Here is a 144,179-nt window from a genome sequence, read left to right on the forward strand (position 1 = left end):
AAAGCGGAACCCTCCTAAACTCATTGTTCATGGGAATGCAATCTAGTACAGCCATTCTAGACAAAGTATGGAGTTTCCTCAAGAAGTTTAAAATAGAGATCCCTATGGCCCAGCAATTGCTCTATGGGGTATTTACCATAAAGATATAGTTGTAACAAAAAGAAGGGTCACCTGCACCCCAATGGCTATAGCAGCAATGTCCACAGTAGCCAAACTGTGGAAGGACTCGACAAGTCCTTCAACAGATGACTGGATAAAGAAGATGTGGTTCATATATACAACGGACTATTACTCAGCCATCAGAAAGGATAAATACCTACTATTTACATCAACATGGATCGAGCTTGAAGAGATCATGCTAAATGAAATACATCAAGCAGAGAAAGTCAATTATCATATGGTTTCACTTGTATGTGAAATGTAAGAAATAGTGCATGTGATGGGAAGGGAGGGAAAACTGAATGGGAAGAAATCAGAGAGGGAGAAAAACCATAAGAGACTTTTGACTCTGGGAAACAAACTGACAGTTGTTGAAGGGGATGTGGGTGGCGGGATGGGGGTAACTGGATGATGGGCATTAAAGAGGGCATGTGATGTGATGAGCCCTGGGTGATATACACAACTAATGGATTAATGAACAGCACATCACAAACTAATGATGGCCTATATGTTGGCTAATTGAATTTAAATAAATAAAAAGATACCACTTCACACCTGTCAGAATGGCTAAAATTAACAACACAGGAAACAACAGATGTTGGCAAAGATGCAGAGAAAGAGGGGCCCTTTTACATTGTTGGTGGGAATGCAAACTGCTACAGCCACTCTGGAAAATATTATGGAGGTCTTCAAAAAGTTAAAAAATAGACCTACCTCAGCAATTTCACTATTTGGTATTTACCCAAATGATACAAACTAAGCAATTTGAAGAGGAATATGCACCCCAATGTTTATAGCAGCAGTGCCCACAATAGCCAAAATATGGAAAGAGCTCAGATGTCTATGGACAGTTGAATGTGTAAAGAAGATGTGGTATGTATGTGTATATATAGATAGATAGATACACACACATATATCTATCTATGTATATCTATCTATCTATCTATCTATCTATCTATACAGGAATATTTCTTGGTCATCAAAAATGAATTCTTGTCATTTTCAAGGACATGGATGGAACTAGATGTTACTTTGCTAAACGAAATAAGTAAGTCAGGGAAAGACAAATACTGAATGATTTCACTCATATGTGGAATTTAAGAAACAAAACAGATGATCATAAGGTAAGGGAAAGAAAAATAAAATAAGATGAAAATTGAGATGGAAGCAAACCGTAAATGAAGCTAAACTGTAGGAAACAAATTGAACATTTTTGGAGGGGTCTGGTGAGGGGAAGGGATAATTGGGTGATAGGCATTAAGGAGGGCACTTGGTGTAATGAGCTCTGTGTTATTTCCAACTGACGAATCACTAAATTCTTTTTAAAAATTTATTTACTATTTATTTTTAATTGACATATAATGTATTATTTGTTTCAGGGGTACAGGTCTGTGATTCAACATCAGTCTTAAACAATTCACAGCACTCACCATAGCACATACCCTCCCCAGTGCCATCACCCAGCCACCCCATCCCTTCCACACTCCTCCCTTCCAGCAAACATCAGTTTGTTTCCTGAGATTAAGAGTCTCTTAGGGTTTGTCTTCCTCTCTGGTTTCATCTTGTTTCATTTTCCCCTCCCTTCCCCTTTGATCCTCTGTCTTGTTTCTCATCACTAAATTCTACCTCCAAAACTAATAAAAGGAAGAAAGCAAAGATGAAATAAAAAAAATGGAGACAAATGAAAATAAAAATGTTACATTTCAAAATGTTTGCGATGCTGGAGAGGAAGGTGGTGGCAGAGTAAGAGAACCCTAGGCTCACCTCATCCCAGGAACAAAGCTAGATAACTATCAAATCATCCTCAATACTCCACAAATAGACCTGAAGACTGATAGGACACACTCCAAAACTAAAGGGAGAGAAAAGGCCACAATGAAGAAGGTAGGAAGTGGGGAGACCTGATTTAGGGAAAAAAGGGATCACAGATGGTATGAAGGGGAGGGAGCCATGGTCATTGCAAATGGAGAGAGGGAGAACTGCAAAGAGGGGAATGCACAAGGAGAACATTGTCCCAAAGCCATTGGCTTGCAAATTGAGAGAAGTGGAATTTCACAAGTTCTTAAAACCAGTGGGGCTTAAAGCCTAGAGTTTTAAAGGTTGGTAGGCCTAGCTGAACTAGAGCCTAGAGGGCACTCTGTAGCTCCTGGAAAGAAGGCAGGCAAAAAGCCTGGGGACAGATGGCATGGAAACAGCAATCTGAAGAGCACCCTGGGGCACACAGTTAGATAATTTTTTTTCTTCTGGGAGCATCTCCTCACAGGCAGCATTCACAGAACACCTCTCAGGGAACAAAAGAGTGATCTGGTATCATTTCCCTCGCCTGACCCTTAGCATAAACACTGAGCAACCTGCAGGAAACATCTCAGTGCCAACAGTGGCTGCCTAACTTGCATACACCAAGCTTCAAGCCCTGGAACTCTGGTGGGAATGCCCTTCTCAGTCATGCTTGCCTCAGTCCCAGTGTAGTGGGTCCCTCCTCCAGAAGAACAGCACAAAGCCCTGCCCACACCATAACCCCAATCAGAGCTCTGCAGGGCTCTGGTTTTGGTGGATATGGTTCCAGGTCTCATTTCACAAGCAGACCAGAGCACAACTAGTTAAAACTCACCACACTCAGGCTAGACATCAAACATTGCCCACAGCAGGCAAGGAGAGTCTCTGCAGATGGCTGGCCTGAAGGAAAGAGCTGCCAAAATACAACAGCAGACATTAAAGACACAGCACACCTTAAAGATACTTCCTGAAGAACCAGTCTCTGGGGACTACATGAACTGTTCTTCATAAGAGCATTACTTTCAGGAAAGGAGACAAAACTGGCTTTTCTTTTTTTTTATTTGTTTATTTACAGCATAACAGTGTTCATTGTTTTGGCATCACACCCAGTGCTCCATGCAGTACGTGCCCTCCCTATTACCCACCACCTGGTTCCTCAACCTCCCACTCCCCCGCCCCTTCAAAACCCTCTGGTTGTTTTTCAGAGTCCATAGTCTCTCATGGTTCATCTCCCCTTCCAGTTTCCCTCAACTCCCTTCTCCTCTCCATCTCCCCATGTCCTCCATGTTATTTGTTATGCTCCACAAATAAGTGAGACCATATGATACTTGACTCTCTCTGCTTGACTTATTTCGCTCAGCATAATTTCTTCTAGTCCCGTCCATGTTGCTACAAAAGTTGGGTATTCATCCTTTCTGATGGAGGCATAATACTCCATTGTAAAACTAGCTTTTCTAACTCAGAGAAGAAGGCAGAGACTTAGAGAAAATGCCAAGATGGAGAAATTGATCCCTAAGGGACAGACAAGATAAGGCCATGGCCAGAAATCTAAGCAAAACAGATATAAGTAACATGCCTGATGGAGAATTTAAACAATCATAAGGATTCTTGCTGGGCTTAAGAAAAGATTAGAAGACATCAGTGAGACCCTTTACACAGAGATGAAAGAGTTCAAAAAGAATCCATCAAATTTGAAGGGCACAATAAAGAATATTGGAAATGGGCTTGATGTAATAAATAAACAATGGGCTGGAAGAAGCAGAGGAGGAATAAATCAGTGACTTAGAAGACAAAATAATGGAAAATAATGAAGTTGAACAGAAGAGAGAGAAGAATTTTGCAACTTGAGTATTCACTTAAGGGACACAGTAACTCCATCAAATGTGATAACATTCATATTATAGGTGTCCCAGAAGAAAAGACAGAAATGGGTGCAGAATATTTATTTGAAGAAATAATAACTGAAAACTTTCTCATTCTGGAGAGAGAAACAGACATCCAGATCCAGAAGGCACAGAGAACTCCCACCAAAATCAACAAAAGCAGGCCAAGACCAAGACATATTTTCATTCAGTGTGCAAAATATAGTGGTAAAGAAAAAAAAAGTCTTAAAAGCAGCAAGAAAAGAGAAGCCTTTATCTTACAAGGGAAGACCAATAAGCAGGCTGGAGATTTCTCAACAGAAAATAAGCAGAAGTGAGTGGCATGATACATTCAAAACACTGGGAAAAATCTGCAGCCAAGAATACTCTATCCAACAAGTCTATTATTCAGAATAGAAGGAGAGTTGAACAGTTTCCCAGACAAACAAAATCTAAAGGTGTTCATGACCACTAAACCAGTCCTGGAAGAAATATCAAAAGGGACTCTTTGAGTGGGAGGGAGGGACCAAAACTGACAAAGACAAGAAAGGAACAGAGAAAGTCTCCAGAAACAAAGAAATAACAAGTAATAAAAAGGTACTAAATATGTATCTATCAATAATTATTTTGAATGTAAATGCACTGAATGCTCCAATGAAAAGACATAGGGTGTCAGAATGTATCAAAAAACAAGACCTATGTATATGCCTACAAGAGACTCATTTTAGACCTAAAGACACCTTCAGATTGAAAGTAAGGGAACAGAAGAACATTTATCATGTAAACTGACGTCAAACTGGAGTAGAAACACTTATATCAGACAAACTAGACATTAAAATAGAGTGTAAGGGTGCCTGGGTGGCTCAGTGGGTTAAGACCTTTGCCTTCGGCTCAGGTCATGATCCCAGGGTCCTGGGCTCGAGCCCTGCATCAGGCTCTCTGCTCAGTGGGGAGCCTGCTTCCCTTCCTCTCTTTCTGCCTGCCTCTCTGCCTACTTGTGATCTCCGTCTGTCAAATAAATAAAATCTTAAAAAAAAGAGTGTAACAAGAGACAAAGAAGGGAACTATATCATAATAAAGATGACAATCCAACAAGAATATATAATAATGATAAATATTCATGCACTTAAGATGGGAGCACCCAAATATGAAAAGCAATTAATAACAAACATAAAGGAACCCATTAAAAATAGTACAATAATAGCAGGGAAATTTAACACCCTACTTTCACCAATGGACTGATCACCTAAACAGAAAATCAACAAGGAAATAATGACTTTGAAAGACACCCTGGACTGGATGAATTTAGTATATGTGCTGCCGAAGCGAGCACCCTGGACTGGATGAATTTAACAGATATATTATGAACATTCCACCCTAAAACAGCAGAACTGGGTGTGGTACATAAACAATGAATTCTGGAACACTGAAAAGAAATAAAAAAAACCCAGCAGAATACTCATTCTTTTCAAGTTTGTGTGTGTGTGGCGTTCTCTAGAATAGATCTCATATTAGGTTACAAATCAGTCCTCAACAAATATAAAAAGTTTGAAGTCACACCATGCACATTTCTGACAACAATGCCATGAAACTAGAAGTCAGCCACAAGAGAAAATTTGGAAAGACCACACATACAAGGAGGTAAAAAAACATACTACTAAATAATGAATGGGTTAGCCAGGAAATCAAAGAATAAACGATGTATCTTGGAACACTGAAAAAATAAAATTCAATTAAAAAAAAACAAATAAAAAAATACATGGAAACAAAGGAAAAGAAAAACACAGTGGTCCGAAACCTTTGGGAAGAAGCAAAAGCAATCCTAACTGGAAAGTGTTTAGCAATACAGGATTACCTCAAAAAGCAAGAAAAACCTCAAATAAATAACCTAACCTTACACCTAAAGGAGCTAGAAAAAGAACAAGAAATGGAGCCTAAAGCCAGCAGAAGGAAGGAAATAAAAAAGATCAAAGCAGAAATAAATGATATAGGAGCTAAAAAAATAGAACAGATCAAAGAAGCAAGGAAATGGTTCACTGAAAAAAATAATAAAATTCATAAACCTACAGCCAGACTTATTAAAAAGAAGAAAGGACCCAAATAAATAAGGTCACAAATGAGAGAGGAAATAACAATGGACACCACAAAAATGCAAACGACTATAAGAGAACATTGTGAAAAACTATATGAGAACAAATTGAACAACCTGGAACAAATGGATATAGTTCTAGAAACCTAAATGACCAGAACTGAAAGAGAAAGAAATAGAAAAACTTGAACTGGACAATAACCAGCAAAAAAAATTGAATCAGTGGTTTAAGCCGCTGCCTTCGGCTCGGGTCATGGTCTCGGGGTCCTGGGATCGAGTCCCGCGTTGGGCTCTCTGCTCAGCAGGGAGCCTGCTTCCCTCTCTCTCTCTCTGCCTGCCTCTCTGCCTACTGTGATCTCTCTCTGTGAAATAAATAAATAAAATCTTTAAAAAAAAAAAAAAAGAAACTCCCAGAAAACAAAAGTCCAGACCAGGTGGCTTCACAGGGGAATTCTACCAAACAGGAAAAGAAGACTTAATACCTATCCTACTTCAACTATTCCAAGAAAAAGAGTAAAGGAAGCAAATCTTCTAAATTCATTCTATGAGATCAGCAATACCCTGATAACAAAACCAGATAAAAACACCACTGGAAAAAGAGACCTACAGGTCATTATCCCTGATGAACATAGATGCAAAAATACTCAGTAAAATATTGCCAAACCTAATCAAACAGGACATTAAGAGTCATTCACCATAATCAAGAGGGATTTATTCTTGGGCTGCTAGGGTGGTTCAATATTTGCAAATCAGTCAACATGATGAAACACATTTTAAAAAAGTAAGAATCATAGGTTGCTGGAGGGGCATTGGGTGGAAGGATGGGGTAATTGGATGGGCATTAAGTAGGACACTGGATGTAATGAGTACTGGGTGTTACATGCAACTGATGAGTCACTGAACTATGCCTCTGAAACTAACAATACACTCTATGTTAATTGTCACCTTTGTGAGGTGGGGATCCTGGTGATCAGAGCCAAATGATAGGGGGACTACTGACTGTATTTCTTACAATCACTTCTATTATACTTTACCCAAGATCTGGTTACAAACAGGATATAGATTTACAAGCAGGACATGAACTGCATGTGAGATGTGAGCTATGTGCAGGACGTGGGCTACATGCAGGCAATCAAGTGTGACAAGTAAAAGAGCAAGTTAAGGATTCTCCACAGTTAACAGATCCACTTAAGGAGGAAATGAAAGCACTCCTGGGATCCTCCCATGTTTATTTCAGGCATTAGCCCGGGAGGACTCTTGCTTCCCATCTCCTGGAGTTTTCTCACAGGATCCAACATGACCCCAGTCACATTGGTGAGGATCTGGGTTGTGTTGCAACATTTAATTAATTAAAGTTAAATTGAAAACGATCATTTCAATAGAAGCAGGAGACACATTAGATAAATTAGGGTATCCACTCATTATAAAACCCTCTGTGGTTCTTGTTAATAATGTTGCCAATTACAATATTATGAACTTTCTTTAAACAATGTAGAATTTGTATACAATATATAATTTACAAATCATTAGTGGACTTTCAAAGATTGGATGAATACAAACCAACTCAGTAGAATAACAGATCATTACTTATGGCTAAATGTAGGGCTCAACATTGCCACTTCTTAAGTATTTCCTTTTACAGCTTTCTTAGCACTAAGAGTGTAGTGGCCATTTCCTTCTGCTAATCTCTGCTTCCAGTGCTTAAGAAAAAGTCTAACTTAGAAAAAAAAAAACCCTCAACAAAGTAGAGTAGAGGGCACATAACACATTAAATGCCATATGTGAAAAAAAAAAACCCACAGCTAATATCAACCTCAAGGGCAAAACCTGAGAGCTTTTCCTCTACAGCCAGGAACAAGATAAAGATGTCGACTCTTACCACTTCTATTTAACATAGTACTGGAAGTCCTAGTCACAGCAAACAGACAACAAAAACAAATAAAGTCATCCATATCAATGAGGAAGAAGGCAAACTTTCACTCTTTGTGGATGACATCATACTCTATACCGAAATTTCAAGATTCCACCAACAAATTACTAGAACTGAAAAAGAAATTCAGTAAAAGCATGGGAAATAAAGTCAATGTACAGAAATCCATTGCATTTCTATACATTAATAATAAAAGAACAGAAAGGGAAATTAAAGAATACCATTTACAATTGCACCAAAATCATTAAGATACCCAGGAATATCCCTAACCAAAGAGGTGAAAGATCTTTGCTCTCAAAACAACAAAACAGTGATGAACAAATTGAAAATGCCATATTAAAATGAAAAGACATTTCATGCTCATGGATTGTAAGATCAAATATTGTTAAAATGTCTAAAGTACCCAAAGCAAAGTACACATTGAATGTAACTTCTATCAAAATACCAAAAGCATTTTTCAGAGTTAGAACAAAGAATCTTAAAGTTTGTATGGAATCACAAAAGACCCCAAATAGCCATGGCAACCTTGAAAAAGAAAAATAAAGCTGGAGGCATCACAATCCCAGAGTAGAGGTTATATTACAAAGCTGTCGTGATCAAGACAGTATGGTTCTGGCATGAGGGTAGATACATAGATCAAAGGAAAGAAGAGACAAACCAAAAATGAACCAAATATATGGTCGGCCAATCTTTGAAAAAGCAGGAAAGCACATCCAATGGGGGAAAAGACAGTCTCTTTAACAAATGGTGTTGGAAAAACTGGACAGCAGCATGCAAAAGAATGAAACTGCAGCAACTTCACCCACCATACACAAAAATCAATCAAAAATGGATGAAAATCCTAAATGTGAGACAGGAAGCCATCAAAAACTTGAGGAGAACACAAGCAGTAAGTTCTTTGACATCAACCATAGCAACTTCTCTCTAGATTTGTCTCCAGGGACAAGGAAAACAAAAGTAAAATATAAACTATTGAGTCTCCATCAAAATAAAACCTGCCCAGTAAAGGAAACAACCAACAAAACTAAAGGCAACCTATGGATTGGGAAATTTTGCATATGACATATTTGCAAATGACATATCCAATAAAGGGTTAGTATCCACAATACATGAAGGAGTTGTGAAACTCAACACCCAGAAACCAAATAATCTAATTAAGAAATAGAAGACATGAATAGACATTTTTCCAAAGAAGACATCCAGATGCTAACAGATACATGAAAAGATCTTCAATATCAGTGATTATCAGGGAAATACAAATCAAAACTACAGTGACATATCACCTCACATCTGTAAGAATGGCTAAAATCAGCAACACAAGAAAAAAAACGGGTGTTGGTGAGGATGCAGAGAAAGGGGAACCCTCTTGCACTCTTGGTGGGAATGCAAACTGGAGCAGCCACTCTGGAAAGCATTATGGAGGCTCCTCAAAAAGGTAAAAATAAGACTACCTTATGATCCAGCGATTGCACTACTAGGTGTTTACCTGAAGAACACAGAAATACTGACTCAAACGTGCACCCCAATGTTTATAGCTGTAATACCCAAATTATGCAGATCCAAGTGTTCCTAGACTGATGAATGGATAAAAAAGTGGTATATATGTATATTATGCGATATTACTCAGCCCTCAAAAGGAATGAAATCTTGCCATTTGCAATGACGTGGATAGAGCTAAAGAGTATTGTGTTATGTGAAATAAGTCAGTCAGAGAAAGACAAATGCCAAGAAGACATACAGATGGCCAACAGACACATGAAAAGATGTTCAACATCACTCATCATCACGGAAATGCAAAGTAAAATCACAGTGAGATATTACCTCACACCTGTCAGAATGGCTAAGATCAAAAACTCAAGAAACAACAATTGTTGGCAAGCATGCAGAGAAATCGGAACCCTCATGCATTCTTGTTGGGAATGCAAACCAGTGCAGCTACTGTGAAAGACAGTATGGATGTCCCTCACAAAATTAAAAATAGAACTACCCTATGATCCAGTAAGTGTGCTACGGAGTATTTACTCCTAAAATACAAAAAATAAAAATAAAAAAACCCACAAAAAACAAAAACAAGAACAAAAACAAACAAAAAAACCCCTCTAATTCAAAGGGATACAAGCACCCTTATGTTTATTGCAGCATTATTTACAATAGCCAAATTATGGAAGCAACCTAAGTATCCATTGACAGATGAATGGCTATTCAACCACAAAAAGGAATGAAATCTTGCCATTTCCAAAAACATGGATGGAGATGAGAGTATAATGTTAAATGAAATAAGTCAGTCAGAGAGAGACAAATACCATATGCTTTTACTCATATGTGCAATTTAAGAAACAAAACAAAACAAACAAAGGGGGAAAAAAGAGACAAACCCCAAAAACAGACTCAACTATAGAGAACGAACTTGGGATTAACAGAGGGTGAGTGGGTGGATGTATGGATGACATAGATGAAGGGGATTAAGAGGTAGGGATTGCAGCATAGAAAATACAGTCAATAATATTGTAATAATGTTGTATGACTAATGGTGATTCTACTGATCTTGGTGAGCACTGAGTAATGTAGAGAATTGTTAAATCATTATGTCCACCTGAAACAGAACATCGTATGTCAACTATACCTCAATAATAAATTAGAAATAAACAAAATAAAATATAAGGCAGAGTTGTTGGAGACAGAAGTGCCTGGGTTAAATTTATGTCTCTATCAGTTATTAATTGCATATACTTAGACCAGTTTACATTACATAGTCAAGTATCCCATAAAAATGGGCATAAAATGACCTACTCTTTTGAATGACATAAAGCAAAATGAGATAATGACAGTAAAACCAATATATGTAGCTATACATATACACAATTATACACGCATATATTTAGCATGAAGTCATCAATAAATATTATTTATGTTAGTGATTTTGATTTTAATGATTTTCTCAATTCCAAACCTGTTTTAAATAAAATATGCATCTAATCAGAGGGCAAAGGAATTGCGGCCATTGATAATTACATAAAGCAATGAAAGACTTAAAAATAAACTAAGGAGGGGAAATATCTCCATACTGAAAACTAGAAGGAACTGATGAAAGTAATTGGAGAAGACCCAAATCAATGGAATGGTATCTTGTAGTCATGGACTGGAAGAGTTAATATCATTAAAAATGTCAATACTACCATAAACCATGTAGAGATTTGATGCACTCGCTATCAAGATCTCAGTGCATTTTTCACAGAAGTAGAAAAAGGCCCTCTAAAACTTATGTAGAACCAAAAAGACCCCAAATAGCACCACCATCCCCAAAACAATCTTGAGAAAGGAGAACAAAGCAGCAGGTATCACACATTCTGATTTCACTAAATACTCTAAAGTTATCATCATCGAAACCGTATGGTACTGGCATGACAACAGAGAAATAGACCAATGCAGCAGAATCAAGAGCCCAGAAATAAACCCAAGCACATACGGTTAACTAATATTTGAGACGGGAGCCAAGCATACTCAGTGAAGAAAAGACAGTCGCTAAGCGGTGCTGGGATGATTGAATAGTCACATGTAAAAGAATGAAACTGGACCCATACCTTACACCACTTACAAAAATCAACTCAAAAAAAATATATATATATATAAAAATATATATAAATATATATATATAAAATATATATATAAATATATATAAAATATATATATATAAAATATATATATAAATATATATAAAATATATATATATATTTTTTTACAGAACACCAGTAATAATTTTTATTATCAAATATCTGTTTAGTGTTCACATATTTTACACTTTGGAATCTGAGAACTATTTTGTTTTTAAACAGCTGGTTTGAATTAGGATCAAAACAAGAACATTGCATTGCTGTTGATTAATATGTCTTATAAATGTATTTTTATCTTCAGGTAATTGCTCCTTAAATCTCTGTGCCTCTCCCAACAAAAACAACAAAAAAAGAACAATAAATAAAAATTTCTTTCCTTGGAGAAACCAGATACTTTATCCTATGTATTTTCTTCTCTCTTTTTTTTTTTCATTAGTTTCAGAGGTAGAATTCAGTGGTTCATCAGTTGCTACAACACCCAGTGCTCATTACATCATGTGCCCTCCATAATGTCCACTACCCAGTCACCCCACCCCTATACCCACCTCCCCTCCATCAACCCTCAATCTGTTTCCTGGAGTTCAGGGTCTCTTATGGTTTGGATCCCTACCCTGCATGCCTTCAAGAAATCTTCATCTGTGCTCTAGGGGGGGCACTCCCCGACCCCACCTCCCACATTCATCAAATATCCTCCTTAATCTCCTCTTCACACTCCTTGCCATTGCCACCTGTATTTATGTGTAACACCTAAGCCCGGACTGGCATGTTTTAACACAAGACAAACTCATTTCTTCAAGTAAAGCTTAAAACAGGCATTGCTGATCATGTAAACAGTGGTTCTCCTTCATACAGTGATATAAGGACCTAGGATCTTGTGTCCCTCCTTGTGCCGTTTGCTTTTTTTTTTTCCATTTTATTTATTTTTTTCAGCGTAACAGTATTCATTGTTTTTGCACAACACCCAGTGCTCCATGCAAAACGTGCCTTCCCTATTACCCACCACCTGTTCCCACAACCTCCCACCCCTGACCCTTCAAAACCCTCAGGTTGTTTTTCAGAGTCCATAGTCTCTTATGGTTCGCCTCCCCTCCCCAATGTCCATAGCCCCCTCCCCCTCTCCCAATCCCACCTCCCCCCAGCAACCCCCAGTTTGTTTTGTGAGATTAAGAGTCATTTATGGTTTGTCTCCCTCCCAATCCCATCTTGTTTCATTTATTCTTCTCCTATCCCCCTAACCCCCCATGTTGCTTCTCCATGTCCTCATATCAGGGAGATCATATGACAGTTGTCTTTCTCCGATTGACTTATTTCACTAAGCATGATACGCTCTAGTTCCATCCACGTCGTCGCAAATGGCAAGATTTCATTTCTTTTGATGGCTGCATAGTATTCCATTGTGTATATATACCACATCTTCTTTATCCATTCATCTGTTGATGGACATCTAGGTTCTTTCCATAGTTTGGCTATTGTAGACATTGCTGCTATAAACATTCAGGTACACGTGCCCCTTCGGATCACTATGTTTGTATCTTTAGGGTAAATACCCAGTAGTGCAATTGCTGGGTCATAGGGTAGTTCTATTTTCAACATTTTGAGGAACCTCCATGCTGTTTTCCAGAGTGGTTGCACCAGCTTGCATTCTCACCAACAGTGTAGGAGGGTTCCCCTGTCTCCGCATCCTCGCCAGCATCTGTCATTTCCTGACTTGTTCATTTTAGCCATTCTGACTGGTGTGAGGTGATATCTCATTGTGGTTTTGATTTGTATTTCCCTGATGCCGAGTGACGTGGAGCACTTTTTCATGTGTCTGTTGGCCATCTGGATGTCTTCTTTGCAGAAATGTCTGTTCATGTCCTCTGCCCATTTCTTGATTGGATTGTTTGTTCTTTGGGTGTTGAGTTTGCTAAGTTCCTTATAGATTTTGGATACTAGACCTTTATCTGATATGACGTTTGCAAATATCTTCTCCCATTCTGTCAGTTGTCTTTTGGTTTTGTTAACTGTTTCCTTTGCTGTGCAAAAGCTTTTGATCTTGATGAAATCCCAATAGTTCATTTTTGCCCTTGCTTCCCTTGCCTTTGCCGTTGTTCCTAGGAAGATGTTGCTACGGCTGAGGTCGAAGAGGTTGCTGCCTGCATTCTCCTCAAGGATTTGGATGGATTCCTTGTCTCACATTGAGGTCCTTCATCCATTTGGAGTCTATTTTCGTGTGTGGTGTAAGGAAGTGGTCCAATTTCATTTTTCTGCATGTGGCTGTCCAATTTTCCCAGCACCATTTATTGAAGAGGCTGTCTTTTTTCCATTGGACATTCGTTCCTGCTTTGTCGAAGATTAGTTGACCATAGAGTTGAGGGTCGATTTCTGGGCTCTCTATTCTGTTCCACTGATCGATGTGTCTGTTTTTGTGCCAGTACCATGTTGTCTTGATGATGACAGCTTTGTAATAGAGCTTGAAGTCCGGAATTGTGATGCCACCAACTTTGGCTTTGTTCTTCAATATTCCTTTGGCTATTCGAGGTCTTTTCTGGTTCCATATAAATTTTAGGATTATTTGTTCCATTTCTTTGAAAAAAATGGATGGTATTTTGATAGGGATTGCATTAAATGTGTAGATTGCTTTAGGTAGCATGGACATTTTCACAATATTTATTCTTCCAATCCAGGAGCATGGAACGTTTTTCCATTTCTTTGTGTCTTCCTCAATTTCTTTCATGAGTACTTTATAGTTTTCTGCGTATAGATTCTTAGCCTCTTTGGTTAGGTTTATTCCTAGGTATCTTACAGTTTGGGGTACAATTGTAAATGGGATTGACTCCTTAATTTCTCTTTCTTCTGTCTTGTTGTTGGTGTACAGAAATGCAACTGATTTCTGTGCATTGATTTTATATCCTGACACTTTACTGAATTCCTGTAGAAGTTCTAGCAGTTTTGGAGTGGAGTCTTTTGGGTTTTCCACATATAGTATCATATCATCTGCGAAGAGTGATAGTTTGACTTCTTCTTTACCAATTTGGATGCCTTTAATTTAACTCAAAATATATTATGGCCTCAAATGTTGGACCTGAAGCCATGAACTTCTAGAAGGGAACAGGAACAAATCTCCTTGACATGGGTCTTGGTAATGACTTTTTTGGATAGGACACGTAAAGCAGGAACAACAAAACAAAAAATAAACAAGTCGGACTACATCAAACTAAAAATCTTTTGCACAGTGAATAAAACCTTCAGCAATGTGAAAAGACAACCTACAGAATGGAGAAAACATTTGTAAACCATACATCTAATAATGGGTTAATGTCCAAAACATATGAAGAACCCATACAACTCAACAGTAAGATATCAAATAACCCAATTTAAAAAATGAGCAAAGTATCTGAATAGACATTTCTCCAAAGAAGATATATGAAAAGCCAACAGGTACATGAAAAAATGCTTAACATCACCAGTCATGAGGGAAGTGCAAATTGAAACTACAATGAGAACTACAATGAGCTATCACATCACAGCTGCTAGAAGGCCATCATCAAGAAGACAAGAGATGGCACAGACTGGCATGGATGTGGAGAAAAAGGAACCCCTGTTCACTGTTGGTGGGTTTGTAAATTAGTGCAGCCACTAAGGAAAACACATGGAGGCTTTTCAAAAAGTTAAAAATAGGACTACCATATGATCCAGCAATTTTGTGGATATTTATTTCTGGGAATAAATCCAAAGGTAATAAAAACATTAACTTGAGAATATATCTGCACCCCCATGTTCTTATCAGGATTATTTACAATAGGTAAGACCTGGAAAGCATCCAGGTTGGATGAATAGATAAAGGAGTTGTCACACACACACACACACACACACACACACACACCACATTACACATATGTATATACCACGTTATATTTATATACATATATACCACTATATATAACATAGACATAGCACATTATATATTATATATATGAATATTACTCAGACATAAAAAGGAAAAACTCTTACCATTTGTGACAACATGGATGGACCTTCAAAGGATTCTGGGAAATGAAATAATTCAGGGGCGCCTGGGTGGCTCAGCTGGTTAAGCATTTGACTTTGGCTTGGGTCATGATCTCAGGGTCCTGCAGTGGAGCCCTACATTGGGCTCCCTGCTCAGCAGGGAGTCTGCTTCTTTTCTCTCTCCCTCTGCCCCTCCCCACCGCTTGTGTCCTCTCTCTCAAATGAATGAATAAAATCTTTTTTTTAAAGTGAAATAATTCAGACAGAGACAGACAGATACTGTATGCTCCCAGTTAGATGTGGGCTCTAAAGACACAAAACCCTCATGGAAAAGATCAGACTTGTGGTTCCCAGAGGCAGAGGGTGCAGTGAAGGGGAATTGGAAGAAAGTGGTCAAGAGGTGCAAGCTTCCGTTATGATAAATGAGTACCACGATACAATGTACAACACGATGACTATAGCTAACACTGCTGTGTGATATATAGGAAATTTGTTAAGAGAGGGAAACTTTTTAAAAAAATTAATGTCTGGGGGCGCTGGGGTGGCTCAGTGGGTTAAGCCTCTGCCTTCAGCTCAGGTCATGATCTCAGGGTCCTGGGATCGAGCCCCGCATCGGGCTCTCTGCTCAGCAGGGAGCCTGCTTCCTCCTCTCTCTCTCTCTCTCTCTCTCTCTCTGCCTGCCTCTCTGCCTACTTGTGATCTCTCTATCTCTCCCTGTCAAATAGATAAATAAAATATTTTTTAAAAAATTTAATGTCTGTATATGTAACATACAGTGTTATAATAGTTTCAAGTGTGCAATATAGAGACTCAACCCTTCCATGTGTCACCCAGTGCTCATTGTGATAAATGTACTCTGTAATAATCCCTACCTTCTATTTTACCCACCCACCCCACCCAACTCCCCTCTCACAACCACCAGGTCCTTCTCTTCTCTTCCTCTCTTAAGAGTCTGTTTTTTGACTCCTCTCTGTCTCTCCATCGCTCTGTCTCTCTTTCTCTCTCTTTTATACTGCATTCATTTGTTTTCTTTCTTTCTTTTTTAATTTAAATTCAATTAGCCAAGGTCCAGTACATGATCAGTTTTTGACGTGGTGTTCAATGATTCGTTAGTTGAATTTTTTTTGTTTCTTAAATTCCACAAATGCATAAAATTATATGGTATTTGTCTTTCTCTCACAGACTTATGTCACTTAACATTATACTCTCTAGCTCCATCCACGTGCTGCAAATGACAAGATTTCAATCTTTTTTATTTTTAGGGCTGAATAATATTCAGTCATATACCCATTATGTATCCCTTCATCTATCAATGGACACTTGGGCTGCTTCCATGGTTTGGCTATTGTAAATAGTGCTGCAGTGAACATAGGGGGGCTTATACCTTTTCAAATTAGCATTTTTGTATCCTTCGTGTAAATATCCAGTAGTGCATTTACTGGATCCTATGGTACTTCTATTTTTAATTTTTTGAGGAACCGCCATACCGTTTTCCACAGTGGTTGTATCAGATTGCATTCCCACCAACAGTGTACAAGGGTTCCCATTTCTCTACATCCTTGTCAACACTTGTTATTTCTTGAGTTTTAGATTTTAGCCATTCTAACAGATGTGAGGTGATAGTTCATTATAGTTTTGCTTTTCATTTACCTGATGTTAAGTGATGTGATTTTTTTGTTATGTGTCTACTGGTCACCTCTATGTTTTCTTGGGAGAAATATCTGTTCGTGTGTTCTGCCCGTTTTTGAAAATTTATTTTTGATTTATTTTCATTAAACATATATATGATATACATTATATATATCTATACGCATATGTGTGTATATATATATATATATAATTGGACTACTTGCTTTTTTTTGGTGTTGAGTTGTATAACTTCTTTACGTATTTTGGATACTAACCCTTTATTGGTATGTCATTTGTGAATATCTTCTCCCATTTTCAGTAGGTTGTCTTTTAGTTTTGTTGATTGTTTCTGTTGCTGTGCAGAAGTTTTTTATTTTGATATGGTCCCCAAAAGTTTATTTTTACTTTTGTTTCCCTTGCCTCAGGAGACATATCTTTAAAACTGTTGCTATGGCTGAAGCTGGAGAAATTACTGCCTGTGCCCTCTTGTAGGGCTTTTAGGATTTCGGGTCTCACATTTAGGTCCTTAATCTAAGAGAGTAAATCTTAAGACTTCTCACCTCAAGGAGAACCTTTTTCCCTTTACTCCTTTCTTTTTTTCTGTTCTTTTTATTGTGTCTATATGAGAAGATGGATATCAGATGAACTTACTGTGATAATCATTTCATAATACATATAAATCAAACAATCACGCTGTATGCCTTAAATTTACAGTGTGGAGATTCCTTAAGAAATTAAAAATAGAGCTTCTCTCTGACCCTGCCATTGCACTGCTGGGTATTTACCCCAAAGATACAGATATAGTGAAAAGAAGAGCCATCTGTACCCCAATGTTTATAGCAGCAATGGCCACGGTTGCCAAACTGTGGAAAGAACCAAGATGCCCTTCAACGGACAAATGGAGAAGGAAGATGTGGTCCATATACACGATGGAGTATTATGCCTCCATCAGAAAGGATGAATACGCACCTTTTGTATCAACATGGATGGGACTGGAAGAGATCATGCTGAGTGAAATAAGTCAAGCAGAGAGAGTCAATTATCATATGGTTTCACTTATTTGTGGAGCATAAGAAATAACATGGAGGACATGGGTAGATGGAGAGGAGAAGGGAGTTGAGGGAAATTGGAAGGGGAGATGAACCATGAGAGACTATGGACTCTGAAAAACTATCTGAGGGTTTTGCAGGGGCGGGGGACAGGAGGTTGGGAGAGCCAGGTGGTGGGTATTATGGAGGGCACATATTGCATGGAGCACTGGGTGTGGTACATAAACAATGAATTCTTTTACGCTGAAAAGAAATAAATAAAAATAAAATTAAAAAAATTTATGGAGTGATGTTTGCCAATTATTTCTCAATAAATCTGGAAAAAATAGAAACACACACACACAAAAGTATAAACACTTCTTAGATTGTTGTATTCCTTTGGTTTCCAATATAGTTAGGGTTTTTTAAATCAATTTTGTCTGCTTTATGGTTACTTTTTGAGGGGAGCGTTGCTGATCTTCTCAATAAACCATAGCTGGAAGTCTCTCATGATTATTTTAGTCACACTTTACAAAAGATTGAGAAGCTTTAATTGTCCATAGAAAGAATATTTAATTTATTTGATATGGATGTGGATTGGTTGATGGATTTTATAGGTGGGGAGGCTAATATCATTAATATCCCTTAAAGTCACCCTTTAGTCCCCTCACTAAATGACCCCCACACAAATCTCTAGTTTTTGTTTGTTTGTTTGTTTGTTTGTTTGCAGTTGTCTGTGTTTATAACCAACTTCTCTCAGGTCTTGGAATATCTCAGGGGCAGGGATCAGTTCTGAGTCCTCTTTAGTCCCTAATCTTGTCTGGCAATAACCTGGCATAGATAAATTTTCTCTACATCTTAGATTAATAAGTCCTCTAACTTAAAGACAGGCCAACACCCATTGGAGGGATGACTCATTGACTTTACTTCCACAGTGTGGATTATAATCAACATGACTCAGCTAGAAAGGGTTAAAAAAAACAGTCATAGAGAAGGAGGTGGGAAGAATGGGATACAGTTCTTTCTCTGCCATTAACCTGTGTGAGCCCAGGCAACGTTTTTACCCGCTTTGGGCCCTACCTACTCTAAGAAATGAGTGTTAGAGTGGGCAATTTTTAAAAAGCTCCTTTTACCTCTTTCTATGAGGAATGCTAATAACATCAAGTACCATTTATGTGTTAGGCCTTGAGCTGGGTACCATAAAGGTGTATATATATGTATGTAAATACATACATACATACATCTTTTTTTAAATTTCAACTTCATAGCCTTGCAAAATATGACTGATTCTCTCCCTTCTACTGAGACTTTGAGGGAAAACCTCACCAACTTGACGTCAAGTGGAAGGGGAGAAGGAAATGGTGTGTGTGATCACACACACATCCCACTGGGTGACAATGGAGACCATTGTTGGACCTCATTTTTTCTATACCATCCAGCCATTTGTACCATGTGTCTGTTTGCTGCTGGCCCCAGAGTGGCCCTTGGCTCTAGTCCTGCAAATCCAGAGGCAACAGTCATATTCAACCATCCTCTACAGATGTGTATAGGTCCTCAGACAGGCAGCAACCAGGTAGGGACCAGACGAAAAAGGAGAGGATTAGGAGTGGAGCCTAGATGCAATGCTCTTCTCCTCTTCTTTTCTTCTCTGATGTCTACCCATCTTCGAAGGTCCAGGCCAAGTTTTACTTCCTCTGGAAGCCTCCCCGGTCTTTTTTTTTTTTTTAAGTGAACTTCAAGCCCAGGATAGCCCAGGATGAAGCCCAGTCCAAGGCTTGAACTCACAACCCTGAAATCAAGACCTGAGCTGAGATCAAGAGTCAGATGCTTAACCAGCTGAGCCACCCAGGTACCCCTGGAAGCCTTTCCAGTCTTAAACCTTGTTCAAGAGTATTTGGTGCTATTTATCAAAGAACTTCTGTGTGGGCAGAACACTCCAAGCAGCCTGGAAGGAGGGCAGGGCGAACATGTGTCTCCTATACCCTACATTTTTCTCCTAGTGTTGCTACTTTACCATGTTGGGGAATGCTTATTGAACAACTGGTTGCAGAATAAGTGGTTCTGTTGCTGAAACCCATTACCGTAGGGTGACAGTAAGCCAGGACTTCTTTTCTGTGTTTGATAATCCCCTGCCTTATAAGGCAGAGCCCACCTGCCCCCAACAGAAGCTGAAAAAGCCACCTCTTCGCTTGCCTAGACTCTTTTGCAGCTAAGCCTTGGGCACATGATTAGACTACAGTAATTAGATCAACTTATCCTAGACTTATAATCAGAGTTAAGCCTAAGCAAGCAGGGGCTACATGCAATCCATTTTGCTGGGGGGTGAATGCAGCTACAGTGGCTACATCTGATTTCCAGAAGCAGTAGAAGAGTCGGTAAGGTGGGAACTGCAAATGATGGCATCAGTTTGCTGTGGCCATCATGAGCAGTATCTCCGTAGGAAAAATTCTGAGGTGGGATTCTGGGTATCATTCCTGGCTATGTTGCCATTGCATCTGGTTTTCCTGCTCTCACAGACTCTGTGAACGATCTAATAACTGTTTAACAAATTTCTTTGTGCTTTAATCAGCCAGAGTTTATTTTTGTTGTTTCTAGTTAAGAAAGAGTGGGGGTTCTAGTCCTGGCTCTGCCACTGACTTGCTCTGTCCTCCAAAGTAGGTCACACGCACTCTCCTGTCCTCTGTCTTATCCTCTGCTGATAATAGCATTGCTGAACTGTAGATTCTACCCTACTTACCTAGAAGATAAAAGGGACTGTGACTCTTATGGCAGTAGTAGTCGTTTGCTACTATGAAGAAACAGCTATCTGAAGAACACCTTCAGAGATCATCACTGTGTTGTCATTTTGCACCAAGGTTGCTAGGAAGCTCAAGCTTTTGGGCTGTGTTGGAGTAGCTTTCTGCAGTATGGGTCTTCTGGTATAATTACTACCCCACCATTACTGAGCACTTACTCCTTTGACCTGGTCTACAGTGTTTATTCTAGCCAAACCACTTATTCTAATGTAGTGACATGCTTGGTGGTGTATCCCACATTCATTTTACCCCTCACACAATGTGTAGCAGCCATGTAGTTGGTTGGAGGTGACCCAACCTTTACATCCAAGAGTGGGCGCGGGTTTGATCTAAGCCAGTTAACACGACCCTATATCCTAGGACACAATAACTGTTTTGAAAGTGGGAATGTACACAAGTTGAAACTCTGGACTTCCCGTCAGTGTTTGTTGCTGCTGGCTATCACCCTGTTGTTAAGGGAGCCAAGCTTAGGATAGAGTGACTGTGGAAGGCAGTGAAGAGATAGAAAGGAGCTGAATGTTACCTTGGTGACATCATTGAACAGCTGAACTGGTTCTTAAATCTACCCTGCTTTTGAATTTCTTTCAGTTACATGAACCAATAAGTCCCCTTTATTTAAAATAGTTTGAGTTGGATTTTCTACCACTTGCAACCAAAATTATTGTAACAGAGATCTATGCATGATATCTCAAGACTTTTGGAGAAAAAAGTGAGATTAATTAATGAATAAATGTTTTTGGAGGCCCACAGACACCTTAAACTAATGTAGGTTCCCCATCAAAGCCTCCTTCTTCTCCTAGGTATCCCCGTTTTAGGAAATGGCTCCATCATTCACCCAGTCTCTGTATATCCAAGTGTTTATGTGTCTTAAGGTCTATGTGTCTTAGGGTCTTTGTAACACAATGTCTTTTGTATTTCATTTTCTCCTTATGTCTGTATGTGAGCGCATTAGCATCTGTGTGCCCCCAGTGTCTGTGTGTCACAATGCCAGCATGTTGGTTGTGTGTCTCAGTTCAGTGTTTCTGCGTGCCTCAGTGTCTTTATCCTTGTCTGCGTGCCCTAGTGTTTTTCTGTGTGTCTTGATATCTGTGAAGAGTCTGTATGTCCCAGTGTCTGTATCCCCACATCTGTAAGTTCCAGTGTCTATGTGTTCTCCTGTCCGTATGTCCCAATGCCTGTATGTTCCAGCGTTTGTGTCAATGTCTGTATGTTCCAGTGTTTCTGTGTTCCAGTGACTGTGTTCCAAAGTAAGCATGTTGCAGTGTGTTTATGTGTTTTGGTGTTTTGTGTGCTCTACTGCCTGTACTCCAGTTTCTGTGTGTTTGGGTCAGAGTATCTTAATGTCTGTATGTTTCACTAAGGATGTGCCTGTGTCGGCATGGTAGTATGTCTGAGTTTCAGTGTTTCTGTGTGCCTCGGAGACTATATCCCTGTGTCTGTATGTCCTAGTGTTTATGTGTCACAGAATTTGTAGGTTTAAGTGTTTGCAACCAGTGTTTGTATATTTCATGGTCTGTATGTTTTCTAGTGTCTGCACCTCCCAGTTTCTGAGAACCTCAACGTTTGTGTGTTCCATTACCTACGCATTGCAATGTCTATGTGTGTCAGTGTCTGTATGTCCCAGTGGTCGTTTGTCTCTGTCTGTGCACCTTGTTTCCCTGTGCTTGAATGTCCCAGTGACTTATTCCTCAGTGTCTCTACATCCAAATGTCTATGTGTCTCAGGGGCTGTGTCCCAGTGTTTATACTCCCACCCTTCACGTATCTGTGTATATCTCAGTGTTATGTATCCTAGTGTCTGTGAACCTCAGTGTCCATAAATCCCAATTTCTGCCTCTACCCCACCTGTGCATCAGTGTCTGTGTCAAAAATGACTGTGTGTCACAGTGTCTATATATTTCCCAGTGTCTGCAGATCATAGTTTCTCTCTACACTAATGTCTGGGTGTCCCCAGTATCTTTTTATGTCTTAGTGACTGTACATTCTAGGGTCTGTGTGTCTTGGTGTCTGTGCATGTTCCCTCAACAATGCATGTGCATCCCTCAATTTCTATATGTCCCAGTTTGTGTAACTTGACCATTTGCATGTTACATGTGTCTATTAGTCTCAGTGCTTCTGTGTACTTCAGTATCTATAGCCCAGTGTCTGTGTATCACAAAGTCTGTATGGACCAGTTCTGTGTAGCCCCATGGCTGTATGTGGAAGCTGCCTGTAGAAGCCTCTACAATTCTATGTCCCAGGGTGTGCTCCAGTTTCTGTATGTCCCAATGCCACTGCGCTTCAGTGTATGCATATTCCAGTATTTGCTTGTTCCACTATTTGTGTCTCTCAGTGTTTTTGTCTGTCCTTGTGTCTGTGTGCCTCAGTGCCTGTATCCTGTCATCTGTGTGTCCCAGTATTGGCAAACTACTGTGTGTCTCTGAGTTTCTGCTTCTGTGTGCTTCAGTCTTCATACCCTGGTTTCCTTGGGTCTCAAAGGTGTGTGTATCCCAGTGTGTGTGTCCATCTCAGGTTCTATGTGTCCCTCTGTGTATCCTGGTGTCTGTATGTACCGGTAACTCTGTGGCAGGGTCTGGTCCCATTATCTCTGTGTGCCAGCATCTCTGTGTGCTCTGACATCTATTCTAGTGTCTGTGTGTTAGTGTATGTGTTCTAGTGTCTGTGTGTTTGTGTGTATACCTTTGTCTCTCTGTGTGTTAGTGGTTACCCATGTTTCTTCATGGATATGTATTTCTTAATATTTATGTGAGCAAGTGTCCTGCTGTGTTCCAGTGTCTGCATATTTCATTTTCCCAAGGTTTCTGTGTCCCAGTGCCTCTGTGCTCTCGTGTCTGTGACTTCCATTTTATATTGTGGTCCAGTATCTGCATGTCTTTGACCCCCTGTAAGTCTGTGAGTTTCTGTGTCCTATTCTTCACCCATCCCTGTGTTGTACATCCTAATAGTCTCACTATTAGACACTCAGAGATGGTGTCCCTGAGTCTCTGCCTGTATTCTGTGTCTTCTATGTTCTTGTCTCTGTGCATCCCTCATCACTGTGTTTTAGTGTCTGTGCATCCTTGTCTTTGAAGGTACTTGAGTTTCTGCATATCCAGAGCCTCTTCAATCTAGTGTCTCTGTCTTCCTGTCTCTGTGTACCCATAGATCTCTGTGTCTCAGTGTCTGAGAAACCAAAAACTCTCTCTGGTTGAGTGTTTGTACATCCCTTCTTCTGTGCATCACTGAGTTTAGTGTATTCCTGATTCTTTACATGTCCTAGAATCTTTGCATGTTCCCAAGTCTTTACGTGTACTTGAGTCATTGTGCATCCTTGAGTCAGTGTGTCCCTAAGTCATTACACGTCCCTGAGTCCTATCTTGTGAACTAGCATCTGTGCATCTCTGTATCTGGATGCCCATGAGGCTCTGTGTTCCAGGGCAAGTGTCTCGGAGTTTCTATCTCTGTGCATCCCCAAGTCCTTGCATATCCCTGAACCACTGGGAGTGTGTCACTGTGAGCCACTGGAAGTGTGTCCCAGGGTCTTTGCATTCCTGCATCTGGGTGTCTCCGAGCCTCTGTGTTGCAGTGTCTGTGCTCCTGGATCTGCATAAGCCTTCTTCCATGTACCTTTTGTTGGTGAGTCTCTGAGTCTGTGCATCTCTGGGACTTTGTTCTCCACGTCTGTGATTTGGTATTTACTGCCATTCCCCATTTACTTCCCCCAGTTTTGGCCAATGCCTCTGCACTTGTTTCTTGATGTTGCTGTGACAGTGTCTCAAGTTCTTCTGTGACTCAATACCCCTATTTCTCAGTCCCTGCATCATTTTCTCTAGGTTCCCATGGCTGTGTTCTTGTTTCTATGCATCTATTTTCCAGGGTGCCTCTCTGCATCTGTTTCTCTTACCTTTTTGCTCTGACCCTGCTTTTGTTTTGATCTGACTCACCACCTCTGCGTTCCTGCCTTGCTGCTTGTCTCTAGTGTCTGATCAGTGTCTTTTTTTTTTTTTAAGTTTCTGTTTAAATTCCAGTTTGGCAACATACTGTGTAGTATTACTTTCAGGTGTACAATATAGTGATTCAACACTTCCATACATCACCGGTGCTCATCACAACAAGTGCTCTCCTTAATTCCATCACTTATATAACCCACCCCCACCTCCTGGTAATCATCAGTTTGTACTCTATAATGAAGAGTCTGTTTCTTGCTCGCTCTCTCTCTCGCTCTCTCTCTCTCTCCCCTTCCTTTTGTTCATTTGTTTCTTAAATTCCACATGAGTGAAATCATAAAGTGTTCGTCTTTCTCAGACTGACTTATTTTGTTTAGCATAACGCTCCGTTGCCCCATCCATGTCATTGCAAATGGTAAGTTTCACTTTTATGGGTGAGTAATATTCCAATATATATGTATACCACATCTTCTTTATCCACTCATCAGTCGATGGATTCTTGGGCTGTTTCCATAAGCTGGCTATTGTAGATAATGCTGCTATAAACATTGGGGTGCATATATCCCTTCAAATCAGTATCTTTGGATTTCATGGGTAAATACCTGGTAGTGCACTAGATGGATTATAGGGTAGTTACCCTTTTAACTTTTTGAGGAAACTGCATACTGTTTTCCAGAGTAACTGTACCAGTTAGCATTCCCACTGACAGCGTAAGAAGGTTCCCCTTTCTCTGCATCCTCGCTGACACCTGCTATTTCCTGTGTTCTTAATTTTAGCCATTCTGACAGGTATGAGGGTGTAGCTCATTGAGGTTTTCATTTGTATTTCCCTGACGATGAGTGATGTTGAGCATCTTTCATGTGTCTGTTAGCCATCTGGATGTCTTCTTTGAAAAAAAAAATGTCTGTTCATGTCTTCTGCCTATTTTTTTTTAAACTGGATCATTTGCTTTTTGAGTGTGGAGATTTATAAGTTCTTCATAGATTTTAGATACTAACCCCTTATCAGAGATGCCATTTGCAAATATCTTCTCCCATTCTGAAGGTTGCTTTTCAGTTTTGTTGATTGTTTCCTTCGCTGGTCAAAAGTGTTTTATCTTGATGAAGTCCCAATAGTTTATTTGTGCTTTTGTTTCCCTTGCATCAGGAGACATATCTAGTAAGAAGTTGTTATGGCCAATGTCAGGGAGGTTACTGCTTGTGTTCTCCTGTAGAATTTTGATGGATTCCTGCCTCACATTGAAGTCTTTCATCCATTTTGTGTATGGTGTGAGAAAGTGCTCTAGTTTCATTCTTTTGCATGTTGCTGTCCACTTTTTCCAACACCATTTCTTGAAGAGACTCTCTTTTTCCCATTGGATAGTCTTTCCTGCTTTGTTGAAGATTGATTGGCCATGTAGTTGTGGGTCCATTTCTGGGTTTTTAATTCAGTCCCATTGATCTATGTGTCTGTTTTTGTGGCAGTGCCGTATTTGCTCGATCACTACAGTTCTGTTCTACAACTTGAAGTCCACCATTGTGATGCCTCCAGCTTTGCTTTGCTTTTTCAGGATTGCTTTGGCTCTTTGGGGTCTTTTGTGGTTCCATAACAAATTTTAGGACTGTTTGTTCTAGCTCTGTGAAAACTGCTCTTGGAATTTTGATAGGGATTGCATTAAATGTGTAAGTTGCTTTGGGCAGTATAGACATTTTAACAATATGTGTCCTTCCAATCCATGAGCACGGGAAGTCTTTCCATTTCTCCGTGTCCTCTTCAATTACTGTCATTTGTGCTTCATAGTTTTCAGAGCGCAGGTCTTTCATGTGTTCCATTAGGCTTATTCCTAGGTATCTTGTGCTTTTTGGTGCAATTGTAAATGGGGACAATTCCTTGATTTCTCTCTCTGCTGATTCATTACTGGTGTATAGAAATGCAACAGATTCCCATATATTGATTTTTATTTTTTTATGTCCTGTGACTTGACTGAATTCATGCATGAGTCCGAGCAATCACTGGGGGGAGTCTCTTGGGTTTTTGATATCGAGTATCATGTCTTTTGCAAATAGCGAAAGTTTTACTTCTTGACGATTTGGATGTCTTTTATTTCTTTTTGTTGTCTGGCAGGTGTGGCTAGGACATCCAATACTATGTTAAATAACGTGGTAAGAGTGGACACCCCTGTCTTGTTCCTGACTGAAGAAGGAAAGCCCTCAGTTTTTGCCCATGGAGGATGATATCAGCTGTGGGTTTTTCATATATGATCTTTAGTATGTTCAGGTATATTCCCTCTACTCAGCTGATGGTGTTTTTCATGAATGGATGTCCTACTTTATCAGATGCTTTTTCTGCGTCTATTGAGAGGGCCATATGTTTCTTATCATTTCCTTCATTAATGTGGTGTATCATGTTGGTTGACTTGCAAATACTGAACCACTCTTGCAGCCCAGGAATAAATCCCACTTGATCCTGGTGAATGATTCTTTTAATGTACTGTGGGATTGAATTTGCTAGTATTGTCTTGAGAATAGTTACATCCATGTTCATCAGGGATATGTAGTTATCTTTATCTGTAGTTATCAGGGCGTGTAGTTATCTTTTTTTTTTTTCCCCTGGAGTCTTTGTCTGGTTTTGGAATCGGGGTAATTCTGACCTCATAGAATGGACTTGGAAGTTTTTCTTCCATTTCTATTTTTTGGACTAGTTGAAGAAGAATAGGTATTAAGTCTTCATGTTTAGTAGAGTTCCCTTATGAGGCTATCTGGCCCTGAACATTTGTTTGTTGGGAGATTTTTTATTACTGATTCCATTTTTTTGGTGGTTATTGGTCCGTTCGAGTTTTCTATTTGTTCCAGTTTCAATTTTGGTAGTTTATATGTTTCTAGGAATTTATCCATTTCTTCCAGGTTGTCCAGTTTCCTTTCATATTGTTTTTCATAATATCCTCTTACACTTACTTGTATTTCCGTGGGGTTGGTTGTCATTTCTCCTCTCTCATTTGTGATTTTATCTATTTGGGTCCTTTCTCATTTCTTTTTTATACATCCAGATAAGGGTTTACCAATTTTATTGATTTTTTTTTCAAAGAACCATCTCCTTATTTCATCAATCTCTTCTACTGTTTCTTTAGTTTCTAGGTCAGTTATTTCTGCTCTAATCTTTATTATCTCCCTTCTTCTGCCAGCTTTAGGCTTTGTTTGTTGTTCTTTATCCAGCTCCTTTAGGTGTAAGGTTAGACTGTTTATTTGAGATTTTTCTTGCTTCTTAAGGTAGGTCTGTATTGCTATATACTTCCCTCTTATGACCACTTTCGCAGCATCCCAAAGGTGTACAACTATCATGTTTTCATTTTTATTTGTTGCCATGTATTTTAAAAATTTCTTATTTAATTTCTGGTTGGTCCATTCACTGCTTAGGAGCATGCTATTTAACCTCCATCTATCCGTGGTCTTTCTAAATGTTTTCTTCTGGTTGACTTCAAGTTTCATACTGTTGTGATCAGAAAAGATGCATGGTATGATCTTGATCATTTGGCACTTCTTGAGGCCTGATTCGTGACCCAATATGTGAGCTATTCTGGAGAATGTTCCATGTGCACTCCAAAAGAATGTGTATTCGGTTGTTTGCAATGAAATGTCCTGAATATATCTGTTAAGTCCGTCTGGTCCAGGGTGTCATTCAAAACCAGTTGTTCCTTGTTGATCTTCTGCTTAGGTGATCTGTCCATTGCTGTAAGTGTAGGGGTGTTAAAGTCTCCTGCTATTACCATATTATTATCAATGAGTTCCTTTATGTTTGTTGTTAATTGTTGTATATATTTGGGTGCTCCCAAGTTGGGAGCATAAATATTTACAACTGTTAGATCTTCTTGATGGATAGTCCCCTTTACTATGACATAGCGCCCTTCTTCATCTCTTGTTACAGTCTTTGGTTTAAGATGTCGTTTGTCTGATATAAGTATTGTTACTCCGGCTTTCTTTGGATGTCCATTTGCATGATAAATGTTTCCCCATCTCCTCACTTTCAGTCTGAAGGTGTCTCTAGGTCTGCAATGAGTCTCTTGTAAACAGCACATAGATGGGTCTTGGGGTTTTATCCATTCTGACACCCTATGTCTTTTGATTGGAGCATTTCATCCATTTACGTGCAGACTAATTATTCAAACATATGTATTTGGTGCCCTTTTGTTGCTTGTTTTGTCATTGTTTCCAGACATTTCCTCTGTTCCTTTCTTGTCTTTGTCACTTTTGGTCTTCCCTTCCCACTCGAAGTGTCCCCTTTAATACTTCTTGCAGGGTTGTTTAAATGGTCACAGTCTCCTTTGGTTTTTGTTTGCCTGGGAAACTCTTTATCCCTCCTTCTATTCTGAATGATAGCCTTGCTAAATAGAGAACTCTTGGCTGCACATTTTTCCCATTCAGCATGTTGAATATATCATGCTACCCCTTCCTGGCCTGCCAAGTTTCTGTGGAGAGATCTACTGCTAGCTGGATGGGTCTTCCCTTGTGGGTTAGGGATTTCTTTTGTCTTGCTGCTTTGGGGATTTTTTTCTTCATCACTATCTTTTGCAAATTTCACTACAATATTGTCTTGGTGTTGGCCTGCTTTTGTTGATTTTGTTGGGAGTTCTCTGTGCCCCCTAGAACTGGATGTCTGTTTCCTTTCCCAGATTAGGGAAGTTTGGGGCTATTGATTCCTCAAATAAACTTTCTGTCCCCCTTTCTCTCTTCTTCTTCTGGGACTTCTATGATTTGAATGTTATTATGTTTGATGGAGTCACTGAGTTCCCTCAGTCTACTGTTGTGATCCAAAATGTTTCCTTCTCTTTTTTGTTCAGCTTTATTGTTTTCCCTAATGCTATCTTCTATATCACGTAGCCATTCCTCTGCTTCTTCCATCCTTGTGCTCATTACATCCAGTCAGTTTCGAATCTTAGTTCTTGAATTTTTCATTTTGGTCTGACTGGTGTTTAGCCCTTTTATGGCTGCACTAAGGGTCTCCTTGATGTCTTCCAAGCTTTCCTCAAGCCCAGCTAATGTCCTTATGATTATTGCTTTAAATTTTGGGTCATGTATATTACTTATATCTGTTTTGATTAGCTCCCTGGCCATGACCTTTTCTTGTTCTTTCTTTTGGGGTGAATTTCTCCATCTTAGCATTTTGCCTAGGTTTCTGTCTTCTTCTGCATGTTAGAAAAGCCTGCTGTGGTTCCTGCTCCTGCAAGTAATGGTTTTACAGAGAAGGGTTCATATAAGGTCCAGGGCCTGGTGCTTCAGGAAGTGTCTCTGGCATGTGCTGTGTGCCCTCTGGTGTTGTGTTTTGGCTGCTCTATCCCTCAGGCCAGTGGTCTGCAGAGGTTCTCCTTGCCTACAGTGCGGACTGTTTGGACCTTGGCCAGAGCGTGGCGAGTTTTAACTAGTTGTGCTCCGGTCTGCTTGTTAAAAGGGACCTGATACTTTTCCCACTAGAACGGAATATTTACAGAATTCTGTGGTCCTTAGATATCCTGTGTGCAGGGGCTTCCATTGGTCTTCTAGCGACGTGGCCCACTGAGCTGGTCTTTAAGCACACTTGCCCAAGAATGGCAGTAGTATCGGCAGAGCACAGGACAGAGCACTCGGTAGAAGCAGGTAAGGCAGCCAGTGCTGGCACTGTGGTGTTTTACTGAAGTTAGTTTATGCTGAAGGGTGGGACAGAGAAATGGTGCCAGCCAGCTCCTTTGTCCCCAGAGACAGGAGTCTGAGAGCCCATGCCTGCAGCTCTCAGGACAGCACTTTCAGAGGAGCGAATGATCTCCCCTCGTGCATCCCAGGCATTTTTTTTTTTTTTTAGATCTCTGCTTCCACACTGTTTGTCTCTCAGTTGCCTGTCTGCCTGGAGCAGTGCAGTGCACCTTGGGCTCTATCTCAGCCACACCTGATGATTTTTAAAATTCTAAACCTCAGGGACCTGGTGTGGCCTGGTCCTCTGGGGGAAAAATGGTGTGACCCAGAAGGGCAGTGATGCCAGAGCACAGGGGCATGGGATTTAGAGCAACGCAGGCTAAACAGCCAGTGTCTGGGTTTGCTGCCCTCAGCAGGTGTCTCTGCACCTATGCTGAAGGGCTGGGGAGAGAAGTGGTGCCTGCCAGTTCTTTTGTCCCCAGAGAGGCCATGCCACCTTTTGTGGATGCGCTCCAAAAACGTACAAATAGTCCCTCCCCATGCACCTTAGATGATCCACAGATCATACAGTCTGTCCCAGGGTTGCTTGCCTGTCAATGGCTTTGGAGAAGTGTTCTCTTCATGCATATCCCTGTGTGCTCCACTCTTTCTTGCCTTTCTCTGCAGCCAGGGCACCCTCCCCTCCACAGCTCCCATGCCCCCTTTCTTCCACAAGCCACATCTCTGTATTTCCTACCTTGGCCTCTTCTCTCCCTCTAGCGGTGTGGTCTGTTCTATCAAACCTCAGGTTGATTTCTTGGATATTCAGAATGATTAGATAGTAATCTAGCTGTGTTCAAAGGTTGAGGCAATTCTAGGGTCCTCCTACTATGCTGCCATCTTAGGTCTCCCATCAGTGCCTTAGAGTTTACAGGGAACATCTCTTTTACCTTTATGGTTAGGTTTATTGCTAGGTATCTTACAGTTTTTCCTCCAAGTGTAAATGGGATCGATACCTTGATTTCTCTTTGTGCTGCTTCATTATTGATGTATAGAAGTGCAACAGAGTTCTGTATGTTGATTTTGTATCCTGCAACTTTACTGAATTTGTGCATCAGTTCTAGCAATTTTTTGATGGAGTCTTTTGGGTTTTCTATATTACATCATGTCATCTACAAATAGTGAAAGTTATACTTCCTCTCTCCTGGTTTGGCAGCTTTTTATTTCTTTTTGTTGTCTGATTGCTGTGGCTAGCACTTCCAAAACTATGTCAAGTAACAGTGGTGAGAGCGGACATCCCTGTCTTCTTCCTGATTGTAGAGGAAGAGCTCTCCGTTTTTGCCCATTGAGGATGACAGTGGCTGTGGGTTTTTTGTATTTGGCCTTTATTAGGTTATGTTCCCTCTACCTTAGTTTGTTGAGAGTTTTTGTAATGAACGGATGTCCTACTTTGTCAAATGCTTTTTGTGCATCTGTTGAGAGGATCATATGGTTCTTCTTCTTTCTTTTATTAATGTGGTGTATCACATTGATTGATTTGCAAAAAGTGAAGCATAGTCACAGCTCAGGAATAAGTCCCACTTGATCGTGGTGAAAGATTGTTTTAATGTATTGTTGGATTAGGTTTGCTAGTATTTTCTTGAGAATTTTTGCACCCGTGTTCATCCGGGATATTGGCCTGTAGCTCTCTTTTTTGCTGGAATCTTTGTCCAGTTATGGTATCAGGGTAGTGCTGGATTCATACAACGAATGAGGAAGTTTTCCTTCCTTAGAATCGTTTGAGAAGAATAGGTATTAAGTCTTCTTTAAATGTTTGGTAGAATTCCCCTGTGAAGCCATGTGGCCCTGGACTCTCGTTTGTTGGAAGTTTTTTTTGTTTGTTTGTCTGTTTGTTTTATTACTGATTCAATTTCTTTGCTGGTAATCAGTCTGTTCAAATTGTCTGTTTCTTTCTGTTTCAGATTTGGTAGATAATATTTTTTTTAACATCTTAATTTTGATTTTATTTTTTTCAGTGTTCCAAGCTTCATTGTTTATTCACCACACCCAGTGTGCTACGCAATATATGCCCTCCTCAATACCCACCACCAGGCTCACCCATCGCCCTGTCCCCCTCCCCTCCAAAACCCCCAGTTTGTTTCTCAGAGTCCACAGTCTCTCATGACTCATCTTCCCCACCAATTTCCCCCAATTCACTTTTCCTTTCCTTCTCCTAATGTCTTCCATTTTGTTCCTTATGTTCCACAAGTAAGTGAATCCATATGATAATTGACTTTCTCTGTTTGACTTATTTCACTCAGCATAATCTCCTCCAGTCCCATCCATAGTGATACAGAAGTTGGGTATTCATCCTTTCTGATGGCTGTGTAATATTCCATTGTCTATGTAGATCATATCTTCTTTATCCATTCGTCTGTTGAGGGGCATCTTGGCTCTTCCCACAGTTTGGTGATTGTGGCCATTGCTGTTATGAACACTGGGAGTACAGATGGCCCTTCTTTTCACTACATCTGTATCTTTGGGTAGATTGTATGTTTTTAAGAATTTATCCAGGTTGTTTTTCTAGGTTGTTGGTATATGTATTTTTTTTATAATATTCTCTTATTTCTGTGGTGTTGGTTGTCATTTCTCCTCTCTCAATTGTGACTTTATTTATTTGGGTCCTTTCTCATTTCTTTTTTATAAAAGTCTAGATAGGGGTATACTGACTTTATTAATTTTTTCAAAGAACCGGCCCCTGGTTTCATTGATCTGCTCTATTGGTTTGTTGTTGTTGTTGTACCTATGTCATTTAAATCCGTTCTATTATTTCCTTCCTTCTGCTGATTTTAGGCTTTGTTTGCTGTTATTTTTCTAACTCCCTTGAGTGTAAGGTTAGGTTGTTTATTTGAGATTTTTCTTGCCTCTTAATGTAGGCTTGTATTGCTATATACTTCCTTCTTATGACCACTTTTACTGCATCCCAAAGGTTTTGTTTGTTTCCATGTATTTTTTAGTTTCTTGACCCATTCACTCATTAGTAGCATGTTGTTTAACCTTCACGTACTTGTGATCTCTCCATTTTCTTTTTTTCTTCTGGTTGACTTGTGGTTTCATAGTGTTGTGGTCGGAAAAGGTGCATGGTATGATCCCAATCTTTTTGCATTTGTTGAGGCATGATTTGTGACCTAGTATGTGATCTATTCCAGAGAATGTTCCATGTGCACATGAAAAGAATGTGTATTCTGCTGTTTTAAGAGGAAATGTTCTGAATACATCTGTAAAGTCCCTCTAGTCCAGTGTGTCATTCAAAGCCGTTGTTTTCTTGTTGATTCTCTGCTTAGATGATCTGTCCATTGTTGTAAGTGGAGTGTTAAAGTCCCTTACTATTATTGTATTATTGTCAATGAGGTCCTTTATGTTTGCTATTAATTGTTTCATTGGGGCTCCTGTGTTGGGTACATAAATGTTTCCAATTGTTAGATCTTCTTACTGTATTGTCCCCTTTATTATGAATCATGTCATTCTTCTCTTGTTACAGTCTGGTTTAAAGTCTACTTGGTCTGATACAAGAATCAATATGCTGGCTTTCATTTGACGTTCTTTTGTGTGAAAAATGTTTCTCTAGCCCCTCACTTTCAATCTGCAGGTGTCTTTAGGTCTGAAATGTGTCTCTTGTATGAGGTATATAGATGAGCCTCATTTGTTTTTTGTTTTTTGTTTTTTTTTTCCTCATCCACTCTGATACCCTGTGTCTTTCAATTGGACCATTTCGTCCATTTACACTCAGAATAATTATTCATAGGTATGTACTTATTGCCAATTTGTTACTTGTTTTTGTCATTTCTGGAGATTTTCTTTGATCCTTTCTTGTCATTATCACTGTTCATCTCTCCTTTGCAAAGAGTCCCTTTAGTACTTCTTCCAGGGCTGTGTTATTGGTCATGATATCCTTTAGTTTTTGTTTGTCCGGGCAACTCTGTATCTTTCCTTCTATTCTGATAGCGTTGCTATAGAGTATGCTAGGTGGCAGATTTTTCCATTCAGCTCTTTGAATATATGATGCCACTCCCTTCTGGCTTACCACGTTTCTGTTGAGAAATCTGCACCTAGCCTAATGTATCTTCCTTTGTAAGTTAAGGACTTCTTTTGTCTTGCTGCTTTTAACACTTTTATCTTATCGCTCTATTTTTCAAATGTAATTACAATATGTCTTGGTGTTGGCCTGCTTTTGTTGATTTTGATGGGAGTTCTCTGTGTCTCCTGGTTCTGAATGATTGTTTTCGTCCCCAGATTGGGGAAGTTTTTAGCAATTATTTTCTCAAATAAACTTCCTGTCCCTTTTTCTCTCACTTCCTCTCCTGGGATCCCTATGGTACAAGTGTTATTATGTTCGATGCTGTCACTGAGTTCCCAAGGTCTTTTCTCATGATCCATAGTTCATCTTTCTCTCTTTTGTTCAGCTTCATTATATTCCATCATTCTATCTTTATTCCACTCATTCATTCCTCTGCTTCTTCCATCCAGCCGGTTTTGAATCTCGGTTATTGTCTTTTTCATTTCTGTCAGGTTGGCTTTTAACTCTTTTATCTCTGGCGTAAGGGTCCCCTGAACTCTTCCACTCTTTTCCTAGCCCAGTGAGTGCTCTTATGCTTGTTGCTTTAAATTCTCCATCACTCGTGTTACTTATATCTGTTTTGCTTCAATCTCTGGCCACGACCTTATCTTGTTTTTTTGCATTGGGGATGAATTCCTCCACGTGACATTTTCTCTAGGTCTCTGCCTTCATCTGTATGTGAGAATAGATAGCCAGTTATGATTCCTGCTTCTGAGAGCAATGGCTTTATGAAGAAGAGGTCATGTAGTGTCCAGGGCCTGGCACTTCAGTGAGTGTCTCTGGTGTGTGTTGTGTGCACTCTGCTGGAGTGTTTTGGCTGATCTATCCTTCAGGGTAGTTGTCTGCAGAGGCTCTCTCTGCCTGCAGTGGTCAGTGTGTGGTCCTTTGCCAGAATGTGGTGAGTTTTAAGTAGGTGTGTCCTAGCCTGCTTGTTAGATGAGACCTGATACTACCTGAACTGGAACTGAAGCCCTGAAGAACTCTCTGGCTGGGAGATGTGGTGTGGGCAGGGGTTTCTCCTGGTCTACTGGGAAGGGGCCCTCTGCACTGGGACTGGAGCAAGTTTGACTGAGAAGGATAGTCTCTCCAGTGTGCAGGGGTGTGGGGCTTGGTGTAAGCAGGTTAGGTAGCCAGTGTGGGTGCTGTGTTGCTTCCTGCAGGTGGCTCTGTGTTTATGCTGTGAGTCAGGGGAGGGAAATAGCTCCAGCCAGCTTCTTTGTCCCCAGAGCAGCATCTCCACGAATACCGGCTCTCAGGGATACACTAGGAGAAGAACAAACAAACCCTCCCATTGTGTGTCCCAGGTGTTTCTCAGAACACTGTTTCTGCCTTCAGGTCCTTTGCCTGCCTTCTCTTCAGGAGCAGGGCAGTGCCCTCCAAGTCTATTCCAGCCAAGCCCACTGACCTCTAGAACTCCAGCCTTTAAGCCCCCTTGGTTGCAAGAACTCATGAAATTCAGCCACTCTCGTTTTCCAGGCCAATGGCTTTGGGGATGCATTCTCTTTGTGCATTCCCCTGCATGCTCCTCTCTCTTACCCTTCTCTGTGACCACAGCTCCCTCCCCTCTGCAGCACCCAGGATTCTTTTCTCCCCTAATCCATGGCTCCCCACTTCCTTACCTTTTATGATGTGACCTCTTTTCTCCCTTTAATTGTGGAGTTTGTTCTGTCAGTCTTCAGGTCTCTTTCTGGGGTATTTAGGATGATTTGATAATTATCTAGTTCTGGTTGTGTGCAAGGTGAGCACAGCATTCCCCTACTCTGCTGTCATCTTGTCTTCTCCTACTCATGGCTTTTTAAAATTTTTTGAGCCACTCTCTGTGTCCCTGTGCCTGATTCACTGTCTCCATCTCTTCATTTTTGGCCTTGGCTGCCTATTTGTGTGTTTCTATTTCTGGGTATCCCCAGGTTTATTTTTATTCCGTGTCTTTGCCTCCCTGTGTCCCCGGATAGATTTCCTTGTCACTCTGTCTCTGCCCATTTGTTTATGTTCTATGTGTCCGTTCCTATGTGTCTAGGTTTCTTTGTTCCTATCTTGATCCTTCCAGACATGATCTTGTGTATCTGTTCCCATTTCTACCTTATATCCATATGGCTGTGTTTGTGGGTTCACATCCCCATGTCTACTTATTCTGGGATGTGTGTGTCTGTGTGTGTGTGTGTGTGTGTGTGTGTGTGTGTCTTTCTCTCACTCCTTTTCTAAATTCTTGTGTCCCTGTGTCACAGTGTCTCCATTGTACCTGGGCCTCCAGCTTGCCTGTCTTTATGCCTCTCTGTTACCTAACTTAACCCTAACCCTTATGTCTTGGCTGGTGTTTGTCACAGTTTGGGTATCTGCATTCCCATGATTTTGTCACTGGATCTCTGAGTACATAAATGTGTGCTCCAGTTTGACTCTTAGTATGCTCCTCTGCATGTGCCCATGTTCTTGGGTCTTTGTTACCAAGTCTTGGTATGAGTAACATCTCTGTTTCTATGCTTTTGTAGATCTGTGGTCTTGTGTCTCTGTTTTCTTCTCCCATCCCCTATCCCATTTCTGTAAGTTACCATGACAGCATGTCTCTATGCCTCCACTTCTTCAACCTTGGTGTATTGGGCTATGGTTTTGACCTATGTCTCCCTGGTTACTTCTGTGTCCCTGTGTCTCTATGTGTCACTGTGTGTCTCATCTCCTCTGCTTTTGTGTCTGGGTCTTTGTGAATATCTCTGTCTCTCTCTCTTGCTCACTTTCTCTCCTCTTAAGACTATTGTTTTTTCAGTAGTTCAAGGAAAATTTTTTTTTCTTTTTGAATTTTTATTTAAATTCTAGTCAGTTAACATGCTGTGCAAGATTGGTTTCAGGAATAGATTTCAGTGATTCATCACTTACATAAAACACTTAGTTTTTGTTTGATTGTTTTGTTTTGTTTTTGAGGTAATCTCTACATCCCAACGTGGGGCTCGAACTCACAATCCCGAGATCAAGTGTCACGTGCTCTACTGAGTGAACCAGCCAGGAGCCCCAGAAAAATCACTTAAATGACTGAGGGAATTACAGATATTTGATGAAGTCTGGAGTGGTTGGGGGAGGGTGGGAAGGACATCTGAGCCAAGATCTACATTGTGATCTAGAATTTGAGTGGCAATGCAAAAGATGAGCATGGTAGACAGGGGCCAGGGCAGGTAAGGTCAGAGCGATTATCAAATAGAACAGCTTGAGAGAGGTCCCTTAGTGGAGATGGGGTTGAGGCAGGGCCCATTAGGAAACGGAGAGGAGGCCAGGGTGGGGGTTGGATAGAGTTCAGAGAGCGAGTGGGAAAAAGTGAGGTCAGAGGGGTATAGGATAGAGGGCAGATCACGTAGGGCCTTGTCGGGTATAAAAAGAACTTTGGGCTTCATTCTAGGTAAGATGGGAAACTCTTGAGGGGGGTTAAGTGGGAGCAGGACATGAAGTAATCTTTGTTTTTTAAATAATCGAAAGAAAGAAAGAAAGAAAGGAAGGAAGGAAGGAAGGAAGGAAGAAAAAAAGAAAAAAAAATCTATCCCTTGAGAGGGAGCAGGGAGACCAGTGAGGAGACTGGAACAGTTTTCTAGGGTAGACATGATCGTAGTCTGCCCTAAGATAGTGACGGTTGGGGTGGTGAGAACTGGGTGCATTTGGCAAATATGTGAGAGGCAACATTGCCAAGAATTGAAGATGGATGGGATATTGGCGGGTGGTGAAGGAAAGGGGCATGTCAAGGATCTCATGCCCAAATTTGTATCCCTGTGACTTACTGCCACCACCAACTGGTTCTAATCCTGCCCTATAATGTCTCCCAAGATGTGTTGCTCTTCTTAGGAAGAGAGAACAATGGAGTGGTGGAGCGCATTCAGTCTTCAACCAAATGATGTAGGCCCAAATCTCTTACTAGTTGTGTGACATGGAATAAGTTACTTCAGTTCTCTGCACTTCAGTTTCCCCGTGAGTAAAATGCAGGTATCCACAGGTTGTGTGTGTGTGAGTGTGTGTGTATGTGTATTAAATGAGGGACTAAAAGAGCAATATATAGACAAGTACCTGCACATACAAAGGACTAAAAAATGTTAACCTTTATTACTTCACAGTCTTTAGGAAATTTAAAGAAAATTGTTATCTTTTCCAATTTGTGTACCGCTCTCCTTAAGCAGGGCTGTATACAGAGCACAAAAGAACTAATCAGACCTGCCTGACCCAGTGATGCCTCCACTTAGAACCCTGTATCCCTACACTGCTTGGGAAACGTGAGCATTTCTCTTGTCCAACAAAGCAACTGTCAAAACCACAGCTTGATCAGTTTCTTTCTGTTTCGCTTTGCCAGTCTTAATATCCCTCCTCTCTCAGGGCCTCTAATTCTGTGCTTAGGTTCTAAGGCCCAGAGAGGTTAAGTAGCTGATTCAAAGTCTCAAAGCAAGCAAACAGGCAACCGTCATCACTAGAATCTGCGGAAGTTTTGTACATTCCTAGTTCCCGGAGCTCTCCATTCATACCTCCCCCTCATGGCTTGACCTCTTGCCCGTGGCACTCACCATCTTCATCAGGAGTGAGGAAGGTATAGAAAGCTGGTGGGTTCAAGGACTCCATGATCATGGACTCCACCATTGACTCAGACAGCAGCTCTAGCTCCTCAGGGAGATGGAGCAGGCTGGCCACCTCAGGGAGGATGCTAGAAGGCAGCAAGACTGGCACGTTTGGGGGCTGCCTTCTGGCATAGGCCTGGAGCTGCTGGAGAGGCCCATTGTTGGGACTTCTGACACAGGTAGTCCCAGAATTTGTCTGGTGTTTTGGGGCCCCAGCAGCAGATCCTGCTGAAGCCAGAGCTTTCTCGGGGCAGCAGAAAGGGCAAGGGGGAGTCAAAGGGAATTGGGAGGGGTGCTCCAAAGACAGAGGTGGTCATGGTCTTGCTGGGACTTGCAGGACTTGAGGTTGTGCTTGTGAATGTGTTTGGATCCTGAGGAGGTAGGGGCATTAGTCTGGCAGGTCTGGGGGGTAACGGGGTTTGGGGTTTATTGGGGATTGGGGTCCTAGGTTTGGAAAATGATAAGCTTGGGTAATTTGGGGGAGTTGGGGTATTAGAGTTAAGAGGTGTTGGGACTGGGGCGCCTGGGTGACTCAGTGGGTTAAAGCCTCTTCCTTCGGCTCAGGTCATGATCTCAGGGTCCTGGGATCGAGCCCGGCATCGGGCTCTCTGCTCAGCGGGGAGCCTGCTTCTTCCATCTCTCTCTGCCTGCCTCTCTGCCTACTTGTGATCTCTGTCTGTCAAATAAATAAATGGGATCTTTAAAAAAAAAAAAAGAGGTGTTGGGATTTTCGGGATGTTAGGTTAAGAGGATGCTGGGTTTAGGGTGTGACAGATTGTTTGGGGTCTTGTGAGGATTCTTTGGTCTAGTTTTGTGATAGGTGTTTGAAGATCTGAAGCATGGAGACTCCAGGATTGGCCTGCGGCAAGCTTTTGGGTGACTGTGATGTGAGTACCCCAAGTTGGGAATGGGATAGAGCATCCAGTTTGGGTTGTAGACAGTGGAATATCATGTGTCACAATGCCAGCTTTGGGCTGGGATGGGGTGCCAGGATTCAGAAGTGGGACTTGTGTCTTGGCAGTCATGGGTAATAGGGTACCAGGATTCTGGTGTGATGGCGTGCTGGGCTTCAGAAGCAATAGGGCACCAAAGTTTGAGGGCCCAAAGGCAGAAGTTTTTATTCTGAGAGTTGGCTGAACCAAAGTGCCAGAATCCTGTTGTGTAGGATTTGGGGATTTGGGGTGTGCTGGGGTGGATAGGGTACTTAGTGTCCTGACCCAGTGGTTCCAACTCCTTGGAAATGGACATAATTTCTGTAGAAGCAGGAGCCGTTGAGGATAAGTAGGACCTTGGTTTCACAAGCCCTTATTTGGGAGAGACCTTGGGTAACAAGGCTGACTGGGCTGTGCCTGTCCGGAGGCCAGGTCTGCTGGCGGATGAAGGCCAGGTCTGCTGGCGGATGAAGGCATAATGGTGCCTAGTACAGCTGCAGTGAAAATCTGTGATCTGACCTTCCCACTTGCTTCCTTGGGCTGCACCATGAGCAGTGAAGTCAGAGGTGGGACAACATTGTATTCAAGCGACAAGTTGAGGACTTTGGTGGCCAGCAGGCGGCGAGTGGTAGTGTCACAGGCTCGCAAGTGTCCCTCAGCAACTCTCCACTGGTGGTGTAGGCCCAGAGGCAGCAGGTGAAGTGGGCTACGTTGTAGGCCCCCTCCCCTGGGACACCAGAGTTCTTCTGGTTCTGCTGGTGGCTGCCTCACTGTGGCAGGGCACAAGAAGCTGACTCTTGGGGCCACAGGCTGCCAGGTGGATGCCAAGTTCCTGCTTTCCTACCTGCCTGCCTGCGCCTGTCCTGCCACCACCAGTTCTGAGCCACCAAAATAACGGGGGAAAGGTCCAAGGGGAGGCCCCAACCAAGCCTTCCAGGTAGTCCAGATGCACGCCTGCCAGCAGAGGAATGGAGATCTCCTCATAGAGGCCCTTCAGCTGTAGGGCTGCATCAGTGCCCTCATACATGCACCAGGCTTCTCCCTGGTTCTCCAGGGGCAGGTGACAAAGCAATGGGAAGTCAGCCTCATCCCTGAAGGCCAAACTAAAAAGGGACTCCCTGTTGCCCAGTGCCTGACAGATGTTGGAGAGGATCACCCCAGGGGTCATCACACTGGCTGTGGGCTCCCCATCTGTCAGGAAGATGATGAGATGGATCCTCCCCACATTGCAGCCTCAACCAGTCTCCTGATTGCTGTGGTTTAGCAATGCTATGCTGTAGCAGAGCTGCACTGATGTTGGTCCCTAATTGGGAAGTAGACCGTGAGACCATCTTTTCTAGTTATTTCTATCCCCATTGAAGACATCTTAGACACCTCACCAACCTCTCAGGCTCGGTCATTTCTCATCTTTTCTCAGACTGTTTCTGCTGCTTATCCTTCCCAACACACCTGCCCCCACACGGGTTCCCTGAGATCTGACAGTGGGGCCCACACGTCCTTGGCTTTTATCACTCCCTATCTCAGACTACAATTTGCCTGTTTCCTGTGGGGGGGATATCTAATTCTCTAGTCAGACAGGCATCTCCCCAATGATAGCAACCCCACCTCCATGCTATAGGGGAAGGAAGGGCTGAGTTTACCAGAGGTGGCGGGTGGGGGAGACTTCAGTACTTCTCTGAGAGACAATTGATCAAAAGCCAGAATCAGGGCAGCCGCTTGACCAAGTGCTTGGAAATACATACATAGATTATTGATTTTAAAATGTTTTGGCAAATTTTTCTGAGTATGTGCTTTAAAGAAACTCCGGGCCAAAGAAGAATGTGCCCCAAAATACATAGTGCTATGTTCTTTCAACTAGGAAAGGGGACGCAGAAGGATGAAGGGACATATTTGTATAAAATATAATAGTCATGTTTCAGGTATTGTGAGAGGTGAGGTAGATGGGGGGGAAAAGGGAGCATTTCAAGAATTCCCCATATCTGGGGCACCTGGCTGGCTCAGGCAGTAGAGCACGTGACTCTTAATCTCAGGGTCATGAGTTCGGGGCCCATGTTGGGCGTGGAGCCTACTTAAAATAGATAAATAAATAAATAAACAGAAAGGAATTCCCCACATTACCACAGCCCATCCATTTGAGTGGGTAGCTCTACACTTACAACCACCAGCTTCCATGTGACCCAGGTTGTCCTTGGTGCTGTGGATATTCTGGATGCTAGCTAGACACTAACCGAGTCAGAAAAGGTGATGATGTTGAAGTGGTCGTTGACCCACATGCCACCCAGGATCACGTTCATGGCCTTTTCAGTCTGTGGGATATGGGTGAAATGAAGGAGATGGACCAAGGCTGGAGGTCTTGTTCAAGACTGAAAAGTTATTTCTATACAAGGTACTAAGGCCTAAGTGTGGTATGGTTTTAAGACTCTCTGACTCCGGCACTCTGTAAGTCTAGAATTCTCGGGGTCAAAATGCTATAGGCCCTATGGATCTAAGCCTAGAACTGCACTGTCCAATGGAAACTGCTAGCCACATGAAGCTACTTAAATGTAAGCTAGTTAAAATTAAAGGAAAAATGATAAATAAACTGTTCCTTTACTTGCAGTAGCCACATTTCAAGTGCCCAATAACCACACGAGGGTTATTGCAGAGCAGTGGCTACTACTGTATGCGACACCTCAGAACTTTAGAACATCTCCATCATCAATACAGTTCTATAAGACAGTGGTGGTCTGGAAGGTTCAAGCTCCATGCTTTCAGGGTGCTAGGACCCTGTGTGTTCCATGGCTCCCAGACCCCATGACCCAGGATTCAGTGATTCCAGGACCCTAAAGCTTAAGAGCTTTAAGATTCTGGGTCTTTATAACTTCTTTTAAGTGACTTTTCAAGCTCTGGTTCTGCCCTATGTAATCTGTTCTTTTACCTCACCTTCCATTTCTTCCAGGCGGATCCTCTCCTCAGTCCCCAGAAAACCCAGATTCCATCCCCCCCCCCCCCAAACTTTGCTCCTGTTGTGCCCTTTAGGTAACAGACCTTTCCACTTCCCCTTTACTTATTCATATCTTCACTGCTCCTTCTCTGGGCAGCCCTTCCTTGATTGCTTACTCTGACCCATGCCCCTTGTACCCAGATAGTCCCTGTCCCGGATGGTTTGCTGGCTGTCATATGTAGAATATTTTCATTTTCCACACTGATATTGAGTCCTCTGAGAACAGGGCCTTGAATACTTCTTCCTATTGGCTCCCTTCTCCATAACAATACCTAGCATAGGGCTAGGCACATAAGAGTTTCAGGGAATAGGGAATGTAAGTCCTAGTATTAGGTACCTCTTACAGGGCACTTGTTATATTTCAGGCACTGTGCCAGATACTTAGATGCATCAGCTCATTTAATCGTCATAGCAACACAATGGAAAAGGTACTGATATTATACCCATTTTATCAGTGACAACACCGAGGCTCAGAGAGGCAGAGTGCCTTGCTCAAGGTCACACAACTAGTCACTGATGAACCACAGATGTGAATCCCTAGTTTTGGAGGTGTTAAACATTATGCCTTCCAAGTTTTATATTGTTATGGATTTCAGAGACCACAGGGAATACCACTTGTGACCCCCCCCCCTCCTTTCTCTATACCTTAAACTGATAGGAGATGCCTTGAATGCTTTCAAGGGGATCAGAGTCTTTCCCGCCACAGGATGACCTCAGGGTAGAGGTCACACATTCTGGAATAGGGAGCTGAGGTCTTGCTCAAGACTGAAAGGTTATTTCTATACAAGGTCCTAAGGCCTAAATGTTGCATGCCTTTAAGGATTTAGCCACTCATTCTTGTTTTCATTCAGAGGACTGCAACACAAGCATGATGGCCCTTCCTGAGAATCTCCCGCTAACCAGAGACAAATCATGTTTTTAGAAGTATGTCGTTTAATCTATTGAGATTTTCCAGCTATCTGTCTGTTATTGATTTCTAGTTTAATTCCACATGGTCTGAGAACATATATTTATTGTATGATTTATACCCTTTTATTTTGTTAAGGCGTGTTTTATGGCCCACGTTGTAGTCTATCTTGGCAAACATTCCATGTGAGCTTGAGATGGATGTGTATTGTGCTGCTGTTGGATGAAGTACTGCACAGATGTCAATTAGATTCAACTGATTAATGGTGCTGTTCCGTTAAACTATGTCCTTACTGATTTTGTGCCTGCTGGATCTGTCCATTTGTGATAGAGGGGAGCTGAGGTCTCTAACTATAACAGTGGTTTCGTCTATTTCTCCTTGCAGTTCTAACAGTTTTTGCCTCATGTCTTTTGACGTTCTATTGTTAGGTGCATTACACATTAAGGATTGCTGTGTCTTCTTGGAGAGCCATTATATAATTATAGTTATATAAGATTTTTTTTTCAGTCTGAAAGCAGTCATGGTTTATTAACTGGCCAAACTGCAGAAATAGTGATGGCAGGTACCTTAGTTTATCCTTCTAATAAGCTGTTCATCTGGTCTTCCCTATTGCCAGCAACTGTGCCTTCCACAAAATGGGTGATCTTTTTCTACATTCCACTTCGTGGAGAAGATAATTTGCAGGGCCTCTGGAAGTTTTTTGGTTCTTTGAAATACTTTACAGTAATACTTTATACATCTTGTGACTCAGATCCTCCATGCAAACAATGCCATATTTACCAAGAGATCAACCAGTGTGTTATCTGTCAGGGAAATTTGCTCTTTGTTTCTTTATACAATGCATCTCCTTATCCCTGATAACTTATTTGCTCTAAAGTCCGTTTCATCTGAAATTAATATAGCTGCTCCAGCTTTTTTGTGATTAGTGTTCAGAATGGGATATCTTTTTTTTTTCCCATACCATGACTTTTAATCCATCTGTGCCTTTTTATTTAAAATGGGTTTCTTGTGGACAACACGGAGTTGGGTCTGGTTTTGTTTGTTTGTTTTTTGTTTGTTTTTGTTAGGTTCTGTTTTGGGTTTTTTTTCCCGATTTTATTTATTTTTTTCAGCATAACAGTATTCATTGTTTTTGCACAACACCCAGTGCTCCCTGCAAAACGTGCCCTCCCTATTACCCACCACCTGTTCCCACAACCTCCCACCCCTGACCCTTCAAAACCCTCAGGTTGTTTTTCAGAGTCCATAGTCTCTTATGGTTCGCCTCCCCTCCCCAATGTCCATAGCCCCCTCCCCCTCTCCCAATCCCACCTCCCCCCAGCAACCCCCAGTTTGTTTTGTGGGATTAAGAGTCATTTATGGTTTGTCTCCCTCCCAATCCCATCTTGTTTCATTTATTCTTCTCCTATCCCCCTACCCCCCCATGTTGCTTCTCCATGTCCTGACATCAGGGAGATCATATGATAGTTGTCTTTCTCCGATTGACTTATTTCACTAAGCATGATACGCTCTAGTTCCATCCACGTCGTCGCAAATGGCAAGATTTCATTTCTTTTGATGGCTGCATAGTATTCCATTGTGTATATATACCACATCTTCTTTATCCATTCATCTGTTGATGGACATCTAGGTTCTTTCCATAGTCTGGCTATTGTAGACATTGCTGCTATAAACATTCGGGTACACGTGCCCCTTCGGATCACTATGTCTGTATCTTTAGGATAAATACCCAGTAGTGCAATTGCTGGGTCATAGGGTAGTTCTATTTTCAACATTTTGAGGAACCTCCATGCTGTTTTCCAGAGTGGTTGCACCAGCTTGCATTCCCACCAACAGTGGAGGAGGGTTCCCCTGTCTCCGCATCCTCGCCAGCATCTGTCATTTCCTGACTTGTTCATTTTAGCCATTCTGACTGGTGTGAGGTGATATCTCATTGTGGTTTTGATTTGTATTTCCCTGATGCCGAGTGACGTGGAGCACTTTTTCATGTGTCTGTTGGCCATCTGGATGTCTTCATTAAAAGGATTATTCACCACGATCAAGTGGGATTTATTCCAGGGCTGCAGGGTTGGTTCAACATCCGCAAATCAATCAATGTGATAGAACACATTAATAAAAGAAAGAACAAGAACCATATGATACTCTCCATAGATGCTGAGAAAGCATTTGACAAAGTACAGCATCCCTTCCTGATCAAAACTCTTCAAAGTGTAGGGATAGAGGGCACATACCTCAATATTATCAAAGCCATCTATGAAAAACCCACCACAAATATCATTCTCAATGGAGAAAAACTGAAGGCTTTTCCGCTAAGGTCAGAAACACGGCAGGGATGTCCATTATCACCACTGCTATTCAACATAGTATTAGAAGTCCTAGCCTCAGCAATCAGACAACAAAAAGAAATTAAAGGCATCCAAATTGGCAAAGAAGAAGTCAAACTATCACTCTTCGTAGATGATATGATACTATATGTGGGAAACCCAAAAGACTCCACTCCAGCTAGAACTTGTACAGGAATTCAGTGAAGTGTCAGGATATAAAATCAATGCACAGAAATCAGTTGCACTTCTGTACACCAACAACAAGACAGAAGAAAGAGAAATTAAGGAGTCAATCCCATTTACAATTGCACCCAAAACTGTAAGATACCTAGGAATAAACCTAACCAAAGAGGCTAAGAATCTATATGCAGAAAACTATAAAGTACTCATGAAAGAAATTGAGGAAGACACAAAGAAATGGAAAAACGTTCCATGCTCCTGGATTGGAAGAATAAATATTGTGAAAATGTCCATGCTACCTAAAGCAATCTACACATTTAATGCAATCCCTATCAAAATACCATCCATTTTTTTCAAAGAAATGGAACAAATAATCCTAAAATTTATATGGAACCAGAAAAGACCTCGAATAGCCAAAGGAATATTGAAAAAGAAAGCCAAAGTTGGTGGCATCACAGTTCCAGACTTCAACCTCTATTACAAAGCTGTCATCATCAAGACAGCATGGTACTGGCACAAAAACAGACACATCGATCAGTGGAACAGAATAGAGAGCCCAGAAATGGACCCTCAACTCTATGGTCAACTAATCTTCGACAAAGCAGGAAAGAATGTCCAATGGAAAAAAGACAGCCTCTTCAATAAACGGTGCTGGGAAAATTGGACAGCCACATGCAGAAAAATGAAATCGGACCACTTCCTTACACCACACACAAAAGTAGACTCAAAATGGATGAAGGACCTCAATGTGAGAAAGGAATTCATCAAAATCCTTGAGGAGAACACAGGCAGCAACCTCTTTGACCTCAGCCGCAGCAACATCGTCCTAGGAACATCAGCAAAAGCAAGGGAAGCAAGGGCAAAAATGAACTATTGGGATTTCATCAAGATCAAAAGCTTTTGCACAGCAAAGGAAACAGTTAACAAAACCAAAAGACAACTGACAGAATGGGAGAAGATATTTGCAAACGACATATCAGAAAAAGGGCTAGTGTCCAAAATCTATAAGGAACTTAGCAAACTCAACACCCAAAGAACAAACAATCCAATCAAGAAATGGGCAGAGGACATGAACAGACATTTCTACAAAGAAGACATGTTTTTTTTTTTTAACGAAATTTCTCTTTGATTTTCTGCCGTTGGAATAGGATATGCCTATGTGTAGATTTTTTTTTTTTTTTAATCCTGCATGGTGCTCTCTGAGCGTCCTAGACCTGTGGTTTTGCAGCTGTCATTTATTTTGGAAAATCTGTACCCAGTAATCCTGCAAATAGTTCTTGTGTTATTTTCTTTCTTCTCCTCCTGGTGTTCCCATTACACATATGTGATACTTTTGTAATTGTATATAGTCCTTGGATATTCTCTTTTTTCTTATTTTGTTTTGCATTCTTTCTTCTCTTTGCTTTTCAGTTTGGGAAGTTTCTATTAACATATCCTCAGGCTTATTGACTTGTTCTTTGCCCATGTTCAGTCTCTTAATGAGCCCACCAAAGGCATTTTTCATTGCTGTTATGGTGTTTTATATTTCTAGCATTTACATTTTCTTTTCTTAGGGTATGCATCTCTGCTTGCGTTACCTGTCTATTCTTGCATGTTATCCACTTTTCCCATTAGAGCCCTTAGTCATATTAGTCATGGCCACTTTAAATTCCAGGTCTAATAATTCTCTGGCGTATCAGTCTGGTTCTGATGGCTGATTCATCTTTTTGGACTGTGTTTGGTTTTGTTTTCATTTTAGCATAGCTTGTAAGTTTTTGGCGAAAGCGGACATGATGTATCACGTAAAAAGATCCTAGGTAAATAGGCCTTTGGTGGGAGATTCTATGTTTATCCAGCCAGGAATTAGGCTGTGCTTGCTAGGTGCTAACAGTTGCATGTGTCAGAGGCAGACGTTTCTTTTAGGATCCTTGTTTTCGACTCTTCTATAGTCTTGGGTTGCTTGGGATAGTCTTTCTTAAAGACTCTAAGCTTCCAGTTCCATCAGCTATAATCTCCTGTTGTTATACAGGAGTGCAGTGCATGTGGTGATATTGTGTGGGGGAAGGAGAAGCATTTCATAGTTCTGTGCTCAGGTCTCAGTCTAAAAGACTGAGGGCACCTATGCCCCTGAAATATGACCTCCACAAGTGCTCCTCAGCTTTTTCCTGACCTTAGTTGGGATGGGTAGGCTAGAAAAGTTTGGAGTTGGGTGTAGCCTTTCCCCTACACTTGAGACTACAAAAGACAGCTCTCTCAATATTTCCCTTCCCCCAGTTTGGTTACACTCTAGTATAATACAAGTTAGTAGACTTAGGTCCCATGGGCTCTATGGTTCAGAACTTTAAGGCCCATAGACTGTACTGCTCCAGGTCACTTGGACTTTATCACTCTAGAGTCCCAGAGTATTGTAGTTCAAAATACTGCTTCCAGAACTTTATGGATTCAGGCTCTAAACTCAAAATCTCTTTGGCCTATGGCCCCAGTATTCCATTTTAAGGTGCGTTGGTAGAAGGGCTACAATATTTTAAATCTAGATGGATCCAGGATTTTGTAGTTTCTAAACACTGCAATGCCAGTGCACTGTATTTTTCTTGCTTTGAGGTAAAGTAAACAAAACAAGACAAAACAAACTTGTGGCCTCTGGAAGGTTCAGAGTCTAAATTGACTATGGTTTCCTTTTTATATGTTGACTCAGGTTTTATGACCCCAGAGTTCTCCAGCTTGAAGGTTCTATGACTCTGGGCCCCTTGGTGATCTGAAGTTTTGTGGTTAAAGGTCTTGATTGGACAAGGGACAAGCCCCCTTGTCCAATGTTTCAATGTTCCCAGTATTCTGTGGTTTCAGGTCTACGTGGCTCCTGAATGTGCAAGGTACCAGGACCCCAAGGTAGGCCTTGGCCTCTAAGATCCAAGGGTCCTGGGAGGTAGAGTCTCTGGTCCCAGGGGACCACTCTTCCTGCACTCTCTGCTTTCTGAGCCTTCCAAAATAAGAGCTGTAACAGGTCTGCAGGGTCCTTGTTACCTGCTCCAAACATAGAGCCAGCTGCTTGTTTCAAGAACGAATACGACGTTTTTCTGGACAGGTGGGAGGCTTCTGGGGGCAAAATAATGAATAAAATAGCCCTCAAAAATCTGGACAAAAAGAAGTGAAACCAACAAGAAGTAGGAAAGGAAGTCTAAATCAGGTCCCCTCTTACTCTCCGGCGTAACACCCTACCCTGAGCCTTTTTCCTTCCTAGGCCTTCTCTCTGCTACTAGTTAAATAGGCATCTGTGCGATTGTTTGTTTCAATGTCCACCTCCTCTACCAGAGCTGTGTCTCTGCTGTTCAGGCTGTCAGCCCAGGGCCTGCCCCAGAACTGTGGAGTGAATGAGGCTGGCTTGTGGCCCAAGGCTCCAAGGATCAGGATCTCTGTAATATGTGAGTTCCTGTTCATGAGCGCTGACTTGCACAGTCCTGAGGGCCCCTGGGGACATTTTGCCTGGGCTCCAGGAACTGTAAGTATTGTTTTAACCTCCCTCTATAGAGTGAGCCAGGGGCCCAGCTCCATTGCTGCCAGGGGCTGGGAGTTTGCAGGGCCTCCCTCTCTTCCTTAAGCCTCCCTTCTGCTGTTGCTGGGCAGAGTAGGCAGGGAAGGAGGGAGCAGAGGCTGAGTGAGCTGTTTGTTCAGAGGGGATTGGTTAGACCAGGTGCAGATGCCTTGGGCTGCCAAGGATGTGATTGGCTGCTGACCCCCTTCCCCCACTCCATCTCCCCTCTGCAGAGCTTGGGGGCTGGAACACGCGAAGGAAGTGGAGTCGGGGGTGGGGGGATGGGGGGTGGGTGCTGGGAGCGCCCCCAGGGTCAGTGTCAGCTCAGCCTAGAGAAATATGGGCTTACTGAGGGTCTGTGCTGCTCAGTAGCCTGAAGTAAGCTCTGCCTTGGGACAACCAGCTTTACTCCGCTCTCTGCCATTCAGGAGCTCTCTGATCACAAGCCTGGCACACTATCTCCTCCTCTCTCAGGGGGAAAGGAGGATAAGGGAGGACATCTTGCTCTTTCCCTGCACTCCAGCCTTTGAGTTAATTCACACGTGCGTGTGGGGGCTCTGTCTCCACTTTCTCCTGGCGCTCTACAGCAGTTCTCAAAGGCCTGGGTCATCCACCGTGCCACTGCCCAGGCCCAAGGCAGAGCCCAGCTGTCCTGAGATTCCTCCCATAACCTGGGCAGGTGAGAGTTTTTGGAAAAATCACATTCCTATCTCCTCATGGTCCCAGGCTCCCTGGTGGCCTCACACCTCACATCTTACAAGCCAGAGGCATGACCCAGGTCACCACCCTCTCACGCTCCCCTCAGCTGCCATGCCACCTCACTTGGAGGAAATGTTTCCTTTCCTTCCTAGTGAAGAAAATTAAGGGCACCAGGCCATGTGCCTCGGACTGCCCACCCCACCCTTGCACAGGGTTCACACACCCATACACCTCTTCCTCTATTAAGGACAAAACAGTCTTGTCCTGGACCCCATGCCCTCCCAGCCTCCAGACCTCCTCTGCCAGTCAGACCCTTCTCTCCAACCTGCCCCACACAAGCTCCTCGGTCTTCTTTAGGATATGAAAAGTGTTGTGTCTTTTCCATCCACTAAGACAATCCCTACTGATCCCAGTCCCATCAAAACTTCAAACCATCTTCTCTCCTCCCTGCAGCATACCAAGGTAATGGAATCATCGCCTACAGTGGTCTGCTCGTGTCCAGTTTATTCCTCTCCACACCACAGACTGGCTTCAGCCCCCACCACACACTGACTCCTCTCTCACTAAAGGCAACAGTAACTAGTTGGTTTCCAAACTCAATAGGTGTATTTTGATTCTTTTTAAAAATTTTTTAATAAACATATAATGTATTATTAGCCCCAGGGGTACAGGTCTGTGAATCGCCAGGTTTACACACTTCACAGCACTCACCATAGCACATACCCTCCCCAATGTCCATAACCACACCCCCCTCGCCCCCGGCCACCCTCAGTTTGTTTTGTCACATTAAGAGTCTCTTATGGTTTGTCTCCCTCCCGATCCCATCTTGTTTCATTTATTCTTTTCCTACCCCCCAAGCCCCCCATGTTGCATCTCCACTTCCTCATATCAGGGAGATCATATGATAGTTGTCTTTCTCCGATTGACTTATTTCACTAAGCATAATACCCTCTAGTTCCATCCACGTCGTTGCAAATGGCAAGATTTCATTTCTTTTGATGGCTGCATAGTATTCCATTGCATATATATACCATTTCTTCTTTATCCATTCATCTGTTGATAGACATCTAGGTTCTTTCCATAGTTTGGCTATTGTGGACATTGCTGATATATATATATATATATATATATATATATATATATATATATGTATATATGTATATGTATACATATATAATATATATATATATATGGGTGCACGTGCGTGTATTTTGATTCTTATCAGACTGCATCTCCCTGATGTATTTCACAACTGGCGATCACTTTTGGTCCCAAGAAGAATCTTCTGTCCTGGGAAACTCTCCTTACTCTCCGACCAGTTCTCTGGCCCATTTGATTCAGTCTCTTACATGAGTTCCATTTTCTCCCCCTGTCCCTTAAGCAGTGCTTTCTGATTTTTTTTTTTTCAGTCATGGCAAGCGAAGAGAATGATTATGCTTGTGTAACACAATGGAGGGAAGTGGTGGGGATAGAGAGCTCTGAGCAGACTGCTGGCAGCTGGTGGGGCTAGACACCCAGAGAGCTGAGAAGATCAGTGGCTGCTGGACCTTAGCAATGGCCATCGTGGATCTGCTCTTCTGGCTCAACACATTCTCCCTGGGTGACTTCCCTAGCTCCTGTACTGTCAGTACCTGAATCTCCATGATGACCCGGTACCACGTCTTTCTCCTGCCCAATGCTCTCCACTCTTCCTCCTCCACACCCATTCCCTGGGACGTCTGAAGATGCTTCCAACGTATTTTGCCCAAACAATAAATTGCTGTATTTCCCCCATCCTGCTTTTGTGTGCCTTTGTCCTTTACAGACCCTATCATCCACATGGTCACTCCGGATACAAACCTGAGCATCACCCTTGAATCTTCCTGTGCCCCTCACTCCCCACATCCCACCAGCCACCAATTCCTGCTGGTTGATTCTGCTGGATATATCCCAGGCCCACCCCTCCTCTCCATTCCAGACTAACAAAACCCAAATTCAAGACTTCTTTCTCTTTGGTTCTGCTCCTTCTTTCGCGGCCCCTCCCATCCATGCATCTTTGCAGCAGCTGCTCAGTCAGGTCTTTCTAAACTCAAACCCCATAATGTCATTCCCTTTCATGGCTGCCTTGTCACCTTCAAGACATATTCCATGTTCCTCATCACACCCCTCCAGCACTCGTAGCCCTCGGTCTCACCTCTTACCATTTCTTGTGTCTCAAATCAATGCTCCAGGAACTCCAGCCTACTTGAGGCTCCCTAAACACCCCGGATATTTCCAGCCTTCATTCCCTGTATCGTGCAGGCCTCGGTTGGCTAGAATGTCTTTCCCATTTCACAGCCCCTCTCCCAACTTGGTATCCATTTTTGCATTCTTTAACCCAGCTCAGTCTTTACTTCTGCCAGGGAGCCCTCCCTGACCACCTTCTTCCCTCATGATGGCATCCGTCCCAGCTTGTGTTGTCATTGACAGAGAACTTTTCATCGTGTGTGTGTGTGTGTGTGTGTGTGTGTGTGTGTGTGTGTCTGTTTCATCCAGAGACAGTGAATAGGATCTCCATGTGATTTACTTCAGGGTTCCCAGCATCAGCCAGCAGTGGGCGTAAAGCAGATTAGGTACCCAGGGAGTCCCAACTGAGTGAATGAAGGGGTGAATGTGCAGGACTTTGAAAGATGGGCATACTCAAACAGGAATGGGAAGTCAGTGGAGGTGTTCTTAGTAGGGGATGCAGGAGTCAGGGCACACAGTAAATGGGAGTATCTGTCTTCTATTTAGTGCCTAATTCCATCTGTTCTGATTATGTTTCTGCTCCAGGCAATGGTCAAAAAGGTAAAGAATGAGGACGCAGACAAATACCTCAATTTATACACCCACAGGATAGAACACCAGGTTAAGGCCCCTGCTGCCACCTACTGGCAGGGTACCCTCAGCTCTTATTTGGAGAGGGAGACTTCTTATTTTATTCTCTCTCAACAGGCTATACCATACCTCTGTGCCTCTGCACCTACTGTCCCCTACATCTCTCTGCATCTGCTATTCCCTTCACCCCAATGACCCCGGCAGAGGTAGAGTCTCTTCATATTTTCCCCAGGCTAATTTAAAGGCCAACTCCTTTAGGAAGGCTTTCCTGGAACCCTCCTCAGTGGTATCTGTGCATAACCCATTACAGATTTATATGCAGCATTTAGAACCATTTATGACCACCACAGGTCTATGTATCTGGCTGCTTAGGGGCTAGGATGTTCCAAAGGAAGACTAGGGGTCGTGTCCACCTCATTTCTGAGTTCCCAGAATCAATGAGGACAGGACTGGGCTAGAGTATCTCTGCTTGGTGGTGATGTATCCACATATGAATGAATGAGTAAATATGTGCATGGGGACAGGTGTTACCAAGGCACTATATTAGCCAGAGCAGACGGGAAAATTGTCAGTGGGCTGGGCTCATCAGAGAGGTAGGATTTGAGCAAGGTCTTCAAGGATGAGGACTAATGGAGACAGGAGGGAGAAGACATTCCCAGGGCAAGCAGAGAGTATGAGCAAATACTCAGGCACAAATGAGTGGCAAATTCAGGTTTGTTATTTATTTATTTATTTATTTATTTATTTATTTATTTATTTGACAGAGAGAGATCACAAGTAGATAGAGAGGCAGGCAGAGAGAGATAGAGAGAGAGAGAGAGAGAGAGAGAGAAGCAGGCTCTCTGCTGAGCAGAGAGCTCGATGTGGGACTCGATCCCAGGACCCTGAGATCATGACCCGAGCCGAAGGCAGCGGCTTAACCCACTGAGCCACCCAGGCGCCCAAATTCAGGTGTTTTTAAAGAAAGGCATGTGGTGTGGTGTGGTGTAGGGCAGCTGGAGGGTGGTTTGTGTGCTGCAGGTGGTGAGAGATATGGCAAGAAAGGAAGGCTGGGATCAGACATCTCAGGCAGCCATGCAATCGTTGTTGTCAAGCCAAGGGTCTTGGATCCATGCTGGAACCCTCTGGCAGAGCATGAGATCTCTGCATATTCTTCATGAATGTGTGAGCTCCATGTTTAGGCAGATGGCTCAGGTGTCTAAATTCTTTAAAAAAAGAATTTTTAAAACTTAGAGATGGCACAAAAATGTGAGGGAACATGAGAGTATCAGAGCTGCAGAAAGTGTGAGAACCCCATGAGTGTGAGAGACCAATTACTGGCCAATGGTTCACTTTCCAAAAGGACTGGTTAAGAGTGGGCTATAACTTACTTCAACTAGGAGTGGATTCATTTCAGGGTGCCTGGGTGCTTCAGTGGGTTAAGCATCTGCCTTCGGCTCAGGTCATGATGCCAGTGTCCTGGGATGGAGCCCTGTGTTGGGTTCCCTGCTCAGTGGGGAGTCTGCTTCTCCCTCTGCTTCTCCTCTGCCTCTCCTTCTGCCCCTCCCCCTGCCCCTCCTCCTGCACTCATTCGCTCTCTCTCTCTCAAATAAGTGGAGTCTTTAAAAAAAAAAAAAAGGAACGGGTTCATTTGGAGTTTTATTCAATTTACGCAGTTCTGAGTCTCCAACACTTAGAGGAAGCACATGTGTCTCCTATGGTGTGAAGTCATGTGTCCCTATACATCATTCTGTCTGTGTTCACTTGTCCTCACTGATCTCTAGGGAAAAACAGATGAGCAATTTGCAGAAGCCAGATTGCTGGCCAGGCCTGTCTGACTCCAGAGCCCATACTCTTTCCATTCCATTTCCATTTCCATTCCCCCTCACCTGCACATCTCCAGCGATGCCCTCCATGACTACATCATGCTGGACCACAAAGTGGGCCATGGTGCCTGAGCTGGCAAAGGCAGACTGGTCTTGCAGTGCTGGGCAGAAGGTGATTCAGACATAGGTCCCTCCCCTCTCAATCCTGGTAGATGGGGATGAGTCAGCCTCACCTGAATGGGTGGGAAGGATTGAGATGGGTGGCATGGAGGGCTCACCAGGCCGAAATCCAGGAAAGGGGACATCAAAAGGGGCAATATCTGAGCATGGGGAAAAGCAAGCCCTGCACCACCCGCCTCTCCTGCTTACAGCACCCTTCCACTTGCCCCAGTGCTATAATCCTCTCCAAATCCCACAGCTAGCTCCTCCTGCTCTGCCTCTTCCAGCAGGCCCAGGCTGACCCACCCAGCCCTCCCCACAGCTCCCAGGCTCTAGAAGTCTGACCCTCACCCACAACCTTGCCCTGGCTCACTTGCCATCCGTCCCTGGGCCCAGTCTCCGGAGGAGTGTCATGTCCCCACCTAGAGCAGAGACCTGGGTCTCCTCCCACAGAGGCTGTGTGGTGTGTGCTGTGGAGAGAGACAAATGCGGAAACAGGGCCTAGGTCCCCTCCCACCCTTACTGCTGTGGAAAATTGCAGTCTAGCAAGGCTCTCCTCTGGGATAGAATTTCATGTGTTTTCACACACACACACACACACACACACACACACACACACACACACACGCCGCCTTCTGACTCTCAGAATCACGTGTGTGAAGAAGGCTTTTAGCGCCTCATGAAATCACAGATGATTTTCTGGTCCCGGATGTTTGCCGAGCAGGCCACAAGATCAGCTCTTCTGGAATTCCAGCCCAAGACAAATGTCCATTTAGACATGTCTCTGTGCCTCCTTTTTTCCAGAAAATGGAACCTTGGGAATTCTGCTTCCCCCCTTCTTCCTGCTACAGTTGTCAGGAAGCTTAGGGGCAAACTGAGCCCCCATACGCTCTGAGACTTCTGCTTACATACATTCCCTTGGCTTCCTTCCTTTCAGAGGTCTTTGTTCTGTTTTTCCCCCACAGGATTGGCTCTACCCTCTGCTTTAACCTTTAAGGAGAAGGGGGAGGGAGCTGCCATTTATAGCTTAGGGCTTAAGAGTGCAGGCTGCAAGGACTCAGATGCTCCCTGAGGGCCCCTGGACAAGTTATTCACACTCTCTAAGCCTCAGTCTCCTCATCTGTAGCACGGGAATGATAATAGCTCCTATTTCATAGACAGCGTTTGTGGGGATTAAGTGAGACCATTTACATAAAGCACTTGGAACCATACTTGGTTCTTAGTACGTGCTCAATAACGCTAACAATTACAGTTATCATCACATCTTCATGAGACTCTGCACCAGTGATTTGAAGGAAGGCATTTTCTCAAATTCTCACAATGGTCCTGGGCTGTGGATGGCATCTCCCTATTGTACTGGCAGGAATAGTGAAGCGGAGCAGTGGAGTCATTTGCCTGTGGTCCCACCTTAGGAAAAGGTCAAAGCTGGGTTCAGAACCCAGGTCTCTGTGTGTCTGTCTCTCTCCTTTATGTATGTATACCACCCTGCCTCTCTGGGTCAGTAGGCTCAAATGAGGCAAGACCTCCAAGCGAAACAGCTTGGTGAGGGTGGCCACATGGCATGAGTGGTTTCTCTGCGCCTGTCCATTCATCTCCCAGAGGAGGTGGGTAGGCCAGCTCAGTGGTTTTCCAGTCTGGCTGGATACCAAATTCACCCGCAAATGGGTTAAGAACATAGATTCCTGGGCTCCTCCCCAACCTACTGAAGCAAAATCCAGAAGGGTGGGGTCCAGGAATCTGTATTTCTAACAGCTCACATAGTGATTCTGATGTAGCCAGTCTGGACTTTAAACATCTGTAGATGAAATTTTTTTATATTTTTTATATTTTTTTATTTTGTTATGTTTTCACCATAAGGTACATCATTATTTTTGTTTGTTTGTTTGTATGTTTTAGACTGAGCCACTCAGGTACTCCATCTTTTTTTAAATTTTTATTGTGTTATGTTAGTCACCATACAATACATCATTAGTTTTTGATGTAGTGTTCAAAACGAGGCTGGCAGCCAGGACAGTTCTCTGGCCTAGAGAGCCTGAGACGGTATCCTCAAGGGCAGCCTGCACTTCACACTGTTTTCCCATTGCCCTTGCATTCTCAGTGGTCATTTGACGAATGCAGTTGTGGCTTCCACCACCCTAGTGGAATAAATATCAAAGGTTATAGATCAACCTATTCTGTCATTCCCTCATACACACATAGTTACTGATTCATTCATCATTCATTCATGTTGCATTCATCCACTCCATCCTTTACACACACATTCATACTTTCCATTTTCATTCACATTCTCTCTGTGTCAATCAGAATGCTATATAAATATGCCAATAAGCTAAGCAACCTAGATGAAATGGATGCATTCCTTGAAAAATATAAACTCCCAAAATTGAACCAGGAAGAAATTGACAACCTGAATAGACCGACATCTAGTAATGAGATTGAAGCAGTGATCAAAACCCTCCCAAAAAACAAGAGCCCAGGACCTGATGGATTCCCGTGGGAATTCTACCAAACTTTCTAAGAAGAAATAACACCAATTCTCCTGAAGCTGTTCCAAAAAATTGAAGCAGAAGGAAAACTTCCAGACTCTTTTTATGAAGCCAGCATTACCCTGATCCCCAAACAAGGCAAAGACCCTACCAAAAAGGAGAATTCCAGACCAATATCACTGATGAATATGGATGCTAAGATTCTCAACAAGATCCTAGCAAACAGGATCCAACAGCACATGAAAAAGATTATCCACCATGACCAGGTGGGATTCATCCCTGGGTTGCAAGGATGGTTCAACATTTGCAAATCAATCAATGTGATAGAACAAATCAATAAGAGAAGAGAGAAGAACCACATGGTCCTCTCAATGGATGCAGAAAAAGCATTTGACAAAATCCAGCATCCGTTCCTGATTAAAACGCTTCAAAGTATAGGGATAGAGGGAACATTCCTGACTCCATAAAATCTATCTATGAAAGGCCCACAGCAAATATCATCCTCAATGGGAAAAAGCTTGTAGTCTTCCCGTTGAGATCAGGAACACGACAAGGATGCCCACCTCACCACTCTTGTTCAACATAGTATTAGAAGTCCTAGCAACAACAATCAGACAATAAAGAGAAATAAAAGGTATCCAAATTGGCAAGGAAGAAGTCAAACTCTCTCTCTTTGCAGATGACATGATTCTTTATATGGAAAACCCCAAAGACTCCACCCCCAAACTACTAGAACTCATACAGCAGTTCTGTAACATGGCAGGATACAAAGTCAATGTACAGAAATCAGTAGCTTTCTTATACACTAACAATGAAAATACAGAAAGGGAAATTAGAGAATCGATTCCATTTACTATAGCACCAAGAACCATAAGATACCTGGGAGTAAACCTAACCAAAGAGGTAAAGGACCTGTACTCGAGGAACTACAGAACACTCATGAAAGAAATTGAAGAAGACACAAAAAGATGGAAGACCGTTCCATGCTCTTGGATCAGAAGAACAAACATTGTTAAAATGTCTATACTGCCTAGAGCAATCTATACTTTTAATGCCATTCCGATCAAAATTCCACCGGTGTTTTTCAAAGAGCTGGAGCACATAATCCTAAAATTTGTATGGAATCAGAAGAGACCCTGAATTGCTAAGAAAAAGTTGAAAAACAAAAACAAATCTTGCAGCATCACGTTACCCGATTTCAAGCTTTACTACAAAGCTGTGATCACCAAGACAGCATGGTACTGGCATAAAAACAGACACATAGACCAGTGGAACAGAGTAGAGAGCCCAGATATGGACCCTCAACTCTATGGTCAAATAATCTTCGACAAAACAGGAAAAAATATACAGTGGAAAAAAAACAGTCTCTTTAATAAATGGTGCTGGGAAAACTGGACAGCTATATGTAGAAGAATGAAACTCGAACATTCTCTTACACCATACACAAAGATAAACTCGAAATGGATAAAAGACCTCAACATGAGACAAAAATCCATCAGAATCCTAGAGGAGAACATAGGCAGTAACCTCTTCGATATCAGCCACAGCAACTTCTTTCAAGATATGTCTCCAAAGGCGAACCATAAGAGACTATGGACTCTGAAAAACAACCTGAGGGTTTTGAAGGGTCAGGGGTGGAGGTTGGGGGAACAGGTGGTGGGTAATGGGGAGGGCACGTTTTGCATGGAGCACTGGGTGTTGTGCAAAAACAATGAATACTGTTACGCTGAAAAAAGAAATAAAATGGAAAAAAAAAAGATATGTCTCCAAAGGCAAAGAAAACAAAAGCGAAAATGAACTTTTGGGACTTCATCAAGATCAAAAGCTTCTGCACAGCAAAGGAAACAGTCAACAAAACAAAGAGGCAACCCACGGAATGGGAGAAGATATTTGCAAATGACAGTACAGACAAAAGGTTGATATCCAGGATCTATAAAGAACTCCTCAAACTCAACACACATAAAACAGATAATCATATCAAAATATGCGCAGAAGGGGCACCTGGGTGGCTCAGTGGGTTAAAGCCTCTGCCTTTCGCTCAGGTCATGATTTCGGGGTCCTGGGATCGAGCCCCACGTCGGGCTCTCTGCTTGGCAGGGAGTCTGCTTCCTCCTCCTCCTCTCTCTCTGCCTGCCTCTCTCCTTACTTGTGATCTCTATCTGTCAAATAAATAAATAAAATCTTTAAAAAAAACCAAAATATGGGCAGAAGATATGAACAGACACTTCTCCAATGAAGACATACAAATGCTATCAGACACATGAAAAAATGTTCATCATCACTAGCTATCAGGGAGATTTAAATTAAAACCACATTGAGATACCACCTTTCACCAGTTAGAATGGCCAAAATTAGCAAGACAGGAAACAACACGTGGTGGAGAGGATGTGGAGAAAGGGGAACCCTCTTCCACTGTTGGTGGGAATGCAAGTTGGTGCAGCCACTTTGGAGAACAGTGTGGAGATTCCTCAAGAAATTAAAAATAGAGCTTCCCTATGACCCTGCAATTGCACTGCTGGGTATTTACCCCAAAGATACAGATGTAGTGAAAAGAAGAGCCATCTGTACCCCAATGTTTATAGCAGCAATGGCTACAGTCGCCAAACTGTGGAAAGAACCAAGATGCCCTTCAACAGATGAATGGATAAGGAAGATGTGGTCCATATACACGATGGAGTATTATGCCTCTATCAGAAAGGATGAATACCCAACTTTTGTAGCAACATGGACAGGACTGGAAGAAATTATGCTGAGCGAAATAAGTCAAGCAGAGAGAGTCAAGTATCATATGGTCTCACTTATTTGTGGAGCATAACAATAACATGGAGGACATGGGGAGATGGAGAGGAGAAGGGAGTTGAGGGAAACTGGAAAGGGAGATGAACCATGAGAGACTATGGACTCTGAAAAACAACCTGAGGGTTTTGAAGGGGCGGGGGGTGAGAGGTTGGGGGAACCAAGTGGTAGGTAATAGGGAGAGCACGTATTGCATGGAGCACTGGGTGTGGTGCAAAAACAATGAATACTGTTACGGTGAAAAGAAATTTAAAAAAATAAAGTCAGGAAAAAAAATAAAGAATTAAAAGAAATACTCCTAGTACCTGATGACTAATTTAGCAAAGTTAAATTACTGGTCCTGGTAGAGCTTGAATACCTAACCTTGGGATCCCAAGTGACCATGCAAACTGAGCTGCCCATCTTGGGCATGGTGCCATCTGATCCGCCAAGCCAAAAAGTTGGGCAGGCAATAACAACACTCCGTCAGCAAAAGACAGTGGTATAAACAAAACCAGTCTGGAGGGGTGCCTGAGTTGTCAGTGGGTTAAAGCATCTGCCTTCGACTCAGGTCATGATCTCAGGGTCTTGGGATTGAGCCCCACATCAGGCTCTCTGGTCAGCAGAGAGCCTGCTTCCTTTCTTCTCTCTCTCTCTCTGCCTGCCTCTCTGCCTACTTGTGATCTCTTTCTGTCAAATAAATAAATAAAATCTTTAAAAATCAAACAAACCAGTCTGGAGAAGGTCCTGAAAGAACAAATGAGTTACAGGAGGTTCACACTCCCATAACACCTACTCCTGCCACACTGCTTGCTCTCAGTCTGTTCATACCTAGATCTTTGTGGGTAGTTCCCTATAACCAGTTTACTGAAGAAGAAAAAACCCAGGAGCATGTGGTTTGCAGGTACTGCTGCTGGTTAAGGAAGAACTAGGTGGAAGTTGACAGCTGTAGTGTTAATTGCTCCACTCAGGTATGACCTTTATGGGAAGTAAGGAAGAGAAATCCTCTTAGAAGGCAAAATGATGTATTGTATGGTGACTAACATAACACAATAAAAAAAAAAACTGCTTAAGAATAAATCTGGGGGGGAAAAGACACTTAAAATTATGGATTATACTTGAAATCCTCATATTTGATAGACCCAATTTTGCTTTTAACATCGAATAGGTCTATTGACATCTTAATAAAAGCTGTTGTAAATGAAATGCTTTAAAGACATTAGACAAGATTCATTAATTAAAATTGTGTGCCATGTTTCTCTTGCATTGGATTTCCTCCTTGGAATGATAGCATAAATTACAAGGAAATGTAGACAAATTATGAGAACACTCTTGATGTGTTAATAGGACCATTAAAGTGAGGAGTAAGGAAGACAAATGGCACATAGCATGTAACGATCACATACCAGCACTCTAAACAAAGGGCCTTGTCAATTAAAACCTCTTTTTGTTAAATAATGCTAATCCATACTTCATAATAAAACTAAATAATACAAAATTTTGAAACTATAAGATTATAAATAAATTGTTCTTATCAGAAAAAGGAGGGTAGGTGGGGGAGAACGAGGAGGAGGAAGGGAAGAATGTGGTGGCGGCAAAACTTGGACCATGCATCTGGTTGATCTCTTTATCCACAAAGTGACCTGGCCAGGCACACAATCAATACCAGCTAACACTCTGGTCAGATGGTCCGAGACTGGGAAGGAACAAAACTAGAAAACTGATAGCAATAACAATAATGCAACAAAATACTTAGAGAGTACTGAAATTAGGCTAGTTTCAGTAACAAAGACTATAACCATCCTCTTTATTTCCTTTTTTGCTCTGTGTGTGTGTGTAATTTATTTCCATCCTCTTCATCTTTGCCCCATTGTAGAACATAGTGTGTGCATGGTGGCTCAACCTACAATTCAGTTCATAGCTTGAAGCATATCTAGAAAGTGTTGCAAGGTAATTAGAATAGGAAAGGTTATCATCCAAGATTACTGGACTTGGAGCTGGAGATAGTGGGTGATAAGATTTGTGGTAATCTCCTTTTGGAGAAAGGGTGAGTGTTTATACATGATTTAGTAGCATTATGTTGAATAAAGGCATTTTTGAGAGTATAAGTTTGGGGAAAAGTTTGCTATCCATTTTGTTCTCACAAATGCTTGATCTCTAGTAGATGTTTCTCGTTTTCTCTCTCTCAGTCTCTCTCTGTCTCCCTCCTAACCCCCCTTTTCTGGGTACCCAAAATTCATTCTACCTTGTTTTATTCATTCCAAAAGAAATATTACTCTAGGGCTTGCATTTTCAATGTGGGGGTGGAGGTGGAGGGGTGGCGAGCAATCACCCCCAAAGGGGTGAAAATTGGCCCTTGAGGAGGCAACAATAATCAACTATTATAATAGTTTGTGACCCTCTAAGGCACAAGCCTACCAGATAAAAATCTTATTCCTCAGTTTTAAATTTCTCTTACTGGATTTTCTTGGCTATCACATGAGCAGCAATGCTGAAGTCATGGAAGATACACAAAACGTATGCAAGGTTCACATTACAGAATCTTAGGGAATAGATGGCTGTGACTGGAGGACTTTCAATCCATTGCTCCTCTGCAGTCATACAGTGAGAAGTGGCCTGTGAGTGCCTGTTGGCTGCCATTGACTGCCTTTGATCCTCAGTGCCCTTATGTTATTTGGGCTTTGAGAATTAGATTAAAATAGTTTCTATTTAATTCTACAAAAGTTATTCAATCCATCATTAATTACGTCAGGTACTGAAAAGAAAAACTGTTAATACCTGAGTGAATATCAAGCAGCTAGTTATTTTCTCGTATCAAGCAACACTTAAAAATTAAGTTCACTAAAAATAGTTATAAATTTCCAATTGTTTTACTTTTGCTAGAAAAATAACTTTTTTAAAAAAATGTATTATACTGCTATCATATCTGTTGTAAAAATGGCTGAAAAAAATAAAAATAAAAATAAAAATGGCTAATATTCAGGGGTACCTGGCTGACTCAGTTGGTAGAACATGTGACTCTTGATCTCAAGGTCATGAGTTCAAACCTCACATTGGGTGTGGAGCCTACTTAAAATAAATGGCTAATTTTTATATGTAATTTGATATGTTACCATGTAAATTACATTATAATGTAAATAAATTGCATTTAAAGTTTTCAGCAAATAGGGATGCCTAAGTGGCTCATTCTGTTAAGAGTCTGCCTTAGGCTCAGGTCATGATCCCAGGGTCCTGGGATTGAATACTATATCAGGCTCCCTGCTCAGTGGGGAGCCTCCTTCTCCCTCTCAGTCTGCCTGCTGCTCCCCCTGCTTGTGCATGCTCTCTCTGGTTCTCTCTGACAAATAAATAAAGAAAATCTTTTAAAAAATATTTTAAAATATTTAAAACAATAAGAGTTGTTCAGCAAATAGTTATAAAGTTAAATGTTAATAGCTTTTATGATTTTTAAACTTTTAACTTACACATTTTAGTCACCACTAATCCCATATTTAATAAAAAAATTTTATGTATAAAGCACAAGTATAACATTATTAAATATATATATACAATATATCTGTGGTATCTAAATTTAATGAATTGCTATTCATGAAATAGCAATTAGGACAAAAATGTCTAAAAACCCTTCTTAAGGAGTGATAATGAAAAACAGGTAGAGAAACTGCTCTAGGAGGTCTTCCATCTCCTAGCCAAGGAGAAAACATACAATATAATCCAGAAGTATTTGGAATTTAATATGTACTGAAACAAAGAATGAAAATTGTGGGAATTCATTCATTGCAGTAATGGCCCCCAAGCTGACAAATGGCAAAAATATGAACTGGAGTCTATCTCCATTTCCTCTTCTCTGCTCTGGCCACTCCCCACTTGCCTGGAACCAGACTTCATCTCTTCCCCCCTGTCCTACGTGTCTTCAGTCCTTACATTTGGGAAGGAATAAGCCAACCTCTTGTCCTCTCAAATTCTAGGCCTTGCATTAAGGGAGAAGAGATGGAGAGCCCTGCAAGCCCCAGTGGTCTGCAGAGGGAAGTGGAAAGGGTGGAGTTCTCCCATGACTATGATACACCCTTATCTCTATCAAGCACTATTAACTTAATTATTAGAATTATAATCGCCAAGTTCTTTGCCAGCTCCCATCACTGCCCCATTCCATTTTCAGACGGACATTACCTGAGAATCTGAGGGGGGCCCTGGACACAGTATCCATCCACTAGAGTCCTTCCTAAGCCTAAGCTATCCCTGACTTTGTATACCTCTTCCAGGTACAACCCAGCCTCTGAGGAAACCAGGGTCTATGAAATCAACAGAAGAACCTCTGCTTCCTATGAAGAACAACTCAAGAGCAAAAGCAAGTCTGGATTCATGGCCATAGGCAAGGAGCTGTCTTGCTCTAAATGGAAGTGGTGTTTTTGTTTTTGTTTTTTAAAAGATCTTTTATTGCTTAGTCTATAGGAGGGAAGAGGCAGCTATTACTAGGTCCACCATAAGATTCTGTCCCAGTGATTAGGGGTCTGGTATTGGAGGATTAGATGGTGGGGGCTTCCTGGAGAGAAAGGTCCAGGGAAACACTCCCCCAAATAAGGTGAAGGTGGATCTCTCATCACCTGCAGGCCCCATGTCTTTAGTGGGCAGCGTAGCTGAGAGGACACCTTCAACCACACAAGTATACTTTGGCATCTGGTTCCAGGTGTTCCTCTCTACCCCAACTCCTACCACCACCCTTGGTGATTTCACTGTCCACATGGATAACCCAACCCACACCCTGGCACCCCAGGCTATTGACCCTTCATCTCCAGAAAATGCCATCTTCTCTCCCCTTTACATACCCAATCCTTGGACCTTACATCACTGAGTTCTCCCCACTCTGTCTTCTCAAATACAATTGTCCCACTGTCTGACCATATGACTAGTCCCCCAGATTATCTTTCCAGTTCTCTCAACACCCCTTCCCAGATCCCTAGAACACTGCCAGACATAGAGCAGGTACTTGGTATATTTACTTAACATTCTGCCCTGTTCAGACTTCACTGAGACTCCTGCCCATAAACTCCTACAGTCTCCCAATTCATCACACAATTTCCTCATCTGCCTCCCCAAGCCTGCCTGGGTCCCATGATCCATCTCTCCCACTATTCTGTGTATCTACTATGTCAGTTACTATGCACACAGTAATGAAGATACAAACCCACATACTCGGTGCCCTCAATCTAATGTCCTTATTTCAGAACCAAAATCTTGGGATAAATTAATTCATCTTCTTGATTCCAAGATTGCTCAGCACCTTACTATGGGGGAAAGGTCTCCCAAAAATCAAGAGCTCCATCCTGTATTAGAGCATCCCCTCTGCCTGACATCTTTCCACAGTCCCCTTTCCAAATCCTTTCTGGATAGTCCCTTCTCCCAGGCCTTACCCTCCTCAGGGCTACCCAATTCAATCTTTGACATCTCCCTTTTTATTGGCTCCTGCCTGCTCAAGCCTTTCTCTCCTTTCCCAAGAAAATCATCATCTGTTCCTGTATCTCCCATTAGCTACCTCTCTCTCCTCCCATTCTCATCCAAATTTCTCAAAACGGGAGTCTGTATTTGATGTCCAGTCTCCTCTACCTCTGCTTTCTGCTTGACTTGCACACCTCAGGGCTCTTCTTCAAAGTGTGTCCTCTGTGCTTAGAATCTTCATGACTCTCCATCCTATTGCAATGCTGCCTACATTGCAGACTGGAGATGTGGACCAAGCTATCCCAGAGAGATGCTAATCTTGCTCCCCTGAATCTAGTAAACACAGATTTATTTTTAAATGTGATACCAAAATATGACAGCCCACCAAAAAAAGAGCAATAAACTCAGAAATGGCAAATAGATTTAATGTAGAATATCAACTTCAATTGATTGATAGTGGCTGCCTAGAGGTGCTGTGTTGAGTAGGTTTCTGAGGATGCACCCTGGCTTGAAGAGAAGAACTGCTGGGATTAGGAGTATCTGAAAACACAAGTAAAAGAAATGCAAAAAGTCAACTGAGTCACCAAAAGGGAAGGAATAAAATGCCAAGAGTGGGGTTTTCCCACATGCTCCATATGGTCCTGCAACCTTGGCCTTCCTATAACCAGCCAGCTCCTTATCCCAACCCTGTAAGCCCCAGCTGTCCCAACCCAGTCTAAGTAGATACCTGAAATCTCACTTATAGGAGAAACCACAGGCACCAGAGCTGCCACCCGCTCCGCTGAGGCCTGCAAAAAGCCCAAATGTGAGAGTGGCGGTCAGACTGGCACTGGCACCAAAGCCACCGCTGGCACTAGTACTGGCACTAGCCCCGGAGCTAGCACCACCACTCTCTTGGCCTTTGGCTTTAGCTTCAGCTCCTGCCTGGATCCGGGCTTTGGCCCAGGGTCCAATATCAGCTTCGTCCCAGTTGCAGGGCCCAGCAGCATTTTCAGAGCCAAGCCCAATGCCCATTCGAGCTCTGATCTCAGCTCTCGCCTTGGCTTCAGCTGCAGCCTCAGCAGCAGCCTTCATATCTGCTTCCATTGCCTCTCGGTACTGAGCTGCCCATTCTTTGGGATCCTTCTTTTGTACCTAGAACAGAAATAACCACCATCAGAGGGATCTGAATCCAAGAACCGAGTATCTAACTGTATGCCAGGCACCATGCAGCATGCTCTACATAATAGTAATGATATAATAAATACTACTAATAGTTATGTACTTTATTCCATCCCTGTTCTGACACTTACTAGCTCTGGGACCTTGGACATGTCACCTAACAACCTCTCTGAGCCTGATTGTTCTAATCTGGTCTAGGGTAAGGACATGTTAGTTGTACAATCAGCTAAACATGTGGCCAGAAGCAGAGGCTTCAGAATGTTCACATGTGAGCTGCAGGTGGCTCTATGCACAGCCTGCCCTAGCCAGCAGCACCCTATGTTCTTGCTATGCCAAGCTTGGGCAGCTATCCAATTACCTTGCAGGCAAACTTGAGGACTTTCATCTTGCTGGTCTCATAGTAGGAGCGCAGGCCCCAGAAGAACTCATACTCAGGTGGATTGCTATTAGGGACTCTGGCATAGTCCAAGTACCTTGAAAAGAGAAGTTAAAAGCCTTTATGTCTAAGACAACCATAGCCCACCCATGTATGGACTGGATAGACTCTAAGTGGCAACCTCCCCCACTAAGTACTATAGCTTTTCTTCCAATATTGAGCCCTGTCCCATTGGTCCTGTCCAGAAGCCATTTGGAGGTGCAGGGTGGGACATGTGTAGGCTATATGTTCATAAGAAGGCTACAAGTTTTGTGCCCCTTGTCACAATGAACTCAGATTCTTGCTAGGTGTGTTATAAACAGAAGAGCCATTTGTTTAGGCCCCCTGCTCTGAGCACACCCTACCACTGGGGAGTGTCCATGACCTGCTGAGCCCTGCAACAATCTACCATAGAAAATGACTGTAAAGGGAAGAAACAATCCACCAAGAGTAGCATACTTTGTGCATATTTCCGACTGATGCACGTGAGTGTGTGGCATATGCTAAGGATAAAGGGTATGGTGGGCCCTGGCCAGAAAGTCAGGAGGGCTCCGTGACCAAATCGGACCCTTACCAGCCAGGGCCATAATCAGACTTCCACTCTCTAAGACCCAGGTCCCTCAACTAAAAATGGGGATGGGATGGCAGTACCTAATCTGTGGGGTAGTTACAAAAATGAAATGAGATACACAAGTCAAGTCCCCAGCACAGTACCTGGCTGCCTAAATCTGTCACTCTACAGCGTTTCTTTATGGAGATTAATTTCTTTTTTTTTAAGATTTTATTTATTTATTTGACAGAGAGAGATCACAAGCAGACAGAGAGGCAGGCAGAGAGAGAGAGAGGGGAGCAGGCTCCCTGCTGAGCAGAGAGCCTGATGCGGGACTCCATCCCAGGACCCTGAGATCATGACCTGAGCAGAAGCAGCGGCTTAACCCACAGAGCCATCCAGGTGCCCCTGGAGATTAATTTCTATAAAGCCCTGGTTGGCACAGTAAAAAAAAAACCTAGACATTGGGGCCAGGATCTAAATATAACTCTCCCATTTGCTACCTATGTAGTAATTTACTTGAGCAAATTACTTCACTGCTCTGAACCTCAGTTTACTAATATGGACAACACTGGTGATGACAATCCCTACCTTGAAAAACTGCCCCCAAAGCATATGTAAGTCAGGAAATGTGTCCTCCTGTTCCTCTCACTACGTCAGAAATAAGCTACCTACCATCTGCGCGTGTGCATGCACATGCACGCGTGCACACACGCACACACCCCACAGGTTAATTACTCAGTTCTGAAATAAGCAAAACACATGGAACACACCATCATGACACATACTTACTTCTGCTTCACAAACTCATCAGTAATAAGCTTCTTCACATCCCCAAAAAGTGAGTGATGTATCCTGACAGCAGAGAAAGAAAAACCCATCAATCACCAGTCAATCAATCAATCATATACGGCATTTCCCAGATGTATACAGAGACATTTTCAACATGGAAAAGAAGTTACTAGCACAAGAGGAAAACTCCATAGAAGCCCAAGATAGTGAGACAGAGGGGAAAGTTTGGGACCATTTCCCCATCCAACCAGGTTGGAACCCTGGACCCTTTACCAGCACCCCCACCCATTCCACCAGACCACCAGACTGATGCAATCCTGGAACCATCCTTTCTTTTCAAATGACAACACGGACAGCAAGCACTGAGAGAGCCCAATCATACCCAGGGCGCAGCCCCAGCTTGCGCAGCACCTCCCAGATGACAGCTGCAAGAGGAGGCAAGAGGAGACAGGGACAGAAGATGAGCATGTGGAATTCCAACTGTGGCCACCCATTCAGCTGCATGCCTACCCACTCACCCTCACTGGACCGATTTCCATTCATAAAGATGATGCTAAGAAGTACCATGAGGAGACCTAGCTTTGGTGAATCCTTAGTCCTAGGGAAATAACAGAGTAGAGAAAAGGTTTATGTCCAGCAGCCATCTGCAAAAAACACACCAGCCAGCTCTAGGCTGTCCTCTCCCAGATTCCTGAGACATGACAGAATTCTGCTAGTCTATACTTCAAGCTCTATGTGACCCTGAGCAAAGCACTTAGACTCTTGAGTCTCCGCCTCCTATAGAGTAGAATGGGAAAATCCAATCCTCCACCCCAGGTTGCCAAGAGGTTGGAAGAAGGATGCCTGTCAACCCAGGACAACCCAAGGACCCAGCCAAAGTGAGTCCCTTCTTTCTCTCCTAGACTCCTCTACTCCAAAAAGAATTCTAGACAAAGCCCCAGTGATACTGCTGTCCTTCAAGCATCATGATTCACCCACACCAGGAAGCCCTTCCTTGAGAAGCACTCTACCAAAGCCAGTAGGAAGAGACAAGCAATGACGGGCTTGCTTTCCTGGGAAGCTTCTGAAGAAACAGAAAACCTGACAGGAAGAATGCACTGCTCCAGGATTCTACATCCTCAGTCAATCATAATAAAGCACCGTTACCATGTCAGGGCTCCAACTATGTGACAAAACTGGAATAGGGACTTTTTAAGTCCTGTCTTCCTACCTCTCCAAGGGACCATGGGGAGAGATGACAGGAATGGGGTAGTGCCATAGACAAAAGCAGAGTCTCCCACCCCAGCTCTTTCCCAGCTTACGTTCCCAGTATGCCTGCATCAGTGGGCTCTAAGGTGCTGAGAAGAATGTACAAGTGGTCATTCTTATCGATTTCCTTCAACTGAATCCCAAATACCTAGGATGGGGAAAACAACTTGTTAAGATCACAAATTCAGCTTCCTGAGCATCCCAGAGCTCCCATGTACTTAGATGTGTATGGGTGTGGATGCGGGTGTGGTTGTGAGTGTGTGTTGTGTGAAGGGAGATAATGCAGATAAACCTAAGTGGTTGGCACACAGTAAACAGGTAAGAAATCTATTGTTCTCAGCATCATCTCTGTGATTAGTGGAAATCTAAGGACACAGAGAATGGGGAATGGAAGGAAGATGTGAGCATGTAAAATACATTACAGGACATCTCCAGCAGCAGACAGAAGCAGGACTAAGGTGGGTGGCCTGGGTCCTAACTGTGCTTTTAGGAGACTTGCTATTGACCCTGGGCTAGTCTATGTCCCTCCTTAGGCACTCTGGTTATGGGGAGGCCCCTCCCTGTCTATCCATTCACACAGTGATAGGGCTGAATTAGTGAGTCTCTGCGGTCCCACCCCAGAACAGACATGTATACTTGTTCAGTTCGATGCTTTCCCACTGCATCCATCCCCCATGGCTGCCCCTTCACCTTCTCCAAGGAATAGCCTGCTCGTTCAATGATTTCAGGGTACACATCAGTGTATTCTTTGATGATGTCCTTCAGCATGTCTGCAAGGGGAGAGTGTTGCAAGCGCCTGAGCTGAAGTGAAGCCAGGTGGCCCCAAATCCAAGCTAAAGACCCTCTGCCAACCTTGCTGCGGGTGGCACAAACAGGTTCTGAGGTAATGAACAGAGATGCTAACACTACCAAATTAGAACTCTGGGAGTACAAAGGTAGGAGCATAAGGGCAAGGAATGTCCTCAGCACATGGGAAAGAGGGCAGTGGAGGGTACAGCTTAGGGGATGGAGGGTTAGCAAGACTCTACCTGAGCGTTTGATGGGAATCTTCGTCTGGTCTTTAACCAAGAGGTATTTCACCAAATCATTTGCCTGGGAAAGGGAAAAAAGGTAGAAAGATCAAAATATGTTTGCAAAACATTTGAGAAGAAGACAGAAAAGACAGGCAAGGAAGTAAATAAGGCAGAATGGAGAGAACAGGGTTCTTACCCTCCCCTGCAAAAGGGCGACATCTCGAGGTGGTGGTGCTTCAGACTCTTGGGATGACTGGAGCTTGGCAGCTCGACGGCGAGCCTTGCCCCTACGGGCCTTAGGTGACCGCAGGGAGAGCAAAGCTCTCCGGGCCCAAGCAGCCAACCGAGTCCTTGATGCCCTGCGGGCCCAAAAGGCTATGGGGCCCCTTGAAGCCCTGCGGGCCATTGAGGCCATTAGGGCCTTTGAGACCCTTCGGCCAGCTGTGGTTCCAGAAGTTTGACTCTGATCACTGGTGCCATCGTCTTCGCCATTCAGATGCTTCACCTGCATCAGCAGAGAGGAAGCTCAATATTGTCAGATGAAGTAGGTGGTCCTTTTCCCTCATCTCATCTCTTCTAGAAAGCCCCTTAATCCCACCCCTAGAGTAATACCTTGACTAGACACTGGCCACGTTTGAGTCTTGGCTTTGTTTTTCACAGACTCCCATGCAGGAATTTCATCTCTCCACCAGGCCTGGAGCAACCTAAGGGTGGGGCCTGAGGATTCTCCTCTTCCTATGTCTACCACTGGCTCTGCTTGTACCATCCTGGACAAGTCACCCCACTTCTCTGGGACTCAGCTTCTCTATAAAACTGGATTACTTTCAGGATTTAATGAAATAACCTGTATGAATGCGACTAGCTCAAGGTCTAACACATGGTAGCTACTATGGAAATATAAACCACTTTATTTTCACACTGCAGCTATGTGTACTATCTCAATTCTCTATGAGTCTGTGAACTCTGCAGAGAGAAAGTACATCACATTCCTCTTGTTGTTCCCCCCCACCAGCCTTTATAAGCACAGGGAACTTTCTAAATGTTTGCAGAACAAATGAACCAACTGAAAAAAGCAGAAAGAAAAGACTGGTGATTACAGAGGTCTTACCTTTCTGGCTTTCTTGGCCTTGACCTTGGGCCGAGTATCCTGATTCTCCTGAGCCTGAGCAGCTGCACCCTCAGGCTTAGGTTCATCTGCCAAAGCCTGAGAGGCAGGAGCCTCAGTATCCAGGGCCTTTCTAACCACCTTTGTATCAGCCACACAGCTGACCTTTTTGGTCTCAGTGGCAGGCATTGTCACAGGCTGAGGGTCAGCACTCTCCATTTTGGTGTCAGCTGCTGGACTCTTCTTTTCAACTGCCAGAACCTGGGTATCAGTCAGCTTAGTGGTAGGTGAGGCCTGAGTGGCAGCTGCCTCTTGAGCCTCTGGGGCCTTTGAGACCTCTGTGGCCTTTGAGACTCCCGCAGCATTTGACACCTTCATGGCTTCTGAGACCTCTGGTGCCTTTGAAGTCTTCGGTGTCTCTGAGACCTCCAAGTTCTGGGTCACTGTCAATAGGGTCTGTATCTTCAAGCCACTGTCCTTCTCTGAAGCTTCAGTCTGCATAAGGAAGCAAGAAAGCTCACAGACCTCCCCACCCCTAACCAGGCAAATGGCTCCAAAATTCCAGGGCCTCACTCCTCTGACCTATACTAACTCCTCTTTGCAGTGTGCTCTGCCCACCTAACCGCAACAAGGCCTCTCCTTCCTCTGAGCAGGTAGCGATGGCAGAAGAAGGGCAGGCCTGCCCTCCCTTTCTCCTTCTTTTCTCCATCCTTCATTCCTTTCTACTTTCCTCCCTCCCTCTACTGTGTTGGGGGGGCACCCAGGCAGTTAAGTGGGTAAAGAAGGACAAGGATGGGAGGGGTGGTGCCAAGGGAACTAAGGCAGCAACAGGGGCTGAAGAAAAGTAGCAAGGGAGAGGACAGAAAGAAGCCTTACCTGGAAGTGGGTTGGACCCGTAGCTCTCTCGCTTGTGTCAGACATGTCTCAAGTTGGCCTGGCAAGAGCTGAGCCTGAGGAGAGAAGGCCTGTGTCAAAGGTGCGGGGTTGGGGGGAGGGGAAGCTCCTGATCGTCCTCGTCCTTTCCTGTTCTCCTGGAAGCTGATCCTCACTTTCCCCAGGGCCCCAATCCAAAACCCCTCCCCCAGCCCCAATGACTCCGTTCTCAGATTCAGTAATCCAAAACGTCTAGATCCCAATTCTCTGCAGCCGCACCCTCCCCTTCTCCGGGAAGATGTGCCAGCGCGGCAGCTCTAAGGACCCCGCCCCTTTTCCTAGTGCAACCCCCCCCAGCCGCAGGCCAACAATGCGCATGCGCGTTCGCTGCTGGGCCCACCTCACCACCGCCCGCTCTCCCAGCACAAGCTTTCTTTTGATGTCCACCGTGCACATGCGCATTCGGCAGCTGCCCCGTCTCTACGCTGTCTTTTCTCTACACGCCCCTCATAGCGATCTACAGTGCGCATGCGCAGGGGTCCGGACGCAGTCCACCACCCCTCCCAGCACACTCCAGGCTCCAGGTCTGCAGTACCATTCGGTCCCGCCCCCCCCCCCCCCCCACATGGCTCCCTCTAAAATCTTCGCAGTGTCTGGTGGTCTTGGCCCCTCCCCTCCTCACACCTACCCGAAATCCACACTACAGCCCGGTCCCGCCCTTTTTCACAACACGCCCCCTCCAGTCAGGGGCAAAGCGCATCTTGGTTCCGCCCCTTCTTTAATACACCCCCTCCTCAAATCAGAATGGAGCCAGTGATTCCATCTCGGGCTCAGCCAAACCGGGTTCAGCCCCCTCCCTTCCCATCCGGATGGATCCGGTATGATCCGGTCCCTACAGCAGGTTTTCTCCAGATCCCAAAGGGTGGGGCCGATCCTCATTGGGCTGTGATCCAGAGCCGGGCCCCGCAGCTCACCTCCTTCTTCTTAAATTTCAGTGTGCGTCCACTCTCCAAGCCCCTCCAAAACTCCTAGACTGCCCTCCCCGCTCCAGACCGGAAGTGGTCCCGCCCCTTTCCGCCTCCCTAGGGGGCCTCGGTCGCAGCCAGTCTGCCCTTCCCCCCTCTCGGCTCCTTATTCCTTATCACCCACCCTGTATTCCCTCTGCCTTGCTCCCTGCTCCCTTTTACCCCTCGCATTATCTATTTTACCTCACAGAATTCCTTATTCTCCTTCCTTACATCCTCCTGTGTTACCTGTGCACCCCTTTCCCTAGCACTCCTTAACCCTTCCCTGCATTCTCTATTTTCTCTGGATTCCACTTTTCCTCAGTATTCCTCTCCCCCTCCCAGTCCGCCACCCACAAACTTGGTTCTTCTCCTCCCCCACTAGTCTCTGATTCCCAGTCCTTACCGCCTGCTACCCTCTGTAGTCCTCGTTGCCTACATCCCGCTCCAGGTCATCTCTCCCTCAGCTGCAGTGGTGCAGTAAGTATTGCCCACCTGCCTGGCTATAGGTTAGAAGGGACTGAAATCACTGTCTGGCTGCCAGGAAACCCAAATCTCAACTCCCCTCTCACCTTGTCCTCGAGCAAGTCCGGGATGAGTCTGCCCTCTCTCAATCCCTCTCGAAGTCTCAGCCTCCTGGACTAGAGCTGCAGCCAGCCCAGCCCAGCCCCTTTCCGCAGCCCCCTGCCACCCCCCTCCTTCCTTGGGGGTGGGGCAATGGGGCCCCGTTCAGGGCTGTCTGACGCCAAAGCCCATGTTTATGCCACTGTACCAGGCTCAGTCTGCAGACCTTCCAAATAAAATCACCGTCTCAAAGCGATTAATTCATTGAAAGTATTTATTTTTATATCTTTTTTTCTTATTACAAAGGTAATGTGAAAATTCAAATAATGCAGAAATATGTAACATACCAATGAAAGGCCACCTTATCTTATTTTCCAGAAATAACCACTACTAACATTTTGATATACATCCCTCCAGATTTTTTTGATTCATATACTAATTGTTTGGGTTTTCTCACCACAAATAGTATCCAACACCTACTGTTCTGTGACCTGCTTTTTCCCCATTATATATTCTAAACAGCTTTCCATAGTGCACATTTTTCTTAACAGCTGAATAATCTTTACTTGTATAGATGGCCCATAATTTATTTAACCAGTCCAGGATACGCGGATATGGACACTTAGATTGTTTCTCTTTCTCTGCTTCATGCTTAAAGATGCTTTCCACACTCCTATATTACAATCCCTATTTTTTCAAGCACTTTTATGACTTCCATATCTACATTTAAATATTTGGTTATTCCAAAATCTGTTTTGTAAGTGTTCAGCTTAATTATTTTCCAAAATCACAGTTTCTTATCACTATACCATGTGTAAATCTCTTTTTCCCACTGATGTGAAATGACACCTTTATCACCTAATAAATTCACATAACTAATTGGGTCTATTCAGAAGAACAAAATAAGATGAGACAAAATTACCATTAGTTATTGAGTAATATGAATGCAGACCTGGACAACCCAAGACCATCAACTAAAAAGTTATTAGAAACCATAACAGAAGTCAGCACAGTGGTCAGTTACAGAAATTCAATGCCTTTCTTACACTCAAAAGTAATTCAAATTGTCATACATCTTCTGTTTTATGAGGTCACCTTTTCCTTTACAAGCTAATAAAACATCAATCCCTACATTTTATGGATAATTCATACACACACACACATACCCACACACACATTTCCCACACATTTAAGATAGGCCTCTGTTCTCCTGACTCCTCTCTTTCTCTGAATTGTTGCTCCCTCCAAGTTTATATCCGTTTGCCACTTTCTTGCCTCCTAGGTTCCCTTCCCCATCCACAGGGCTTTATTTCACGCTAGACACAGCTCCTCCTTGTCTTCCAGCTCTAGTACCCAAATTCTCATTGCTTCTAAATCATAGAAAGACTTGAATGCCAAGATAAGGACTTTGACCTTGATCTTGAGAGCATTGAGAGGTTTTTTTTTTAAGGGTTTTCGGTTTTGATACAATGCAGATTTGTGTTTTAGAGACAACACCCTAGCTGCCTAATCCATAAGGAGTATAGATTAGATGTCTACCTGGAAAGAGGGTGAGTAGTCATCTAGGTAAGCAATGATTGTGGTTTGGCCTAGAGTGGTAGGAATGGAGGTAGTGAGAAATAATTGAATTCATAATATATTAAGGAAGTAAAAAAGCAAAAAGACTATGAATAATTGGGTGTGGGGAAAGGGGTGAGAAAGAGGGAAGTATCAAAGGGAACTCTTAGGGCTCTGATTTGAGAGACCAAATGTGTCAATGGTAACCCATTTCACTGAGATATGGAATACTAACAGAGGGGAACTAGGCATTGATATTGAGATACTGTGGGACATCCAAGAAGAAATATTCCCCAGGCAGTTGAATATACATGTTTGAAGCTTAGGAAAGAGGTCTTTCCTGAAGACTGAAGTTACAGATCTAGAACTCATCAGTATATAAATGGTTCTTTAAGCTATGGAAAGGGCACTAGCACCTGAGAAGACTGTGCAGCCCTAGAAGAGATGGGGCCTAGGGAAGAGCCCTGGAGACCAGCAGTGACTATGGCATAGGTGGGGGAAAAGGTGCCCAGGAGAGAGAGGGTAGGTAGCGACCAAAGAGATAGGTAGAAAAGCAGGAGAAAGTAGTGTCACAAAACCAAGGGAAAAGATTATTTCAAAAGGAGGAAGGGGTCAATAGTGTTGAATGCTATCAAGAGTTCAAGAAAAGTCCTGAAAAAATGTCTAGGGATTATAACATAACAATCAGGTGGTAGTTGATCTCTGGTGACCTTGGAGGGGATAATTTCAGTACAGACATTTGTGGCATTCTTATCTTCTTCCTTAGTAATAAAACATCTTGAGTTTTAGCTGGACACAGCCTCCTTGAATAAAGGCCATGAAGACTAGGGTTAAATTCTAAGGATAGTGGAGCAGTAAACTAAAAAGAACCTAGGTCTCTTAATTTCACAGTGCTACCATACCAGCTTTGGACTGCCTACCCTCTAGATTTCTTTTGGGTGAGATAAATACATGTATGTCTTATTTAAGCCATTTTTACTTGGAAGTCTATGCGATGCAGTAGCTTCACGATTACAGTGAGCTGAGATGAGGTATACAAGACAATGAGTATAAACTACTCTTTCAAGAAATACCTGAGCCTGATTTGAAGGTTCTTCCAAAATCTAGCCCTAACTAGTTTTTCAGCCTTTTTCTTGTTGTTTTTCTGAACACTACCTATATTCCAACCAAACAAAACACTTACTGTTACCAGATAAGCCCTGCCTTCTCTTGCTTAGGAGCCTTTGTACAATTTCTTCCCCACAGAACACCCTCTGTTACATATCCTCTGTTACAACTTCCACCATTTTAAATTCCAGAGCATTTTAAGTCCTAGTTGTGGCCTTTGGGATCCTGCAGTAACTTTAAAGGAATACACAGTTGAAAGCTTAGGAGATACTGGATTCGAGCAAGGAACTCAAGCAAAATCTCACTCCAAGTCCATCAGCGATGCATTTCCAAAGATTTTTGAAGCCAAACTTCCCCAGTCCATTCTCAATACCACCATCTTCCTAACCTAATACCATAGCCACACTTATCTTATGACCTGGAGAATCAGAGGACAGGAAGAAACCTTATCAGAAGAGAAAAGACAAATTCATTCACAATCTTCACCCTTTGATCAGAGGGATTTCTTTCAACCTTCTCTTTGTGATACTTGGGATATTTTGATCTTTGGCACCTACCCATAAAACTGAAGATCCAAGGTCACTGAGTCCCAGACAAGTTTCCAGCATCCATACATCAGCAGGCGAATACCTGAGATCATATGGGTCCTACATATCAACTAGGGACAAAGATGAAAAGATGAGTTATTACCAGGCAGCTCTGTTCAGGAGATAAGGAAAGGCAGGCTAAAGATGGCTTAGTGCAGAACGTCAGAGGATGAAACTGCCTAATCCAGGAACATCTAAGATTTCACATCACTGAGGCTTAAATTGGAAACCCAGAATATCCTTAACCACCAACCCTCTCCTAACATATTTTCCTTTCCCCAAACTATGCAAAATAAGTACCTCTGAATTTTGCAAAATTTTGGAAAATTTAGAGATAAGTCTGGAAGTGGGTGGCAAAGGTCTCTTCCCAAGGATACCTGTCATGTCTTTAGTCATCTAAATCTGCATAGCCTAGCAATCAGCTTAAAACTGGACATCAGACTTTCCTATTCTTCACCCCTTTTTTTTCAGTCACTTCCATCACTAGGAAAGACCTACTAACTATCCCTTCTCCTGGTCCCCACTCCTCATTGCTGTTGGGCCCTTTCTGTCCTTCAGCCTCTGGAGGGGACAACTCTTCTATTTCCAATTTTCAGATTCCTATGTCTCCTATCATGAGCTGCTGGTGGAATCTCTCTTTTTCTTCCTTTTATGTGCAGGACAATTTATTTTATTTTGTAATACTATACGCCCAGAAAGCCATCTACCCACAATCACAATGACCTCATTTTTTAAACCAAGGACAGATTTCCCATAGATGAGGAAACTGGCTATCCACTTTTGGACTAACTCTTTTCCCCTGCTCTTTGCACATTGAGTCCTTTCTCAGCACAAGTCTGTGAAGCAGGTTCAGGCCATTCAGTAGCCACTGAGCACCAACTATATATTAAGCCTCTCTACAGAGGTAGTCCTTGCTCTTGAGGGACTTTCAGTTCTACTGTATGAGCATTAGACTCATTTTACAGAGGAAAAATTCGGTGGTAAGGGAAGTAACTTGCCCATGGCAAAGCAACTAACAACTAGTGAATGGCAGAGAGAGGACTTGAATCCAAGTCAGTACAATTCCAAATACCAGAGCCTTCACCAATGTGCTGTACTACCTCCAGTGTTTTAAGTCTGAGAATATCCTTTCCAACCCTCATCATAAACATGTGTGTGGTGCGTTACAGTATACTTGTCTTCCATGGAGTTGAATCTTACTGGATCTTCACATATCCACTTTGAAACAATAAATAAATAAATAAACAATAAATAAAGTATCATAGGATATATAATTATTTTGTTCTTATGAGATCAACATAAAGTTTTTAGAATTTTATTTTTATTAAAGTAATGCATAGGGGTGCCTGGGTGGCTCAGTCATTAAGCGTCTGCCTTTGGCACAGGTCAAGATCCCAGCGTCCTGGGACTGAGCGCAGCATCAGGTTCCCCGCTCAGGGGGAAGCTTGCTTCTCCCTCTCCCACTCCTGCTGCTTGTGTTCCCTCTCTCACTGTCTCTCTCTGTTAAATAAATAAATAAAATCTAAAAAAGAAAATAAAGTAATGCATGAACAAGGCAACAAATCAAAGAGTACAGAAGAGCATATGATAAAAACCAATAGTCTCTTGCCTCAACCCTCCCCATCTCCATCTCACTCCCTCCAAGCAAACTTAAACAATAACAACAAGAAAAAAACCCCTTTGTTGTTGTTCTGTTGGTAGTTCCCTTTATAACTGTAGATAATATGTATATAGCTGTTTCTTGGCTTATAAAATTTAAACAATATCCTATTGTCTCCCCATTATGACAATGAGGATTTTGTTTATGTACATACACTGCCTCACTTTTCTGTCTACTCCCCTGCATTTTTAAACATTGATATTCCTTTTTTTCTTGCTTAATTTTATAACTTGAAAAAATATAGCCTCCATTCCTTATTCCATCCATTTTTGACAGATAATTTCAACTGCCCACATTTTAGTACAATGATATTAGGGTCACTACTCCCCCCCCTGCCCATTCAATGACTCACTTGTCAGTTTCATCTTTCCTTTACATTGTTCAGGTTATTAACATTTACATTCTGTTCTGCAGCCACAACCAGGTCTTTTATGTTTTGTCCCCAAGTTGGCTCTAAAACCTGAAAACCAATAAATAACATTTGCGTTATCATGACTATGTAAATATTTTTCAAAACCCAGCTGGGTACTGAGCCAAGAATACACTTCCTTCTTTACAAGTCCAAAGACACAATCTTTGGGCCTCTCAAAGAAGAATGTTTCTACTATCAGGGTAGAAGAGAGTCTCCCTTATATTCTGTCAGTGGCTTATAATCATGTTATACTTTATTTTGCTTTATATATGGACCATGATTTTCTCAGTTATACACTACACTACAAACACAGACACACACACACACACACAGAGTTTCTAATAGCCTTTCCTTTTCCCTTGAGTCATTTGCCTTTATCATATTCATTCATTCAACAAATATTTTTTGAATGTCTACTATGTACCATACACTGTTCTAGATGCTGAGGTTACACAGTGGTAAAGCTAGACATTCTTGCTCTCATGGAGCAAATATTCAAGTGAGAGCAAGACAGAAAAATAATCAGATAAAGAAGTAAAATATACAACAAGTTAAAATGTGGTAAGTGCTATGGGGGGGGAATAAATCATGGTAAAAAGAAATGGGGAATGCCAGGGATGGTGGGAGATTATTGTAGTTTTAAATAGGTTGGTCAGAGAAAGACTCACTGAAAAGGTCAAATATGAGCAAAGACTTGCATAACATGAGAGAGCTAACCAAGTGGACACCTGCGGAAAGAACATTTCAAATGAAAGAACACTCAGTGTAAAGGCCCTGGAACAGGACAGTGTCTACCATTTTTTCCTCCTGCCTGACATTTTTAGAGAGCATAAAGGTCAATGTTGCTAGAGTGGTGGAGGAAGGCAGAGAGGGAAGTAATATGAGGTCAGATAGATAACAGGGCTTAATCTTATCAGGTTCTGTGAGCCACAGTGGGATTCACAGGAGAGTTTTGAGCAGAGGTAGGAGAGGACCTGACTTTGGTTTTATGAGGATCCCTCGGGCTATTCTGTGGTGGTGGAGAGGGGGGTGAAAGGGAAGATGACAAAGGGGAAAGCAAGAAGACCGCTGAGGAGGCTACAGTAATCCCTTGGGTGGGAGTAACCACTTCCTAGGTTCACTGTTTGGGGCATCTGTTCTGGAAGTCCTTCTTCAGTTTTGGAAAATTAACTTCTAATATGTTTTTAACTATTCTTCTTTCATTTTTTCTGTTCTCTCTATCTAGAACTCCTATTATTTAGATGTTGAAACTGCTGATCTCTATCTCTTAAATTTCTCTCATACCTTGTGTTTCTTTGTTCTTTGTTTTTGTTTTTGTTTTTGTTTTTTGTCCCCTACATTCTGGGAACTTCCCTCAATTTTATTTCACAGTCCTGTTGACTTTTTAAAAAATTTCTTTATTTTTTATTTTTTTAATTATTTATTTTTTATTTTTTTATAAACATATAATGTATTTTTATCCCCAAGGGTACAGGTCTGTGAATTGCCAGGTTTACACACTTCACAGCACTCACCATAGCACATACCCTCCCCAATGTCCATAACCCCACCCCCCTCTCCCAACCCGCCTCCCCCCAGCAACCCTCAGTTTGTTTTGTGAGATTAAGAGTCACTTATGGTTTGTCTCCCTCCCAATCCCATCTTGTTTCATTTATTCTTCTCCTGTCCCCCTAACCCCCCATGTTGCATCTCCATGTCCTCATATCAGGGAGATCATATGATAGTTGTCTTTCTCCGATTGACTTATTTCACTAAGCATGATACCCTCTAGTTCCATCCACGTTGTCACAAATGGCAAGATTTCATTTCTTTTGATGGCTGCATAGTATTCCGTTGTGTATATATACCACATCTTATTTCAACAACTGATTTTCTGTTTCTAAGGAGTCTTTCTTTTCTCTGATTGTTCCTGTTTTGTAGTATCTAGCTCTTGTTTTATTCATGCTGTATCTTCTTGAATTTTACTGAGAATATTATCATTTTTTCCCTGCAGTTCTTTCTTGTTTCCAAAATTCCCAAATTGCTCTGGGATCAGTAGTTTTATTTGTTTACTTTAGTTTTTTTCTTTCATGCTGCAGTTTCTTTTAATTTGCTTGAGGATCCTTGGTTATCTATTCTTAGTTAAGGGATAGGGATGGTAGCTGGTTTCTCTGTTGTACAAGCAGGGCTGTTTTCTAAAGAGGGCTCTCCTCCATGAGGAAATTCTGACAGGAAACTTTGTGTGAACTTGGGGGAGGTATCAACTGACAGGCTATGAGTGGTCCAAATATAAAAATGAGGAGGCTTTGTTCTGTGGTACCAAATGCCATAGGACAAGTCGGAGTGTTCCCTACAGAGTTTGTAAAATGATGTTAGAGATTTTGCCTGCAGCTAAGTGATGGAGCTGCATGTTCTCTACATGGGTGGAAAGGGCAGGGAAACAGGGGTTCTGCCTGATATTGACATCCCATGTGCAGACCTTCAGGTAATCTTTTTATCCCCTCTACTTCTCACTGTCATCCTCCACTATACCTGCAGACACAGTCCAGAGCATCTCCAGTTTCCCCCATACTGACTGATGCCCACCAACTCAGCCTCTCCCCAGACTTCCTCCACCTAGGTCTCCAGAGGGACAGGGAGCTTCCCATACTTTTCATCTCAGTCTGGTCTCATCCCACTCTAGTCCTAGCAGTTAATATTTACTGAACACTAATCTCTTTCCAAGCATTCCAAAAATACAGTGTCACTTAATCGTTTTTACAACTTTACCACAACCTTATGAAGTAGGTGTTATTATTATCTTCATTTTATAGGAAGAAATGGAGGCTATAGAGTGGTTGATTAACTTAATACTATTAAATACTAATTATTAATATTATTAGCTCAATGTTATGTCTTCAGTAAGTGACAGAACTGAGCTTTAAACCCAGATGATCTGAATTCACTAGTTCTATTTTAAACTACTATGTTATATTTTCACTTTTGCCCTAGCCTGTCTTGGCCTCGGACTATTCTGGATATTGTAAGTCTCATGTCTGTGTAAATTCTAATTAGTTAGGGTGCCCTAAGTAAGCCTTTCTTGTCTCAAAGTTAAAGTTAGTGCCAGAAGGGACCAGGATTGGGGCCTTGCACCACCAACCCCTCTCTCATAACTGCAACATTTTTAAGATGATCCATCCTAAGTGACCTTTCTCTGGCCTGAGTTTCTGGTCTCCTCTAGATGTTTATAGGAAAGAAAAACTCCACCTTGAGCCAACATAGCAAACATACAGACCCAGAACTCTAGTACGTTTAGCTTTTATTCATCTACAGTTGGATGAGGGGGAAAACGGAGGCATGGAACTGGCCCCTCTCCAGGCAAGATGCCAACCCCAGCTCTTGGACAATCCTGGATTGTATGGGCCTCAATGCCACATTCAGAGTCTTCCCCACCCTTCAGGATAGTTCCTCTCTTTCAAGAGAAGGGATACCTGGAAGTGTAAGAAAGCAAGAATTTGGGGATTGACCCAAGCCATAGGTGAGATATCTGGGTGGAGATTCTCATCTGTGTCAGCTTTTTGTTGACCATCCTCCTTGAACTGACATACCGGGGACCTCCAGGCCCACCTCATCAAGCACAAAGGAGAGTTCTGGGATGAGGAAACAAAGTCTGGGATTTTTGAGAAAATTAGCTCTTTGAAGGGGAATAGGGAAAAGTTATTGGATCTGTTTTCTCAGTCCTATAACTCAGAAGCTAGGGGCAGAGAAAAGAGTTATTATTGCTGAGCACATGTCAGGGGCTGCACCAGAGATTTTAGAGTTACTCTTTCGCTTAGTCCTCACAGTATCCCCGTGACCTAAGCTCTATTATTATCCCCATCAAATAGAGGAGAAAACAGGCTCAGAGGTTAAGACCTAGTTAGGAAGTGATGGAACTAAAATTTGAACCTAGGTCCATCTGATCCCAAATGCCTTCATTTCCCACTGCCCAGCACTGAGAATGAACTAGGTGTATATTATATGTGGGTAAATGGAAGGATCATGGCTTCAGAAAAGTTGAGGAAGAAGATCAATATCTTAATTGTAAGTGACCTCAATCTCTGGGCCCAATTAACACATTGGTAAAATGTGGACTAGAGTAGTATCTAGCCCAGAGAGTCAATTTGAGAGTTAAATAAGATCATGGGTGCCAGATGCTTATCATGCTTTGAGTGCATGATGGCATTTATCACATGTAACTTTTTTATACCTGAGATCTTAAATAGTAGGGCTCAATGAATGACAGGCATTCTATTATACTCTAAAGCTTTGCTACTCAAAGTAAAATCCATGTACTAGCAGCATCAGCATCACCTGGGAGCTTTTCAGAAAAGGCACAATCACAGGCCCCAGCCCAGACTTGCTGAATCAAAATCTGCATTTTAACAAGATCTCCAGGAGATTCATACACACATTGAAGTTGCTGAAACACTTGTACAGAGGTCCCTTAATTTGTGATCTCCTGAAAATCTGGTTCTGAGACTTGATAAAATTCACAGAATATTAGGCAGATTTATGAAATGGATGACAGAGGCAGTTTTCCCTCTCTGGTCTTAGCTTCTCCTCTTGTTCCCTGTGGTCTGTTCAGGAGTTCTGGTTCCCAAGTACATGTTCCCAAGCACGTATAGGCCCATGGTAGAGTCTACTTAACCCATCTCCCTGTCTTCTCTCTCAGCTGTTGATGACAAGTTATTGTGTACACTCTACTGTGGTTTCCCACTGTACTCACACCTTGGTCACCTCTGTCCTGTTCAGTCTACATGCTGAGGCCCATAAACCACCTTTGACCTGCATCTGCCTCACCTTCCCTTTATCTCCAATTTCACTTATGTATGCCTGCTTCCAAACTTATTGTTTTATTCATTCATGTGGACATTTGTTCATTCTTTTGTCCACTTTTTCAGTAGAGCATAGTGATAAAGAGCATGCACTATGAGATCAGATTTCTTGAGTTTGAATCCTGGCTTTGCCAATTTTGGGACTCAGGACAAGTCACTTCACTTCTCAGGGTCTCATTTTACACATCTGTAGAATGGGGATAAAATTAGGACCCACCTGCAAAAATTAAATGAGTTTACATATGTGAAAATGTCTGCTAAAATCAGTGCCAGGGACATAAGTCCCTGATAATATTAGCTTGATTATTTTTTTAGCAAACATTTTCTGATACCGACTGTGTGACTTGCACTGTGCTGGGTACTATGGAAAGAGGAAGATAAATTATACACAGTCCCAGATCCTAAAGAGTTCACAGTCTAATGGGGGATAGGAAAAAGGAAGCAGATAGTTTTAACAATATGCTGGGAGAAAAGAAAAGTGTGAATGCAGGATTATGGGAATGGTGAGGCCTACCAGGAGACAGTAGTTAGTTCTCTCATCCCCAGGCAGTCAGAGAAAGCCTTACAGAGACGACACATAAATTGAGGATTGAAATAAGAGATATTCACCAGGTGAGCAAGGAGAAGGCTGGGCTAGGGAATTTCAATGTTCATGTGCCCATCACTTCAGAAATAACTGCAGCCCAGTGCACCTAAGTGGCACGGTTGGTTAAGCATCCTACTCTTGATTTCAGCTCATGATCTTATGCTCCTGAGAGCAAGCTTTCCCTCCCCCATCAGTGGGGAGTATGCTTGGATGCTCTCTCTCTCTCTCCTTCTGTCCTTCCAACTCATACTCTCTCTCTCTCTCTCTCTCTCTCAAATAAATAAATCTTTAAAAAACAAAGAAATAACTGTGGCCCATAATGAGGAGAAATGGCAAGGTTTTAAGCAAGATGTGACAATAATGAAATGGGGTGGGCTGGAGAGGCCAACTGGGAAACAGAGAGCTCAGTAAGAAACCTGAAGGATGCTGAGGGCTGGAGCAGTGCAGTGTTGGTGGGATTAGAGACCATAAACAGGGAGAAACAACCTAATGTATGTGAAAAGTAAGTAATACAGAGGTGCCAACCTGATTTCAGCTTGTCTGACCTGGTAGAAGACAGTGCCTTCTTTGAGATAATAAAAATGGGAGAAGGAGTAGGTCAAGGGGAGCTTAGTGGGGACTCATTAGCCCATATAACACCTTAGGGTTACCTAAAAAAGCCCCCCCCCTTCTCAGGGAGAGGACTCAGATTTAGCAGTTGAGTAAGGCCAGCACAGGCAGTTTCAGTCTTTGCTCTGACCTCCTTCACTAGAGGGGCCTTGTACTGTAAACAACCTGCAAGCCTCAGCAATAGCCCTGGGCTTTGTCATCTGGAACCTTCTGGTTTTGATGAGCAGATGGCACTCCCTGGGTTAAGGAAAGTTTGGAGGATGTAAGATGTGTGCCCCTGGCAAGGGAGTTCATGGGAGAGGTGCTGAGGTGATTAAAGTGGGCTTCCTAGGACCATGATTTTCCATATAGGTAAGATTTGAACCATTGCATGTGAGAAACCAGGGAAAGGAGAGAGAAACAAAGGCAAAACAGCTGGTATGAATTTGTAGTATGAGGGCTAACCAGAGAGGTTGCTGGTCAAAAGATGCAAGGGCTGGGGTGCCTGGGTGGCTCAGTGGGTTAAAGCCTCTGCCTTCGGCTCAGGTCATGATCCCGGGGTCCTGGGATCAAGCCCTCACATCAGGCTCTCTGTTCCGCATGGAGCCTGCTTCCTCCTCTCTCTCTGCCTGCCTCTCTGCCTAGTTGTGATTTCTCTCTGTCAAATAAATTAAAAAAATTTAGGGCACCTGGGTGGCTCAGTGGGTTAAGCCACTGCCTTCGGCTCAGGTCATGATCTCAGGGTCCTGGGATCGAGCCCCGCATTGGGCTCTCTGCTTGGCAGGGAGCCTGCTTCCTCCTCTGTCTCTGCCTGCCTCTCTGCCTGCTTGTGATCTCTCTCTGTCAAATAAATAAATAAAATCTAAAAAATAATAATAATAAATAAATAAATTAAAAAAATTTAAAAAAAAAGATGCAAAGGCCAAGTAGTGGGTCAGAATTTGGATTTCTACTTCAATAGGAAAAAAAAAAAAACCACCAAAAGAATTTTTTTTTAAAGTAGGCAAAGTAGGCTGGAGGAAATGTTCTTGGGCAGACTCTATGGAAAGTATGCTTGTTGGAGGCAGCGCATACACAGAGGTCCCAGTGTGCTGCTGCCTGACCAGCTCCACCCTACACTTCCATACCTCCCAGAAGACCTTGGGGGCATTGCCAGTCCGGCCCACCCCCAACACAAGTGCAGCAATAGTCTGTTTCAACTGCCTAGAAACACTTCCCTCCTGAGTGGTCTCTTCTGCAAGCTGCATATCTTTCTCAAGTGTTCCTGTCAGACACTGCTTTGGTCAAATAACTTCACCCCCACTTCACCCCATATCTGTGCCTCAGTTTCTCCATATGTAAATGGAGATTGTTGTTTCTTCCTTTTACAGAGTTGCATGAATATGCTCTAGGACACTGAACTATCTATCACTCCTTAAAGGACAGCTCTGACCCATCCCTTCCCTTTTTAAGATTTATCCCTAACTCCCTATTCTCCATAGCAAAAGTCTTCACTGCCATGTGAGCTCCTTGATTCTAGTATTCAAATCTCTTTATTCTCTAGGCCTACCCAAATACTCCAGATTTTCCTCCATATCTTCTTTACCTGCACCTCTGCTCTAAATACTTGCTGTTCCTTGAAATACATTCTGTGTTTCTATGCTATCTATCCAGAATGGCCATTATACATATAATTGTTGAGTACCTGCTGTGTGCCAGGCCATATTCCATGCACTGTGTATATAGCAGAAAATGAGACAGACAAAATCCCTGCACTAAAGGAGCTCATAGTCCACTGGAGAAGACAGACAAGGAAAAATTAAACATAGACGTATATGTTAGTTTATGGATAAGAAGTGTTACAAAGAAATAGAAAGTAGAACAAGGGAGATACATAGTGAATAGGAAGGTGCTATTTTAGAGTAATCAAGGATGTCCCTTTGATGAAATGACATTTGAACAAAGACCTGAAAGAAGATAGTGTGTACAACTTGCAAAGATCAAGAGGAAGAGTGTTCCAAACTAAGGGAAAAGTCATTGCAGATACTCTGAGACAGGAGTATGCTGAACAAATTCAAGAAACAGCAATGAGGGAGGTGTGGATGGAGCAGAATAAGTGAGGGAAAGAGTAGGAGATTATGGGGTTAAAGAGGTGACAGTGAGCCAGACTGTGAAGGGTCATTGGGCCCTTGGTGAGAACTTTGGCTTTTACTCTAACTATAGATAGTCACAGAGAGTTTTGAGTAAAAAAGGGACATGGCCTCACTTAGGATTAAATGACCTCTCTCACTGTTGTGAGAGAGGCAGAGCTTTACAGAGGGAAGCCAGTTAATAAGTCATTTGTCCAAGCAAGAGATGTTGGTAGTTTGAACTTGGGTAGTAATTATAGGAGTGGTAAGAATTAGATTGTGGATGTATCTAAAGATAGAGCCAAAATTCCCTGATGGATTAGATGTGGAATGTGAGAGGAAGAAGGGGGTCAGGCATGACTCTAAAAATTTTCAGCCAAACAACTATTTCCTGAGATAAGGAGGACTGGGGAGGAGCAGACTATGGAGGTGAGGGTGATACCAAGAACTAAGTTTGGGTTATGTTAAGCTTTAGGTACCTATTCAACATTCTAGTGGAAATGTCAAGTAAGCAATTAGATATGTACCTCTGGATTTCATGGGACAGGTAAACAAGAGAGATACAGATTTGGGAGTCATCTACATATAAATGATATTTAGAGCCAGAGAGAGCTTAGAGAGAGACTGTAGAAAGAACAGAGGAGGGGAAGAGGAAGATAAGAACAGAGTCTAGGAGGGTCCCAAAGAGTTAGATGCCAGGAAGAAAAAAAGCCAACAAAGGAAACTAAAAAGGCATGGCCAGTAAAAAACATGTATCCAAAGTCTCTCTGTTTATCAGGCCTAGCACTAAGGCCACCTCCTCTAGAACCCTTTCCTAAAAGCTTGGGAAAAAAGTGATCCCTCTCTTCTTTGAAATTTATACTCTATTAGCTTCTTAGAGCAATGGAAAAAATTTGGGGGGGGGTGCGGTGGTAAGCAGTTTTACTTGTATTCCATTAGTCTCTGAGTTCTCTGAGGTCAAGACCCCCTCCCTACTCAGGCCAGATGCCTTAGCAGGGATTTGCATTTTGCTTTCACAATTTTTATCACATGTACCACCCACCATATTATTCACTTAATGTAGTTTTTAAAAAATATATATACTTTTTAAGATTACCTAAATTAGTCTTATCTTAAGCAGCAATATTTGTGAGTTCATGGGTTCAATGTGCTAGTTATATTTTAATACATATTACAGTAGACACATAACAGTTACAATAAAAATGTTCTGCTGTGTCCCATAACTTCATGGGCCAAAACATGGAATTCATTCAACATTTTGAGAAATGAAAAAGTCCCAGCACCAGGTCTACCATATGCCAACTGTGTGGTCTCCATTTCCCCACCTGACAAATGGAGATAATGATAACTGCTTCGCTTGATTTTTATCTACCTGGACTCCCCTCTCTTCTGTTGTTCCTTTTCTCACCCTAGTTTTATGGTACAATTTTGCTCTTTCTCTCTCCCCATCCTCCACCCTTCTCTTCCTCCTTCATTTTTGTTTGTATTCTTCTCTCTGTTTCTAACCACCTCTTTTTTTCCTTTGTCTATTTCTGTCTCTTTCATTTCTCATCTCTCGGGACCATCAACAATAAAGTCGATGTTGCAGAAGTCAAAGAGAAGCACCAGGCAAAGAAAATCTGTGAGAAAGCCCATCAGCAGGGAAATACAGTTGCTCATGTGGGCATCAGATAAGGCTTCATCCAGTCTGAAATGTGACCAATTTCATCTTAACTGCGTGATCAGGAACTTACACATGTTTTCCCAGGGTCTCAGTTCCTACCTCCATGAAATGAAAATAATATTCTTTACTCCATAAGGTTATATGAAGGTGACATAAATTAATTAATATTCAAACTTGTAAGAAAGTAGGTGTTCAATAAATGGGAGTTTACATCCCCATTTCCACTTTCCCCCTCCCAGCAGGATGTGGCTTATTTAAGAACTGACACCTTCTAGTAATGTTATATTCAGGTAAGATTTTTCTAAATTGAATCCTATTTCCTAAATGAAATTTAAATTTCTACTGGCAGAAATGTAAAGTCTTCCTTCATTATTTCCTCCCAGCTTCCAAAAGAGTTTCATCAAGCACATAAACTTTAGGTTTAGCTACTACATACTGAGGAATTAATGGCATATAAAGAAATTTACTCTAAAGCATGGGGAGAGGATGGGTGTGAGGGTCTATTTGATGGGAAAGAAGCATTGTGTGTAAATGGAAAACATTTTTCATAAAACAAAATATTAGCCATTTATTGTTCTATTCTACATTCATATTTTAAGCCACAGAGTTTCTTTGTGTGTAAGCTGCCTGTGAATCAATTTCTCAGGCACAGTATTTAGGAGTGTGAATGAGGGAAAGAGATTAATGAGCAGATGACAAACTATGGGTGAGGGATTTAGTTGAACTGGAAGCCTGGTCAGATCTCCTAGGGCCAAGGTGGGCATGTGCAAAACTGGGCCATCTATCCATTTTCTTCCCCCTTATGAGATCTCATCCCCTTTTCACCCTCCTCCCTTTCATGCTCAGGGACTAGAAGAAGAGAAGTTCGGAATCTCTACTAGCCCGGCAGCAGGTCTGAAGGTGACTTTTCCCTGGTCTATGAGGGCCTGCTATAATGGCACCAGGGCCAGTACTTAGCAGTGGTTAGCTTGAAGCTTGGCTAATTGGTCACAAGGCTGACTGTGGAGGTCACAGTGTCAGAAAGAATGGGAACTGGCTATATTCACATACCACCTCTGAAGGCCAGCCACCTGTGTACCAACACCCACAGGGGAATGTCAGCAGCACTATGTCTCAACCATCATAATGGCCTCCCCGAAATCAGAAACTGCACTTGGGATTCCCTTTATTACCACTTCTGGCCTGACCTCACTGCCAAGATCCCTCTGCATTCAAATGAATGCAGGGGTAACGTTTGGACTTCAAGATATTTGTGCAATAAATTAGGTCTGACCCATGCAAGCTGTGTGAAATGAGCAAGTCCAATAACTTTCCAGTTGCGATTTCTTTTATGAAAAAATAAATTTGCACTAGGGGGTGCTGGGTGGGCTCCATTAAATGATGTGGTGATAATACTGAAGTTGCAGAAGCCAACCTAGACAAATTTGGCATTCGTCAAATGACCACTGAGAATGCAAGGGCAATGGGAAAACAGTGTGAAGTGCAGGCTGCCCTTGAGGATACCGTCTCAGGCTCTCTAGGCCAGAGAACTGTCCTGGCTGCCAGCCTCGTTTTGAACACTACATCAAAAACTAATGATGTATTGTATGGTGACTAACATAACACAATAAAAATTTAAAAAAAGATGGAGTACCTGAGTGGCTCAGTCTAAAACATACAAACAAACAAACAAAAATAATGATGTACCTTATGGTGAAAACATAACAAAATAAAAAAATATAAAAAATATAAAAAAATTTCATCTACAGATGTTTGAAGTCCAGACTGGCTACATCAGAATCACTATGTGAGCTGTTAGAAATACAGATTCCTGGACCCCACCCTTCTGGATTTTGCTTCAGTAGGTTGGGGAGGAGCCCAGGAATCTATGTTCTTAACCCATTTGCGGGTGAATTTGGTATCCAGCCAGACTGGAAAACCACTGAGCTGGCCTACCCACCTCCTCTGGGAGATGAATGGACAGGCGCAGAGAAACCACTCATGCCATGTGGCCACCCTCACCAAGCTGTTTCGCTTGGAGGTCTTGCCTCATTTGAGCCTACTGACCCAGAGAGGCAGGGTGGTATACATACATAAAGGAGAGAGACAGACACACAGAGACCTGGGTTCTGAACCCAGCTTTGACCTTTTCCTAAGGTGGGACCACAGGCAAATGACTCCACTGCTCCGCTTCACTATTCCTGCCAGTACAATAGGGAGATGCCATCCACAGCCCAGGACCATTGTGAGAATTTGAGAAAATGCCTTCCTTCAAATCACTGGTGCAGAGTCTCATGAAGATGTGATGATAACTGTAATTGTTAGCGTTATTGAGCACGTACTAAGAACCAAGTATGGTTCCAAGTGCTTTATGTAAATGGTCTCACTTAATCCCCACAAACGCTGTCTATGAAATAGGAGCTATTATCATTCCCGTGCTACAGATGAGGAGACTGAGGCTTAGAGAGTGTGAATAACTTGTCCAGGGGCCCTCAGGGAGCATCTGAGTCCTTGCAGCCTGCACTCTTAAGCCCTAAGCTATAAATGGCAGCTCCCTCCCCCTTCTCCTTAAAGGTTAAAGCAGAGGGTAGAGCCAATCCTGTGGGGGAAAAACAGAACAAAGACCTCTGAAAGGAAGGAAGCCAAGGGAATGTATGTAAGCAGAAGTCTCAGAGCGTATGGGGGCTCAGTTTGCCCCTAAGCTTCCTGACAACTGTAGCAGGAAGAAGGGGGGAAGCAGAATTCCCAAGGTTCCATTTTCTGGAAAAAAGGAGGCACAGAGACATGTCTAAATGGACATTTGTCTTGGGCTGGAATTCCAGAAGAGCTGATCTTGTGGCCTGCTCGGCAAACATCCGGGACCAGAAAATCATCTGTGATTTCATGAGGCGCTAAAAGCCTTCTTCACACACGTGATTCTGAGAGTCAGAAGGCGGCGTGTGTGTGTGTGTGTGTGTGTGTGTGTGTGTGTGTGTGTGTGTGTGTGAAAACACATGAAATTCTATCCCAGAGGAGAGCCTTGCTAGACTGCAATTTTCCACAGCAGTAAGGGTGGGAGGGGACCTAGGCCCTGTTTCCGCATTTGTCTCTCTCCACAGCACACACCACACAGCCTCTGTGGGAGGAGACCCAGGTCTCTGCTCTAGGTGGGGACATGACACTCCTCCGGAGACTGGGCCCAGGGACGGATGGCAAGTGAGCCAGGGCAAGGTTGTGGGTGAGGGTCAGACTTCTAGAGCCTGGGAGCTGTGGGGAGGGCTGGGTGGGTCAGCCTGGGCCTGCTGGAAGAGGCAGAGCAGGAGGAGCTAGCTGTGGGATTTGGAGAGGATTATAGCACTGGGGCAAGTGGAAGGGTGCTGTAAGCAGGAGAGGCGGGTGGTGCAGGGCTTGCTTTTCCCCATGCTCAGATATTGCCCCTTTTGATGTCCCCTTTCCTGGATTTCGGCCTGGTGAGCCCTCCATGCCACCCATCTCAATCCTTCCCACCCATTCAGGTGAGGCTGACTCATCCCCATCTACCAGGATTGAGAGGGGAGGGACCTATGTCTGAATCACCTTCTGCCCAGCACTGCAAGACCAGTCTGCCTTTGCCAGCTCAGGCACCATGGCCCACTTTGTGGTCCAGCATGATGTAGTCATGGAGGGCATCGCTGGAGATGTGCAGGTGAGGGGGAATGGAAATGGAAATGGAATGGAAAGAGTATGGGCTCTGGAGTCAGACAGGCCTGGCCAGCAATCTGGCTTCTGCAAATTGCTCATCTGTTTTTCCCTAGAGATCAGTGAGGACAAGTGAACACAGACAGAATGATGTATAGGGACACATGACTTCACACCATAGGAGACACATGTGCTTCCTCTAAGTGTTGGAGACTCAGAACTGCGTAAATTGAATAAAACTCCAAATGAACCCGTTCCTTTTTTTTTTTTTTTAAAGACTCCACTTATTTGAGAGAGAGAGAGCGAATGAGTGCAGGAGGAGGGGCAGGGGGAGGGGCAGAAGGAGAGGCAGAGGAGAAGCAGAGGGAGAAGCAGACTCCCCACTGAGCAGGGAACCCAACACAGGGCTCCATCCCAGGACACTGGCATCATGACCTGAGCCGAAGGCAGATGCTTAACCCACTGAAGCACCCAGGCACCCTGAAATGAATCCACTCCTAGTTGAAGTAAGTTATAGCCCACTCTTAACCAGTCCTTTTGGAAAGTGAACCATTGGCCAGTAATTGGCTCTCACACTCATGGGGTTCTCACACTTTCTGCAGCTCTGATACTCTCATGTTCCCTCACATTTTTGTGCCATCTCTAAGTTTTAAAAATTCTTTTTTTAAAGAATTTAGACACCTGAGCCATCTGCCTAAACATGGAGCTCACACATTCATGAAGAATATGCAGAGATCTCATGCTCTGCCAGAGGGTTCCAGCATGGATCCAAGACCCTTGGCTTGACAACAACGATTGCATGGCTGCCTGAGATGTCTGATCCCAGCCTTCCTTTCTTGCCATATCTCTCACCACCTGCAGCACACAAACCACCCTCCAGCTGCCCTACACCACACCACACCACATGCCTTTCTTTAAAAACACCTGAATTTGGGCGCCTGGGTGGCTCAGTGGGTTAAGCCGCTGCCTTCGGCTCGGGTCATGATCTCAGGGTCCTGGGATCGAGTCCCACATCGAGCTCTCTGCTCAGCAGAGAGCCTGCTTCTCTCTCTCTCTCTCTCTCTCTCTCTCTCTCTATCTCTCTCTGCCTGCCTCTCTATCTACTTGTGATCTCTCTCTGTCAAATAAATAAATAAATAAATAAATAAATAAATAAATAAATAACAAACCTGAATTTGCCACTCATTTGTGCCTGAGTATTTGCTCATACTCTCTGCTTGCCCTGGGAATGTCTTCTCCCTCCTGTCTCCATTAGTCCTCATCCTTGAAGACCTTGCTCAAATCCTACCTCTCTGATGAGCCCAGCCCACTGACAATTTTCCCGTCTGCTCTGGCTAATATAGTGCCTTGGTAACACCTGTCCCCATGCACATATTTACTCATTCATTCATATGTGGATACATCACCACCAAGCAGAGATACTCTAGCCCAGTCCTGTCCTCATTGATTCTGGGAACTCAGAAATGAGGTGGACACGACCCCTAGTCTTCCTTTGGAACATCCTAGCCCCTAAGCAGCCAGATACATAGACCTGTGGTGGTCATAAATGGTTCTAAATGCTGCATATAAATCTGTAATGGGTTATGCACAGATACCACTGAGGAGGGTTCCAGGAAAGCCTTCCTAAAGGAGTTGGCCTTTAAATTAGCCTGGGGAAAATATGAAGAGACTCTACCTCTGCCGGGGTCATTGGGGTGAAGGGAATAGCAGATGCAGAGAGATGTAGGGGACAGTAGGTGCAGAGGCACAGAGGTATGGTATAGCCTGTTGAGAGAGAATAAAATAAGAAGTCTCCCTCTCCAAATAAGAGCTGAGGGTACCCTGCCAGTAGGTGGCAGCAGGGGCCTTAACCTGGTGTTCTATCCTGTGGGTGTATAAATTGAGGTATTTGTCTGCGTCCTCATTCTTTACCTTTTTGACCATTGCCTGGAGCAGAAACATAATCAGAACAGATGGAATTAGGCACTAAATAGAAGACAGATACTCCCATTTACTGTGTGCCCTGACTCCTGCATCCCCTACTAAGAACACCTCCACTGACTTCCCATTCCTGTTTGAGTATGCCCATCTTTCAAAGTCCTGCACATTCACCCCTTCATTCACTCAGTTGGGACTCCCTGGGTACCTAATCTGCTTTACGCCCACTGCTGGCTGATGCTGGGAACCCTGAAGTAAATCACATGGAGATCCTATTCACTGTCTCTGGATGAAACAGACACACACACACACACACACACACACACACACACACACACACACGATGAAAAGTTCTCTGTCAATGACAACACAAGCTGGGACGGATGCCATCATGAGGGAAGAAGGTGGTCAGGGAGGGCTCCCTGGCAGAAGTAAAGACTGAGCTGGGTTAAAGAATGCAAAAATGGATACCAAGTTGGGAGAGGGGCTGTGAAATGGGAAAGACATTCTAGCCAACCGAGGCCTGCACGATACAGGGAATGAAGGCTGGAAATATCCGGGGTGTTTAGGGAGCCTCAAGTAGGCTGGAGTTCCTGGAGCATTGATTTGAGACACAAGAAATGGTAAGAGGTGAGACCGAGGGCTACGAGTGCTGGAGGGGTGTGATGAGGAACATGGAATATGTCTTGAAGGTGACAAGGCAGCCATGAAAGGGAATGACATTATGGGGTTTGAGTTTAGAAAGACCTGACTGAGCAGCTGCTGCAAAGATGCATGGATGGGAGGGGCCGCGAAAGAAGGAGCAGAACCAAAGAGAAAGAAGTCTTGAATTTGGGTTTTGTTAGTCTGGAATGGAGAGGAGGGGTGGGCCTGGGATATATCCAGCAGAATCAACCAGCAGGAATTGGTGGCTGGTGGGATGTGGGGAGTGAGGGGCACAGGAAGATTCAAGGGTGATGCTCAGGTTTGTATCCGGAGTGACCATGTGGATGATAGGGTCTGTAAAGGACAAAGGCACACAAAAGCAGGATGGGGGAAATACAGCAATTTATTGTTTGGGCAAAATACGTTGGAAGCATCTTCAGACGTCCCAGGGAATGGGTGTGGAGGAGGAAGAGTGGAGAGCATTGGGCAGGAGAAAGACGTGGTACCGGGTCATCATGGAGATTCAGGTACTGACAGTACAGGAGCTAGGGAAGTCACCCAGGGAGAATGTGTTGAGCCAGAAGAGCAGATCCACGATGGCCATTGCTAAGGTCCAGCAGCCACTGATCTTCTCAGCTCTCTGGGTGTCTAGCCCCACCAGCTGCCAGCAGTCTGCTCAGAGCTCTCTATCCCCACCACTTCCCTCCATTGTGTTACACAAGCATAATCATTCTCTTCGCTTGCCATGACTGAAAAAAAAAAATCAGAAAGCACTGCTTAAGGGACAGGGGGAGAAAATGGAACTCATGTAAGAGACTGAATCAAATGGGCCAGAGAACTGGTCGGAGAGTAAGGAGAGTTTCCCAGGACAGAAGATTCTTCTTGGGACCAAAAGTGATCGCCAGTTGTGAAATACATCAGGGAGATGCAGTCTGATAAGAATCAAAATACACGCACGTGCACCCATATATATATATATATTATATATGTATACATATACATATATACATATATATATATATATATATATATATATATATATATATATATCAGCAATGTCCACAATAGCCAAACTATGGAAAGAACCTAGATGTCTATCAACAGATGAATGGATAAAGAAGAAATGGTATATATATGCAATGGAATACTATGCAGCCATCAAAAGAAATGAAATCTTGCCATTTGCAACGACGTGGATGGAACTAGAGGGTATTATGCTTAGTGAAATAAGTCAATCGGAGAAAGACAACTATCATATGATCTCCCTGATATGAGGAAGTGGAGATGCAACATGGGGGGCTTGGGGGGTAGGAAAAGAATAAATGAAACAAGATGGGATCGGGAGGGAGACAAACCATAAGAGACTCTTAATGTGACAAAACAAACTGAGGGTGGCCGGGGGCGAGGGGGGTGTGGTTATGGACATTGGGGAGGGTATGTGCTATGGTGAGTGCTGTGAAGTGTGTAAACCTGGCGATTCACAGACCTGTACCCCTGGGGCTAATAATACATTATATGTTTATTAAAAAATTTTTAAAAAGAATCAAAATACACCTATTGAGTTTGGAAACCAACTAGTTACTGTTGCCTTTAGTGAGAGAGGAGTCAGTGTGTGGTGGGGGCTGAAGCCAGTCTGTGGTGTGGAGAGGAATAAACTGGACACGAGCAGACCACTGTAGGCGATGATTCCATTACCTTGGTATGCTGCAGGGAGGAGAGAAGATGGTTTGAAGTTTTGATGGGACTGGGATCAGTAGGGATTGTCTTAGTGGATGGAAAAGACACAACACTTTTCATATCCTAAAGAAGACCGAGGAGCTTGTGTGGGGCAGGTTGGAGAGAAGGGTCTGACTGGCAGAGGAGGTCTGGAGGCTGGGAGGGCATGGGGTCCAGGACAAGACTGTTTTGTCCTTAATAGAGGAAGAGGTGTATGGGTGTGTGAACCCTGTGCAAGGGTGGGGTGGGCAGTCCGAGGCACATGGCCTGGTGCCCTTAATTTTCTTCACTAGGAAGGAAAGGAAACATTTCCTCCAAGTGAGGTGGCATGGCAGCTGAGGGGAGCGTGAGAGGGTGGTGACCTGGGTCATGCCTCTGGCTTGTAAGATGTGAGGTGTGAGGCCACCAGGGAGCCTGGGACCATGAGGAGATAGGAATGTGATTTTTCCAAAAACTCTCACCTGCCCAGGTTATGGGAGGAATCTCAGGACAGCTGGGCTCTGCCTTGGGCCTGGGCAGTGGCACGGTGGATGACCCAGGCCTTTGAGAACTGCTGTAGAGCGCCAGGAGAAAGTGGAGACAGAGCCCCCACACGCACGTGTGAATTAACTCAAAGGCTGGAGTGCAGGGAAAGAGCAAGATGTCCTCCCTTATCCTCCTTTCCCCCTGAGAGAGGAGGAGATAGTGTGCCAGGCTTGTGATCAGAGAGCTCCTGAATGGCAGAGAGCGGAGTAAAGCTGGTTGTCCCAAGGCAGAGCTTACTTCAGGCTACTGAGCAGCACAGACCCTCAGTAAGCCCATATTTCTCTAGGCTGAGCTGACACTGACCCTGGGGGCGCTCCCAGCACCCACCCCCCATCCCCCCACCCCCGACTCCACTTCCTTCGCGTGTTCCAGCCCCCAAGCTCTGCAGAGGGGAGATGGAGTGGGGGAAGGGGGTCAGCAGCCAATCACATCCTTGGCAGCCCAAGGCATCTGCACCTGGTCTAACCAATCCCCTCTGAACAAACAGCTCACTCAGCCTCTGCTCCCTCCTTCCCTGCCTACTCTGCCCAGCAACAGCAGAAGGGAGGCTTAAGGAAGAGAGGGAGGCCCTGCAAACTCCCAGCCCCTGGCAGCAATGGAGCTGGGCCCCTGGCTCACTCTATAGAGGGAGGTTAAAACAATACTTACAGTTCCTGGAGCCCAGGCAAAATGTCCCCAGGGGCCCTCAGGACTGTGCAAGTCAGCGCTCATGAACAGGAACTCACATATTACAGAGATCCTGATCCTTGGAGCCTTGGGCCACAAGCCAGCCTCATTCACTCCACAGTTCTGGGGCAGGCCCTGGGCTGACAGCCTGAACAGCAGAGACACAGCTCTGGTAGAGGAGGTGGACATTGAAACAAACAATCGCACAGATGCCTATTTAACTAGTAGCAGAGAGAAGGCCTAGGAAGGAAAAAGGCTCAGGGTAGGGTGTTACGCCGGAGAGTAAGAGGGGACCTGATTTAGACTTCCTTTCCTACTTCTTGTTGGTTTCACTTCTTTTTGTCCAGATTTTTGAGGGCTATTTTATTCATTATTTTGCCCCCAGAAGCCTCCCACCTGTCCAGAAAAACGTCGTATTCGTTCTTGAAACAAGCAGCTGGCTCTATGTTTGGAGCAGGTAACAAGGACCCTGCAGACCTGTTACAGCTCTTATTTTGGAAGGCTCAGAAAGCAGAGAGTGCAGGAAGAGTGGTCCCCTGGGACCAGAGACTCTACCTCCCAGGACCCTTGGATCTTAGAGGCCAAGGCCTACCTTGGGGTCCTGGTACCTTGCACATTCAGGAGCCACGTAGACCTGAAACCACAGAATACTGGGAACATTGAAACATTGGACAAGGGGGCTTGTCCCTTGTCCAATCAAGACCTTTAACCACAAAACTTCAGATCACCAAGGGGCCCAGAGTCATAGAACCTTCAAGCTGGAGAACTCTGGGGTCATAAAACCTGAGTCAACATATAAAAAGGAAACCATAGTCAATTTAGACTCTGAACCTTCCAGAGGCCACAAGTTTGTTTTGTCTTGTTTTGTTTACTTTACCTCAAAGCAAGAAAAATACAGTGCACTGGCATTGCAGTGTTTAGAAACTACAAAATCCTGGATCCATCTAGATTTAAAATATTGTAGCCCTTCTACCAACGCACCCTTAAAATGGAATACTGGGGCCATAGGCCAAAGAGATTTTGAGTTTAGAGCCTGAATCCATAAAGTTCTGGAAGCAGTATTTTGAACTACAATACTCTGGGACTCTAGAGTGATAAAGTCCAAGTGACCTGGAGCAGTACAGTCTATGGGCCTTAAAGTTCTGAACCATAGAGCCCATGGGACCTAAGTCTACTAACTTGTATTATACTAGAGTGTAACCAAACTGGGGGAAGGGAAATATTGAGAGAGCTGTCTTTTGTAGTCTCAAGTGTAGGGGAAAGGCTACACCCAACTCCAAACTTTTCTAGCCTACCCATCCCAACTAAGGTCAGGAAAAAGCTGAGGAGCACTTGTGGAGGTCATATTTCAGGGGCATAGGTGCCCTCAGTCTTTTAGACTGAGACCTGAGCACAGAACTATGAAATGCTTCTCCTTCCCCCACACAATATCACCACATGCACTGCACTCCTGTATAACAACAGGAGATTATAGCTGATGGAACTGGAAGCTTAGAGTCTTTAAGAAAGACTATCCCAAGCAACCCAAGACTATAGAAGAGTCGAAAACAAGGATCCTAAAAGAAACGTCTGCCTCTGACACATGCAACTGTTAGCACCTAGCAAGCACAGCCTAATTCCTGGCTGGATAAACATAGAATCTCCCACCAAAGGCCTATTTACCTAGGATCTTTTTACGTGATACATCATGTCCGCTTTCGCCAAAAACTTACAAGCTATGCTAAAATGAAAACAAAACCAAACACAGTCCAAAAAGATGAATCAGCCATCAGAACCAGACTGATACGCCAGAGAATTATTAGACCTGGAATTTAAAGTGGCCATGACTAATATGACTAAGGGCTCTAATGGGAAAAGTGGATAACATGCAAGAATAGACAGGTAACGCAAGCAGAGATGCATACCCTAAGAAAAGAAAATGTAAATGCTAGAAATATAAAACACCATAACAGCAATGAAAAATGCCTTTGGTGGGCTCATTAAGAGACTGAACATGGGCAAAGAACAAGTCAATAAGCCTGAGGATATGTTAATAGAAACTTCCCAAACTGAAAAGCAAAGAGAAGAAAGAATGCAAAACAAAATAAGAAAAAAGAGAATATCCAAGGACTATATACAATTACAAAAGTATCACATATGTGTAATGGGAACACCAGGAGGAGAAGAAAGAAAATAACACAAGAACTATTTGCAGGATTACTGGGTACAGATTTTCCAAAATAAATGACAGCTGCAAAACCACAGGTCTAGGACGCTCAGAGAGCACCATGCAGGATTAAAAAAAAAAAAAAATCTACACATAGGCATATCCTATTCCAACGGCAGAAAATCAAAGAGAAATTTCGTTAAAAAAAAAAAACATGTCTTCTTTGTAGAAATGTCTGTTCATGTCCTCTGCCCATTTCTTGATTGGATTGTTTGTTCTTTGGGTGTTGAGTTTGCTAAGTTCCTTATAGATTTTGGACACTAGCCCTTTTTCTGATATGTCGTTTGCAAATATCTTCTCCCATTCTGTCAGTTGTCTTTTGGTTTTGTTAACTGTTTCCTTTGCTGTGCAAAAGCTTTTGATCTTGATGAAATCCCAATAGTTCATTTTTGCCCTTGCTTCCCTTGCTTTTGCTGATGTTCCTAGGACGATGTTGCTGCGGCTGAGGTCAAAGAGGTTGCTGCCTGTGTTCTCCTCAAGGATTTTGATGAATTCCTTTCTCACATTGAGGTCCTTCATCCATTTTGAGTCTACTTTTGTGTGTGGTGTAAGGAAGTGGTCCGATTTCATTTTTCTGCATGTGGCTGTCCAATTTTCCCAGCACCGTTTATTGAAGAGGCTGTCTTTTTTCCATTGGACATTCTTTCCTGCTTTGTCGAAGATTAGTTGACCATAGAGTTGAGGGTCCATTTCTGGGCTCTCTATTCTGTTCCACTGATCGATGTGTCTGTTTTTGTGCCAGTACCATGCTGTCTTGATGATGACAGCTTTGTAATAGAGGTTGAAGTCCGGAACTGTGATGCCACCAACTTTGGCTTTCTTTTTCAATATTCCTTTGGCTATTCGAGGTCTTTTCTGGTTCCATATAAATTTTAGGATTATTTGTTCCATTTCTTTGAAAAAAATGGATGGTATTTTGATAGGGATTGCATTAAATGTGTAGATTGCTTTAGGTAGCATGGACATTTTCACAATATTTATTCTTCCAATCCAGGAGCATGGAACGTTTTTCCATTTCTTTGTGTCTTCCTCAATTTCTTTCATGAGTACTTTATAGTTTTCTGCATATAGATTCTTAGCCTCTTTGGTTAGGTTTATTCCTAGGTATCTTACAGTTTTGGGTGCAATTGTAAATGGGATTGACTCCTTAATTTCTCTTTCTTCTGTCTTGTTGTTGGTGTACAGAAGTGCAACTGATTTCTGTGCATTGATTTTATATCCTGACACTTCACTGAATTCCTGTACAAGTTCTAGCTGGAGTGGAGTCTTTTGGGTTTCCCACATATAGTATCATATCATCTACGAAGAGTGATAGTTTGACTTCTTCTTTGCCAATTTGGATGCCTTTAATTTCTTTTTGTTGTCTGATTGCTGAGGCTAGGACTTCTAATACTATGTTGAATAGCAGTGGTGATAATGGACATCCCTGCCGTGTTTCTGACCTTAGCGGAAAAGCCTTCAGTTTTTCTCCATTGAGAATGATATTTGTGGTGGGTTTTTCATAGATGGCTTTGATAATATTGAGGTATGTGCCCTCTATCCCTACACTTTGAAGAGTTTTGATCAGGAAGGGATGCTGTACTTTGTCAAATGCTTTCTCAGCATCTATGGAGAGTATCATATGGTTCTTGTTCTTTCTTTTATTAATGTGTTCTATCACATTGATTGATTTGCGGATGTTGAACCAACCCTGCAGCCCTGGAATAAATCCCACTTGATCGTGGTGAATAATCCTTTTAATGAAGACATCCAGATGGCCAACAGACACATGAAAAAGTGCTCCACGTCACTCGGCATCAGGGAAATACAAATCAAAACCACAATGAGATATCACCTCACACCAGTCAGAATGGCTAAAATGAACAAGTCAGGAAATGACAGATGCTGGCGAGGATGCGGAGACAGGGGAACCCTCCTCCACTGTTGGTGGGAATGCAAGCTGGTGCAACCACTCTGGAAAACAGCATGGAGGTTCCTCAAAATGTTGAAAATAGAACTACCCTATGACCCAGCAATTGCACTACTGGGTATTTATCCTAAAGATACAGACATAGTGATCCGAAGGGGCACGTGTACCCGAATGTTTATAGCAGCAATGTCTACAATAGCCAGACTATGGAAAGAACCTAGATGTCCATCAACAGATGAATGGATAAAGAAGATGTGGTATATATACACAATGGAATACTATGCAGCCATCAAAAGAAATGAAATCTTGCCATTTGCGACGACGTGGATGGAACTAGAGCGTATCATGCTTAGTGAAATAAGTCAATCGGAGAAAGACAACTATCATATGATCTCCCTGATGTCAGGACATGGAGAAGCAACATGGGGGGGTAGGGGGATAGGAGAAGAATAAATGAAACAAGATGGGATTGGGAGGGAGACAAACCATAAATGACTCTTAATCCCACAAAACAAACTGGGGGTTGCTGGGGGGAGGTGGGATTGGGAGAGGGGGAGGGGGCTATGGACATTGGGGAGGGGAGGCGAACCATAAGAGACTATGGACTCTGAAAAACAACCTGAGGGTTTTGAAGGGTCAGGGGTGGGAGGTTGTGGGAACAGGTGGTGGGTAATAGGGAGGGCACGTTTTGCAGGGAGCACTGGGTGTTGTGCAAAAACAATGAATACTGTTATGCTGAAAAAAATAAATAAAATCGGGAAAAAAAACCCAAAACAGAACCTAACAAAAACAAACAAAAAACAAACAAACAAAACCAGACCCAACTCCGTGTTGTCCACAAGAAACCCATTTTAAATAAAAAGGCACAGATGGATTAAAAGTCATGGTATGGGAAAAAAAAAAAGATATCCCATTCTGAACACTAATCACAAAAAAGCTGGAGCAGCTATATTAATTTCAGATGAAACGGACTTTAGAGCAAATAAGTTATCAGGGATAAGGAGATGCATTGTATAAAGAAACAAAGAGCAAATTTCCCTGACAGATAACACACTGGTTGATCTCTTGGTAAATATGGCATTGTTTGCATGGAGGATCTGAGTCACAAGATGTATAAAGTATTACTGTAAAGTATTTCAAAGAACCAAAAAACTTCCAGAGGCCCTGCAAATTATCTTCTCCACGAAGTGGAATGTAGAAAAAGATCACCCATTTTGTGGAAGGCACAGTTGCTGGCAATAGGGAAGACCAGATGAACAGCTTATTAGAAGGATAAACTAAGGTACCTGCCATCACTATTTCTGCAGTTTGGCCAGTTAATAAACCATGACTGCTTTCAGACTGAAAAAAAAATCTTATATAACTATAATTATATAATGGCTCTCCAAGAAGACACAGCAATCCTTAATGTGTAATGCACCTAACAATAGAACGTCAAAAGACATGAGGCAAAAACTGTTAGAACTGCAAGGAGAAATAGACGAAACCACTGTTATAGTTAGAGACCTCAGCTCCCCTCTATCACAAATGGACAGATCCAGCAGGCACAAAATCAGTAAGGACATAGTTTAACGGAACAGCACCATTAATCAGTTGAATCTAATTGACATCTGTGCAGTACTTCATCCAACAGCAGCACAATACACATCCATCTCAAGCTCACATGGAATGTTTGCCAAGATAGACTACAACGTGGGCCATAAAACACGCCTTAACAAAATAAAAGGGTATAAATCATACAATAAATATATGTTCTCAGACCATGTGGAATTAAACTAGAAATCAATAACAGACAGATAGCTGGAAAATCTCAATAGATTAAACGACATACTTCTAAAAACATGATTTGTCTCTGGTTAGCGGGAGATTCTCAGGAAGGGCCATCATGCTTGTGTTGCAGTCCTCTGAATGAAAACAAGAATGAGTGGCTAAATCCTTAAAGGCATGCAACATTTAGGCCTTAGGACCTTGTATAGAAATAACCTTTCAGTCTTGAGCAAGACCTCAGCTCCCTATTCCAGAATGTGTGACCTCTACCCTGAGGTCATCCTGTGGCGGGAAAGACTCTGATCCCCTTGAAAGCATTCAAGGCATCTCCTATCAGTTTAAGGTATAGAGAAAGGAGGGGGGGGGGTCACAAGTGGTATTCCCTGTGGTCTCTGAAATCCATAACAATATAAAACTTGGAAGGCATAATGTTTAACACCTCCAAAACTAGGGATTCACATCTGTGGTTCATCAGTGACTAGTTGTGTGACCTTGAGCAAGGCACTCTGCCTCTCTGAGCCTCGGTGTTGTCACTGATAAAATGGGTATAATATCAGTACCTTTTCCATTGTGTTGCTATGACGATTAAATGAGCTGATGCATCTAAGTATCTGGCACAGTGCCTGAAATATAACAAGTGCCCTGTAAGAGGTACCTAATACTAGGACTTACATTCCCTATTCCCTGAAACTCTTATGTGCCTAGCCCTATGCTAGGTATTGTTATGGAGAAGGGAGCCAATAGGAAGAAGTATTCAAGGCCCTGTTCTCAGAGGACTCAATATCAGTGTGGAAAATGAAAATATTCTACATATGACAGCCAGCAAACCATCCGGGACAGGGACTATCTGGGTACAAGGGGCATGGGTCAGAGTAAGCAATCAAGGAAGGGCTGCCCAGAGAAGGAGCAGTGAAGATATGAATAAGTAAAGGGGAAGTGGAAAGGTCTGTTACCTAAAGGGCACAACAGGAGCAAAGTTTGGGGGGGGGGGGATGGAATCTGGGTTTTCTGGGGACTGAGGAGAGGATCCGCCTGGAAGAAATGGAAGGTGAGGTAAAAGAACAGATTACATAGGGCAGAACCAGAGCTTGAAAAGTCACTTAAAAGAAGTTATAAAGACCCAGAATCTTAAAGCTCTTAAGCTTTAGGGTCCTGGAATCACTGAATCCTGGGTCATGGGGTCTGGGAGCCATGGAACACACAGGGTCCTAGCACCCTGAAAGCATGGAGCTTGAACCTTCCAGACCACCACTGTCTTATAGAACTGTATTGATGATGGAGATGTTCTAAAGTTCTGAGGTGTCGCATACAGTAGTAGCCACTGCTCTGCAATAACCCTCGTGTGGTTATTGGGCACTTGAAATGTGGCTACTGCAAGTAAAGGAACAGTTTATTTATCATTTTTCCTTTAATTTTAACTAGCTTACATTTAAGTAGCTTCATGTGGCTAGCAGTTTCCATTGGACAGTGCAGTTCTAGGCTTAGATCCATAGGGCCTATAGCATTTTGACCCCGAGAATTCTAGACTTACAGAGTGCCGGAGTCAGAGAGTCTTAAAACCATACCACACTTAGGCCTTAGTACCTTGTATAGAAATAACTTTTCAGTCTTGAACAAGACCTCCAGCCTTGGTCCATCTCCTTCATTTCACCCATATCCCACAGACTGAAAAGGCCATGAACGTGATCCTGGGTGGCATGTGGGTCAACGACCACTTCAACATCATCACCTTTTCTGACTCGGTTAGTGTCTAGCTAGCATCCAGAATATCCACAGCACCAAGGACAACCTGGGTCACATGGAAGCTGGTGGTTGTAAGTGTAGAGCTACCCACTCAAATGGATGGGCTGTGGTAATGTGGGGAATTCCTTTCTGTTTATTTATTTATTTATCTATTTTAAGTAGGCTCCACGCCCAACATGGGCCCCGAACTCATGACCCTGAGATTAAGAGTCACGTGCTCTACTGCCTGAGCCAGCCAGGTGCCCCAGATATGGGGAATTCTTGAAATGCTCCCTTTTCCCCCCCATCTACCTCACCTCTCACAATACCTGAAACATGACTATTATATTTTATACAAATATGTCCCTTCATCCTTCTGCGTCCCCTTTCCTAGTTGAAAGAACATAGCACTATGTATTTTGGGGCACATTCTTCTTTGGCCCGGAGTTTCTTTAAAGCACATACTCAGAAAAATTTGCCAAAACATTTTAAAATCAATAATCTATGTATGTATTTCCAAGCACTTGGTCAAGCGGCTGCCCTGATTCTGGCTTTTGATCAATTGTCTCTCAGAGAAGTACTGAAGTCTCCCCCACCCGCCACCTCTGGTAAACTCAGCCCTTCCTTCCCCTATAGCATGGAGGTGGGGCTGCTATCATTGGGGAGATGCCTGTCTGACTAGAGAATTAGATATCCCCCCCACAGGAAACAGGCAAATTGTAGTCTGAGATAGGGAGTGATAAAAGCCAAGGACGTGTGGGCCCCACTGTCAGATCTCAGGGAACCCGTGTGGGGGCAGGTGTGTTGGGAAGGATAAGCAGCAGAAACAGTCTGAGAAAAGATGAGAAATGACCGAGCCTGAGAGGTTGGTGAGGTGTCTAAGATGTCTTCAATGGGGATAGAAATAACTAGAAAAGATGGTCTCACGGTCTACTTCCCAATTAGGGACCAACATCAGTGCAGCTCTGCTACAGCATAGCATTGCTAAACCACAGCAATCAGGAGACTGGTTGAGGCTGCAATGTGGGGAGGATCCATCTCATCATCTTCCTGACAGATGGGGAGCCCACAGCCAGTGTGATGACCCCTGGGGTGATCCTCTCCAACATCTGTCAGGCACTGGGCAACAGGGAGTCCCTTTTTAGTTTGGCCTTCAGGGATGAGGCTGACTTCCCATTGCTTTGTCACCTGCCCCTGGAGAACCAGGGAGAAGCCTGGTGCATGTATGAGGGCACTGATGCAGCCCTACAGCTGAAGGGCCTCTATGAGGAGATCTCCATTCCTCTGCTGGCAGGCGTGCATCTGGACTACCTGGAAGGCTTGGTTGGGGCCTCCCCTTGGACCTTTCCCCCGTTATTTTGGTGGCTCAGAACTGGTGGTGGCAGGACAGGCGCAGGCAGGCAGGTAGGAAAGCAGGAACTTGGCATCCACCTGGCAGCCTGTGGCCCCAAGAGTCAGCTTCTTGTGCCCTGCCACAGTGAGGCAGCCACCAGCAGAACCAGAAGAACTCTGGTGTCCCAGGGGAGGGGGCCTACAACGTAGCCCACTTCACCTGCTGCCTCTGGGCCTACACCACCAGTGGAGAGTTGCTGAGGGACACTTGCGAGCCTGTGACACTACCACTCGCCGCCTGCTGGCCACCAAAGTCCTCAACTTGTCGCTTGAATACAATGTTGTCCCACCTCTGACTTCACTGCTCATGGTGCAGCCCAAGGAAGCAAGTGGGAAGGTCAGATCACAGATTTCCACTGCAGCTGTACTAGGCACCATTATGCCTTCATCCGCCAGCAGACCTGGCCTTCATCCGCCAGCAGACCTGGCCTCCGGACAGGCACAGCCCAGTCAGCCTTGTTACCCAAGGTCTCTCCCAAATAAGGGCTTGTGAAACCAAGGTCCTACTTATCCTCAACGGCTCCTGCTTCTACAGAAATTATGTCCATTTCCAAGGAGTTGGAACCACTGGGTCAGGACACTAAGTACCCTATCCACCCCAGCACACCCCAAATCCCCAAATCCTACACAACAGGATTCTGGCACTTTGGTTCAGCCAACTCTCAGAATAAAAACTTCTGCCTTTGGGCCCTCAAACTTTGGTGCCCTATTGCTTCTGAAGCCCAGCACGCCATCACACCAGAATCCTGGTACCCTATTACCCATGACTGCCAAGACACAAGTCCCACTTCTGAATCCTGGCACCCCATCCCAGCCCAAAGCTGGCATTGTGACACATGATATTCCACTGTCTACAACCCAAACTGGATGCTCTATCCCATTCCCAACTTGGGGTACTCACATCACAGTCACCCAAAAGCTTGCCGCAGGCCAATCCTGGAGTCTCCATGCTTCAGATCTTCAAACACCTATCACAAAACTAGACCAAAGAATCCTTCTCACAAGACCCCAAACAATCTGTCACACCCTAAACCCAGCATCCTCTTAACCTAACATCCCGAAAATCCCAACACCTCTTTTTTTTTTTTAAAGATCCCATTTATTTATTTGACAGACAGAGATCACAAGTAGGCAGAGAGGCAGGCAGAGAGAGATGGAAGAAGCAGGCTCCCCGCTGAGCAGAGAGCCCGATGCCGGGCTCGATCCCAGGACCCTGAGATCATGACCTGAGCCGAAGGAAGAGGCTTTAACCCACTGAGTCACCCAGGCGCCCCAGTCCCAACACCTCTTAACTCTAATACCCCAACTCCCCCAAATTACCCAAGCTTATCATTTTCCAAACCTAGGACCCCAATCCCCAATAAACCCCAAACCCCGTTACCCCCCAGACCTGCCAGACTAATGCCCCTACCTCCTCAGGATCCAAACACATTCACAAGCACAACCTCAAGTCCTGCAAGTCCCAGCAAGACCATGACCACCTCTGTCTTTGGAGCACCCCTCCCAATTCCCTTTGACTCCCCCTTGCCCTTTCTGCTGCCCCGAGAAAGCTCTGGCTTCAGCAGGATCTGCTGCTGGGGCCCCAAAACACCAGACAAATTCTGGGACTACCTGTGTCAGAAGTCCCAACAATGGGCCTCTCCAGCAGCTCCAGGCCTATGCCAGAAGGCAGCCCCCAAACGTGCCAGTCTTGCTGCCTTCTAGCATCCTCCCTGAGGTGGCCAGCCTGCTCCATCTCCCTGAGGAGCTAGAGCTGCTGTCTGAGTCAATGGTGGAGTCCATGATCATGGAGTCCTTGAACCCACCAGCTTTCTATACCTTCCTCACTCCTGATGAAGATGGTGAGTGCCACGGGCAAGAGGTCAAGCCATGAGGGGGAGGTATGAATGGAGAGCTCCGGGAACTAGGAATGTACAAAACTTCCGCAGATTCTAGTGATGACGGTTGCCTGTTTGCTTGCTTTGAGACTTTGAATCAGCTACTTAACCTCTCTGGGCCTTAGAACCTAAGCACAGAATTAGAGGCCCTGAGAGAGGAGGGATATTAAGACTGGCAAAGCGAAACAGAAAGAAACTGATCAAGCTGTGGTTTTGACAGTTGCTTTGTTGGACAAGAGAAATGCTCACGTTTCCCAAGCAGTGTAGGGATACAGGGTTCTAAGTGGAGGCATCACTGGGTCAGGCAGGTCTGATTAGTTCTTTTGTGCTCTGTATACAGCCCTGCTTAAGGAGAGCGGTACACAAATTGGAAAAGATAACAATTTTCTTTAAATTTCCTAAAGACTGTGAAGTAATAAAGGTTAACATTTTTTAGTCCTTTGTATGTGCAGGTACTTGTCTATATATTGCTCTTTTAGTCCCTCATTTAATACACATACACACACACTCACACACACACAACCTGTGGATACCTGCATTTTACTCACGGGGAAACTGAAGTGCAGAGAACTGAAGTAACTTATTCCATGTCACACAACTAGTAAGAGATTTGGGCCTACATCATTTGGTTGAAGACTGAATGCGCTCCACCACTCCATTGTTCTCTCTTCCTAAGAAGAGCAACACATCTTGGGAGACATTATAGGGCAGGATTAGAACCAGTTGGTGGTGGCAGTAAGTCACAGGGATACAAATTTGGGCATGAGATCCTTGACATGCCCCTTTCCTTCACCACCCGCCAATATCCCATCCATCTTCAATTCTTGGCAATGTTGCCTCTCACATATTTGCCAAATGCACCCAGTTCTCACCACCCCAACCGTCACTATCTTAGGGCAGACTACGATCATGTCTACCCTAGAAAACTGTTCCAGTCTCCTCACTGGTCTCCCTGCTCCCTCTCAAGGGATAGATTTTTTTTTCTTTTTTTCTTCCTTCCTTCCTTCCTTCCTTCCTTTCTTTCTTTCTTTCTTTCGATTATTTAAAAAACAAAGATTACTTCATGTCCTGCTCCCACTTAACCCCCCTCAAGAGTTTCCCATCTTACCTAGAATGAAGCCCAAAGTTCTTTTTATACCCGACAAGGCCCTACGTGATCTGCCCTCTATCCTATACCCCTCTGACCTCACTTTTTCCCACTCGCTCTCTGAACTCTATCCAACCCCCACCCTGGCCTCCTCTCCGTTTCCTAATGGGCCCTGCCTCAACCCCATCTCCACTAAGGGACCTCTCTCAAGCTGTTCTATTTGATAATCGCTCTGACCTTACCTGCCCTGGCCCCTGTCTACCATGCTCATCTTTTGCATTGCCACTCAAATTCTAGATCACAATGTAGATCTTGGCTCAGATGTCCTTCCCACCCTCCCCCAACCACTCCAGACTTCATCAAATATCTGTAATTCCCTCAGTCATTTAAGTGATTTTTCTGGGGCTCCTGGCTGGTTCACTCAGTAGAGCACGTGACACTTGATCTCGGGATTGTGAGTTCGAGCCCCACGTTGGGATGTAGAGATTACCTCAAAAACAAAACAAAACAATCAAACAAAAACTAAGTGTTTTATGTAAGTGATGAATCACTGAAATCTATTCCTGAAACCAATCTTGCACAGCATGTTAACTGACTAGAATTTAAATAAAAATTCAAAAAGAAAAAAAAATTTTCCTTGAACTACTGAAAAAACAATAGTCTTAAGAGGAGAGAAAGTGAGCAAGAGAGAGAGACAGAGATATTCACAAAGACCCAGACACAAAAGCAGAGGAGATGAGACACACAGTGACACATAGAGACACAGGGACACAGAAGTAACCAGGGAGACATAGGTCAAAACCATAGCCCAATACACCAAGGTTGAAGAAGTGGAGGCATAGAGACATGCTGTCATGGTAACTTACAGAAATGGGATAGGGGATGGGAGAAGAAAACAGAGACACAAGACCACAGATCTACAAAAGCATAGAAACAGAGATGTTACTCATACCAAGACTTGGTAACAAAGACCCAAGAACATGGGCACATGCAGAGGAGCATACTAAGAGTCAAACTGGAGCACACATTTATGTACTCAGAGATCCAGTGACAAAATCATGGGAATGCAGATACCCAAACTGTGACAAACACCAGCCAAGACATAAGGGTTAGGGTTAAGTTAGGTAACAGAGAGGCATAAAGACAGGCAAGCTGGAGGCCCAGGTACAATGGAGACACTGTGACACAGGGACACAAGAATTTAGAAAAGGAGTGAGAGAAAGACACACACACACACACACACACACACACACACACACACACACAGACACACACATCCCAGAATAAGTAGACATGGGGATGTGAACCCACAAACACAGCCATATGGATATAAGGTAGAAATGGGAACAGATACACAAGATCATGTCTGGAAGGATCAAGATAGGAACAAAGAAACCTAGACACATAGGAACGGACACATAGAACATAAACAAATGGGCAGAGACAGAGTGACAAGGAAATCTATCCGGGGACACAGGGAGGCAAAGACACGGAATAAAAATAAACCTGGGGATACCCAGAAATAGAAACACACAAATAGGCAGCCAAGGCCAAAAATGAAGAGATGGAGACAGTGAATCAGGCACAGGGACACAGAGAGTGGCTCAAAAAATTTTAAAAAGCCATGAGTAGGAGAAGACAAGATGACAGCAGAGTAGGGGAATGCTGTGCTCACCTTGCACACAACCAGAACTAGATAATTATCAAATCATCCTAAATACCCCAGAAAGAGACCTGAAGACTGACAGAACAAACTCCACAATTAAAGGGAGAAAAGAGGTCACATCATAAAAGGTAAGGAAGTGGGGAGCCATGGATTAGGGGAGAAAAGAATCCTGGGTGCTGCAGAGGGGAGGGAGCTGTGGTCACAGAGAAGGGTAAGAGAGAGGAGCATGCAGGGGAATGCACAAAGAGAATGCATCCCCAAAGCCATTGGCCTGGAAAACGAGAGTGGCTGAATTTCATGAGTTCTTGCAACCAAGGGGGCTTAAAGGCTGGAGTTCTAGAGGTCAGTGGGCTTGGCTGGAATAGACTTGGAGGGCACTGCCCTGCTCCTGAAGAGAAGGCAGGCAAAGGACCTGAAGGCAGAAACAGTGTTCTGAGAAACACCTGGGACACACAATGGGAGGGTTTGTTTGTTCTTCTCCTAGTGTATCCCTGAGAGCCGGTATTCGTGGAGATGCTGCTCTGGGGACAAAGAAGCTGGCTGGAGCTATTTCCCTCCCCTGACTCACAGCATAAACACAGAGCCACCTGCAGGAAGCAACACAGCACCCACACTGGCTACCTAACCTGCTTACACCAAGCCCCACACCCCTGCACACTGGAGAGACTATCCTTCTCAGTCAAACTTGCTCCAGTCCCAGTGCAGAGGGCCCCTTCCCAGTAGACCAGGAGAAACCCCTGCCCACACCACATCTCCCAGCCAGAGAGTTCTTCAGGGCTTCAGTTCCAGTTCAGGTAGTATCAGGTCTCATCTAACAAGCAGGCTAGGACACACCTACTTAAAACTCACCACATTCTGGCAAAGGACCACACACTGACCACTGCAGGCAGAGAGAGCCTCTGCAGACAACTACCCTGAAGGATAGATCAGCCAAAACACTCCAGCAGAGTGCACACAACACACACCAGAGACACTCACTGAAGTGCCAGGCCCTGGACACTACATGACCTCTTCTTCATAAAGCCATTGCTCTCAGAAGCAGGAATCATAACTGGCTATCTATTCTCACATACAGATGAAGGCAGAGACCTAGAGAAAATGTCACGTGGAGGAATTCATCCCCAATGCAAAAAAACAAGATAAGGTCGTGGCCAGAGATTGAAGCAAAACAGATATAAGTAACACGAGTGATGGAGAATTTAAAGCAACAAGCATAAGAGCACTCACTGGGCTAGGAAAAGAGTGGAAGAGTTCAGGGGACCCTTACGCCAGAGATAAAAGAGTTAAAAGCCAACCTGACAGAAATGAAAAAGACAATAACCGAGATTCAAAACCGGCTGGATGGAAGAAGCAGAGGAATGAATGAGTGGAATAAAGATAGAATGATGGAATATAATGAAGCTGAACAAAAGAGAGAAAGATGAACTATGGATCATGAGAAAAGACCTTGGGAACTCAGTGACAGCATCGAACATAATAACACTTGTACCATAGGGATCCCAGGAGAGGAAGTGAGAGAAAAAGGGACAGGAAGTTTATTTGAGAAAATAATTGCTAAAAACTTCCCCAATCTGGGGACGAAAACAATCATTCAGAACCAGGAGACACAGAGAACTCCCATCAAAATCAACAAAAGCAGGCCAACACCAAGACATATTGTAATTACATTTGAAAAATAGAGCGATAAGATAAAAGTGTTAAAAGCAGCAAGACAAAAGAAGTCCTTAACTTACAAAGGAAGATACATTAGGCTAGGTGCAGATTTCTCAACAGAAACGTGGTAAGCCAGAAGGGAGTGGCATCATATATTCAAAGAGCTGAATGGAAAAATCTGCCACCTAGCATACTCTATAGCAACGCTATCAGAATAGAAGGAAAGATACAGAGTTGCCCGGACAAACAAAAACTAAAGGATATCATGACCAATAACACAGCCCTGGAAGAAGTACTAAAGGGACTCTTTGCAAAGGAGAGATGAACAGTGATAATGACAAGAAAGGATCAAAGAAAATCTCCAGAAATGACAAAAACAAGTAACAAATTGGCAATAAGTACATACCTATGAATAATTATTCTGAGTGTAAATGGACGAAATGGTCCAATTGAAAGACACAGGGTATCAGAGTGGATGAGGAAAAAAAAAACAAAAAACAAAAAACAAATGAGGCTCATCTATATACCTCATACAAGAGACACATTTCAGACCTAAAGACACCTGCAGATTGAAAGTGAGGGGCTAGAGAAACATTTTTCACACAAAAGAACGTCAAATGAAAGCCAGCATATTGATTCTTGTATCAGACCAAGTAGACTTTAAACCAGACTGTAACAAGAGAAGAATGACATGATTCATAATAAAGGGGACAATACAGTAAGAAGATCTAACAATTGGAAACATTTATGTACCCAACACAGGAGCCCCAATGAAACAATTAATAGCAAACATAAAGGACCTCATTGACAATAATACAATAATAGTAAGGGACTTTAACACTCCACTTACAACAATGGACAGATCATCTAAGCAGAGAATCAACAAGAAAACAACGGCTTTGAATGACACACTGGACTAGAGGGACTTTACAGATGTATTCAGAACATTTCCTCTTAAAACAGCAGAATACACATTCTTTTCATGTGCACATGGAACATTCTCTGGAATAGATCACATACTAGGTCACAAATCATGCCTCAACAAATGCAAAAAGATTGGGATCATACCATGCACCTTTTCCGACCACAACACTATGAAACCACAAGTCAACCAGAAGAAAAAAAGAAAATGGAGAGATCACAAGTACGTGAAGGTTAAACAACATGCTACTAATGAGTGAATGGGTCAAGAAACTAAAAAATACATGGAAACAAACAAAACCTTTGGGATGCAGTAAAAGTGGTCATAAGAAGGAAGTATATAGCAATACAAGCCTACATTAAGAGGCAAGAAAAATCTCAAATAAACAACCTAACCTTACACTCAAGGGAGTTAGAAAAATAACAGCAAACAAAGCCTAAAATCAGCAGAAGGAAGGAAATAATAGAACGGATTTAAATGACATAGGTACAACAACAACAACAAACCAATAGAGCAGATCAATGAAACCAGGGGCCGGTTCTTTGAAAAAATTAATAAAGTCAGTATACCCCTATCTAGACTTTTATAAAAAAGAAATGAGAAAGGACCCAAATAAATAAAGTCACAATTGAGAGAGGAGAAATGACAACCAACACCACAGAAATAAGAGAATATTATAAAAAAAATACATATACCAACAACCTAGAAAAACAACCTGGATAAATTCTTAAAAACATACAATCTACCCAAAGATACAGATGTAGTGAAAAGAAGGGCCATCTGTACTCCCAGTGTTCATAACAGCAATGGCCACAATCACCAAACTGTGGGAAGAGCCAAGATGCCCCTCAACAGACGAATGGATAAAGAAGATATGATCTACATAGACAATGGAATATTACACAGCCATCAGAAAGGATGAATACCCAACTTCTGTATCACTATGGATGGGACTGGAGGAGATTATGCTGAGTGAAATAAGTCAAACAGAGAAAGTCAATTATCATATGGATTCACTTACTTGTGGAACATAAGGAACAAAATGGAAGACATTAGGAGAAGGAAAGGAAAAGTGAATTGGGGGAAATTGGTGGGGAAGATGAGTCATGAGAGACTGTGGACTCTGAGAAACAAACTGGGGGTTTTGGAGGGGAGGGGGACAGGGCGATGGGTGAGCCTGGTGGTGGGTATTGAGGAGGGCATATATTGCGTAGCACACTGGGTGTGGTGAATAAACAATGAAGCTTGGAACACTGAAAAAAATAAAATCAAAATTAAGATGTTAAAAAAAATATTATCTACCAAATCTGAAACAGAAAGAAACAGACAATTTGAACAGACTGATTACCAGCAAAGAAATTGAATCAGTAATAAAACAAACAGACAAACAAACAAAAAAAACTTCCAACAAACGAGAGTCCAGGGCCACATGGCTTCACAGGGGAATTCTACCAAACATTTAAAGAAGACTTAATACCTATTCTTCTCAAACGATTCTAAGGAAGGAAAACTTCCTCATTCGTTGTATGAATCCAGCACTACCCTGATACCATAACTGGACAAAGATTCCAGCAAAAAAGAGAGCTACAGGCCAATATCCCGGATGAACACGGGTGCAAAAATTCTCAAGAAAATACTAGCAAACCTAATCCAACAATACATTAAAACAATCTTTCACCACGATCAAGTGGGACTTATTCCTGAGCTGTGACTATGCTTCACTTTTTGCAAATCAATCAATGTGATACACCACATTAATAAAAGAAAGAAGAAGAACCATATGATCCTCTCAACAGATGCACAAAAAGCATTTGACAAAGTAGGACATCCGTTCATTACAAAAACTCTCAACAAACTAAGGTAGAGGGAACATAACCTAATAAAGGCCAAATACAAAAAACCCACAGCCACTGTCATCCTCAATGGGCAAAAACGGAGAGCTCTTCCTCTACAATCAGGAAGAAGACAGGGATGTCCGCTCTCACCACTGTTACTTGACATAGTTTTGGAAGTGCTAGCCACAGCAATCAGACAACAAAAAGAAATAAAAAGCTGCCAAACCAGGAGAGAGGAAGTATAACTTTCACTATTTGTAGATGACATGATGTAATATAGAAAACCCAAAAGACTCCATCAAAAAATTGCTAGAACTGATGCACAAATTCAGTAAAGTTGCAGGATACAAAATCAACATACAGAACTCTGTTGCACTTCTATACATCAATAATGAAGCAGCACAAAGAGAAATCAAGGTATCGATCCCATTTACACTTGGAGGAAAAACTGTAAGATACCTAGCAATAAACCTAACCATAAAGGTAAAAGAGATGTTCCCTGTAAACTCTAAGGCACTGATGGGAGACCTAAGATGGCAGCATAGTAGGAGGACCCTAGAATTGCCTCAACCTTTGAACACAGCTAGATTACTATCTAATCATTCTGAATATCCAAGAAATCAACCTGAGGTTTGATAGAACAGACCACACCGCTAGAGGGAGAGAAGAGGCCAAGGTAGGAAATACAGAGATGTGGCTTGTGGAAGAAAGGGGGCATGGGAGCTGTGGAGGGGAGGGTGCCCTGGCTGCAGAGAAAGGCAAGAAAGAGTGGAGCACACAGGGATATGCATGAAGAGAACACTTCTCCAAAGCCATTGACAGGCAAGCAACCCTGGGACAGACTGTATGATCTGTGGATCATCTAAGGTGCATGGGGAGGGACTATTTGTACGTTTTTGGAGCGCATCCACAAAAGGTGGCATGGCCTCTCTGGGGACAAAAGAACTGGCAGGCACCACTTCTCTCCCCAGCCCTTCAGCATAGGTGCAGAGACACCTGCTGAGGGCAGCAAACCCAGACACTGGCTGTTTAGCCTGCGTTGCTCTAAATCCCATGCCCCTGTGCTCTGGCATCACTGCCCTTCTGGGTCACACCATTTTTCCCCCAGAGGACCAGGCCACACCAGGTCCCTGAGGTTTAGAATTTTAAAAATCATCAGGTGTGGCTGAGATAGAGCCCAAGGTGCACTGCACTGCTCCAGGCAGACAGGCAACTGAGAGACAAACAGTGTGGAAGCAGAGATCTAAAAAAAAAAAAAAATGCCTGGGATGCACGAGGGGAGATCATTCGCTCCTCTGAAAGTGCTGTCCTGAGAGCTGCAGGCATGGGCTCTCAGACTCCTGTCTCTGGGGACAAAGGAGCTGGCTGGCACCATTTCTCTGTCCCACCCTTCAGCATAAACTAACTTCAGTAAAACACCACAGTGCCAGCACTGGCTGCCTTACCTGCTTCTACCGAGTGCTCTGTCCTGTGCTCTGCCGATACTACTGCCATTCTTGGGCAAGTGTGCTTAAAGACCAGCTCAGTGGGCCACGTCGCTAGAAGACCAATGGAAGCCCCTGCACACAGGATATCTAAGGACCACAGAATTCTGTAAATATTCCGTTCTAGTGGGAAAAGTATCAGGTCCCTTTTAACAAGCAGACCGGAGCACAACTAGTTAAAACTCGCCACGCTCTGGCCAAGGTCCAAACAGTCCGCACTGTAGGCAAGGAGAACCTCTGCAGACCACTGGCCTGAGGGATAGAGCAGCCAAAACACAACACCAGAGGGCACACAGCACATGCCAGAGACACTTCCTGAAGCACCAGGCCCTGGACCTTATATGAACCCTTCTCTGTAAAACCATTACTTGCAGGAGCAGGAACCACAGCAGGCTTTTCTAACATGCAGAAGAAGACAGAAACCTAGGCAAAATGCTAAGATGGAGAAATTCACCCCAAAAGAAAGAACAAGAAAAGGTCATGGCCAGGGAGCTAATCAAAACAGATATAAGTAATATACATGACCCAAAATTTAAAGCAATAATCATAAGGACATTAGCTGGGCTTGAGGAAAGCTTGGAAGACATCAAGGAGACCCTTAGTGCAGCCATAAAAGGGCTAAACACCAGTCAGACCAAAATGAAAAATTCAAGAACTAAGATTCGAAACTGACTGGATGTAATGAGCACAAGGATGGAAGAAGCAGAGGAATGGCTACGTGATATAGAAGATAGCATTAGGGAAAACAATAAAGCTGAACAAAAAAGAGAAGGAAACATTTTGGATCACAACAGTAGACTGAGGGAACTCAGTGACTCCATCAAACATAATAACATTCAAATCATAGAAGTCCCAGAAGAAGAAGAGAGAAAGGGGGACAGAAAGTTTATTTGAGGAATCAATAGCCCCAAACTTCCCTAATCTGGGAAAGGAAACAGACATCCAGTTCTAGGGGGCACAGAGAACTCCCAACAAAATCAACAAAAGCAGGCCAACACCAAGACAATATTGTAGTGAAATTTGCAAAAGATAGTGATGAAGAAAAAAATCCCCAAAGCAGCAAGACAAAAGAAATCCCTAACCCACAAGGGAAGACCCATCCAGCTAGCAGTAGATCTCTCCACAGAAACTTGGCAGGCCAGGAAGGGGTAGCATGATATATTCAACATGCTGAATGGGAAAAATGTGCAGCCAAGAGTTCTCTATTTAGCAAGGCTATCATTCAGAATAGAAGGAGGGATAAAGAGTTTCCCAGGCAAACAAAAACCAAAGGAGACTGTGACCATTTAAACAACCCTGCAAGAAGTATTAAAGGGGACACTTCGAGTGGGAAGGGAAGACCAAAAGTGACAAAGACAAGAAAGGAACAGAGGAAATGTCTGGAAACAATGACAAAACAAGCAACAAAAGGGCACCAAATACATATGTTTGAATAATTAGTCTGCACGTAAATGGATGAAATGCTCCAATCAAAAGACATAGGGTGTCAGAATGGATAAAACCCCAAGACCCATCTATGTGCTGTTTACAAGAGACTCATTGCAGACCTAGAGACACCTTCAGACTGAAAGTGAGGAGATGGGGAAACATTTATCATGCAAATGGACATCCAAAGAAAGCCGGAGTAACAATACTTATATCAGACAAACGACATCTTAAACCAAAGACTGTAACAAGAGATGAAGAAGGGCGCTATGTCATAGTAAAGGGGACTATCCATCAAGAAGATCTAACAGTTGTAAATATTTATGCTCCCAACTTGGGAGCACCCAAATATATACAACAATTAACAACAAACATAAAGGAACTCATTGATAATAATATGGTAATAGCAGGAGACTTTAACACCCCTACACTTACAGCAATGGACAGATCACCTAAGCAGAAGATCAACAAGGAACAACTGGTTTTGAATGACACCCTGGACCAGACGGACTTAACAGATATATTCAGGACATTTCATTGCAAACAACCGAATACACATTCTTTTGGAGTGCACATGGAACATTCTCCAGAATAGCTCACATATTGGGTCACGAATCAGGCCTCAAGAAGTGCCAAATGATCAAGATCATACCATGCATCTTTTCTGATCACAACAGTATGAAACTTGAAGTCAACCAGAAGAAAACATTTAGAAAGACCACGGATAGATGGAGGTTAAATAGCATGCTCCTAAGCAGTGAATGGACCAACCAGAAATTAAATACGAAATTTTTAAAATACATGGCAACAAATAAAAATGAAAACATGATAGTTGTACACCTTTGGGATGCTGCGAAAGTGGTCATAAGAGGGAAGTATATAGCAATACAGACCTACCTTAAGAAGCAAGAAAAATCTCAAATAAACAGTCTAACCTTACACCTAAAGGAGCTGGATAAAGAACAACAAACAAAGCCTAAAGCTGGCAGAAGAAGGGAGATAATAAAGATTAGAGCAGAAATAACTGACCTAGAAACTAAAGAAACAGTAGAAGAGATTGATGAAATAAGGAGATGGTTCTTTGAAAAAAAAATCAATAAAATTGGTAAACCCTTATCTGGATGTATAAAAAAGAAATGAGAAAGGACCCAAATAGATAAAATCACAAATGAGAGAGGAGAAATGACAACCAACCCCACGGAAATACAAGTAAGTGTAAGAGGATATTATGAAAAACAATATGAAAGGAAACTGGACAACCTGGAAGAAATGGATAAATTCCTAGAAACATATAAACTACCAAAATTGAAACTGGAACAAATAGAAAACTCGAACGGACCAATAACCACCAAAAAAATGGAATCAGTAATAAAAAATCTCCCAACAAACAAATGTTCAGGGCCAGATAGCCTCATAAGGGAACTCTACTAAACATGAAGACTTAATACCTATTCTTCTTCAACTAGTCCAAAAAATAGAAATGGAAGAAAAACTTCCAAGTCCATTCTATGAGGTCAGAATTACCCCGATTCCAAAACCAGACAAAGACTCCAGGGGAAAAAAAAAAAAGATAACTACACGCCCTGATAACTACAGATAAAGATAACTACATATCCCTGATGAACATGGATGTAACTATTCTCAAGACAATACTAGCAAATTCAATCCCACAGTACATTAAAAGAATCATTCACCAGGATCAAGTGGGATTTATTCCTGGGCTGCAAGAGTGGTTCAGTATTTGCAAGTCAACCAACATGATACACCACATTAATGAAGGAAATGATAAGAAACATATGGCCCTCTCAATAGACGCAGAAAAAGCATCTGATAAAGTAGGACATCCATTCATGAAAAACACCATCAGCTGAGTAGAGGGAATATACCTGAACATACTAAAGATCATATATGAAAAACCCACAGCTGATATCATCCTCCATGGGCAAAAACTGAGGGCTTTCCTTCTTCAGTCAGGAACAAGACAGGGGTGTCCACTCTTACCACGTTATTTAACATAGTATTGGATGTCCTAGCCACACCTGCCAGACAACAAAAAGAAATAAAAGACATCCAAATCGTCAAGAAGTAAAACTTTCGCTATTTGCAAAAGACATGATACTCGATATCAAAAACCCAAGAGACTCCCCCCAGTGATTGCTCGGACTCATGCATGAATTCAGTCAAGTCACAGGACATAAAAAAATAAAAATCAATATATGGGAATCTGTTGCATTTCTATACACCAGTAATGAATCAGCAGAGAGAGAAATCAAGGAATTGTCCCCATTTACAATTGCACCAAAAAGCACAAGATACCTAGGAATAAGCCTAATGGAACACATGAAAGACCTGCGCTCTGAAAACTATGAAGCACAAATGACAGTAATTGAAGAGGACACGGAGAAATGGAAAGACTTCCCGTGCTCATGGATTGGAAGGACACATATTGTTAAAATGTCTATACTGCCCAAAGCAACTTACACATTTAATGCAATCCCTATCAAAATTCCAAGAGCAGTTTTCACAGAGCTAGAACAAACAGTCCTAAAATTTGTTATGGAACCACAAAAGACCCCAAAGAGCCAAAGCAATCCTGAAAAAGCAAAGCAAAGCTGGAGGCATCACAATGGTGGACTTCAAGTTGTAGAACAGAACTGTAGTGATCGAGCAAATACGGCACTGCCACAAAAACAGACACATAGATCAATGGGACTGAATTAAAAACCCAGAAATGGACCCACAACTACATGGCCAATCAATCTTCAACAAAGCAGGAAAGACTATCCAATGGGAAAAAGAGAGTCTCTTCAAGAAATGGTGTTGGAAAAAGTGGACAGCAACATGCAAAAGAATGAAACTAGAGCACTTTCTCACACCATACACAAAATGGATGAAAGACTTCAATGTGAGGCAGGAATCCATCAAAATTCTACAGGAGAACACAAGCAGTAACCTCCCTGACATTGGCCATAACAACTTCTTACTAGATATGTCTCCTGATGCAAGGGAAACAAAAGCACAAATAAACTATTGGGACTTCATCAAGATAAAACACTTTTGACCAGCGAAGGAAACAATCAACAAAACTGAAAAGCAACCTTCAGAATGGGAGAAGATATTTGCAAATGGCATCTCTGATAAGGGGTTAGTATCTAAAATCTATGAAGAACTTATAAATCTCCACACTCAAAAAGCAAATGATCCAGTTTAAAAAAAAATAGGCAGAAGACATGAACAGACATTTTTTTTTTCAAAGAAGACATCCAGATGGCTAACAGACACATGAAAGATGCTCAACATCACTCATCGTCAGGGAAATACAAATGAAAACCTCAATGAGCTACACCCTCATACCTGTCAGAATGGCTAAAATTAAGAACACAGGAAATAGCAGGTGTCAGCGAGGATGCAGAGAAAGGGGAACCTTCTTACGCTGTCAGTGGGAATGCTAACTGGTACAGTTACTCTGGAAAACAGTATGCAGTTTCCTCAAAAAGTTAAAAGGGTAACTACCCTATAATCCATCTAGTGCACTACCAGGTATTTACCCATGAAATCCAAAGATACTGATTTGAAGGGATATATGCACCCCAATGTTTATAGCAGCATTATCTACAATAGCCAGCTTATGGAAACAGCCCAAGAATCCATCGACTGATGAGTGGATAAAGAAGATGTGGTATACATATATATTGGAATATTACTCACCCATAAAAGTGAAACTTACCATTTGCAATGACATGGATGGGGCAACGGAGCGTTATGCTAAACAAAATAAGTCAGTCTGAGAAAGACGAACACTTTATGATTTCACTCATGTGGAATTTAAGAAACAAATGAACAAAAGGAAGGGGAGAGAGAGAGAGAGCGAGAGAGAGAGCGAGCAAGAAACAGACTCTTCATTATAGAGTACAAACTGATGATTACCAGGAGGTGGGGGTGGGTTATATAAGTGATGGAATTAAGGAGAGCACTTGTTGTGATGAGCACCGGTGATGTATGGAAGTGTTGAATCACTATATTGTACACCTGAAAGTAATACTACACAGTATGTTGCCAAACTGGAATTTAAACAGAAACTTAAAAAAAAAAAAAGACACTGATCAGACACTAGAGACAAGCAGCAAGGCAGGAACGCAGAGGTGGTGAGTCAGATCAAAACAAAAGCAGGGTCAGAGCAAAAAGGTAAGAGAAACAGATGCAGAGAGGCACCCTGGAAAATAGATGCATAGAAACAAGAACACAGCCATGGGAACCTAGAGAAAATGATGCAGGGACTGAGAAATAGGGGTATTGAGTCACAGAAGAACTTGAGACACTGTCACAGCAACATCAAGAAACAAGTGCAGAGGCATTGGCCAAAACTGGGGGAAGTAAATGGGGAATGGCAGTAAATACCAAATCACAGACGTGGAGAACAAAGTCCCAGAGATGCACAGACTCAGAGACTCACCAACAAAAGGTACATGGAAGAAGGCTTATGCAGATCCAGGAGCACAGACACTGCAACACAGAGGCTCGGAGACACCCAGATGCAGGAATGCAAAGACCCTGGGACACACTTCCAGTGGCTCACAGTGACACACTCCCAGTGGTTCAGGGATATGCAAGGACTTGGGGATGCACAGAGATAGAAACTCCGAGACACTTGCCCTGGAACACAGAGCCTCATGGGCATCCAGATACAGAGATGCACAGATGCTAGTTCACAAGATAGGACTCAGGGACGTGTAATGACTTAGGGACACACTGACTCAAGGATGCACAATGACTCAAGTACACGTAAAGACTTGGGAACATGCAAAGATTCTAGGACATGTAAAGAATCAGGAATACACTAAACTCAGTGATGCACAGAAGAAGGGATGTACAAACACTCAACCAGAGAGAGTTTTTGGTTTCTCAGACACTGAGACACAGAGATCTATGGGTACACAGAGACAGGAAGACAGAGACACTAGATTGAAGAGGCTCTGGATATGCAGAAACTCAAGTACCTTCAAAGACAAGGATGCACAGACACTAAAACACAGTGATGAGGGATGCACAGAGACAAGAACATAGAAGACACAGAATACAGGCAGAGACTCAGGGACACCATCTCTGAGTGTCTAATAGTGAGACTATTAGGATGTACAACACAGGGATGGGTGAAGAATAGGACACAGAAACTCACAGACTTACAGGGGGTCAAAGACATGCAGATACTGGACCACAATATAAAATGGAAGTCACAGACACGAGAGCACAGAGGCACTGGGACACAGAAACCTTGGGAAAATGAAATATGCAGACACTGGAACACAGCAGGACACTTGCTCACATAAATATTAAGAAATACATATCCATGAAGAAACATGGGTAACCACTAACACACAGAGAGACAAAGGTATACACACAAACACACAGACACTAGAACACATACACTAACACACAGACACTAGAATAGATGTCAGAGCACACAGAGATGCTGGCACACAGAGATAATGGGACCAGACCCTGCCACAGAGTTACCGGTACATACAGACACCAGGATACACAGAGGGACACATAGAACCTGAGATGGACACACACACTGGGATACACACACCTTTGAGACCCAAGGAAACCAGGGTATGAAGACTGAAGCACACAGAAGCAGAAACTCAGAGACACACAGTAGTTTGCCAATACTGGGACACACAGATGACAGGATACAGGCACTGAGGCACACAGACACAAGGACAGACAAAAACACTGAGAGACACAAATAGTGGAACAAGCAAATACTGGAATATGCATACACTGAAGCGCAGTGGCATTGGGACATACAGAAACTGGAGCACACCCTGGGACATAGAATTGTAGAGGCTTCTACAGGCAGCTTCCACATACAGCCATGGGGCTACACAGAACTGGTCCATACAGACTTTGTGATACACAGACACTGGGCTATAGATACTGAAGTACACAGAAGCACTGAGACTAATAGACACATGTAACATGCAAATGGTCAAGTTACACAAACTGGGACATATAGAAATTGAGGGATGCACATGCATTGTTGAGGGAACATGCACAGACACCAAGACACACAGACCCTAGAATGTACAGTCACTAAGACATAAAAAGATACTGGGGACACCCAGACATTAGTGTAGAGAGAAACTATGATCTGCAGACACTGGGAAATATATAGACACTGTGACACACAGTCATTTTTGACACAGACACTGATGCACAGGTGGGGTAGAGGCAGAAATTGGGATTTATGGACACTGAGGTTCACAGACACTAGGATACATAACACTGAGATATACACAGATACGTGAAGGGTGGGAGTATAAACACTGGGACACAGCCCCTGAGACACATAGACATTTGGATGTAGAGACACTGAGGAATAAGTCACTGGGACATTCAAGCACAGGGAAACAAGGTGCACAGACAGAGACAAACGACCACTGGGACATACAGACACTGACACACATAGACATTGCAATGCGTAGGTAATGGAACACACAAACGTTGAGGTTCTCAGAAACTGGGAGGTGCAGACACTAGAAAACATACAGACCATGAAATATACAAACACTGGTTGCAAACACTTAAACCTACAAATTCTGTGACACATAAACACTAGGACATACAGACACAGGGATATAGTCTCCGAGGCACACAGAAACACTGAAACTCAGACATACTACCATGCCGACACAGGCACATCCTTAGTGAAACATACAGACATTAAGATACTCTGACCCAAACACACAGAAACTGGAGTACAGGCAGTAGAGCACACAAAACACCAAAACACATAAACACACTGCAACATGCTTACTTTGGAACACAGTCACTGGAACACAGAAACACTGGAACATACAGACATTGACACAAACGCTGGAACATACAGGCATTGGGACATACGGACAGGAGAACACATAGACACTGGAACTTACAGATGTGGGGATACAGACACTGGGACATACAGACTCTTCACAGATATCAAGACACACAGAAAAACACTAGGGCACGCAGACAAGGATAAAGACACTGAGGCACGCAGAAACACTGAACTGAGACACACAACCAACATGCTGGCATTGTGACACACAGACACTGGGGGCACACAGATGCTAATGCGCTCACATACAGACATAAGGAGAAAATGAAATACAAAAGACATTGTGTTACAAAGACCCTAAGACACATAGACCTTAAGACACATAAACACTTGGATATACAGAGACTGGGTGAATGATGGAGCCATTTCCTAAAACGGGGATACCTAGGAGAAGAAGGAGGCTTTGATGGGGAACCTACATTAGTTTAAGGTGTCTGTGGGCCTCCAAAAACATTTATTCATTAATTAATCTCACTTTTTTCTCCAAAAGTCTTGAGATATCATGCATAGATCTCTGTTACAATAATTTTGGTTGCAAGTGGTAGAAAATCCAACTCAAACTATTTTAAATAAAGGGGACTTATTGGTTCATGTAACTGAAAGAAATTCAAAAGCAGGGTAGATTTAAGAACCAGTTCAGCTGTTCAATGATGTCACCAAGGTAACATTCAGCTCCTTTCTATCTCTTCACTGCCTTCCACAGTCACTCTATCCTAAGCTTGGCTCCCTTAACAACAGGGTGATAGCCAGCAGCAACAAACACTGACGGGAAGTCCAGAGTTTCAACTTGTGTACATTCCCACTTTCAAAACAGTTATTGTGTCCTAGGATATAGGGTCGTGTTAACTGGCTTAGATCAAACCCGCGCCCACTCTTGGATGTAAAGGTTGGGTCACCTCCAACCAACTACATGGCTGCTACACATTGTGTGAGGGGTAAAATGAATGTGGGATACACCACCAAGCATGTCACTACATTAGAATAAGTGGTTTGGCTAGAATAAACACTGTAGACCAGGTCAAAGGAGTAAGTGCTCAGTAATGGTGGGGTAGTAATTATACCAGAAGACCCATACTGCAGAAAGCTACTCCAACACAGCCCAAAAGCTTGAGCTTCCTAGCAACCTTGGTGCAAAATGACAACACAGTGATGATCTCTGAAGGTGTTCTTCAGATAGCTGTTTCTTCATAGTAGCAAACGACTACTACTGCCATAAGAGTCACAGTCCCTTTTATCTTCTAGGTAAGTAGGGTAGAATCTACAGTTCAGCAATGCTATTATCAGCAGAGGATAAGACAGAGGACAGGAGAGTGCGTGTGACCTACTTTGGAGGACAGAGCAAGTCAGTGGCAGAGCCAGGACTAGAACCCCCACTCTTTCTTAACTAGAAACAACAAAAATAAACTCTGGCTGATTAAAGCACAAAGAAATTTGTTAAACAGTTATTAGATCGTTCACAGAGTCTGTGAGAGCAGGAAAACCAGATGCAATGGCAACATAGCCAGGAATGATACCCAGAATCCCACCTCAGAATTTTTCCTACGGAGATACTGCTCATGATGGCCACAGCAAACTGATGCCATCATTTGCAGTTCCCACCTTACCGACTCTTCTACTGCTTCTGGAAATCAGATGTAGCCACTGTAGCTGCATTCACCCCCCAGCAAAATGGATTGCATGTAGCCCCTGCTTGCTTAGGCTTAACTCTGATTATAAGTCTAGGATAAGTTGATCTAATTACTGTAGTCTAATCATGTGCCCAAGGCTTAGCTGCAAAAGAGTCTAGGCAAGCGAAGAGGTGGCTTTTTCAGCTTCTGTTGGGGGCAGGTGGGCTCTGCCTTATAAGGCAGGGGATTATCAAACACAGAAAAGAAGTCCTGGCTTACTGTCACCCTACGGTAATGGGTTTCAGCAACAGAACCACTTATTCTGCAACCAGTTGTTCAATAAGCATTCCCCAACATGGTAAAGTAGCAACACTAGGAGAAAAATGTAGGGTATAGGAGACACATGTTCGCCCTGCCCTCCTTCCAGGCTGCTTGGAGTGTTCTGCCCACACAGAAGTTCTTTGATAAATAGCACCAAATACTCTTGAACAAGGTTTAAGACTGGAAAGGCTTCCAGGGGTACCTGGGTGGCTCAGCTGGTTAAGCATCTGACTCTTGATCTCAGCTCAGGTCTTGATTTCAGGGTTGTGAGTTCAAGCCTTGGACTGGGCTTCATCCTGGGCTATCCTGGGCTTGAAGTTCACTTAAAAAAAAAAAAAAAGACCGGGGAGGCTTCCAGAGGAAGTAAAACTTGGCCTGGACCTTCGAAGATGGGTAGACATCAGAGAAGAAAAGAAGAGGAGAAGAGCATTGCATCTAGGCTCCACTCCTAATCCTCTCCTTTTTCGTCTGGTCCCTACCTGGTTGCTGCCTGTCTGAGGACCTATACACATCTGTAGAGGATGGTTGAATATGACTGTTGCCTCTGGATTTGCAGGACTAGAGCCAAGGGCCACTCTGGGGCCAGCAGCAAACAGACACATGGTACAAATGGCTGGATGGTATAGAAAAAATGAGGTCCAACAATGGTCTCCATTGTCACCCAGTGGGATGTGTGTGTGATCACACACACCATTTCCTTCTCCCCTTCCACTTGACGTCAAGTTGGTGAGGTTTTCCCTCAAAGTCTCAGTAGAAGGGAGAGAATCAGTCATATTTTGCAAGGCTATGAAGTTGAAATTTAAAAAAAGATGTATGTATGTATGTATTTACATACATATATATACACCTTTATGGTACCCAGCTCAAGGCCTAACACATAAATGGTACTTGATGTTATTAGCATTCCTCATAGAAAGAGGTAAAAGGAGCTTTTTAAAAATTGCCCACTCTAACACTCATTTCTTAGAGTAGGTAGGGCCCAAAGCGGGTAAAAACGTTGCCTGGGCTCACACAGGTTAATGGCAGAGAAAGAACTGTATCCCATTCTTCCCACCTCCTTCTCTATGACTGTTTTTTTTAACCCTTTCTAGCTGAGTCATGTTGATTATAATCCACACTGTGGAAGTAAAGTCAATGAGTCATCCCTCCAATGGGTGTTGGCCTGTCTTTAAGTTAGAGGACTTATTAATCTAAGATGTAGAGAAAATTTATCTATGCCAGGTTATTGCCAGACAAGATTAGGGACTAAAGAGGACTCAGAACTGATCCCTGCCCCTGAGATATTCCAAGACCTGAGAGAAGTTGGTTATAAACACAGACAACTGCAAACAAACAAACAAACAAACAAACAAACAAAAACTAGAGATTTGTGTGGGGGTCATTTAGTGAGGGGACTAAAGGGTGACTTTAAGGGATATTAATGATATTAGCCTCCCCACCTATAAAATCCATCAACCAATCCACATCCATATCAAATAAATTAAATATTCTTTCTATGGACAATTAAAGCTTCTCAATCTTTTGTAAAGTGTGACTAAAATAATCATGAGAGACTTCCAGCTATGGTTTATTGAGAAGATCAGCAACGCTCCCCTCAAAAAGTAACCATAAAGCAGACAAAATTGATTTAAAAAACCCTAACTATATTGGAAACCAAAGGAATACAACAATCTAAGAAGTGTTTATACTTTTGTGTGTGTGTGTTTCTATTTTTTCCAGATTTATTGAGAAATAATTGGCAAACATCACTCCATAAATTTTTTTAATTTTATTTTTATTTATTTCTTTTCAGCGTAAAAGAATTCATTGTTTATGTACCACACCCAGTGCTCCATGCAATATGTGCCCTCCATAATACCCACCACCTGGCTCTCCCAACCTCCTGTCCCCCGCCCCTGCAAAACCCTCAGATAGTTTTTCAGAGTCCATAGTCTCTCATGGTTCATCTCCCCTTCCAATTTCCCTCAACTCCCTTCTCCTCTCCATCTACCCATGTCCTCCATGTTATTTCTTATGCTCCACAAATAAGTGAAACCATATGATAATTGACTCTCTCTGCTTGACTTATTTCACTCAGCATGATCTCTTCCAGTCCCATCCATGTTGATACAAAAGGTGCGTATTCATCCTTTCTGATGGAGGCATAATACTCCATCGTGTATATGGACCACATCTTCCTTCTCCATTTGTCCGTTGAAGGGCATCTTGGTTCTTTCCACAGTTTGGCAACCGTGGCCATTGCTGCTATAAACATTGGGGTACAGATGGCTCTTCTTTTCACTATATCTGTATCTTTGGGGTAAATACCCAGCAGTGCAATGGCAGGGTCAGAGAGAAGCTCTATTTTTAATTTCTTAAGGAATCTCCACACTGTAAATTTAAGGCATACAGCGTGATTGTTTGATTTATATGTATTATGAAATGATTATCACAGTAAGTTCATCTGATATCCATCTTCTCATATAGACACAATAAAAAGAACAGAAAAAAAGAAAGGAGTAAAGGGAAAAAGGTTCTCCTTGAGGTGAGAAGTCTTAAGATTTACTCTCTTAGATTAAGGACCTAAATGTGAGACCCGAAATCCTAAAAGCCCTACAAGAGGGCACAGGCAGTAATTTCTCCAGCTTCAGCCATAGCAACAGTTTTAAAGATATGTCTCCTGAGGCAAGGGAAACAAAAGTAAAAATAAACTTTTGGGGACCATATCAAAATAAAAAACTTCTGCACAGCAACAGAAACAATCAACAAAACTAAAAGACAACCTACTGAAAATGGGAGAAGATATTCACAAATGACATACCAATAAAGGGTTAGTATCCAAAATACGTAAAGAAGTTATACAACTCAACACCAAAAAAAAGCAAGTAGTCCAATTATATATATATATATATACACACATATGCGTATAGATATATATAATGTATATCATATATATGTTTAATGAAAATAAATCAAAAATAAATTTTCAAAAACGGGCAGAACACACGAACAGATATTTCTCCCAAGAAAACATAGAGGTGACCAGTAGACACATAACAAAAAAATCACATCACTTAACATCAGGTAAATGAAAAGCAAAACTATAATGAACTATCACCTCACATCTGTTAGAATGGCTAAAATCTAAAACTCAAGAAATAACAAGTGTTGACAAGGATGTAGAGAAATGGGAACCCTTGTACACTGTTGGTGGGAATGCAATCTGATACAACCACTGTGGAAAACGGTATGGCGGTTCCTCAAAAAATTAAAAATAGAAGTACCATAGGATCCAGTAAATGCACTACTGGATATTTACACGAAGGATACAAAAATGCTAATTTGAAAAGGTATAAGCCCCCCTATGTTCACTGCAGCACTATTTACAATAGCCAAACCATGGAAGCAGCCCAAGTGTCCATTGATAGATGAAGGGATACATAATGGGTATATGACTGAATATTATTCAGCCCTAAAAATAAAAAAGATTGAAATCTTGTCATTTGCAGCACGTGGATGGAGCTAGAGAGTATAATGTTAAGTGACATAAGTCTGTGAGAGAAAGACAAATACCATATAATTTTATGCATTTGTGGAATTTAAGAAACAAAAAAAATTCAACTAACGAATCATTGAACACCACGTCAAAAACTGATCATGTACTGGACCTTGGCTAATTGAATTTAAATTAAAAAAGAAAGAAAGAAAACAAATGAATGCAGTATAAAAGAGAGAGAAAGAGAGACAGAGCGATGGAGAGACAGAGAGGAGTCAAAAAACAGACTCTTAAGAGAGGAAGAGAAGAGAAGGACCTGGTGGTTGTGAGAGGGGAGTTGGGTGGGGTGGGTGGGTAAAATAGAAGGTAGGGATTATTACAGAGTACATTTATCACAATGAGCACTGGGTGACACATGGAAGGGTTGAGTCTCTATATTGCACACTTGAAACTATTATAACACTGTATGTTACATATACAGACATTAAATTTTTTAAAAAATATTTTATTTATCTATTTGACAGGGAGAGATAGAGAGATCACAAGTAGGCAGAGAGGCAGGCAGAGAGAGAGAGAGAGAGAGAGAGAGAGGAGGAAGCAGGCTCCCTGCTGAGCAGAGAGCCCGATGCGGGGCTCGATCCCAGGACCCTGAGATCATGACCTGAGCTGAAGGCAGAGGCTTAACCCACTGAGCCACCCCAGCGCCCCCAGACATTAATTTTTTTAAAAAGTTTCCCTCTCTTAACAAATTTCCTATATATCACACAGCAGTGTTAGCTATAGTCATCGTGTTGTACATTGTATCGTGGTACTCATTTATCATAACGGAAGCTTGCACCTCTTGACCACTTTCTTCCAATTCCCCTTCACTGCACCCTCTGCCTCTGGGAACCACAAGTCTGATCTTTTCCATGAGGGTTTTGTGTCTTTAGAGCCCACATCTAACTGGGAGCATACAGTATCTGTCTGTCTCTGTCTGAATTATTTCACTTTAAAAAAAAGATTTTATTCATTCATTTGAGAGAGAGGACACAAGCGGTGGGGAGGGGCAGAGGGAGAGAGAAAAGAAGCAGACTCCCTGCTGAGCAGGGAGCCCAATGTAGGGCTCCACTGCAGGACCCTGAGATCATGACCCAAGCCAAAGTCAAATGCTTAACCAGCTGAGCCACCCAGGCGCCCCTGAATTATTTCATTTCCCAGAATCCTTTGAAGGTCCATCCATGTTGTCACAAATGGTAAGAGTTTTTCCTTTTTATGTCTGAGTAATATTCATATATATAATATATAATGTGCTATGTCTATGTTATATATAGTGGTATATATGTATATAAATATAACGTGGTATATACATATGTGTAATGTGGTGTGTGTGTGTGTGTGTGTGTGTGTGTGTGTGACAACTCCTTTATCTATTCATCCAACCTGGATGCTTTCCAGGTCTTACCTATTGTAAATAATCCTGATAAGAACATGGGGGTGCAGATATATTCTCAAGTTAATGTTTTTATTACCTTTGGATTTATTCCCAGAAATAAATATCCACAAAATTGCTGGATCATATGGTAGTCCTATTTTTAACTTTTTGAAAAGCCTCCATGTGTTTTCCTTAGTGGCTGCACTAATTTACAAACCCACCAACAGTGAACAGGGGTTCCTTTTTCTCCACATCCATGCCAGTCTGTGCCATCTCTTGTCTTCTTGATGATGGCCTTCTAGCAGCTGTGATGTGATAGCTCATTGTAGTTCTCATTGTAGTTTCAATTTGCACTTCCCTCATGACTGGTGATGTTAAGCATTTTTTCATGTACCTGTTGGCTTTTCATATATCTTCTTTGGAGAAATGTCTATTCAGATACTTTGCTCATTTTTTAAATTGGGTTATTTGATATCTTACTGTTGAGTTGTATGGGTTCTTCATATGTTTTGGACATTAACCCATTATTAGATGTATGGTTTACAAATGTTTTCTCCATTCTGTAGGTTGTCTTTTCACATTGCTGAAGGTTTTATTCACTGTGCAAAAGATTTTTAGTTTGATGTAGTCCGACTTGTTTATTTTTTGTTTTGTTGTTCCTGCTTTACGTGTCCTATCCAAAAAAGTCATTACCAAGACCCATGTCAAGGAGATTTGTTCCTGTTCCCTTCTAGAAGTTCATGGCTTCAGGTCCAACATTTGAGGCCATAATATATTTTGAGTTAAATTAAAGGCATCCAAATTGGTAAAGAAGAAGTCAAACTATCACTCTTCGCAGATGATATGATACTATATGTGGAAAACCCAAAAGACTCCACTCCAAAACTGCTAGAACTTCTACAGGAATTCAGTAAAGTGTCAGGATATAAAATCAATGCACAGAAATCAGTTGCATTTCTGTACACCAACAACAAGACAGAAGAAAGAGAAATTAAGGAGTCAATCCCATTTACAATTGTACCCCAAACTGTAAGATACCTAGGAATAAACCTAACCAAAGAGGCTAAGAATCTATACGCAGAAAACTATAAAGTACTCATGAAAGAAATTGAGGAAGACACAAAGAAATGGAAAAACGTTCCATGCTCCTGGATTGGAAGAATAAATATTGTGAAAATGTCCATGCTACCTAAAGCAATCTACACATTTAATGCAATCCCTATCAAAATACCATCCATTTTTTTCAAAGAAATGGAACAAATAATCCTAAAATTTATATGGAACCAGAAAAGACCTCGAATAGCCAAAGGAATATTGAAGAACAAAGCCAAAGTTGGTGGCATCACAATTCCGGACTTCAAGCTCTATTACAAAGCTGTCATCATCAAGACAACATGGTACTGGCACAAAAACAGACACATCGATCAGTGGAACAGAATAGAGAGCCCAGAAATCGACCCTCAACTCTATGGTCAACTAATCTTCGACAAAGCAGGAACGAATGTCCAATGGAAAAAAGACAGCCTCTTCAATAAATGGTGCTGGGAAAATTGGACAGCCACATGCAGAAAAATGAAATTGGACCACTTCCTTACACCACACACGAAAATAGACTCCAAATGGATGAAGGACCTCAATGTGAGACAAGGAATCCATCCAAATCCTTGAGGAGAATGCAGGCAGCAACCTCTTCGACCTCAGCCGTAGCAACATCTTCCTAGGAACAACGGCAAAGGCAAGGGAAGCAAGGGCAAAAATGAACTATTGGGATTTCATCAAGATCAAAAGCTTTTGCACAGCAAAGGAAACAGTTAACAAAACCAAAAGACAACTGACAGAATGGGAGAAGATATTTGCAAACGTCATATCAGATAAAGGTCTAGTATCCAAAATCTATAAGGAACTTAGCAAACTCAACACCCAAAGAACAAACAATCCAATCAAGAAATGGGCAGAGGACATGAACAGACATTTCTGCAAAGAAGACATCCAGATGGCCAACAGACACATGAAAAAGTGCTCCACGTCACTCGGCATCAGGGAAATACAAATCAAAACCACAATGAGATATCACCTCACACCAGTCAGAATGGCTAAAATGAACAAGTCAGGAAATGACAGATGCTGGCGAGGATGCGGAGACAGGGGAACCCTCCTACACTGTTGGTGAGAATGCAAGCTGGTGCAACCACTCTGGAAAACAGCATGGAGGTTCCTCAAAATGTTGAAAATAGAACTACCCTATGACCCAGCAATTGCACTACTGGGTATTTACCCTAAAGATACAAACATAGTGATCCGAAGGGGCACGTGTACCTGAATGTTTATAGCAGCAATGTCTACAATAGCCAAACTATGGAAAGAACCTAGATGTCCATCAACAGATGAATGGATAAAGAAGATGTGGTATATATACACAATGGAATACTATGCAGCCATCAAAAGAAATGAAATCTTGCCATTTGCGACGACGTGGATGGAACTAGAGCGTATCATGCTTAGTGAAATAAGTCAATCGGAGAAAGACAACTGTCATATGATCTCCCTGATATGAGGACATGGAGAAGCAACATGGGGGGTTAGGGGGATAGGAGAAGAATAAATGAAACAAGATGGGATTGGGAGGGAGACAAACCATAAATGACTCTTAATCTCACAAAACAAACTGGGGGTTGCTGGGGGGAGGTGGGATTGGGAGAGGGGGAGGGGGCTATGGACATTGGGGAGGGGAGGCGAACCATAAGAGACTATGGACTCTGAAAAACAACCTGAGGGTTTTGAAGGGTCAGGGGTGGGAGGTTGTGGGAACAGGTGGTGGGTAATAGGGAAGGCACGTTTTGCATGGAGCACTGGGTGTTGTGCAAAAACAATGAATACTGTTACGCTGAAAAAAATAAATAAAATGGAAAAAAAAAAAGCAAACGGCACAAGGAGGGACACAAGATCCTAGGTCCTTATATCACTGTATGAAGGAGAACCACTGTTTACATGATCAGCAATGCCTGTTTTAAGCTTTACTTGAAGAAATGAGTTTGTCTTGTGTTAAAACATGCCAGTCCGGGCTTAGGTGTTACACATAAATACAGGTGGCAATGGCAAGGAGTGTGAAGAGGAGATTAAGGAGGATATTTGATGAATGTGGGAGGTGGGGTCGGGGAGTGCCCCCCCTAGAGCACAGATGAAGATTTCTTGAAGGCATGCAGGGTAGGGATCCAAACCATAAGAGACCCTGAACTCCAGGAAACAGATTGAGGGTTGATGGAGGGGAGGTGGGTATAGGGGTGGGGTGACTGGGTAGTGGACATTATGGAGGGCACATGATGTAATGAGCACTGGGTGTTGTAGCAACTGATGAACCACTGAATTCTACCTCTGAAACTAATGAAAAAAAAAAAAGAGAGAAGAAAATACATAGGATAAAGTATCTGGTTTCTCCAAGGAAAGAAATTTTTATTTATTGTTCTTTTTTTGTTGTTTTTGTTGGGAGAGGCACAGAGATTTAAGGAGCAATTACCTGAAGATAAAAATACATTTATAAGACATATTAATCAACAGCAATGCAATGTTCTTGTTTTGATCCTAATTCAAACCAGCTGTTTAAAAACAAAATAGTTCTCAGATTCCAAAGTGTAAAATATGTGAACACTAAACAGATATTTGATAATAAAAATTATTACTGGTGTTCTGTAAAAAAAAATATATATATATTTTATATATATTTATATATATATTTTATATATATTTATATATATATTTTATATATATATATTTATATATATTTATATATATATATATTTTTTTTTGAGTTGATTTTTGTAAGTGGTGTAAGGTATGGGTCCAGTTTCATTCTTTTACATGTGACTATTCAATCATCCCAGCACCGCTTAGCGACTGTCTTTTCTTCACTGATTATGCTTGGCTCCCGTCTCAAATATTAGTTAACCGTATGTGCTTGGGTTTATTTCTGGGCTCTTGATTCTGCTGCATTGGTCTATTTCTCTGTTGTCATGCCAGTACCATATGGTTTCGATGATGATAACTTTAGAGTATTTAGTGAAATCAGAATGTGTGATACCTGCTGCTTTGTTCTCCTTTCTCAAGATTGTTTTGGGGATGGTGGTGCTATTTGGGGTCTTTTTGGTTCTACATAAGTTTTAGAGGGCCTTTTTCTACTTCTGTGAAAAATGCACTGAGATCTTGATAGCGAGTGCATCAAATCTCTACATGGTTTATGGTAGTATTGACATTTTTAATGATATTAACTCTTCCAGTCCATGACTACAAGATACCATTCCATTGATTTGGGTCTTCTCCAATTACTTTCATCAGTTCCTTCTAGTTTTCAGTATGGAGATATTTCCCCTCCTTAGTTTATTTTTAAGTCTTTCATTGCTTTATGTAATTATCAATGGCCGCAATTCCTTTGCCCTCTGATTAGATGCATATTTTATTTAAAACAGGTTTGGAATTGAGAAAATCATTAAAATCAAAATCACTAACATAAATAATATTTATTGATGACTTCATGCTAAATATATGCGTGTATAATTGTGTATATGTATAGCTACATATATTGGTTTTACTGTCATTATCTCATTTTGCTTTATGTCATTCAAAAGAGTAGGTCATTTTATGCCCATTTTTATGGGATACTTGACTATGTAATGTAAACTGGTCTAAGTATATGCAATTAATAACTGATAGAGACATAAATTTAACCCAGGCACTTCTGTCTCCAACAACTCTGCCTTATATTTTATTTTGTTTATTTCTAATTTATTATTGAGGTATAGTTGACATACGATGTTCTGTTTCAGGTGGACATAATGATTTAACAATTCTCTACATTACTCAGTGCTCACCAAGATCAGTAGAATCACCATTAGTCATACAACATTATTACAATATTATTGACTGTATTTTCTATGCTGCAATCCCTACCTCTTAATCCCCTTCATCTATGTCATCCATACATCCACCCACTCACCCTCTGTTAATCCCAAGTTCGTTCTCTATAGTTGAGTCTGTTTTTGGGGTTTGTCTCTTTTTTCCCCCTTTGTTTGTTTTGTTTTGTTTCTTAAATTGCACATATGAGTAAAAGCATATGGTATTTGTCTCTCTCTGACTGACTTATTTCATTTAACATTATACTCTCATCTCCATCCATGTTTTTGGAAATGGCAAGATTTCATTCCTTTTTGTGGTTGAATAGCCATTCATCTGTCAATGGATACTTAGGTTGCTTCCATAATTTGGCTATTGTAAATAATGCTGCAATAAACATAAGGGTGCTTGTATCCCTTTGAATTAGAGGGGTTTTTTTGTTTGTTTTTGTTCTTGTTTTTGTTTTTTGTGGGTTTTTTTATTTTTATTTTTTGTATTTTAGGAGTAAATACTCCGTAGCACACTTACTGGATCATAGGGTAGTTCTATTTTTAATTTTGTGAGGGACATCCATACTGTCTTTCACAGTAGCTGCACTGGTTTGCATTCCCAACAAGAATGCATGAGGGTTCCGATTTCTCTGCATGCTTGCCAACAATTGTTGTTTCTTGAGTTTTTGATCTTAGCCATTCTGACAGGTGTGAGGTAATATCTCACTGTGATTTTACTTTGCATTTCCGTGATGATGAGTGATGTTGAACATCTTTTCATGTGTCTGTTGGCCATCTGTATGTCTTCTTGGCATTTGTCTTTCTCTGACTGACTTATTTCACATAACACAATACTCTTTAGCTCTATCCACGTCATTGCAAATGGCAAGATTTCATTCCTTTTGAGGGCTGAGTAATATCGCATAATATACATATATACCACTTTTTTATCCATTCATCAGTCTAGGAACACTTGGATCTGCATAATTTGGGTATTACAGCTATAAACATTGGGGTGCACGTTTGAGTCAGTATTTCTGTGTTCTTCAGGTAAACACCTAGTAGTGCAATCGCTGGATCATAAGGTAGTCTTATTTTTACCTTTTTGAGGAGCCTCCATAATGCTTTCCAGAGTGGCTGCTCCAGTTTGCATTCCCACCAAGAGTGCAAGAGGGTTCCCCTTTCTCTGCATCCTCACCAACACCCGTTTTTTTTCTTGTGTTGCTGATTTTAGCCATTCTTACAGATGTGAGGTGATATGTCACTGTAGTTTTGATTTGTATTTCCCTGATAATCACTGATATTGAAGATCTTTTCATGTATCTGTTAGCATCTGGATGTCTTCTTTGGAAAAATGTCTATTCATGTCTTCTATTTCTTAATTAGATTATTTGGTTTCTGGGTGTTGAGTTTCACAACTCCTTCATGTATTGTGGATACTAACCCTTTATTGGATATGTCATTTGCAAATATGTCATATGCAAAATTTCCCAATCCATAGGTTGCCTTTAGTTTTGTTGGTTGTTTCCTTTACTGGGCAGGTTTTATTTTGATGGAGACTCAATAGTTTATATTTTACTTTTGTTTTCCTTGTCCCTGGAGACAAATCTAGAGAGAAGTTGCTATGGTTGATGTCAAAGAACTTACTGCTTGTGTTCTCCTCAAGTTTTTGATGGCTTCCTGTCTCACATTTAGGATTTTCATCCATTTTTGATTGATTTTTGTGTATGGTGGGTGAAGTTGCTGCAGTTTCATTCTTTTGCATGCTGCTGTCCAGTTTTTCCAACACCATTTGTTAAAGAGACTGTCTTTTCCCCCATTGGATGTGCTTTCCTGCTTTTTCAAAGATTGGCCGACCATATATTTGGTTCATTTTTGGTTTGTCTCTTCTTTCCTTTGATCTATGTGTCTACCCTCATGCCAGAACCATACTGTCTTGATCACGACAGCTTTGTAATATAACCTCTACTCTGGGATTGTGATGCCTCCAGCTTTATTTTTCTTTTTCAAGGTTGCCATGGCTATTTGGGGTCTTTTGTGATTCCATACAAACTTTAAGATTCTTTGTTCTAACTCTGAAAAATGCTTTTGGTATTTTGATAGAAGTTACATTCAATGTGTACTTTGCTTTGGGTACTTTAGACATTTTAACAATATTTGATCTTACAATCCATGAGCATGAAATGTCTTTTCATTTTAATATGGCATTTTCAATTTGTTCATCACTGTTTTGTTGTTTTGAGAGCAAAGATCTTTCACCTCTTTGGTTAGGGATATTCCTGGGTATCTTAATGATTTTGGTGCAATTGTAAATGGTATTCTTTAATTTCCCTTTCTGTTCTTTTATTATTAATGTATAGAAATGCAATGGATTTCTGTACATTGACTTTATTTCCCATGCTTTTACTGAATTTCTTTTTCAGTTCTAGTAATTTGTTGGTGGAATCTTGAAATTTCGGTATAGAGTATGATGTCATCCACAAAGAGTGAAAGTTTGCCTTCTTCCTCATTGATATGGATGACTTTATTTGTTTTTGTTGTCTGTTTGCTGTGACTAGGACTTCCAGTACTATGTTAAATAGAAGTGGTAAGAGTCGACATCTTTATCTTGTTCCTGGCTGTAGAGGAAAAGCTCTCAGGTTTTGCCCTTGAGGTTGATATTAGCTGTGGGTTTTTTTCTTCCACATATGGCTTTTATTGTGTTATGTGCCCTCTACTCTACTGTGTTGAGGGTTTTTTTTCTAAGTTAGACTTTTTCTTAAGCACTGGAAGCAGAGATTAGCAGAAGGAAATGGCCACTACACTCTTAGTGCTAAGAAAGCTGTAAAAGGAAATACTTAAGAAGTGGCAATGTTGAGCCCTACATTTAGCCATAAGTAATGATCTCTGTTATTCTACTGAGTTGGTTTGTATTCATCCAATCTTTGAAAGTCCACTAATGCTTTGTAAATTATATATTGTATACAAATTCTATAGTGTTCAAAGAAAGATCATAATATTGTAATTGGCAACATTATTGACAAGAACCACAGAGGATTTTTGCAATGAGTGAATACCGTAATTTGTCAAATGCTTCTCCTGCATCTATTGAAATGATCATTTTTAATTTGAATTTAATTAATTAACGTAGAGTATATTATTAATTTCAGAGTCAGAGTTCAGTGACTCCTCACATGCATATAACACCCAGTGCTCATTACATTAAGAGCCCTCCTTAACGCCATCACCCAATTACCCCATCTCTCCACCCATCTCTCCTCCAGCAACCTATGATTCTTACTTTTTAAACAGTGTGGTCTATCATGTTGATTGATTTGTAAATATTGAACCACCCTTTCAGTCCCGGTATAAATTCCTATTGATTGTGGTGAATGACTCTTTTACTGTCCTGTTGGATTATGTTTGGTAGTATTTTATTGAGTATTTTTGCATCTATGTTCATCAAGGATAATATCCTGTAGGTCGCTTTTTCAGTAGTGTTTATATCTGGTTTTGGTATCAGGGTATTGCTGATTTCAGAATGAATTTCAAAGATTTCCTTCCTTTATTCTTCCTTTGGAATAGTTGGAGAAGAATAAGCATTTAAGTTTTCTTTTAATGTTTGGTAGAATTCCCCTGTGAAGCCACCTGACCTGGACTTTTGTTTTTTAGGAGTTTCTTCATTGCTGGTTAAATTTCTTTGCTGGCTATTGGCCAGTTAAATTTTTTCTATTTCTTTCTCTTTAATTTCTGGTCACTTATATTTCTAGGAACATATCTACTTTTTCCGGATTGTTCAATTTGTTCTCATAGTTTTCCATAATGTTCTCTTATATTTGTTTGCATTTTTGTGGTGTCCATTGTCATTTCCTCTCTCTCATTTGTGCCCTTATTTGAGTCATTTTTCTCTTATTTTTAATAAGTCTGGCTGTAGGTTTATGAATTTTATTAATTTGTTTTTCAGTGAACAGAACATTGATCTGTTGTATTGTGTTCCTTTTGTTTCTATATCATTTTTAAAGATGTTATTTCATTTTTTTCAATGTTCCAAGATTCATTGTTCATGCACCACACCCAGTGCTCCATGCAATTCGTGTCCTCTTTAATATCCACCATCAGGCTCACCCATCTCCCTACCCACCTCCCCTCCAAACCCTCAGTTTGTTTCTCAGAGTCCACAGTCTCTCATGGTTTGTCTCCCCTTCCAGTTTTTCCCCATTCACTTTTCCTTTTGTTCTCCTAATATTCTTTATGCTGTCCACTTTAATTTCTTTCATAAGTGTTCTATAGTTTTCAGATTACAAATCCTCTGCCTTTTTGGTTAGGTTTATTCCTAGGTATCTTTTGGACTTTAAAATTATTATTATGTTATGTTAGTCACCATAGAGAACCTCATTAGTTTTTGATGTAGTCTTCCATGATTGTTTGTATGCAACACCCAGTGCTCCATGCAGTACATGCCCTCCTTAATACCCATCACTAGGCTAACCCATTCTCCCCAACCCTTCTCCTCTAAAAGCCTCAGATAATTTCCCATAGTCCATAGTCTCCCATGGTTCATCTCCCCTTTTGATTTCCCCCACTTCATTTTTCCCTTCCCTCTCCTAATGTCCTCCATGATATTCCTTATGTTCCACAAATCAGTGAAACCATATGATAAATGACTTTTTCCACTTTACTTATTTCACATAGCATAATCTCTGCCAGTTCCATCCATGTTGATGCAAAAGTTGGGTATTCATCCTTTCTGATGACTGAGTAATATTTCATTGTATATGTGGATCACATATTCTTTATCCATTTTTCTTTTTAAAAAAATTTTTACTTATTTATTTGACAGACAGAGATCACAAGTTGGCAGTGAGGCAGGCAGAGAGAGAGGAGGAAGCAGGCTCCCTGCCAAGCAGAGACCCTGATGCAGGGCTCAATCCCAGGACCCTGGGATCATGACCTGAGCTGAAGGGAGAGGCTTTAACCCACTGAGCTACCCAGGCGCCCCATCCATTCTTCTGTTGAAGGTCATTTTGACTCCTTACTGTTTCACTATTGTGGACATTGTTGTTCTAAATATTGGGGTGCATGTGACCATTCTTTTCACTACATCTATAACTTTGGGGTAAATGCCCCCAAATTAGTAATTGCTAAAAAAATTGCTAAAAAGTAATGCAATTGTTGGGTCATAGGGTAGCTCTATTTTTAATTTTTTGAAGAACCTCCATATTTCTTTCCAAAGTGGCTGTACCAACTTTCAATCCCACCAACAGTGTTAGAGGGTTCTGTTCTCCCCACAACCTCTCCAACATTTGTTGTTACTTACCTTGTCAATTTTTGCCATGCTAACTGATGTAAGGTGGTATCTCAATGTGGTTTTGATTTGAATTTCCCTGATGGCTAATGATGATGAACATTTTTTCATGTGTCTGTTAGTCATTTGTATGTCTTCTTTGGAGAAGTGTCTGTTCATGTCCTCTGCGCATTTCTTGGTGTGATTATTTGTTTTTTACCTGTTGAGTTTGAGAAGTTCTTTATAGATCCTGATATCATCCCTTTGTAGTGTCATGTGCAAATATCTTTTCCCATTCAGTGGGCTACCTCTTCGTTTTGTTGACTGTTTCCTTTGTTGTGCAGAAGATT

At 42.5% G+C, this 144,179-nt stretch overlaps 1 protein-coding gene, 1 non-coding gene and 2 pseudogenes across 5 annotated transcripts; 1 reads left to right on the top strand and 3 right to left on the bottom strand.

Moving 5' to 3' along the window:
- Positions 1-39,002: 39,002 nt before the first annotated feature.
- LOC123934640 lies at positions 39,003-42,311 on the bottom strand (annotated as a pseudogene).
- A 24,207-nt stretch (positions 42,312-66,518) lies between these two features.
- Positions 66,519-74,942, bottom strand: LOC123935498 (melanoma-associated antigen D2). 4 transcript variants are annotated; one of them, XM_045996372.1, is made up of 13 exons: positions 74,848-74,942; positions 73,275-73,348; positions 72,402-72,893; positions 71,490-71,798; positions 71,309-71,372; positions 70,971-71,050; positions 70,334-70,428; positions 69,551-69,630; positions 69,415-69,457; positions 69,033-69,095; positions 67,634-67,748; positions 66,842-67,248; positions 66,519-66,654 (listed from the first exon to the last, which is right to left on the bottom strand). In XM_045996372.1, the coding sequence occupies exons 2-12, from the start codon at positions 73,317-73,319 to the stop codon at positions 66,850-66,852; spliced, it is 1,785 nt and encodes a 594-aa protein (XP_045852328.1). In that variant the 5' UTR covers positions 73,320-73,348; positions 74,848-74,942; the 3' UTR covers positions 66,519-66,654; positions 66,842-66,849. The 4 variants fall into 4 exon arrangements, with proteins under 4 accessions (XP_045852328.1, XP_045852330.1, XP_045852327.1 ...); XM_045996374.1 differs by lacking the exon at positions 74,848-74,942 and adding an exon at positions 74,682-74,700; XM_045996371.1 differs by lacking the exon at positions 74,848-74,942 and adding an exon at positions 74,246-74,316.
- LOC123935727 lies at positions 67,924-68,053 on the bottom strand. The gene has a single exon (XR_006817000.1). It is a non-coding gene; the product is annotated as a small nucleolar RNA SNORA11 (small nucleolar RNA).
- On the top strand, positions 73,570-109,916 carry LOC123934641 (annotated as a pseudogene).
- The last annotated feature ends 34,263 nt before the right edge of the window (positions 109,917-144,179 follow it).

Source organism: Meles meles, chromosome X, assembly GCF_922984935.1.
Source record: "Meles meles chromosome X, mMelMel3.1 paternal haplotype, whole genome shotgun sequence".
In the NCBI taxonomy this organism is placed as follows: domain Eukaryota; kingdom Metazoa; phylum Chordata; class Mammalia; order Carnivora; family Mustelidae; genus Meles; species Meles meles.

Coding starts and splice junctions, on each gene's coding strand:
- LOC123935498 (XM_045996372.1), bottom strand. CDS start 73,319: ATGTCTGACACAAGCGAGAGAGCTACGGGTCCAACCCACTTCCAG. Junction 72,894..73,274: donor CGGGTCCAACCCACTTCCAG/GTAAGGCTTCTT, acceptor TTCCTTATGCAG/ACTGAAGCTTCAGAGAAGGA. Junction 69,631..70,333: donor GATGCAGGCATACTGGGAAC/GTAAGCTGGGAA, acceptor TTATTTCCCTAG/GACTAAGGATTCACCAAAGC.